General features: G+C 33.1%; 12 protein-coding genes and 2 long non-coding RNA genes across 20 annotated transcripts; 6 read left to right on the top strand and 8 right to left on the bottom strand.

Annotated features, from left to right (window-relative positions):
* Positions 1-2,105: 2,105 nt before the first annotated feature.
* LOC8287002 (probable LRR receptor-like serine/threonine-protein kinase At1g14390) lies at positions 2,106-5,481 on the bottom strand. Its single transcript, XM_048370437.1, has 6 exons — positions 3,682-5,481; positions 3,406-3,539; positions 3,047-3,290; positions 2,770-2,963; positions 2,510-2,665; positions 2,106-2,418 (listed from the first exon to the last, which is right to left on the bottom strand). Exons 1-6 carry the CDS (start codon positions 4,931-4,933, stop codon positions 2,185-2,187), a joined length of 2,214 nt encoding a protein of 737 aa, XP_048226394.1. The 5' UTR covers positions 4,934-5,481; the 3' UTR covers positions 2,106-2,184.
* Positions 5,482-11,073: 5,592 nt separating this feature from the next.
* LOC8287001 (protein IQ-DOMAIN 28) lies at positions 11,074-17,641 on the top strand. 3 transcript variants are annotated; one of them, XM_048376773.1, is made up of 8 exons: positions 11,074-11,336; positions 11,889-12,025; positions 12,813-13,091; positions 14,063-14,266; positions 14,486-14,566; positions 15,982-16,972; positions 17,243-17,310; positions 17,345-17,641. In XM_048376773.1, exons 2-7 carry the CDS (start codon positions 11,936-11,938, stop codon positions 17,278-17,280), a joined length of 1,683 nt encoding a protein of 560 aa, XP_048232730.1. In that variant the 5' UTR covers positions 11,074-11,336; positions 11,889-11,935; the 3' UTR covers positions 17,281-17,310; positions 17,345-17,641. The 3 variants fall into 3 exon arrangements, with proteins under 3 accessions (XP_048232730.1, XP_015575297.2, XP_048232740.1); XM_048376783.1 differs by lacking the exon at positions 11,074-11,336 and adding an exon at positions 11,459-11,505; XM_015719811.3 differs by having other exon boundaries at positions 17,243-17,641.
* Positions 17,642-23,028: 5,387 nt separating this feature from the next.
* On the top strand, positions 23,029-25,869 carry LOC8287000 (pentatricopeptide repeat-containing protein At3g57430, chloroplastic). Of its 2 annotated transcripts, none has more exons than XM_002520075.3 (3): positions 23,029-24,879; positions 25,067-25,323; positions 25,546-25,869. In XM_002520075.3, the coding sequence occupies exon 1, from the start codon at positions 23,099-23,101 to the stop codon at positions 24,866-24,868; it is 1,770 nt and encodes a 589-aa protein (XP_002520121.2). In that variant the 5' UTR covers positions 23,029-23,098; the 3' UTR covers positions 24,869-24,879; positions 25,067-25,323; positions 25,546-25,869. The 2 variants fall into 2 exon arrangements, with proteins under 2 accessions (XP_002520121.2, XP_048229278.1); XM_048373321.1 differs by having other exon boundaries at positions 25,056-25,323.
* A 773-nt stretch (positions 25,870-26,642) lies between these two features.
* LOC125369964 lies at positions 26,643-28,856 on the bottom strand. Its single transcript, XR_007215703.1, has 3 exons — positions 27,906-28,856; positions 27,059-27,125; positions 26,643-26,923 (listed from the first exon to the last, which is right to left on the bottom strand). It is a non-coding gene; the product is annotated as an uncharacterized LOC125369964 (long non-coding RNA).
* A 10,220-nt stretch (positions 28,857-39,076) lies between these two features.
* On the bottom strand, positions 39,077-40,541 carry LOC125369330 (E3 ubiquitin-protein ligase MBR2-like). Its single transcript, XM_048371343.1, has one exon. It carries the CDS (start codon positions 39,864-39,866, stop codon positions 39,120-39,122), a length of 747 nt encoding a protein of 248 aa, XP_048227300.1. The 5' UTR covers positions 39,867-40,541; the 3' UTR covers positions 39,077-39,119.
* A 539-nt stretch (positions 40,542-41,080) lies between these two features.
* Positions 41,081-44,286, bottom strand: LOC8286998 (vacuolar protein sorting-associated protein 29). Its single transcript, XM_002520073.4, has 4 exons — positions 44,126-44,286; positions 43,783-43,960; positions 41,870-42,007; positions 41,081-41,614 (listed from the first exon to the last, which is right to left on the bottom strand). The coding sequence occupies exons 2-4, from the start codon at positions 43,912-43,914 to the stop codon at positions 41,318-41,320; spliced, it is 567 nt and encodes a 188-aa protein (XP_002520119.1). The 5' UTR covers positions 43,915-43,960; positions 44,126-44,286; the 3' UTR covers positions 41,081-41,317.
* Positions 44,287-47,178: 2,892 nt separating this feature from the next.
* On the top strand, positions 47,179-48,019 carry LOC8286997 (probable serine/threonine-protein kinase PBL9). Its single transcript, XM_048373004.1, has 3 exons — positions 47,179-47,222; positions 47,274-47,410; positions 47,498-48,019. The coding sequence occupies exons 1-3, from the start codon at positions 47,179-47,181 to the stop codon at positions 47,845-47,847; spliced, it is 531 nt and encodes a 176-aa protein (XP_048228961.1). The 3' UTR covers positions 47,848-48,019.
* A 164-nt stretch (positions 48,020-48,183) lies between these two features.
* On the bottom strand, positions 48,184-53,393 carry LOC8286996 (probable serine/threonine-protein kinase PBL3). The gene is made up of 6 exons (XM_002520071.4): positions 52,948-53,393; positions 51,261-51,601; positions 51,040-51,175; positions 49,875-50,011; positions 49,625-49,748; positions 48,184-48,854 (listed from the first exon to the last, which is right to left on the bottom strand). Exons 1-6 carry the CDS (start codon positions 53,012-53,014, stop codon positions 48,400-48,402), a joined length of 1,260 nt encoding a protein of 419 aa, XP_002520117.1. The 5' UTR covers positions 53,015-53,393; the 3' UTR covers positions 48,184-48,399.
* An 18,067-nt stretch (positions 53,394-71,460) lies between these two features.
* On the top strand, positions 71,461-74,100 carry LOC8286995 (UDP-galactose/UDP-glucose transporter 3). The gene is made up of 6 exons (XM_002520070.4): positions 71,461-71,774; positions 72,093-72,190; positions 72,278-72,442; positions 73,022-73,125; positions 73,214-73,335; positions 73,502-74,100. Exons 1-6 carry the CDS (start codon positions 71,671-71,673, stop codon positions 73,908-73,910), a joined length of 1,002 nt encoding a protein of 333 aa, XP_002520116.2. The 5' UTR covers positions 71,461-71,670; the 3' UTR covers positions 73,911-74,100.
* A 1,446-nt stretch (positions 74,101-75,546) lies between these two features.
* Positions 75,547-80,972, top strand: LOC112535000. Of its 3 annotated transcripts, XR_007216935.1 has the most exons (4): positions 75,548-76,095; positions 76,219-77,903; positions 78,109-80,460; positions 80,546-80,972. It is a non-coding gene; the product is annotated as an uncharacterized LOC112535000 (long non-coding RNA). The 3 variants fall into 3 exon arrangements; XR_007216934.1 differs by having other exon boundaries at positions 75,547-76,095; positions 76,219-80,460; XR_007216942.1 differs by having other exon boundaries at positions 75,547-76,095; positions 76,216-80,460.
* LOC8286993 (transcription factor MYB124) lies at positions 76,456-83,032 on the bottom strand. 2 transcript variants are annotated; one of them, XM_015719819.3, is made up of 12 exons: positions 82,071-83,032; positions 81,929-81,975; positions 81,748-81,804; positions 81,500-81,572; positions 81,137-81,192; positions 80,862-81,041; positions 80,601-80,773; positions 80,274-80,422; positions 79,772-79,914; positions 79,475-79,695; positions 79,216-79,364; positions 76,456-77,229 (listed from the first exon to the last, which is right to left on the bottom strand). In XM_015719819.3, exons 1-12 carry the CDS (start codon positions 82,152-82,154, stop codon positions 77,119-77,121), a joined length of 1,443 nt encoding a protein of 480 aa, XP_015575305.1. In that variant the 5' UTR covers positions 82,155-83,032; the 3' UTR covers positions 76,456-77,118. The 2 variants fall into 2 exon arrangements, with proteins under 2 accessions (XP_015575305.1, XP_015575306.1); XM_015719820.3 differs by having other exon boundaries at positions 80,274-80,419; positions 82,071-83,031.
* Positions 83,033-84,335: 1,303 nt separating this feature from the next.
* Positions 84,336-84,680, top strand: LOC107261320. Its single transcript, XM_015719769.2, has one exon. The coding sequence runs from the start codon at positions 84,336-84,338 to the stop codon at positions 84,678-84,680; it is 345 nt and encodes a 114-aa protein (XP_015575255.2).
* A 27,229-nt stretch (positions 84,681-111,909) lies between these two features.
* LOC8286991 lies at positions 111,910-112,710 on the bottom strand. Its single transcript, XM_002520066.4, has one exon. It carries the CDS (start codon positions 112,634-112,636, stop codon positions 112,034-112,036), a length of 603 nt encoding a protein of 200 aa, XP_002520112.1. The 5' UTR covers positions 112,637-112,710; the 3' UTR covers positions 111,910-112,033.
* A 3,575-nt stretch (positions 112,711-116,285) lies between these two features.
* On the bottom strand, positions 116,286-118,776 carry LOC8286990 (homeobox-leucine zipper protein ATHB-13). Its single transcript, XM_015719764.3, has 4 exons — positions 118,664-118,776; positions 118,226-118,406; positions 117,706-118,088; positions 116,286-117,121 (listed from the first exon to the last, which is right to left on the bottom strand). The coding sequence occupies exons 2-4, from the start codon at positions 118,353-118,355 to the stop codon at positions 116,744-116,746; spliced, it is 891 nt and encodes a 296-aa protein (XP_015575250.2). The 5' UTR covers positions 118,356-118,406; positions 118,664-118,776; the 3' UTR covers positions 116,286-116,743.
* Between the last annotated feature and the right edge of the window lie 3,120 nt (positions 118,777-121,896).

Raw genomic sequence — 121,896 nt, 5'->3', positions numbered from 1 at the left:
AAATTAAGGGAGCATTATATCAAGAACAATTTTTATGGCCCGCTGTTTTTTTTCTAACAATTTTTATTTATATTTTTACATTTATATGGTTTTAATTCTTTTATTCTGATTATCTTTTTCTTATATTGTTATTTATTTTGTTGGCTGAAACTCCTTATTTTGTGCTTTTTCTTCTTTCGTTTTTTAGTGTTTCTTTATTTATTTTTTCTTTTTGATTTTTTTATTTTTTAAGTTCAAATCTTACCATTTTTATTTTTCTTTTATTTCAAATTTAGATTTTTTGACATTTTATTGCTTAAATTGGAAATTGTGATTGAGTTAGTTTTGATATTAATTTCAAATGGTCAAATTTTTAAAAATTTGATTAAACGTGTTCTATTGGTATTAATTTGGTACATTTCATATGTTTTTATTTTTAATTGTAAAAACACGTGTTTCGTATGTAACTAGCATTATCTCTTTTGTATAATATTATAAATAATATTCATATGAATCTAGATTAACTTGGAATGACTAATGTTTGTATACGAGGACATGGTTTCTCATTAATTTGGAATATGTTACATTTGCATCCTCGTTTTGCTATATCAACTTAAACTTTTGATCCATTTTTTATCACATTATACACTGGATGGTTTCGCGTGCAAATGTTGTATAAGCTTAATAACTTTATATTTTAAATTGTAATAAGTGCAATTAGAAGCAAGTATATTGTATATAATAATTTTAAAAATTTATTATCTAGATACTACAAAAAAAATAAATATCATTGTATAAATTATTAAAATAAATTTTATTTCTGTTTTTCTGTAATAAGATATTTTTAAAAATCTACTATTTAGATACTATAAAAATACCAAATATTATTATATAAATGATTAAAATATATTTTTTTTATGTTTTTCTATATTCTTATTGTTTGAACTCCGAAAACACATGCATTGTTATTGACTTATGAGATGTATAATTTGAACGTTCAAAATTGAATTTACTTTGATTTGAGCATGTTTTCTTTTTTATTGTTCAGTTTGACAGTTGCAATGAAGTTGTTGTTGGATTAATATATTCTTTTCTTTAATTTTCTATTTTCATTTCAGTCTGGGTATCTCAATGGAGTTTATTTTATGTCAAAGTTATTGATTTTATTTCTTGTTTTGTAAGAGTATGATGTTAGAAGAAAAACGATATTTTCGATAGGAACGAGCTAAAAGTTTAAAAATAATATAAACAAAAAATCTTTCAATTGAAATGCCATATAAATAAAAATCAATATTTTTTACCGTAACAACAAAATTCTATATCACAATCCTCATATATGTGTTTTTCCCTTATACCAAGTAATAATATCAATGCCATGCCAAATACATGTCTATTACTAATTAAATCGTGACTGGATTTTTTAAACTTATTTTGGTAAAATTAATTCTCAAGCCGAAATACAAAAGGACGGAGCCAACAAAAACCGCCACATGGTCATAGTAATTGTGAAGGGAAAACCAAAAAGTTGGAAAAATCATGGCACCAAGTTATTGAGCTAAATTAGTAACTCTATTGAAAACTTAAAATAACAAATGTTTAAAATTCTTGACAGGGTTAGTATAACAAATGGGAGTGGTGAGTGTGAATCTAGTAGACTACCCCCTGCAACAACATTTCAGCCAGTAGGCACAATTATGCCTCCAAAGATAATTGGTAGGGGATTAATTGAGTTACCAAACTCAATATACTAAGCTAATTAAGCTACATACTGTGTGTTTAATTTTCTTTTGTGCTATAAATTACTAACAAACTGCTGTATATTTGAGCCATTATTCTAAATATTGGGATATCAATGACGGAAGGTGATGTCAATTGCAGTATAGAGGCTGTTAGGGATGGGAATCAAGTGCGGGCAGACGTGCACATTATCATTGAGAGGACGACAAACTTCTCATGCAGCGGTTTAGTGCTCTGTTCTTTGATTTGTTCCAAGGAAATCTAATTGGGTCTGCCAAGCAAGCCCTTTTTGATGATTATCTTTGTACTAATTTCTTAGGGATAACAGAAAGATGAGCAGTTTTGTGCCGCTGGCCTTTCTTCTTCAGTTCTTTTTTATACAGTGTGTGTATATAGAAATAGAGAAGCAACAAAATTGTGTCCGTCCATTACATCCGGTGAAATTTAATAAAAAAGGAGTAAATAAGACTACATTTGTGTAGCAAGATTTCCACTACTAGCCCATCCTTCCTGAACTTGCATTGAATATTGCAAATTCCATAGTACATCTTCTATTGAAGGCCTGTTACTTGACTCTTTAGACAGGCAATTCATGGTGATTTTAACTGCAGTTCTTAGTGATTCATATGCGAAAGTCCCCCTTGTTGACGGATCCACTATTGCTCTTAATTTTGTTGGTGCTTCAGCTAAGCCCTTCTCTACCTGTTTAAAGAACAAGAAACGCAAGAGTTAACAATAAAGGCTTCTGTACTAAAAAAGAATGAAGGCAACGGATTGTGATTTGCATAATCACCTGAATCTTCAATTCTTCCAATTCGTTTGGTGATGTTACTAGTTTACCAGTGATCATTTGAAGCAAAATCACACCAAGTTGATAAACGTCTTCTTTTTCTGCATTTACGCTGCTGTTATAGGTATCTTGTCCATTTAGAGGACTCTCTGAACCCACCTGCAAAATTCCAGTACAGAACAACTTTGAGAAAATGTTAATCCAAGAACAAATGTCTCAACAAAAATAATGGTTTGATTTTAAACTATGTTGTCGGTTTGCACCTTAGATGGCATAGGGATTGTATAGTTACTAAGTTTTGCAGTGAGACTTTCATCTAATAATACATTTTCGATCTTGATATTATTCCCGAAAATTCCAGGTGCAACTCCTGTATGCAAGAACTGGATCCCCCTAGCAACTCCAACAGTAATCGACATCCTTTGTGGCCATTTCAGGATATCCTTCTTTCTCCGGTCTGCTAGATCAAAAGTATTGGATTATCTTTTCATTCTCAAATAAGCTTTCAACAGATTATAAAAAATCTGCCTTTTGAATTACCTGTAAGATAATCCGAAAGAGATCCATTGGAGACGTGTTCAAGAACCACAAAAACTGTGGTGGCTGTCCTTGGATGATCCTGATAAGTAACAATGCAGTGTCCAAGAACACTGACCAAATGCAAATGTCTCAGCTTTGATAATACCTCCATGTGCTGCACCAAACTTTGAGGCAAATTCTTTTGCTTTAATTTGACACATTTCACCAGGACCACTGCACCATCTCTTAGCCACCCTTTATATAGCTGTTCATAAAACAGCAAAAAGATATATGCTTTCAGATTGGAGATTAATATTGATGACTATAATCGGAAAGCAAACTTCATTTTCTTTCTCACAAATTTCTTGAAATTTAATTACCTGTCCTTGAGATCCTTCTCCCATGAAATTCAATGGATCAAAGTTATTAGTTGCATCTTCAATTTCTTCCAACGTGAACACGCGGTACGGCGGAAGACCTATTACAGCTGACCTCATTGTCTGAGGCACACGCCCTGCATAAATTCACATAACTTCCACTTGATTAGCGTGCCTAATTAACCTCATAACAACTTCTCCAGCAACTGTCTAAAGGGTAGAATTTTTTTGGTCATTTAATCACATCAACGTATAGAAAAAGCTGATAGCTAAACTTACTTGAATCGACGGTTGGCACAGAGGAGCTAACAACAGAGATTTTATCGATCATTGATCCTTCAAATGTTTCACCATTAGCTCTTCTTTTTGATCTTCTAATGATGATCAGAATCAGCAATAGAGCACCTGCTATCCCAACAACACCTCCAATGATAGCAAGTATTAGGCCTATTTGAATAGTGGACTTGTGCTCCTCAGTTTCAACTGGTGGCTTAACAGCCAATGCTTCTTTATGGCAGAACGAAAGTGGATGCTGGGAACTTGAGTTTGCACCAGAAGACAAACAATTCCATGAACTAATAACAGTGCGATTAGAAGAATTAGATGCAATACATGAAGGTAATTTTCCTATCAGAAGGTTGTTAGAAATGTCCACAAATTTAAGCTTAAAATTGCAAGATATGTTACTTGGCAAGGCACCACTCAATTGATTTTGGGCTAAATCAAGAAACTGAATTGAAGGCAGAGAGAACAGGGAAGATGGGACTGGTCCAATTAGTTTATTAGACGAAATGTCTAATTGCTGAAGCTGATTGAAGTTCTTGATTTCTGAAGGAATTATAGATCTCAAGGAATTGTTACCAAGTATGACAGTAACAACACTTTTACTTATTGAAGGGAAGTTGGGTCCAAGATTATTGCCACCCAAATCCAATTCTTGAAGTAGAGCTAAGCTTTTGAGATCTGGAACAGGTCCTTTCAACAAATTATCAGACAAAACAAGACTAGAAAGATTCTTCAATGACACAACCTGTTGAGGAATTGCTCCATAAATGAAATTTGAGCTAACATTTAGTACTTCAAGAGACCAAAGTCTATTGATCTTGGCAGGAAACGGACCCCACAATCCTAATGAAACAAGTGATAGAACTTTCAAATTTGAAAGCTTTGTTAGAACAGTAAAGAAAGCATCAATAGAGAAACTCTTAGACAAAGTTTGTCGAGAAACTTGAAAATTATTAGAATTAATTGGTTTTGGGATCTGAGATGGGGAGGTTCTATTTCCAATCACAGTTAATTCTGTTACATGACCGTTTGAGCAAACAATCTTGAGAGAAGGTGAAGGAGGTAACCAACAGAAGTTGGTCCAGTTGGTCCATCTTTGAAGAACTTGAGGATATTCAAGGAGTTTTTGAACTTGGAAAAGAATTCTTGTTTCACTTGGTGATAATTGTCCAACTGAAACGGGAGCAAGAATGATAGGGATAAGTAAAGAAAGCAATAAACACAAAGAAATCCTCAAATTTTCCATTTCTCTCACTCAAAGAACTGGAGAAAAGAAAAGAACTCAAAAGTTAAAGCCTAGGTTGCACGTATTGATGCAAGAACACAAGAATTTCACTGAAGCATACAAGAAAGTATATTTGGTGACTTGGGCTGAAGTCATTACTGAAAAATCATTAAAGAAGTTCAGTTAGCAGCTGAGAGTAGAGAATGCCCGCTTTACTACTTACTACAAAAAGCAGATTCTTTTTTTCTTAGGAAACAAACAGAAAGCTGACAAATTAAGAAATTCCTGAACAAAAAGAAGACAACCCTTTTAACGGAGAGGAAGAGAGATCAAATGGAAGGTGTGAAAGTTGATCGTAAGTGAAAGCATGCAACTAACCGGGGGGTATTGGGTACACAAAAACTGAGTAGAGAGAATGGAGATGCACAAGAAAGGAAAGCAATCCTAATCCTACGCTACCAAACCTAACTTATTAAATTACGCACCAGCTTTGAAATCCGCACATCTCTCTGACTTTCGTACCCAAGTGAGTTAGGAGGCTAACTAAAGTCAACTTGGCTCTGAATTCAAACACTGAATTTTGCGAGAAGCGAGAATCTCGATTCTGACCACGATTGTTATGGTAGACTCGCGGGTTGGGTATCAAAAAGTCACGCGCTATTGGCACGTGACCTTCATGAAGCTGGTGTTTATTTTATTTTAATTTTTTTTTTATATGTTATTGTTATTTTGTTTTTATTTTCTTTATTCATGTTCATGCAATTGCAATCACGAGAAATTTTCCTTCCTTTTATGGCTCAGATGTTCTAGATGTTAACAATTTTCCTTCTTTCCTTTTTTTTTTTTTTTGAGGATATCATTTTCCTTTTCTTAAGAAAAAGAAATTAGTATTAAAGAGATAAAAATACTAAAATAAGAAATTTGATTGCATTTTTTTTTAGAGCATGCTGCAAACAATAAATCTGAACTAAACCTTGTCGCTCTTCTTTCTTTCCTTGGGAAGACAGAAGAAAGGATCTGTGGAATGAATTATCTAACTTTGCGGATAGGAATCTCTTTTTTTATTTTTTCGATCCAAGCCCTCGTAAACTCGGTAAAGCATTCAAAAGGTATTTAAGAAAAGGAATATTGTCGCTTTCCGCATGTAAAGCTTTATATATTATAATATTATTTGTTTATTATCTCTGAAAAAACTGCAATCAAATTTCTTTTAATTCTCCATTTGATCTAACTGGAATTGATTATATAGATCTAAATAAATAAACTTGAAGATTTATAAATATCTTTTGAAATAATTAAATAAATTATTAAAATTAGTTTATTAATTTCTTTTTATATAAAAAGCGATCACTCTTGCTACTTTAATCTTTATATAAAAAATATAATATATATATATATATATATATTTTTCAGAATTTATGTCTCTGTTATTCATTAACGTATAGCTGGAGAAGGACCCTTCATTGTAACATATGTTAGAGAGCAAAATTGCTTGATCTCCTAATGAAAAAAAGAATTATAAAGAAAGAAAGAAAGGATGGTAGAAATGTTTGGGGGCTAAAATGAATTAAGGCAATAATCAAAGACATGTCAATATCTAGAGGATGTGATTCATATGAAGACCCTAAAAACCACTTCATACAAACAAAAAAAGTTTTGGATATATGAAGTTGGTGTGCGTTAGTGAGAGTGTGAGATCGCAGTGTCGGTTGAGAGAGTTGTTCTTGTATTGTAATGAAAGTGTTAATCACTGTTAAGGTTGTCATTTTACATACTTTAATGACGTGTTAGTTCTACCTGCTAAATATGTTGTCTTCTTATAATCCGCTGGCTGATGCTGTTTTTGGCCATTGCTTTTTGGAAGGGAGCTTTCGTTGGGTAAGACAAATTAGTCATAAGCATCTTCTCAGAAGCAGAAAATATAATAGGGTTTTAAGTTAAATTGGGATTAGAGGGAAAGATATGTTTGCTACTTTTGCTCGTATATTTGTCACAAAATTTCACATGGATGGTTCTTAATAGGTTAGTTTAAATTCTTTCTCATTATTTTTTAATAAATTTGGCATTGCAGATCTAATTTAATAAAATATTTTGATGCCGTTTAGAAATAGGTAGAAGGAAACAATAATTCTTAAATTATGAATGCCATATTTACAGATCTTAGTTTCTTTTTTCTTTTGTCTTTTTAATGAAAAATGGCAGGAAGGAACAGATAACAAGTTAATTAGTTATCGAGTGACAGGGAAGGCCATTTTAATGTTGTAAATATACTAAAGCTGCACATGTATGGCCATTAAAGAAGGATGCCTTTCATTGTTAATAAATGCATTTGCCCACAGAAAAAAGACAATTAAATGGATTAAGTCCATGCCTCTGTTTTAACTTGTTCTTTCTGTTTACCTCTTACATTTTGTCTTCTCAGACAAAAAAATAAATTATATTAATGAAAATAATAATAATCTAATTCCACCTAATACATTTGGTGCAGTGGTATGCATTTATATGAAGTCCACGGCTCCGTTTGTAATTTGTTCTTTTGCCCCTTCCCAAATAACACTTGGGTCAAATGGTGAAACTAACCAAAACAATTTAAAAGGAATAATCATTGATACATGAAAAGGAGTTAAGGTCTCAGTATAGTTTCTATCAATGCAGTAAATAAAAATATATTATGAATTAACTCAATTTGTATATTGATTCTTAAGCGTTTAAAATTTATATCATCAAAGTGCATTTATTTATCTTTTGTATAAAAATTTTCAATTTTTAGTCTGATTTATTAAGAATGTAAATCTGGTGTCTGCTAACTAAATTTAATTAAATTGATTATTTAGTGCCTACTCTAAAGTAAATTATTTGTGTTTGGTTGAAATTTATAAAATTTATGTAATTTATTTTTAAATTTAAAATTTATATATTTTGAATGAAATGGAGATTAATTTAAAATTTTACTTACGTAAAGTTAGTTTTAACTAAAATAAATTTTAATAAAATAAATAAAATTTTTAAATGAATTCCATATTAGTAAAATATATTCTATAACACTAAAATATCTCTTTCAATTTTATTATTTTTTATTTTATTTTTTTATATTTTTTTAAATGAAGTAAATTTTTTAATAAATTACAATAAAAAGTTAGAATAAAATTAAATATTATGCTTTAATCTCATAAATATTTGAAAATCTTCTACGGTATTGAAAAATATGCAAAGGCTCAAATCCCCTCTTGAATTTGTAATAGGCTCAAATTTATTTTGTTTTTAAACAATTAGGGGAGTGTTTTGACTCTTTGCTCAGACTTGTTTTTTCTTTTCAGAGAGACCCTTTTGTTCATTTAAAATGGGAAAAAGCATAGTGAGAACTTATTAGTGGATGCATATCAATGCATATATAGCATCCAAAGACAGATGCATTAATTTCTGTCATTCTCAAATTAATTTCATTTTATCAATATGTTCAATCATGTCAGCATCTACAACGAAATAGACTCATCTTAAGCTACAAATATTTTAGTAGGAAATAATATTATATTGTTACTGACACTCTCAATCCAAATCATACATATTTAATATTACTAATGAGCCCTTCAATGATTCTATCAACCCTAAAAAAAATCTATCTGAAATTTACACTTAAAATTGTACTGAATATTTTATTCTATTATTGTCTCTGACAAGTCTACTTAGTATTGATGCTCTTTTCTTGTCATTAACAAAAGAGCATCAAGTTTGAAATGAAAGAAGAGAAGAAGACAGTGGGATGAGAGGTTTCGGCGATAGAGGACAATTTCAATTAGGATGGACCTCCCAACCAATGCTCTGTTCATTTGATTATGTTGTCACGTGTCTTAAGTTCTCACTATAAACAAAATATTATCATTTCAATCTTTTTTTTTTTTTTTCAAAAGTTGATACCAGATTTATAATAAACAGGATGAACTTTTTTTAACCATCAAAATTGAGAAAAGAACAAAAAGGGTCTAATTCAGTGATTCTATCTACATTTTTATTACTTAATTTTTTTTAATATATTAAAAAACCACACAATTCAAATTGAGGCTACTCCCAATAAGAATCGAATATCATGATTTAGCTAAATATATATTTATGTATCCCAACTTAATTGATTAATCAATTTACAGTAATAGACAATTAAATTTAAATTTATATATATTTAAATATTTATGACTTTTGATTTAATTTAATATATAATAAATTTTATTTTTTAATAATATTTAAACACATATATTAAAATACATGTCGAGATAATAAATATTAATGCATGTTAAACATATCATAAGAAAAGATTTAAATACCTATTAAATTATATTATGAATTAAAATATTAAATTGATCAAACAAATAAAATTTAGAAGCATTATAATTTTATGTGATACTTGTATAGCTATAATGAAATAACCCACGTGATTGGGATGGTTGATTTAACTTCTAAGCTAGTAAATAATATTCGTGTAAATAGCTTGCTTGTTGGGTTTTATTTATTTATTTATTTTATATCATAATCAGAAATTCAATAATATGCAGTCTACATAATAGGAAATTTCATTTTTATAACTACATTGTAAAGATCATAAATTATTATTAATATTAATAATGAAAATATTTAAGTTTAATTAGTTTTAATATTTTTAAATTATAAAAAATTTGATGATATGTGAATCATATAATAAAATTTTAATTTTTTTTTTACTTTTATTATAAAGATGATCAACTATGATTAATATTAAAGAATATTGGATCATTCAGCCTAGGCCCACCTACTGTCCATAGCTGGAGGCTCCAATTTCAAATTTCGCTCGACGATAAATAGCAGAATCTCTCTCTCTCTCTCTCTCTCTCTCTCCCCATCTATCTATATATGTGTGTATATAGTGTAATCTAATGTTTTACGTTTTGAATTAATAATTTTATTTAGTTATTATAAAAATATATTAGCTAATATATTATTTTTTATTAATCTATAGTTTTAATCATTAAAATACTAATTATACTTATAATATTAATTTATATAAATCTAACTACTATATTAATTATTGAAATAACAATTTTTTTTTTGATTTTATATGACATATGCGATTATGTCTTTTATTAGTTTTATATATATTTAATTTAATATTAATTAGTAGACATATATCTTTAAATAAAATATTATATTCTTTACTGCAATAATTTTGAGTAAATTAATATTTCTTGATTTAATATAATTTTAATAATTTACATTTATGTTATTATTGAAATAAATAAAATTTATCTTATATTTAAATAGATTTTAAAATTGCATTGATAATACATTATAAATTTGATTATAGATTAAATTCTGAATTTTATATTTTTTTAATAATTTTATCAAATTATTTTAAAATTTTAAAATAAATATCTATATTTTTATTTAGTTTTCACTTGATGATAATTTTTAAAATTTTACGGTTAGAAAGATGATAGGAGAAATTAATTATTCTTAATAAAAAAATAATAATTCTAAATCAATTAAAATATCTTTTCTAGATTTAATAATATAACGATTAAAAATCTCATGGATATATATTTTTTTATATTTTATATCTTAACACAATAAATTTTTGGACGACTTACTAATTTTTTTATATTACTAAATAGAATTGCTTTTTCACATTATTTTTTCTTATTGTAAAATTTCAAAAATCATCATAAAAAATATCTTTAAAAATAAATTAAAAATATAATATTTAATTTAAATTTTTAAATAATTAGATAAAATTATTAAAAACTATAAAATTTAGAATTTAATTAATAATTAGTCATAAAATATATTAAACAAATATTATTTTCCTTATTCGGACGAATGTTAGAATCTGAATACTTTTTATGAGTAAAATACAGATTCGGACAGGATATTATTAAGTAAAGTACAATTCATTAAGCTTCTTTTTTTTGGTCAAAAAATTCACTAAGCTACTAAAGCATAAAGATGATAACTTTAAGTAAAGTAGACAGCTGTATTGTTACTGACAAAGTAGTTAAAATTCAAAACCATAATTAACTATTTTGCTGCTAACCTAGGAGGTTAAGCAGCAACCATCACTGACCTTCAATTCAATTCATGCCATACAGGGAAGGGATACTGAAATAATAGGAGGACCACTTCGCCTTTTCACTTCCTTTCTTGGCCCCACACTCACACCCAACCCAACACTAAAACTACTCACACTACTCACGCCCAGCTCCTAAACGGCGCCGTCTGTCAGATACTTTCGGTTATCCTCATTTTTTAAGACCTTTCATTTTCATCAAAAGAATTTTCAGCTTAATTTGCTTTCTCCCTCTCTCTGCACAGTGCAACTCTGTTTTTGTCTCTGTGTGCAGACAGAGAGAGAAGATAACCAAAAGAGAAAAAAAAAAAAAAAAACTAAAAAGGAATCTACGAGGTACATTTTGGTTTTCTTCTATTTTTACATTTACTGTTTTTCATTAACTTGATCTTTATTTATTTTTATTTTTTCTGGTTCTACTGTTATTTTTCTTTCTTATATTTGTTCATTTTTAGTTTTCTAATGTTTCTTAGATCTGTGGTTTTTTTTCTTCCCTTCTGTTGTGGTTTGTATTAATTGTTTGCACTATTACTAGCAACTTCTTGTTTTGCTTGGTCAATAACTGGCATACTTTTTGTTAGTTTTTTTTTTTTTTTTTAATTTATCTTTAAATATAAAAAAAAACTCGTTTTCAGGTAATGCTTAAATTGAAACCACTTGTTTATCACTATTTTGCTTCTGTTTTGTTCTCTAATTACTGTTATTTTGATTTGAAGGAGGTGAAAGAAAACTGTTGTAATAATGGATTTGTTAAATTTGAGGTTTTAAATTTTGAAAATTCTTTTTATGTCTTTTTGGCTGCTTGAATATGGTTTTTGTTTAGCGTGAACAAGTTGTGCAGGTGTTTGAATTATGTTATTGACATTCTCTTCTGTTATAATGGTGCAGATTCAAATATTTAGATTTTGGAGTTTCAAGAAATTTGTGTATTTGCAATGGGGAAATCTCCAGGGAAATGGATCAAATCCTTTTTTCGGGGAAAGAAGTCATCAAAGTCCAATTTGTCCAAAGGAAATGACATTTCAGTAAGATTTAGTATAGCATCCTCTTTGAGTTATTCTAGTGATTGGTTTAATAGGACAGTCTAGTGATAAACTGAAGCTTAGCCATTTTGGCAATGCAATAGGCCTTAAGTTGCAGAATCCATTAATGATAAAGTATTTTTTTCTTACTCTTCTCATTATACTGTTAGTAAGCTTGATAGATCCTTGATTAGTGCTTTCTTGGCTGCATGAATTTGCCCGCAAATGCCAATTCAGTCACAAGTATTAGTTTCATATGTTAATCATCAAGCTAGAACAGAAACAAATTATGGTTTCTCTGAGCATAGGGACCTGAAAATACTATTGCAGGTTATCCAACATACTGTTACTGTTACAAATTATTAGCTGTGATCTGGTTATCAAAAAAAGGATACAGTGAAGGGTGAATAAGTTTGGACAGAAGTATGGATATCACCAATAGGGTTGTAGATACCCCTTTGTTTTGGTAGGGTCATGCAAACTTCCTTCAAAAACATTCGCAAATTTAACTTTAACAACTTCAACTGGAAGTTTATTCACAAATGCACATTTAACAGATCTAACAGTGCCATTTTGTCTTTAGTTATTTAACAATTTCATGTGCAAAAAGTAAAAGAGGATTTGACATTGGATTCAATATCTGCTGTATGTTCTGAATTTTGGTTTTTGCAAAATAGCCTGATCCTGCTGAAATGTGGCTTAACTGAAGCTTATTGTACTTTTATGCTGTTGAAATTGTATATGAGTACAAAATTTAAAGTCCTGACTGGTATCCAATTGTTGTGTTAAGAAATCTGCCAGTAAAGGAGAGATATTGATTTCTTCTAAACCACCCGTGTCTGATACAACTGTGGAACATTCATTGATTGCACAACTTGCTCCTACTGTTGCTGCTAAAAGTGGAGCAGAAGTTGCTGTTAAGTTACCAGATGAAGAGTTTGCTTTTTCATGTGCACAAGGAGATAAGAATGCGAAGGAGGTTACGAATTTGGGTTCACAGGAAGATCCTGAGGGAATCAGACATGAAGCAGCTGCCACAAAGGCACAGGCAGCCATTAGAGGTTATCTGGTACTCCCCACTGCTGTCCTTGGCATAAATTACTTTTTCCTCTTCAAGTTATTTTGTATTTTCTCCTTACATTGATATAATGCTAGTATTTTTTCTCTCCTTAACTTTGTAACATTTGATCCGTTACTATAGTGCTAGAGTTGCCTGTAAAGAACCTTTTCCAGTGCTTACTTGTTAGTTTGAATCCTTTGTTCACATTTATGATGTGTGCATTATCACAGTGAATATGTGCAATAAAAGCTGCATGATAGAATCTTCTACAGTTTCTATTCATTTTACATCCTTAGCTTTGTTACTTTTAATGATTTTTATTGGAACTTGTACCATCTAATGAGTCTCTGCTCATTGTAGACTAAGTTGATTGTTTTGTTGTTTTCTTAAAGTAAGATGTTGGACTCCGGTTTCTCAAAACTCAAGGCATGAATATGCTACTAGATTTTATTGAGATCTGGTAATGTACCTCCCGTACAAATTAGTTATATCTGTATCTTTGTGCATGTTTCTATTTACAGTTATCGAGTACAAAAAAAATAGTGCAGGTGTATCCATATAATGTGGTAGAAATGGGTGTTCTCTTACATGCTTGAAACCCTTTGCTTGCTTTAATTAAGATAGAGAGAGACAGTGAACAGAAAATATAGACTTGCCATCCGTATTGCTTGGGTAGCTGCTGAGTACCACATGTCATTTGAAAATCTCCAATTGCATGGATAAAGTAATATTGTCATTCATTGATTGCAATAGCGTCGTGCGTGTCTCATTATTCTTTAAGCATAAAAGAGTAGCATTCAATACAAATTTGCTGTCAAATGTATGCTACCTCTGTCATTTTGATTTCAAATATACACTGACTTTATTAAATTTTTTTTCTCTTGATTTACCTTCTGTGATGTTCCTGGTATGAATTAGAATTTTGTGCCTTTTGGCTCTACTGTACTGATTCAGTAATTCCACTGTGGTTTTTTATAAAGGCTCGTCGACAATTTCGAACACTTAAGGGCATTATAAGGCTGCAAGCACTTATCCGTGGTCACTTGGTTAGAAGACAAGCTGTTGCTAGCTTATGTTGTGTGTGTGCAGTTGTTAAACTTCAGGCACTGGCTCGTGGCCAAAATGTTAGACGGTCTGCTGTTGGGATTCAAGTGCAAAATACGTGCAACCTGGGAAAAGTTCAGGTGATCTATTTATGAACTTGGCGCTAATGTTTGATTTGTCATAATTCATCAATGAACATTCATGTGGAAGTTTTTTAGTATATTGTAACTGAGATGGAACGCTTGACTATTACAGTTTCTAGTTCTCCCATGTCCCTTATGGAACAACAAATTGGATTGCTGAATTTCCTTGATGCAATTTTTTTCACCAATGATTTAACAAACATTTTATGTTATCAGGGTGCTCAATGTTCACTTTCTTCTGGAATATGTACATCTACACTGGAAGAGAAGCTGATAAAGAATGTATTTGCTCAGAAGGTGAGAATTTTTTTAAGTTTTACCTTACCTTTTGTGTGAATAAGTCTGTGCTCATTGATTGGCTTCCTCTTGAGATTGCTGATGAATTCATCTTGACTTGATAGTACAAGTTCATACCAATCATTTAGGTTTCTATGTCTATCAAGGATTTCCTTCTTGGTCTGTTTGGCAGCACGTTGCTTTATGTTTCAACTCAAGTATATCAGAAGTTCTTCCAAAATGATGCTTTTTTGGTCTCTTTGAATTTATGTCATAAAGAGTTAATAGCATTTTCTGTTTAGTATTTTGTTAGCATTCAGCAGCTAACAAGTTGGTAAGGGCATTAAGGTCTTTAAACAATTATAGCAGTTATCTTATTTTTGCCAAATGAAACATGGGTGGCAACGAATAAGCTTTGTTTATGAATTAGCAAGAACCAGGTATCAAAAAAAGGGAAAATTGTTGGGGTAAGGGTTGATAACTATGTACCATAATATCTGCCTCTGTTGTTATAATCCTCCCTTAACAGAAGTTGTTGAATTGAATTGCTGTAGCAGTTTGAGTTTATATAATGTTGAAAATAATATCACTGGCTATGTGCTATCCATAGTTGTTAAAGACTTACCTGAAAGCCTTTGAGGCTGGCAACTGCACTGAGGCATGCGCCTTAGAGGAGTTAATATTAGATGCGAATATTTGTTTTTGACTTCTGATTGAAATTGGGCCATTGGTGGTACATAAAAATTAGATGTACCATACGCCCATCCACACCTAACCACTTCAAAAAATGAAAAGAAGAAATGAGGGAAATAACGACAGCATGTGTTACTTGTTAAAAAACAGAGTTTCTTTTTAGTTTGTTATTTTAGAAAATATTTATGCTAAGTAAGTTTATATTTGTGCATATATTTTAATTTAGATTTATATAACATTGATGCCATTTTTATGATTCTATACATGCGTTGTGTTATGAGTCTTATTAACTTTACTGTATTAAATTCTATCATTTCTTTTGCGCCTCACTTCGGTAAGGCGCACACCTTGTGCCTAGGCTCCAAGACCCCTTTGTGCCTTTAACAATTATGGTGAAATTTTCAAGATGAAACAAAAATCTCTAAGAAGGAACTGCAAGGTTCCATATCTCTGGATATGGAGAATGCAAATAATGGTTGCTCCCTTCTTTTATTTTATTTTGTCTGTGTTGGCTTTTTGCTTCATCAAATCCTCACTTCAGTAAGGCGCGCACATTGCGCCTAAGCTCCAAGATCCCTTTGCGCCTTTAACAATTATGGTGCTATCCTGACACATACATTCTCTAGTTGATGTTTTCAAGATGAAATGGCAATATAGAAGGAAATGCAAGATTCCATATTGCTAGATATGGAGAATACTGAAAGTGTTTGCTCCCTTATTTTATTTTATTTTGTTTGTGTTAGCTTTTTGCTTCTTCAAAGGGTGCAGTACCTCTAAGCCTTCAGTGTAGTGCTGGGGAGCCTAATCCATCCTGGGAGTGGTTGGAGCGCTGGACAAGGTCACACTTCTGGGAATCCAGTGTACAACAAAAGAAAATTGATGAGCATGATAAGGTTCAGAAAGTGGAAACGAAACAAGGGAGGCCAAAACGAAATGTCCAGAAGCTATCCCGCCCTAATGCTGAAAATGGCTCAGGGCGCTCAGCTAAAGAATCCTATAAGTCAAAACGTAATCCAAGAAAGCTGTCAAGCCATCCAGTAGGTTCGGTTGAGGAACATTCACAAAGCCCAAAGGAGAAGGTAAATGGCAGTAGAAGAAAAACTTCCAATTCCACAAAGGAGGGTTGTGCAAGATATGATGTTGACAGTGGAAAAGAAAAGCACAGTGGGGGGAAGTCATTTGCTGTTGCTACTGAAGTTCCAGAGGGAGCTAATGATATGGCACTGGCTGTGGCACAGGTGCCTGATGCTGATGCAAGTCCACAAATTCCTGCTATAGAGGATCAGTGTAGTGCATTACATGAGTGCCATGATTTGGACTTGACACCTGTGGGAAACAATGGTAAAATTGATGATATTCAAGATACAAATAAGCAATTAAACCATAAAGATTACCGTACTGGCAATGAGAACCAGAAAAACAATGATAGAAGATCTTCATTTCCTCTGAACATTGAGCATCAGGAGAATGGGGTTCATACTACACCAAAAGTGCCCAGCTATATGGCACCAACTGAATCTGCAAGAGCTAGGCTCAGAGGACAAGGGTCCCCCAGATTTTCTGAAGATGCAATTGAAAATACTGGCACAACCACTACCAGACGTCATTCCCTACCATCATCCACCAATGGCAAGTTTACTTCAATGTCTCCTCGAGCACAAAAACTGGTTCATGCAGCTAGCAAAGGATTGATCAGAAGTGACAGATCTCTATCTGCTTCTAGAGATAGTACAGGTAAGAATTATAAAAATTTAGCGATTTTGAATCTTTCCAAATTTGTGGTCTAGTCACTTTCACATTGTTTGTTTCTACTCCCTAGGCACAAAAAAACTTAACTTGAATCGAGTTTTACTGATGTCAATCACGATAAGATATCAATACTCTGTACATATTTAGTATGTAAGGAGATTTATAGATTTATTATGTATCTTCAAATTCTGATAAGACTTGAGATGCCGGAAGTCCTGTTCTACTTTCTGGTTATCAATTATTATGTTTTGCCAGTTTCAGATAAGGCGGTTAAAGCAGAGTGGAGGAGGTAATTTACGTGAAGAATGCTCTCCATAGAGTTATTGTACTGAGGAGAAAACAAAAAGTAAAGACTATTTTTACAACACATGCTGTAAGTTACATAGTAATCATTATCTGGTGTGCGGAGCTTGTCCAAGTAATATGCATAGTTATTTTGGGGTGGAGTATTTAGGTGGGCTGCATATTTAAAGTCGATCAATTTAGGAATCCTTTATGCCTGTTGTGCTGTACAACTTCTTTCTCTTTTGTTCCTTTGTCCCGTATGCATTAGATATTCAGATACCAGAAACTTTTCAGATGACAGTTCAAACCTGTATTTATTACTGTGGTTCTTTAACAGATGAAAAAAAGCAGCTTAACGTGTTTCTTCAAGTTGGCAACCCCTTTGCGTTGATCTTTCCATATCAAACTATCAAATTAGACATATCTATAATACGCTCCAGTCAAACTCATTCGGTGAAATGTCTACTTCACCAACCATGATTTGCGTTCGTAGCAAATTCACTTGAACTATCGAAAATGCATTGGATTCTTTACTTTTTCCCCTTCTCTTTGGAAAAGCTGATAGAGGATGAAGAAGGGTGAGAGCAGGTTAGGTTTTTTCTTCTCCTGGTCCAAGAATGACCACTTCCCCGCCCAAGCAAACCAACTTCCCTGGGCCTGGAATTCCCTACCACTGCTTATATTCCCATATGCGATGGCTAAATCAGGTCACCCCAAAAGTTCAGATAACCGATTTTTGAGGAAATCTCCGATATCATTACATTTACTTTAATTTCTACATGAGAATCATTGAATTATTCTGGAAATTTCAATAAAATCTTGATCAAATTATTATTCTTAGGTGCTAATTATTATAATTAAAAGAAAAGGAATTTAATTTTTCTTAATTGCAGAAAGAATTTTTATCTTACAAAAAATGAGAACAGTTTTATACTTTTTCGTAGATTAAAATTATTTTTCTTAAAATTTATAGACGAATAAGTTGTTAATTACTATTTTAGTTATTATAGTATTTTTATTTCTCTTCAGTAACCTATAATTGCAGGACAAGTTAAATATACTACTTTTAATACCTAAAAAATATCAATGATTTGGTAATTTTCTATTAATCCTATAAAAGCAAAGGATTACAAAGTAATTGTAGAATTCTCCTTTTTATTACTATTATTTATATAAAAATTATTGGTAGTATGATAATTAATTTAGAACACAATACTGAAGGTTTCTCCAAAAGAGATACTATGGTAAATGAATCTATTACGCAAGAACAAACCTTACAATTTTATGGTCATATGATCAAATTAAATACACCGAATTGGATAGGACACGAACACACATTCCTAATATACCAGTTTCTTTGGATATACATATTTGGAGGAAGATTCGATTGGGGTCAAAAAGCACTGCACAGCAGTTGTTTGGCAGGGTAATACAAGGCTCAACTTCCTCCCATATCAATGCTGCAAAATTGTCACTAATGTTTGGCCCATCTCCATCTGCTCCTGCAGGTACTCATTCTATTCCTGGTCTCTTAGCTTCTTCCTCATTCCAACTACAAAACTGATGAATCTTGGGAACACTGGAAGCTAGTAGATCGCCTAATCTGTATAATTGACCAAAATTGTTTCCAAGCTGTTATGCCATGCAGGATGAAAATTTTGAAGGTTCCCATGGGCCTTAGTTAATCTCGTAGATTGTGGTTAAAGATTGGTCAAATCTCAACAAAATTTTCTAGGATGACTCAGAGCTCTGAACATTGTGCAAAGATATTAGTAGAGTAGTAGATGGTGTTATGAGGTTATTCACTCATATAGTTAAGTTAGTAAAAGTACTTTAAAAGTAAAAAAAGATAATGATAAAATTATGTTCCAACAAGTCTTACAATCACGAGATTTAAAATACTCTTTTGTCAGATTTAAAATAAAATATTAAAACTCTCAATCGTACATGAATTAATTTTATCTTAATATGATATATTTTAAAATATTTACTTATGATGATATCTTTTTTTTTTTAAATAAACTGAAGTTATTCTTCAATAATATTTGTGATACTAGTTGGATTATAATTGAGTCAAATCTAGTTTCCTTGGTTTACTATATTGGGTTAAATCTATTTGCTCCTCACTAGTTAACTCGCTGAACTTCTGATTGATTGCTTATCTTATTGTAATGCAACTCCTAAAATGTTCCAATGCTTAAAAAAGAGGAAAAATAATTCTACTCAATTCTGCTGTGAGCATAATGGGACATTAGCATAATCCGTCATGGGACGATATATATAATTATTCTGTTATTGTATCACGGGACGATATGGACATTATTTGGGCACATGCAAAAGGATAAGGGTATGCTGGTATCAGGGTATGGGAGCTTTCTAATTCATGCAAATGTATAGTCTCGAGACTCAAGAGGATCAATAAAAGCAACATTAATCAAAAGGAAGTGATGAAGAGTGGGTAGAATTAAAGAGAGCACTACTTACTTACGTACGTTAGTGCAGGATGAGACTGAAGAATGGAGTCCACCAATTACATGTCTTTTCTTGCTAACAATACTGTCAGATGGCACCTAGAGTTCCCCCAAACACTTCAGTAGGGCAGGAATAACACATGTATAATTAAGGGTATATAATAGCCCCAATGAAGCGGCCAGGGGAACTCCAGAGGACAGCTGACGATTTCTTAATCCTTCTTTGTTTTGTTGGAAACATGATGATGATGACTCGTTTCTCTTGTTTTGCCCTTCTTGGTTGTTTAGGCATTGCCTGTGTCCCAATTTATAGACATTCTGAGAGGAATGACCTCCGCATGCACTCACAAATATGTTGTAGAACAGTAATTAATATGCCGCCTTCCTTTTTCACTTTGATTTGTCAAATATTACGAGACAAATTAAATAGTGGACTACTGGTGTATTGGCTTTTTGACAGGGGACCATAATTATAAGATATATATATATATATATATATATATATATATATATACTTGCAAGACTTTGAATTCTTTCAACTTAAAAATATAATTCATTTTGAATTGAATCTTCTTTTACATGATTTAATTACTTTATAGAAGTGAAGCAGAGAATTTGTTTATTTTTATGGAAGAACTCATGAGTTTTCACATAATAAATACTTCATCAATTAATCAGTGGGTTTTTGACGAGGAGTCATAAGACACAAGACATAAATATGTACAAGAATTGCTAAAACTGAACCTGGTCACTATGTTGTATAATAGGAAATCAGATAATAAAACTAATTGAATTTGTGGTCTCAGGTTATCCAACGCCTTTTCTCATCTTATAGAATCCTTTTCCTTTTCTTCTTTCTTATTTTAAACGTGAGATAGTTCCACCCTTTTCTATTTCATTAATTTGAGGCTATGGAAGGTTCTAGAAAAGTTTTGGGTCTACTTTTAAGTATCAATGACATATATAAAAAATTAAAAAACGAAGAAGAAAGCTGAGTAAAATAATTTTAAGTAAACACATTAATTAAAATATACACATGAGTTTCAGTCATTGTTATTATATTTTATTATGGATTTAATTTATAAATTGTGCATATAAATATTTTGAGATATTTTTAAAATTAGAAAAGTTATTCTCACATTATTGTTTGTGATCCAAATCAACATGTCAAGCAAATAATAATAATTATTATTATTAACGATACCTTCTGTCTATATATATATATATATATATGTAGACTAGTTACATAATGTGCTTGGAAACTCTCATAATAATCTCAGGAAGCGGAGTGAGTAGCAAGGTTAGAATTCCTTGATAACTACTCCATTACTGCTGGTTTAATGCAAATTCTATAATTAGCATATGGCATGTCAGATTTGATACCCAGCAGCCAGTAATGGCTCCCTTTCTATAAATATATATACTCAACTTGACAAAACTCAAAACCACGGCCTGAATTTGCAGAAAGTCACGGATCCCCTTTTTGCGAACCCAAATTTCAGTTTACTGAAAATGAAAGGAGATGGGAATTGGGTGAAAAAGGTCGAGCAGAATATAGCCACCCATCAGCTGCTTCTGTATATATTATTATTCCCTATCTTCAACCTGCTCCAGTTTTCTGTCCAGATTCACTTCCACCACTTTATCTTCTTAGATTTCTCTCGTCTGTGGTAGAATGTGGACCAAAATGTGAAAGACTGGAGTTTTCCATATATGTGATAGTAGGGTAACTTAATTTGTTTCCATCCCAAGAAATCAACACAAGTGAGAGAGGACCACACAGCTTAAGCATGTCATATACAATGATAATTCTTTGTTTAGTGCTTAGCATTACACTACTTGTATTATGGAAGATGATACAGAGATAAGATGCAACATACTCTCTCTCAATGATTAGCATTCCCATAGAAGAATGATGATTTAATTAGCTATTATCAACAATTCTTTCTTTCCCCCCTTTTGCAAGCAATCGTTATCTTATTAAAGATTTTAGAGGAAAGAAAACCAACTTATATAAAAGAACATAAGCTTATACATCAAAAGAAGTAAACAACACAACCAACTGATGTTTCTCATGAAACACAAACAAAGAAAAAGAAAAGAAAACACGTATAGAAAACACCAACTGATCAAACCAAAAACACTAGAAAACTAGAGCATCTTCCACATCCAGAAACCCACAAAACTTGAGACCAGATATCGTTGACGATTTTTCAACTATGTTGCTTCTGTAGGCTATAAGATTACGAGTACATATTGTTTCAACTATATTTTAATGAAAATATATGTGTTGATTCAACTAGTAGCATATTCTCACTTGTAAAATGAGGCAAAGCAAGATGAAGTTTTAAAAATTAAATAGAGATAAAGTAAAGTTTTGAGTTTTATTTGTTTAAAATGGATCGATGTAATAAAAGAGGTGAAATATAAATTCTAAGCTCTACTTCCTGAATTCACTGATTTTGTGAGTTGAAAATGATGGTTTTTAAGAGGTAAGTGGATGTTAAACTCTACTTCCTTAATCTACTGATGTGGAGAACTGAAATATATATATTTTCTTTTTCTTATGAGTTTGGGTAATTGATTTTAAAGAAGAATCATGTTATTAAAATTGTTCATACCTCCAAAAGTCTATACTTAAGAAAATTCCTATCATATTAACCCAAAAGATTTTACTATTGCAAAATAATATTTAACTGAAGAAAAAGAAGATCCCAATAATTTCATTTCATTAACAATTACACATATATGAAAATTAGAAAAATTTAAAATGTATAACTCTCTCGTACATAAATATAACTATATTGAAATAGGCAAGTAATTGCCAAAACAAGAAGTGTAAAATATATAAGGATAATTTGGATTGAAGGATTCAAATGTGGAATTTTATAAAATCTTACAAATTTAACTTAAAGTTATCATTTGGTAAGTAAAAATGTAGCATAAATCTATGAATTTTAAGAAATTCCTCACCTTTTAATTTTTTTTTTTTTATCTTTTAGAATTTTAATTTTCTATCTAAATAGTGTCCACAATTTAAAAAAATTAATGAATTGTTATAATATTTTTATTTCAATATTATTTTATATAAAATTTATTATCTTTACATTTAATTCAAATAATAAAATTCTTTAAAATTTATTAAATTTTAGTTAAATCCATGAATCCAAACCAGGCATAGTGCATAAAATGAGAAATTTATCTGTTAAGCCAGCCCAGAAGGCCCATTGGTCTCTTCTTGTATCTTGACGCTTAATAAGTAGCTTTTCAAGGCCTAGCTAGGCCCATTGTTCCTTTAATCGTAATGTCAAAAAAGAAACGAAAAGAAAAGAAAACTATTTACAGCTTCTCTTAAATGATTCCAGAAGCTATAGGCTCCTTATTGCACCATTGCGCCAAGATCAAGGCTTTTCTTCACGGTCTTTCTCTTCATGCCGCTGCTTTAAAGACCGGCATGCTATCTGACATAATTGTATCCAACCATGTTATAAATTTATATTCTAAATGTGGCAACGTAATATTTGCCCGTCGTATGTTTGATGAAATGTCTGACAGAAACCTGGTCTCATGGTCAGCAATAATTTCTGGTTATGACCAAACTGGACAACCTTTATTAGCTCTCAACTTATTTTCTCAGATGAGAATTGTGCCTAATGAATATGTATTTGCCAGTGTTATAAGTGCCTGTGCTAGTCTTACGGCATTGTCTCAAGGCCTACAAGTTCATGCTCAATCTTTGAAATTGGGTTGTGTATCTGTTCCTTTTGTTTCTAATGCACTTATTTCAATGTATATGAAATGTGGTCTGTGTACTGATGCTTTATTGGTTCATAATGTGATGTCTGAACCAAATGCTGTTTCTTATAATGCTTTAATTGCTGGCTTTGTGGAAAATCAACAACCTGAGAAAGGAATTGAAGCTTTTAAAGTTATGCGCCAAAAGGGTTTTGCACCTGATAGATTTACTTTTTCTGGGTTATTGGGAATTTGCACTAGTTATGATGATTTCTGGAGAGGAATGCAATTGCATTGCCAAATGATCAAGCTAAATCTTGAGGATTCAGCATTTATAGGGAATGTGATAATAACTATGTATTCAAAGTTTAATTTGATAGAAGAAGCAGAGAAGGTCTTTGGCCTAATTAAAGAAAAAGATCTGATATCATGGAATACGTTAGTAACTGCTTGTTGTTTTTGCAAAGATCATGAAAGGGCTTTGAGAGTTTTCAGAGATATGTTAGATGTATGTTTTGTAAAGCCTGATGACTTTACTTTTGCTGGTGTTCTTGCTGCATGTGCTGGATTGGCATCAATACGACATGGGAAACAAATTCATGGTCATCTTATTAGGACAAGACAGTACCAAGATGTTGGAGTTAGTAATGCCCTTGTTAACATGTACGCCAAATGTGGTTCCATTAAAAATTCATATGATGTATTCAGGAGGATGTCTGATCGCAATCTTGTCTCATGGAACACCATTATTGCTGCATTTGGGAATCATGGGCTTGGAGCAAGAGCACTCAAACACTTTGAGAAGATGAAGACAGTGGGGATACACCCGGATTCTGTTACATTTGTGGGACTTCTAACAGCTTGCAATCATGCAGGGCTTGTTGAGGAGGGCCAAGTTTACTTTAATTCTATGGAAGAGGCCTATGGGATTTTCCCAAATATAGAGCATTTTTCTTGTCTTATTGATTTGTTGGGACGGGCTGGGAGATTACAAGAAGCAGAAGAGTACATGGAAAAGCTTCCTTTTGGGCATGATCCTATCATTTTAGGGAGTTTGCTTTCTGCATGTCGGCTTCATGGAGACATGGTCATCGGGGAGCACTTGGCTACACAGCTTCTGAAACTTCAGCCTGTTACTACTTCACCTTATGTTCTGCTGTCAAACTTATATGCATCGGATGAGATGTGGGGTGGTGTTGCAGAGGCATGGAAGATGTTGAAATATAGTGGATTGAAGAAGGAGCCTGGCCATAGTCTGATTGATGTGATGGGAATGTTTGAGAAGTTCACAATGGGTGATCTTTCACATTCAAGGATTGAAGAGATAAAAGACACAATCAAAATGTTAAATTGGACAGTGAGTGAAGTTTCTATAAATCATTTAACATAGCCCTTGAATAGGTACGTGTGCACTACATTTTGTTTGCACTTGCATTCATACAAAACTTGTACTTGTATCATAACTTGAAATCTTTATGAGCTTAATAAGACTTAAGGTGCTATTCTGTATGATGCATATCATCTGATAGTCAAGATTTAAAGTACTACTCTTTGTATTTTCTAACATATTCTCTTAGAATCTATGTAGAACTGTTCTGGACTGTGTTGTTGAGTTGGGCTCCCAATGAACGAACAAGGTACCTCTCCAAGTCGCAGATTAAAAGAATTGGAGCTGACTCATATTCTTTATCCAGCCATGTTCCTTTGCAGCGCCGAAAGAACTGGGAAAGAGGAATCAGGTTGTTGATGTGCTACTGATGACTGCTCTTTAATTCCAAAACCTGCAGTGTCAAACAAATGATGCGTGCCAACTTTATGTGAATTGGTGTTGACTGCACACTTCATGTAAGCTTTCCTTTTGCTATGCAGCGTCAAACTGAACCGACCAACTTTCGCTTAACTAGCCTTTATTTTATCAAATTCAGCTACTCTTTCTACTTTGTTTATCTCTTGTCATAATGTGACCTTACTTCTCAAACACGGAACAATTTCTCCTCAATACGTGCTTTAGATGTCCCATTTGCCAATTTAGCTTGCCTTGTCCATTTATCTCTGAGCTTTCTACAGGGAAGGACTCCATCTTTCTGCAGAGGAATGCAAAATAGTGGTGAAGCAGAGCAAATCATGGGGGTCCTTGTGGAGGTTGACTGCAAATCAACACAAGAAGTCACTACCATCAGAATTTTCTGGAGGTCACCCAGCAAAATCGCGGTGACTTGACCTGATTCACGTCTTTTTATGCAGCATGTCTATAAATATTATTGTACGTGGTGGAATGTTGTCCATGGCAACTGCTCATCTTCTCCTTTTATCTCCTTAATTTATGTACTAAATTTTTTGCTGCTACAAAATATTGGCATCTAAGAAATTTACCTTTTCTCTTTCCCTTTCTTTTACCATCTTAAGAAGTGCAAGTATCCACCTCTTTTTGACATATGGCAGGGTTAACTTCCAAAAAAAAGGCAGTGTCTTTCAATTTCTATTTAATGAGATTATTTTTTGTTGCTTTGAACTGGTTTTAATAATTTTGTTTCAGTTTAGTGTATCAATCAACAATGGAATTGCAATACATGTGGACAATACGCAAAACATACCGGCTGCTGTTATCTTGCTTGGGAGGTGGGAGGGTGAACCTTTCTCCGGTACCCTTGACAAATACAGTATATACTGTCCTCCCATCAAGCAACCTTTAATGGATCTCTTATAAGCATATTGTTTCTGGACTTGGATCAGTCTCAAGAAAACCTAACCCATGAATCTTTTATTCACTTTAGGAAGGATCATTGAATGCATTCACAGCGTACACATATTGGGATTAATAATTTGAATTTGTATTATAATATATGCAAGTATTCAAATATATGGAAGCTAAAAAGGAAATCACTATATTCGAGCACCACTGAATGCATTCACAGCACAAACATATTCATTCCAAGATGGAAAGTAGATTGCTCCGTCGGCTATAGCTGGAGTAGCAGATATCTCTACCAGCAAAGAATGTCCATTTTAAACGAACAATTGGTTGATTAACCTCTCTCCATTAGCACTTGTTCTATTGCTGATATCAACCCCATGATTTAACCAGTGAAAGCATATGAAATGTCAGAATACAAGGCATACATCCAAATAAGCTTAACTGGTAATTGACAAGTGAAACAAAAGGCTTTATTGTGACTTGCATCTGCAGCAGTGTAGTCTGTCATTAAAAATGAAAGAAACTGATGCTTGCCATGATACTTTTGGTCTCAACATTTGCCATCTCTTCTAATTGTAAGTGATTCTTCCTTCGAACATGGTGTATAAAAGAGAAGGATTTTTTTACTTTCTATTTGATAGCCAGCTATTTAGAGTATGATATCCATAACGGACATTCTATTAAATCTGTACGATAGGGTGTCTGACAATCTCGATCATCAATCACTTCTGATTTTGTATTTTCAACAATCTGAGTTGAACCATAAATAAACTTGATGTTAGAATTTCAAGATTCAGACCATGGCTGATCTGCAATTTCTAGCAGCTAAAATATCTTCTTCTTTTCCCTAAAAAAAAGTTAAATATCTCACATTAATTTTTATACCTGATGTCACATATAATGCTTCTACAAATCAAAAAGGCAAACTCTGGCACAAGAAGAACCCATCAACCTGCACACTGTATTTCAGTTGGAGCCATGCGAATAAGAAATAGAGAGAAGCGAAATGTTCCAGGGGGAAACCTTTTAGAAAGATTTAATTTCTAATACTTTATAACTTGCTAAAACAAATCTTAAATCTTTTTATTACATTTAGTTATAATTTCAGGTGGCAATTGCCTTTAGATTGAGCATTTTTATTTGGACTAATTACTTAAAGATGGGGTCTTAATGATTATTAATTTCATGTTATATTAGGATCACTTAGAAGGTTAACTGTTAGTGATTATTCTAGTAACTTGGTTATTTTAGTAACTTCTTAATTTTGAGATTTATTTTTGCAATTTCTTTTATACAATTAGAAAAGGAGAAATTTAAAATTTTATATTCAAATTGAAATAGACACATACTATAAATCTAATTTTATAAATGATTTTTTGCAATTTAAGAATTCTACTGTCCAACATGACTTCTAATTTGTTTCTTTTACCTGTAGAGGTTGCTCTACTAGCTAGCAACTGCGGAAACAGCTGCAAAACATAGAAGGTTTGAAGATCCCTACCCTATCACACCAACAAAATCCAACCGCATGAAACTAAATTTCTGGTCTTTCTTGTGCCCTAATTCAGTTGCCATCTTCTTCACAATGCCGGTAACCCTTTTCTTTGTTTCTCATTGTATGTGTCTCATCTTCTGCCCTAGCTCTTTTTTTTGTTTCGCGTTGATTAAGTAAATTTTCACAATGGGTAAATTTTCAGAATGGGTATAGACAGTCATCTTGTAAGCATCTCACCAGTCCCAGTTGACATAGAGGAATTGATTGTCTAGGCTTAAGCATATCATCCCAGCTGCAATATTTCACCATCTCTATCTAGTCTAACGGTGATGGTAGCCACACCTCTCTTTGCCCATGTTATTTCTTTTTGCTGGGCATCTGAGCTCCAAGCATCCTTCGTAATAAAATTTTCTTGCTGCAAAAAGCCAATCAGAGAAAAAGCTTATATTTTGTTGGAGAAAATTTGGCATATGCTTATATCATGAATGAAGAGTTTGGCATATGCCTATATCATGAATGATTCTTGTTGCAAACTATGAATTTGCAGAATCGCTTCTTCAGTACCAATTAAGTGAAAATTACATCTTAAGTATAAGGTGTCTATGCTAATACTTAAATATTTTATTTGTTTTTAGCGGATTATAAATATAAGTAAGCTAGTTTCCTACGCAAAAGAAAAAAGAAGTAAGCTAGTTAAGTGTCTAGTGAGTGTAACAAAAGTTAAGCATGAACTGGTGATAAACAAGTTAGACTAGCATATCAATGTCCTACTTTAATTCAATTCTTAATAATTTGAAAAAGAGAAAGACATGAACAACACAATAGGAGCACTATGCTGTAACTCAAAGCTGAATCAAGAATCATTCTGCTGGGAATGCTATTTTTTCTTTTCTTTCTTATCAAATGACACCAGGAGTTCCCCCAAACACTTCAGTAGGAAGGAAGACTGGACCTTTTTTTCATCCCAGTGAAGTGCTCAAGGGAACTCTAGGGGACAGATGATGCTCTCAGATTCCAACTTTTCTTGGCTTAATGGAAATGGTAATAGCTAACTACATATATATAGTGATAGCTAACAATGAAACTGAACGCGAATGCGGTCTAAATGAAGGAAGAATAGGGAAGTGAGTGGTTGTTTGACATTCTAAGCATCTTTTCTTTTATTTGATTCCAACCCATAGCCTTTGAATTTTCAGCTTCCAGGCATGCAGTCTCCAATAAAAGAATCTTGTAGAATTTATCCAGACCTGTTCTTATCATATACGTGTAATGTTGATGCAATTTCTATAAAATGAGGATTGCCAAGTCGAGAGTTAATTGACAATGAATTGATGATGTGGAGGAGGACCACAGTTCCATTCACATATGATATCTATCATAACTTAGACAGACACATTTTACTAGGTCATCATTAGAATTATATTATATTTATTAATTCCTATATTTGTATTGGTTAATTTTAGTTGTTGTATAAATTATTAATAAAATTAAATAAATTAATCAATGCAAAAATAATATTTAATAAATAGTGTCACATATCAATTTTTAATTTAATTTGTTTATAAATAATATGGTCGAGTCTGCATAACAATTAAGGAATTATATATGGACATGGCTATAACTCAGGTGTTGGATTTATGATAGATTTTAGAGAATGGCTAGTTTTATAAGATTTTCCTTTTATGTACCAAAAATATAAAGGCAAGTGTTATTACTGAATGAACTCCATGAATTTTTGTCTATACTTAATAGCACTAATGCCGCGACCCAATCTTAATGACTTAGTTTAAGACATAATTCTATCTTTTTCCTTTAACTGGACTTTCAAACCAATGTTTATTAAACTTGAGCAACGTTAATAAATCAAACGAGGGAAAAAAGAAAGACCAGGAAAAATATATAATTATAGAAAGAAGAGGACTGGTCATATTGCCTAAGTTTTCATGGTTGGTTAAAGTTTAGGGATGCCTTATTTAAAACCACATGATAAGGGTCTTTTCTAAACTAATTAAGATTTTGAGTTCGAAATTTGAATATGTAATTTTTTTAAAATTTTTTAAGAAGTGTTTTGCCATGAGTTCTAGCCCAATTCTAGATATATTTATAAAAAGTAAAATTTAAAGATGTGTTATATGAATGTAGAGGTAGAAAGCCTTATTCTCTTTTTTTTTTAACCTTATCATTACTTGGCTAAATTGGAAACCATACCTTTTCTTTTCTTTCGTTTGTACAACTGAGAAAAAAATAATATTTGATATGAATAATTGTTTCTTTTCTTTTTTATGTTGTCAAAATTCATGTCATATGAGATTGTAGATTTAACATCGTAAGTTCCTATTGGATTTCTTCATTCTTTTATGAGATTAACATCTAAAAATTAACCGAAAATAGATTCTAATTGTGATGATGCTTCATTATTTTTATTTAATAAGCTGAAAGTCATTTATTTTTTAGTGTCGGCACAACGGATAGTCAGTCTAATAATTTATATAATTTTCAATATTCTTTTAGCATTGATAGCACCCATATACATGAAAAAAATTTAAATACATACTATCGTACTGTTATTTTTTTATAACAAAAAATAAGTACTAATTTAAGGTTGACATGATAAAAAATATATCTACTTAGTTCTTCAATTGATTAGTTGTTACTTATTCTTGATATATCAAATGACCAATAAAGTATAATTTTATTGACGAAAAAATGTTTCTATAATATTGTTTTTATCATGTAATTAACTAATATTAAGAAATCTAATTAATGTTTGTCCTTCGTTCCTTATAAAGATGAGTATGAAATAATATCTCAAGCATTGTACTTAATATATGTTACTAATAATTATTTGTTATTGATTTATTAGTTAGAAGCAATTTGGATGTATAAGAATGATTTTAACGGTATTAAATAAGTGAATAAGATCTTTCCATTAAGACCTTCGTTGCAACAGTATGTTAATTGTGTCCTTTATGAAGAATTAGTATAATAAAGAAAATACTTAATTTTTAAATAAATTCTGTACCTTTTACTGGTTTAGAGATTCAGAAAATAATTTTTATTTTTTCTAATATTAACAATGTATTCTAATATTGATTTAGCCTTCAGTGATATTTCAATCAAAGATTATTAATAAGACTATAATTTCGGCGATTAAAAAAAAAATAAACATATATAAAAGTTGCTAAATCATCTCTAAATACTTTATAAAAAGATTTTCTTTTACCATTCATATTTGAAATCAAAAAAATTTAAGACTTGAAATGCTTTTGATTGTATGATTAAATAAAAAAAGAAGAAAAAAACGACGGATAAAAAGCTAGATTGTTTTCTTTTGAACCCCAATAAAGATAAGTAAAGTATTATACAAATATTTACTAACTGAACTTTTTATTTTATTATTATCAAAAAGATTATAGCCACATTAATAAATTTTAACCGATTATTTTATTAAAAATTAATATTAATATTAAAATCAAAATACTTGTTAAAATTGAAAGATTTAAAAATAAGTCTAAAGTGAAGAATTTATTTGGGAATTAAAAAGACAATAAGCTTTGGCTGAACAATAATGGATAAATCAAAGTATCTATCCACTTGACAATGCACAACTCCATTCTTTCTTTTTTCTTTCTCTTTTCTGTATTACCAGCCTCCAAGTATTCCTTCTATATGAATTGAATCAACAGAACTTCTTTCTATTAAGATTGTTATGGTGCTGGACACGATAACTGAAGTTGAAAATAAATTGTGCAGGTGCTCACCAGTCACCACATTTTCAACATTCTTACATATTAGTATTAAAATTTAAATTTATTTATCTACTTACTTTTTTTTTTCTGATATCCTAATTTTATTTTATTTTTCCTTACGGCTGTCTCTTAATGCTTTTGCTGTCGCATGTTTTTACGTTTATTTATAATAATAGAACTCGAAGACCCTATAGATACACTGAAAACAAAAGCACTAGACACATTACAACTCAACCTTCATTTAACAACCGAGACAAACAAGGGTTCTCTCTGCCGCATATTGCTACAATAAACCTTGCTAACAAACAAGAGCAGGTTAACAAGCACCTTTTGTTAAAAATTGATTCAAATTTTGTGTTGTTTGATTTAGTCATATGCAAGATGTTTTTAGTTCCTTGATTTTCTCCTTTTTGTTTTTAGATCATGTTCTTGTTAGTGCCAATAATATCTCCATTTATTGCTTTGATTTGGTATTGTGTAAAGCCTATTTAAAGGCACTATCCAACACTTTTGCTGTCAGATTCTGTCAGTATGTTTTACTGAGGTGGTGGAATTCTTTTGACAGCATGTTGATTGCAATATGGTGTAGGCAGATTTTGAACTGAAATTAGCACGGCAAGGAATTGAAATTAAGAGAATAGAAAGAAAAATGTTAATAAAACAAAATATCAGATGACAACCAGAGTCCCCCAAACACTTCAGTAGGGTCATGGAATAGCCCCCAGTGAAGTGGTCAAGGGAACTCCACGGGACAGCTGATGCTTCTTCTCTTTTCTTTCCTTTCACCTCATCTCTCTCTGTTCTTGGTTCTTTGTTTCACAATGTACAGTTTCCTTCTTCTGTGAATATATAGTGTGAAGATTGTAATGCATTTTTGTGGGGACCAATATGGCAATACATATTATAGATAAGATTCATGAACTTGTCAAGCTGAACTTGGTCTGAATTTTCGATCGGATGAATAATAGTACGGGTTCAGATTTAGAATTTAGGCAAGTGGGCATAAAGCTTTTCCAGGCATTGCTACTATTTTATATCTGTCTTTTCACTTTCTCTGGCATTGCAACAGGTCGCAAAGTTTGCTTAGTTATAACTTAAGATATCAATGTGTTTGTTTGTTTCGTTAATGCATGGAATTGGACTGTATCAATTTGCAAAGGTGAAAAGGAGAGGTCGGATAGTGATCGATAAGGGTGTAAAAGGTAGCATGGCATGAATCAATTGGTTAATATTCTCCACCTTTCATTTAGACAACAGTTCCGTCCAAGTTCACAGTTCAAAGCTTTTTGCTTCTGCGATATCTTTTGTTTCTATACTGTATAGATAGAGGTGCAACACTTGATACAACTAATGGAAATTGGAATACTAGGGTTCTCTGATCACTTCATATAGAAATAAACCAGAAATTGGCCTGCACAATGATAAATTCCGATTCCTTGATCAAGTGGAAAGTTAAAAGTAGAAGTTTTAGAGAAGCCGACATAACTCGAGATTTGAGATCTTCTCACAATATCCACCTTCCATCAGAATTAAACCAAAACCCTAAAATTATTTAATTATTTATTTTCAAAGCCATTTAGACATAAAGACTACAAAGTTCGTAATCGAAGTTACTGTATTTTTATTTTGTCTTTTTTCACCATAAAATTGAATAGATTTCAATCATCTAAAAATAATATTGATAAATGTAGTTCATTTTGTTAAACATAAAGTTATGATAAAAGGTAGTGGTTAAACTACTTTCCGAAAGAAAACGCACAAAATGTACGGTTGCTCCTTAAGGAAGAATTTTAATTTACAGAAGATAAAAAGATTAAATTCCAGAAATTTGCCAGATTGAACCTGGTCTGAATTGTGGGACTATTCCAGAAATTTGCCAGATTGAACCTGGTCTTAATTGTGGGACTATGGAAGGCATAGAAAGACAATTTGGGCGCATGAGTGGTCACAGGGTTTTCTCAAATATCTTTATGTTCTTGCCTAAGGCTCATCTCTTTTAACCTTTTCTTGTTTATTTATTTATTCTCTCTCTCTCTCTCTCTCTCTCTCTGTACGTGTTTGTGGAAATTCTTGAGGTCACAATCATGAAATTCCTTCGATTACCAAGTAAAATAATGTTGGCCAGAATAATTAGCATCAGTAATTATATGTAATCTATACACATTACATAAGCTGTCAGAATCCTTTCCAAAGCAACAATTAAGGTTAATTTGCTGCGAATCCGGTCAACAATATAGAAGTAGGACAACAATTGAATTTAACAGTCTTGAAAGCAGACCTGCAACTTGAGTTCATATGTGGAGCAAGATGAGGGCGCACATAGAAATTATCTATCAGTTTAGAGGTTCTCTTCAGATTAATTCAAAATGGAAACATATATCGTGACAACACATTAGCATATGTATACGAGAATCTTAGTTAAGATCTTCTTTATATCTATGACAAAATCTGAAAAAAGAAAGGTATGATAAAGATTGCAGTGAGAAGGGTCATTTTCTCTATTTAGTCCATTGTTGCGTCCAGGTTCGCCACCGATTATCAATCTTGTCAAGTTTCCTCTATACAGTAGATGCCGCTTGCAAGCAGAAGAGGATGCTATAAATGAAATGGCTTGTAGCCTTCACCTTATGACACAGAATAGAAGAAGCAGGAGTAGTAGCTAAGTAACAAGAATATCAAGTGTCCCCTAGAGTTCCCTTGACCACTTCATTGTGGATTATTCTTCAAGCTCAAGGAGTTGGTTTACACTGAAGTGTTTGGGGGAACTCCTGGTGTCACTTGATGAGAATAATTACAACGATAATCGGGTTGGCAAGGAAATCCTTGCTTTGAAGATTTGAAGTACTATCAATGAAGTCTAAATTCGTTTCCAAGATTGTGAGTATTTGAGTTGGAACTTCAATCAGGCCTATTAATTGAAACAATAATTCGCAGTACTTAAACATAGTGTAATATATTAGATTCGCAATAGTTGAACATAGCGCAATGTGATATAATCAGCACTTTGCATTACTTCCAACCAAATCTATGGAAAATGGTCCTCTCTATTCTATTTGAAGAGATCAGAGTAAAGGCCATACCATACGACCCCCATAGAGATATTTTTCGTACTCGTGAACCCCCTATTTTTTTCGGCCCCGTTGTGCACAAAAAATGGCAATAACAAAGTTGATTTCATGTTCATGATCATATCTAAAAAGGAAAAAGGGAATCTATTCTTTTATCAAGATTTTACATTTCTAACAACTTGTATATCTTTTCTTCTTCAAAAAAAAAAAAAAAAACAAGTATATCTTAGGTTTTATATTTCTTTAATTTTTATTTCAAAGTTTACTTTGATTTTGAATTTATTTATCCATTCTTTTAAATTTGAAATCCAAACTATATCTATGCAATCTATCAATTTCTAGTATAGCAACCTGTTAATCAAGTAACTTAGGAAAACAGTTATCTTTCGGGAAAGGAAAATTTAAATATCTTAACCGCATATATATATATATATATATATGATCCAGATCCTATATGTTTATATTACAATGAACGAGGCACGAGGAACAATGTGCAGTAGCACAACTCGAAATAGATGGTTTGTGTTTGTATATGTGTTCACCAAGGTCATCTCTAGTTCTCAGTTTACTCGAGTTGGTTACAAACTTAGAGTAGAAAATTCTTCTACCTTAAGTTTAAGGAAAGCTGTCAGAGATATATAATTTAATTAGCTTAGTTTTACTGTTGTATTCAATGTGTGTAACTTGCTTATTAGCTATAGATAGGAGTAGCGATAATTCTAACCTGTATGTTTTTATGTTTGTACAGTACTCTATTCAATACAATACAAACCTCACTTTCCCAAATCTCTCTAGTCTCAAGTTAGGGTTTCTTAAATTTCTTTGTTCTCGATTCATATTTAGGTTCCATGGCTAAGAAAATGAAGACTTAAATCAATTTCTCTAATTGGTTTTGTCACAGGTTGGTTCTGATTCGAATTGATGCCTTACATGCTGCGAGAGGTCAAAACCGAAATTTTATTATGTTCAAACTTGACTAGATTAAAAATTGTGGCTTCAGTTTAGATTTTGAAGGGAGAAGGGAACCAAGCCTTAACCTTATGAAGGTCCAATTTGATTTCAGTTCAAACAATGGAATTTCTTTGACCAAATTCTGGTTCTAAAACCAGGTTGATTTAGAGTCGATTTGTTAACCACCAAACACGACAATGAGATCTTCCTTCCCATTTCAGCTACAACCTCAACAATTTATCTCAAGATTGATAGCTCAAATCCGAGATTTGAGCATTACAAGATATCAATATTTATAAATTAACATTTGAAAATGATGTTATAACCTCATCATTAACTAAGAAGTGGGGATTAAGCTGTAAACACACGGGAAATGTTTGCACCTTCATTCTTGTATAGGCACCTTTTTTTTCCCCTAATGCATGCTTTATAATAATAATTATAGTTTGCCTCAGCTCAGGGTGGCATTAAAACTTAATAATATTTTCAGAATTAATTAACTTGATCTTCGTTGTTAGTAACATGATGAGATTATTGGTTACAAGTGTACTATAGTATTATTTTTCTTTCATTTGAATAAGTTACATAATAGGGTTTTTTCCCCTTCCTTTTTTATTCTTTTGTAAATCCTTTATCCCATTTAACAAGACCTAAATTTGATATTTTGAAAACCCTCAGAAAGAAGATCGTGGGTTTAATTTTTATTTAACTTTGTCTGATCAAACGTCCAATATTATAATTCAAATGATTGCAATGCAATTACATAAAATTGTCACAAGGAACATGCCTTGTACTCCGGGACTTTCTACGTTTAAAACTTCTTTTGAGGTTCTATAAGCCAAAAATGAAAGAAAAATGAATATCGAACTTTCATAATTGAACCTGGCCATCATCATGGCCAAAATAAATATCGTCCGTTGTTCTTTTTTTATTTTTTTCTTTCCCTTCTCTTTCATAACATTACCTTCAAGAGTTTTGAATTTGAGGGCACAGGCTGAGACAAGAGAATATTTGAGTGTGGTCCTGGTCTATCTTTCAATTTCATATCCATCTGGTGTTGATGCTCAACTTGGCACTCTTTGTTTTACAGAACTGCATCATTACACGCATGTGATATGTCATATGTGATAAGAATAGGTCTACAAATTCTTTAAGATTCTTGCTGAAAACTATAGCATGCTTGGCATGGCATCTAATCTGAAGGAGAAGCTGATGAAAACGAAATCATATAGAGAAAAGGAACCTAGAATGTCAATACAGCCGTATTCACGTCTAGTTTCATTGTAAGCTACTCACTATAAGTAGCTTGTTACTACCATTTCGATGAAGCCAAGCAACTGCAACCATATAGCAGCAATAGAAAAACTGAATCAGATAGCATCAGGTGTCCCCTAGAGTTCCCTTGAACACTTCACTGGGACGAAAATCCATTCTTCCAACTGAAGTGTTTGGGGGAACTCTTGGTGTCATTTGATTAATTAAGTATTGTTCATTGTAACCAATGAGCTTTGGCTGGCCCATTGTGATTCTAGTTGTCTCCGAACCTATAATGTTATCCCAACTGAGCTCTCAATTGGCCAAAGCAAATATAAAGGTTTGTCTGATATATGGTTATTGATTCAGCTTTGAGATACAGCATGTGGTGATATTACTATGTATATATATGAAACAATCCATTTGCCCAATGATTTTAATGCATGTCATTATATTTTTGTTTTGCGTATTATACACTGGATTTCAGTCGGTCATTTTAATAATTTGTTGAATAAAAACTATTATCTTATGAACACATTGCATGTTTAATGTGTAAATTTTGCTTAGATTGTCCATAATTATTATTATTTTTTTTATCTTTATGCAACTAATTATAGTTTCTAATAATAGTGTATTGAATAGAGCATGACAACTCTCCTGTACTAAAGGAATTAATCATAACTAAACGGAGCACTTGAACAGTAATGGTGTATAGTGTGATAATCGAATAGCTGAACATAGATGCATGCTTATGATTAGGTCTATAAACACAAATTATAAGAATCCAAAAAGGCAAGATCTCAAGAATATAGGGATGAGTACGGTGCTTTTTCTTAATTTAGGATCTCTGAAAGTAAAAAATTTATTTAGGGTGGTTTCAAAATAATTTTTCAATTTATGATGGATTTTGTTGAAATAGAGGGAGGATAATAAAGGTTGAGCATGAACTAATGGATAAAAAAGCTGTTCACCAATTGAACTACCAGAAAGAAGCTGTCGACTACATTTCAGTGAAATTCTTGCTCAAACCTTTACTATCCTCTCTCCATCTCAGCAAAATCCATTCTAAATTGAATATTTATTTTGAAACCACCTAAAATGGAAATTTAACAAAATTTTATTCTAAAATGAGAATTTTTCAGAGGTCCTAAATTAAGAAAAAGCCCCATACTCATCCCTGTATTCTTGCAATTAAAGAGCAATCACATGTGAAATGATTTCAGCAAGATGACAACAGCCTTTCTAGAGAAACACAAAGGCATAATCAAAATACTACCTGGAAAACTCAATTCCTCATTCGAGATATATTCTAAACATAGATTTTTGTAGCAATGCAAAATTAATCAGTTTTTCTTCTTCTTCTTCTTCTTTTTTCAACACGAGGGTTGCTGCAGCAGATGGCATCAACGGGAGCCAGTGAATCAGAATGTTAGTGACTAAAGCAAATGTGTTTACAAAACAAATCCCTATACTGAAACAAACTTTCTTTGGCATAAATCCAGTAACTTGTGTCAACATCTGCATAAATCAACTTCCAAACGACAACTGACATAGCTTGACAATCAACAGCTAATCAAGTAAAATTTACACAGGAGGGTATAGCTCTAGAAGGCAGCCTGCAATGCATAAGCAGATGATATGTACTTGAGAGGATCCCTCGTATAGAGATCAAGGGGAACAGACAAATGCAGAAACCAATAGTAACAAATCAGCAAAGCGATCTGAACATTGCAAATTTCTAAATGAAAGGTACGTACCCTGAAAATATTTGTACTTAATTTACATTATTTGTTTTTTTTCCAGTTCGTAAAATGAAATTAATAACCAATCAGTCCAAAAATACTTGTACACATAAATTCTGTTTTAAGAAAAGAATCCAGACTAGCTATCTTAATAAGCCATAACTAGCATAAACAAGCTGCAACCTGGCAGCAAATTCAGATTCTGCCTCCCCTGGGATTTTCTGGTTATAAAATTTAGCATATTTTTATATAGCATTTATCTTCCCAAAATCTAAGTTAACGGAAATTATTGACCTGTTCTCTATATCTTTTTCCCTTTGATCTGATTAACGCTTACTAATTGCAGCAAGCAGAACCCCAACAACAGAAGCGAAAAAAGAAAAAAAAAAGAAAGTAACAAACATAGTAATTGCCAGGAGTGGAAACGGGCGTGCTGCTTAAATTGGAAATAAAATAAACCTTGTATTTCACAAGCCAATTCTAGTTTTTCGATAGACCAGGTATTGTTATGTAATCACATTATAAACATCAATATATCAATTTCAGCTGCTAGCTAACTAAAATCAGAACTAAGCTCAAGCATTCAAGAATCTTGATTAACCAAATACAAGTTAAACTTAAAAGAAAAATGTTTTTTGGTCGATAAACTCAGAGAAACCTAACATCCCAAGAACAGTAAATAATAAATCACGTCTTAGTAGGCATTTCATAGCGGCAGAGAGGACAATAATGGCTATTCTCCAACCATTTGTGGATACAAGCGCCATGGAACAGATGACCACAGGGCATCGCAGCAGCAAAATCCTCGAGCTCCTCCAAGCATACCGTACAAATTTGGCTTTTACCCTCCTTCGAACCTTCGTAAGCAGTAGTCTCAGTCTCACTCATTTTCACACACTTCAATTTCCTAGACTTTGGAGCAGTCGGCACCATACCGAAATTTCTGATTTCATATTCTTCCCTCGACTGACTTATAACATGATCAATCAGCTCTTCTTCCTGATATATATGGATGCAGTGCTTCAGTACATTGATATTGAAGGGCATGAAATTGCTAGTCTTTGATGCATCACCTGTTGTAATTAGCTGAGCAACTTCCTGTATTATCTGAAAAACCAATATCTCATGGAAACTTGAATCTATCAGTAAACGAGCAAAAATAGGTGAAAGATGTTTGAACGACGCCTGATAGCTACTAAGCAACCCAAAATCAAAAAAGAAGGAATCTACGACAGCAAATTGATTAGCGGTGGAACCAAGAAAGGCTTGTCTACCATCGGCATGAACAAGAACAGATTGGTGCTCGACTTGGTAAGATAAGTTGAAGTAGACTTGCAAGGATGATGCGTTCAGGCCTGCAGAGTGAATATGTTTCTCCATGTCCTGCGGCGTCATAGGGGCGACCGTGAGATGATGATGCCTATCCCTGTGCATTATTAATAAATTGACAACAGAAGTGGAGGAGAAGAAAGACAGCAGAGTCTTGGAGAAAAGAATTATGTGAATACTGAGCAAAGCGACTCAAAGAACTACCCACTTAGTAAAGAATGCGACACCGTTATATATAGAAAGAGCAGAAACAAATTCTATATTGGAATAGGAAACTAATTACTGGTTGGATTTGATTTCCTGGTTGCTGTAGGATTTTGCACCAACTTACCTTAACCTTATTAGCGTAGTTTTGCATGACTAGCATGCGTGAATTTCAAGTCTAGTAGATAAACTAGATACATATTTAAGGTGGTCCAATTTTGTGGGAGTGTAAATAGAGGTGTAAAAGATTTTTTCCTTTTTCTTATTAAAAAAAAAGGCTTAATATGAACTCAAACAATTTGTATATTTGTGGATTTGGATTTATAATGGCTAGCAGAATGAATTACTAAAAATTTGTTTACTCATAATTTAAATTGGAAAAATATTAAAATTAATAAGTGGCTAATGAAACTGAAAAAATTATGCATAAGGGGTGCTTCATTTTATTACTTTTTTTTTTTTAATAAAAGAGATATAACTACTGCAAGCCAATTGATTTAGTGTCACATGACAGATGTTAAGTATATTTTAAACCATTTAGATTTGTTAGATTTAATCATAGCTGATAGATAAAAAATTTATTAATAATAATAGATTATTTTTTAACGATTATAACATAAATGCAAAATTCAATAATATTTATACTTTATTTCATCAACTATACAAATTTAAAAAAAAAAATTACTAACTTTACTTTCATTAAAACTATTTTAATGTCACGTGACACTAAAATAATGACCCTCTAATGCAAATATTACCATATTAAGTTTGCTTAGAGAGATAATTTAGTTTCTAAAGAGTGTTCTAGAGAAAACAATTATAACTTCTTCTTTTTTTTTGCTTTCTGGGAATTTACAAGATTTATTTGCTAGAAATCTCTAGCAATCTCTACAAGTGGAGGGAAAAAAATAGATTTGCAAAAGAGAAAAATTGCGTTTTACATGTTTTTAAGCTTTAGTTATTTTCCTTTTACATCTTCGTTGGCCTCATTTAAGAATATTTATTTTCACTAATAATGTTTTTGAGCTTTAATTACATTCCTTTTATACCTCCGATGTACTCATTTAATAGTCTTACTATCGAATAATTATTTAAATAATGATTTGCACCCAATCTCATATAACAGAAGAATTGCCTAGTCTTTCTTTATATCCTCTGAATGCCAAATCCAATCTCACATAAGAGAAGATTTGCCTCTCAGAAACATATCAACAAAATACATATATTTAAGCTCTAGCAAAGCCATGACAAGGCTTCTACCTCTATCTTCACAAGAGGCCCCCTCAACTAAACAAATTTTAAGGAACCACAAGTTATACAGTGATTACTATAAGTTGAACATATGTTTGATGTCATGAGCGAGTAGTGGCTGTCTTCTTAAAATCTATTTTGTCAACCTTTACTTCGCCATCGATTAGTTCATAAACATAGACCACAACTCGCAAGCCATCAACGTCCATGAGCACAAAGCTAGGGTTTACATCATAAGTGAAACTACTATAGGCACCAGTGGCAGAGCCGGGATTTATAACAACACCACCCTCGTGCTTGTAAGCTTTGAACTGATGGGTGTGACCAGTTACTAGGATGTCCACATCCAGTTGCCTCTGCAACATCGCTAGTGAATCCAAATCACCCCATGGGATGACCTTCATAAAGGGAAATAGAGGCCAATTATTGATTGATGCAGGAAGCAAATATATACTTACTAAAGTTATTGTTTTATATCACAAATATTATTGTTTATACTTTTCCCAACAGTATAAGAAAATAAAATGTAGAAGTAGACTTAAATCATTCTGGATGTCAAAAGATGTGATTCATAAGCAAAACAGCAGCCTTAAGCATAACCAAACCTGATGAAATGAACTGATCACAGAGGAATAGACAAATGATAACCAAACCTGATGACCATGGCATATTCCAAGCTTAAATTGGCCAATGGTGAGCGTTTTAGTCTCTGGATAGCATGAATCTTCATCATATTCACCACGGGTAATATGCAAATCAGGACAAAGGCTCTTCAAATAATCATGCACTTCCTGCTCAAGAAAAGAAAACATTACAATTTATGATATTAAATAGGAGCGCAGTGCTACCAACCAAAATATTCAAGATGTCAGCATCATCTACCATGGATCTGTAAACGTATTTATCAGGACCTAGAATTTAAACGCAAACAGCAAGAAAGAAAAACCAGGTTAAGAAATGTCAAGAAGTAACCTGTTCAGTGTCCACAAGAAGCACTAGAACATGTCATAAGAAGTATAGGGGATAAAAAGAATCTACTGCTCCAGTAAATTAGGGTCAATTTCCATGCACAAAAATAGAGAACAAAATGATTTACGACCATGAACCAACAATGATAAGATCCAAACCTGAGTATCATCTGTAAGAGAACCATAGGCTTGTAGAGAATTCTGATGGCATAAGAAGAACTCACTAGGAAACTAAAATGTGTTCTAAACAAGAAAATGAAGTGTGCACTTCAACAGCTACAATAGTTAAAGGTAATGCAATGGGAACTCCGTATAAGAAGTCCACTAACTTTGACCAATTTCTAATTAGGCCCTTGCGCATCATCTCTTATCATTCCTTAAACATTTTGAAATGCCTAAGGCGAGTCCTTTATTAGCTTAATCTCTCTAGGTGGAGAAAGCAGTTGCTTATGTGGAGTCCACCTTGGCAAATTAAAACCAAGATGGACCCCGGATTAATTTAGCCATGTCAGATAAGAGGAAGAGAGGAAGGAAAGGTTATCTGCTCAACTCAGCTGCTTCTGTGTGTCTGTGTCTGCATGCCCCTATATCCATCTCTAAAAGGAGGGGCAGGAGTTGATGATTGGGAAGAAAAGAAAACCAATTCTCTTATCCAAAAATGCTCTAGTGTGCATCGGTTTCAAATCCATGCTTCCTCCCTCACCTCTTTCTATTCCACCATTTCCTTCTTGCTCTTTAAAATCCTCTCTTTTTCCACTTTCCTGGCTCATCGGCAACATCAATTACCCATAGAAGTTTCCACTCATATCCCAAAATTATTTTAGCTGCAAATTCATTATAAGGTCTTCTTCCTAGTTCCAACACTTAACATCCATCAAAAGAAACCATTTCTTTGCACAAATGAAGGAGGCTACAAACTCATTTTCTTTGGCATTTTTATGGAAAGCATCTGCAGCATTAATTTTTGAAGGTCCGCACATTCATCCATATAATGTGTGCTTGGTTAAGTCCTTCAGTACAGTATTAAAATTGGTGAATTTCCATGCGAAGTGCGAGGAAATAAGTCTTGCTAGGAGTCTGTGATGAAATTACAAAGAGGAATTTGGTTCTGTAAAGCATACAACAGTGAGTATGCAAGGGCGTCAATGACCAATGTAATCAACATAAATTAATTCAGCAGAGCACTACCATACTTAGAAGCTACCACAATTTCCAGTATCCATTTCAGCAACTAAAGGGCTCAACGAGATGTTTCAAAATAAGACCACTTCATTAGACGAAAAGTTAAAGCCAAAGGACTTCCCAATTACTTATTTTGCAACTGGTTTAGCCCCAATAAACTTGCTTAAACCATTCATGTATGGCAAACAACAGTGATATTGCCTGCTCTAAAGTTCATCTCAGTATCACAACTATAAACAAACAAATTTGCAAAGAAGAGTCCCCTAATTCAACTAAGAAGCAGTTTAAAACTTTGATCATCCAAACAGAACTTAATTACCCTGAACAAACATTAACTTCAAAGAAGAAGGGAAAAACAAAAGACTAACAGGCAAATACTCTACAGAATTAATAGAGTAAGCAATAAAGGTGATTACTTTGATGCAGGGATTTCCAGTACAAATGATATGTTGAATCTTCCCAGGAACAAGCATGGACTTGAACTTTGGAGGCAAATCAGCCGCCCTGTGAGGTATATGAAGATCTCCTATTGCTAAAACAAGAACCATTCTCTTCAAAATTTGGTTAAACAATCCTCATGATCATCACCAAAATCTGCATGCATTACAAAAATAAAAGACAGCCAATTCAAATTCATCAATTTAATTAAGACCCAGAAGCCATGATTGCCCATTTCAAAATTAGCTCCGAAGTTTTTATCAATTGTATGTAATGGCAAAAAAGGGCTTCTTATGGAAATTCAGGAATTCAGGGATTTACCTAATTGACTGATTTGATCAAACAGCAACGAACCAAGCAAAGAGGCGGGAATTAAGTTGTGAAACTCAAATCTCCTTTAATACTTTTAGATTTTTTTTCCCTCGTTAACCGCTCCGTGCACCTCGTCCAGGCTCCTGACCTTTTATTCAGTTTCGAAAGCTGTCCGTTTCTATAAGTTATGTAATAATTAGGTACAATTACAAATACTCTTAAGATTTTAGCTATTATGCAATTTCATCCCTATATTTTCAAAAAATCAAACTAAATTAAATGGATATATCCGTCAATAACAGAAAGAAAAATTTAAAATTTTAACATAAATAATACATTATCTTACAAATTGATCTTTCATTTTTATTTTATATAACAAATTTATATTTTTATATATTTGTATTTTAAAATATTTTAATACATATTAATTCCTTAGAAACTCAATAGACTTATCTAATAAATGATTGCATACAAATTACTCAATAGATTATATATAAATATGAGGGATAAAAACTTATTTCAAAAAATAAGTATGAGGGATGAAATGTGTTTTTTTTAAGAAGTATGGTAAAGGCATATAATATGACATGAGATATTTATAATTATTTCTAATAATTAAGATATTCATATAAAATAAAATAATTACAATTAAAATTTTCAATATTTTATTTAAAATTACTAGGTTTTTAGATGTCAATGTATTACCTTAAATTTACTTTTAATGAATTTAAAAAAGAAAATGTCACTTGATAAAAACTAATTTCAAATCGTTAGAAATAATGACAGAATATTTTAAGATTCAATTAGCTATCTATATATAATTGATAGCAAACTATTAGGTACTAGTTTATATATAAAAAAAAAAAATAGTATATATGTCATAATCAAGTGATTTCCTAAAAGTTTTAATGCACTTTTTAGTTATTTATATTTTTAAGTTAGCTTTTATTTACTGTAATTATTGAATTCCTAAATTAACAACAAAATCCTGTACCTGCCTTCACAATTTTATATTGCTAGTGAACAAAAGAATAAGTCTTTATATAAAAGTTTTTGAAGTATTAAAGTAAATATCAAGCAAAACAACGTTTCCTATTTCAAAAGTTTACGAGTACTAAATTAATTTAGGATAATATCTCCAATCCTCAGACTTTGTAGTCATCGTTGGGACAATATTTAATTTGTCTTAGTTAGTTAACTTGGAAATCCCTGGAAAGAATTTAGAGACTATTTCACCACATCATCTTCGACAAGGAAATCTTTGAAGAATCATTATATATCATATCATGCTTTTATATCTCAAGCATTCCACACTTCACAACCTAACAAAATCACTACTTTCTTTTTTCTGTTTCTTTTTGAGTTTTTGGGTGGCAATGGGGAATTGTCTAAGAAAACATGGTCACGACCCCACCAAACAGGTTGATGAGATTCCTCAATTTATGGCTGGTTTGTTCCGTAGCACTTGTGCCATCTCTTCTTAGTTCTAACATGAAATTTACATAATAATCCATCAAAGAAAGTTTAACATAGTAAAGTTTTTTTCCATATTTGCAACTTCTTCTTATGCTTTGTTTTCCATTAAAGGAGTTGATAAGATCCAAGTTCCCAAGAAGGGTTCTACATCACATGCTCAAATAGGTGCCCGTGTTTTTTCTTTCTTCTTGCTTCACCAAATAAATGATTCAATAGGAAGTTGTCTCACAAAAACACACCATCTCAGTAAATTCTCTTTTTCTTTTCCTGTTAATACAAAGCAGGTGATTACCCACTATAGGAGAAGAACAGACCAAGCCTTTCGTTAAATTTACAAAAAGGTTAGAACTATCCATTAAACTAAAACCCAATGACAATGGCAAGAGCACTTCGAGTTTAAGTATTCATCTCTGCAATAAGTGAATTATTATTTTTATGACCAACTTAAAGAAATTACTTTGTCTAATTGTTCACGGTCCATTATACCTGCCATTAATAAAAGAAATCGGTATCGAGGTTGATATTGTTATTATAATTACTTTTAAAATGTTACAATTTGGAAGTTGGGACCATAAATTCTTACGCTAGTACATTTGTATCTTGGCATAGAGTGGCACAGGAAAGGAGGAAAAACTGGTTCCCCAGCCAATCCAAATGATTGGTCAGTTTCAAAAGTGAATAAGAAAGATGAAGTTTTTCCTGCCTATAAGTTGAACTGCTTTTGCTATAGTATGTTGAAGTCTGCAACCCAAAAATTCAGTGAGAAGAATTTAATAGGGCAAGGAGGTTTCGATGATGTTTATAAAGGATATATAAATTTCTGCACGATGATGCTACTAAACCAAATGATGGTGGTTCTGCAATTGCTGTCAAAAGTCTTAGAAGAAATAGAGCACAAGGCCACAACGAGTGGCTGGTCTGTATTTTCTCATACTCTCTTCTTGGTATTCCTTGCTCTCTTTCTGTTATTGAGAGTTGGATTTGTCTATGCAGAATGAAATGAGATTTTTGAGTAGATTGAATCATCCAAACATTGTTAAGCTATTAGGCTACTGCTGCGAGCGTGACCACAGAATCTTAGTGTATGAGTACATGAATAAAGGAAGCTTGGAGGCCCATCTTTTAAGAGGTAAAACTAAAGACTCCGAATTACATGCTACACGTATAAGAAAGTATCCAACTGGGGCAATTTATATAGTAAATTATTTGTTAAAAGCAGAGAATGATACAGAGCTGGACTGGTGGAGAAGAGTCGGGATAGCTTTAGAGGCTGCAAGAGGTTTAGCATATCTTCACACTCGTAGAAAACCAGTCATGCATCGTGATCTCAAGGCCTCCAATGTTCTTCTTGGCACTGCAAGTTTCTTCTCTTTTGTCATCAATATAAACAGTCTATTGGCATACATCTTAGGCTCGATTGACACAAAAATTATGTTTTATGTATTTAGTAGTTAGCATGTAATTTCAATTTTTTCAATTTCAGTAACATTCAATTTTGGTATTCAATGAAATTATCAAAACCTGTTACTGAAATTAATATTTGTATACACACACACACACACACACACACACATATATATATAATTATGTATTTACATATAACTGGTCATTTTTGTACATCTGTCGACTTGTAGTTCATTAATTTGAACTTTCTTCTTTCTGAATTGTTATTTACGCTAAGGGTGGCATTGCAGGACTTTAGTGCCAAGCTTTCAGATTTTGGATTGGCCAAGTCTGGACCCCAAGGTGAAGAAAGCCACGTTACTACCAGAGTACTTGGCACTAGAGGCTACTTCGCTCCTGAATATGTTGCAACAGGTACTCGATTCATATAGTGTCTCAGCATGACATTTATAGCTCTATTGCTGTTTGGAGATTGCCTAAAAGATTTTTGTGCTTTTACAGGTCGTTTGACCCTAAAAGCTGATGTGTTCAGATTTGGAGTGGTACTCCTAGAGATCTTATCAGGTTGCGCGGTCAAGAAACATTCAGATGGCTTGCCGGGGAGTTTTGCTCAATGGGCTAAACCACATCTTAGCAACAAGCTGGAACTACACCATGTTATAGACAAGAAGCTCAGGAGCATCCCAATGGAGGAAGCTCGAGATTTTGCTGCAATAATTCTTCGATGCCTCAGCTCCAACCCTAAGACCCGGCCAACAATGACAGAAGTTGTAGCTGATCTAGAGCTACTGCAACAAAGCATGGATAGCCATAATGCAGCTGACTTGCAATATCTACGTACAAGAAGATGAGATCTTTCAATAGGTTCGTTCCTTGAATATCACATCCTGTAAGTTAATTTCGGAACTTGACATATCAGCCATAGTAGATTAATTTGCTGTGGATAACTTCTTGCCCTTCTGGTTGACATGCTGATAGAAGTTGGAACTTCTAAAATGCGCATAACCCACCAATCACACTACAATGCTTATCGTTAACAGGACTTTATACGCTTTCCGTAAGATAACAGTCCCTTGAGCATTCAGTACTTTCCAAGTAAAAAAATAAAATAAAATTTGTCAACTAAAATTCCCAGAAACGAGTGATATTCTTGCTACTCCGACCAATACTGGTTAAACAATTAGATATAGATCAGCCGAAGCAAAAATGATATTGACTACAGAGATATAATTACAAATGACTTGATGCAGATTACCCAAAGGAAAATGCTAAGAGAAGTACAGGTGTCAGGTGATGATAATCTGTTCTAGTGGAATCAAAAATGGCATTGAGATACACGCCCAAATTAGATATTACAGCAACAGGAAAATATGCAACTGAAAAATTTACAGAGATGTTTTTACTCAACGTACTCGAGGAGATTGCCGATGGGATGGCAATGGGGAAGCGCTTGGCGTTAGATTTAGAGGAGAATGGTGTTGTCTCATTGGGGACTTCCGGACAGGTATCTGAATTGACGGATGCTCTGAGTGGGATAATCTGCCTGCAGTTTTTGGGGATTCAATTTGCTCCAGTGTTGCCAACACCTCTGACATTCGAGGCCTAGCTTTGGCTTCAGTGCTTAGACATTGCAAGGCAAGATTAGCAGCCATATGGGCACTTTTCTGAGGATATTGTCCCCCCAACTTGGTGTCCATTATTCGGAATAATTTTCTTTTGTCACTAAGATAGGGTTTTGCCCAGTCCACCAGATTCTGCTCTATACCAACCTTGGTTTTATCAACAGCACGTCTCCCAGACAGTAGTTCAAGCAACACAACCCCAAAGCTGTATACATCACTCTTTGCTGTCAGCCTACCTGTTCGCCCAAATAAACACGTGTGTAATTGTAATTCAGTCTTCAGCAAGTTGCATATCAGAGATCAGTTCCACAAGTGTAGTGAAGTGACAATGAATCAGATCAGAATCTCAATCCTGATTTTTTGAACAAAAATTCAAAGAGAGTAACTCCATCGTAATAGCCTACCTGACTCACACGTTCACAACACTATATAATTCAATTCTTAAAATTCTTAGCCTTCGCGCTATGGGAGTGCGCAATGCACATAGACAAAGTAGTAGGTACTCAGAGAGAAGTGAGGACAAATAAAAGTCTACAATGACCATTCTACCATTACACTTCTGATGACCAAGCATTCTTATAAATAATGCACAATGTTTTGGTAAAGACCAAACCCTTAACCTTATGACCAATTTAATAAATCCTTTCTTCTAATTACCAGTGTCATTGGGGAAAGTCATCTCACATCATTACAAACACTTGGATGTTGGCAAGAAGCTCAGTAATTAGACATAACAGAAAAAGAATGGTTTCGATAGACTAAGAGAACTGGCCACCACCAGTGAGGTACCAGCTTGGTCATCAGAGATATGATTGGCCACATAAAGAACTAACAATATAAACCATATATCCATCACCCACAAGATAAAATAAACCATATATCTATCACCCACAAGATAATTAAGACCAACGAAATTATGTAAGCGATTTTTCTACCAAATATTTCAGATTAGTTTTAATAATAACAACAAAATGATAGCAATATGTAGGATAAGCACTGGACAGACCTGTAGCAACATATTCAGGTGCTGCATAGCCATGAGTACCCATGACTTGAGTCGACACATGAGTTCTATCACCAGTGGGCCCTTCCTTGGCCAAACCAAAATCAGACAGTTTGGCATTGAATTCCTGCATCCCAACGCATTGTGAACACCAGGAATTTAAAATCTAAAGGGACAGTAATTATTTTCCTTAATTCCTCTCAAAAACAGTAAAAGAAATTTAAATTTTTATCCCACTTTCTAATTAACATACCGCGTCCAGTAAAATATTAGAAGCCTTGAAATCCCGGTATATGACTTGTGATTTTGCATCATGAAGGAAAGAAAGTCCTCTGGCAGCACCTACGGCCACTTTTATTCGCACCGCCCATGATAGTGGTTGCGGTCCTCCTAAGACAGAGAAAAATTATTAATAAACATTCGCCAAGTGCTCTCAGATGTAAGGTATGCAGAAGGAGTTCCATGAATTCCAGATACTTCATTTGCAAGCCTGCTTATGCCGATAAGACATGATCGAGTAAAAGCTCTTTAATTGTATGTTCACAAGGACCCAAGTACTTATCTCACAAAAATTAGCATGTCTCCTAGCTTTACGACAAATATAAAGATAAGAAACAATTATTTGGATTAATATTAAAATAAATTTGCACCAACCAATATTTGTTCCTTTCTGAGTCTTTCAGGACATCCTCCACAATTTCATACATGGAACTTAACCATCTATTGTTTTAAAATCACTAAGGATATAAGTATTCATCCAATTCTACGTCCATTCAATGCTTATTTAAAATTTAACTTGTGATCCATGTAAAGTGACAGTTAGCATCCTTAGACACTCAAAACAATAAGGAAACAAGAGATTGACCTTATGGAAAATTTGGGGATACTGATGATTGTTATTCAAGTAAGGACGCTGTCCTGGCAACTCTGGAAATTACAAGCTGCCATTCACCATCTTTGCTAAATGCTAACATGGCATTAGCCCTAGGCAAGATCAGCTGCCTCTTTTGCCTAAATTATATTGGACAACTAAAAAGAAGCAGTAATAGTGGAAACACAAAAATATATGGTGGGAAAATGAGGAGAAATATCAACTTTGCATTGAAGATGCAGGCTTATATCTAGAAGAATACACCGTTCTCGAACCATATTGGCTGATCATTGCCGGAAGATATGTCTAAGATGGAAAAGAAAACAAGGAAACAATAAACATTATATTTAGAGGGGAAGAGACGAAGAAAAACTGAGTTTATAGCACTAAAGGACGCAAACAGTGTCATGAAAATGGTCTTGAATTTCCAATATCTTTCTTCCTAGGCAAGAACATGATGATCAAATAACCTAGAATTGTCAATATACAATGGGAAGGAAACTGCCAACAAAAATTTTACGTCAACTCACTGGAATGCATTACTTACTTCTGAACAGATGATTCTCCAAGCTCCCTTTCGGCATAAACTCATAGACCAATAGCCGGTTCTCACCCTCCAAGCAGTAACCAATCAGTTTGACCAGATTTGGATGATGAAGCTGGCCAAGATACCTAACTTCTGTCTGAAATCAGCTAGCTATCAGTAAATAAGCAAAGAACAATTAGGACAATTACATGAATAACTTCCAAAAAGGAAAAATAACATACCAACCACTCCTTGTGGCCCTGGAAACCCTCAGGTTTAAGCTTCTTGACTGCCACAACCATTCCTGAACCAGGCCTTGCAGCGCTCAATGTGTGCTCATCAATCCAACCTTTGAAAACATAACCAAACCCACCTTCACCCAGCAGACTATCGGGACGAAAATTTCTGGTGGCATTCTTTAGTTCGTTAAAACAGAATGCTTTTAAATTTGGGGATGACAATATTTCACCTTCAGTCCTTGGTGTAGGAAGACACTCAGAACTGCTCCTTTCACTGTAAGATGGGATAGTCAGACTAGAAGGAACTGAAGAACGGCTGGTTCTGCTGGAAATTCTTGAGGCTCCTAATGCAAGCAAGAGAAAAATGAATGCCCAATTTTAGTGATTACATTAGTAACCTAAACTCTACAAAAATAAGATCTGAATATCAATGTTTGAATCTCATCCTCCAGATGCTTATCAGCTAATCAGTGGTCTTAATTTTTTTATTTTTTTTTTGGTACAAGAAAGGGCTAAAGAGCCACCCAGGCTGACAAGGAACAAATCTGGAAGTAGCAGCACCACAAATATCATTAAGAAACACTTGCAGCAACCCTCTAGGAACTTCCTTGAGCATTGTTTGGAAACATTGAAAGAATAGGCAAGACTAGCCAGAGCATCAGCAGCTGTTTTTTCTTCTCTATAAATATATCTAATCTCAACCATCCAATCTGTACTCAACATACCCTTGATGGCTCTGATCAAGTTCAAATTTGCAATGATCATCAAATCGTTTGAGTTTAGCAGGATAGCTACTGGATTATTCTCAGATTCACAAATAACTTTGTGATATCCTACGTTCCAAGCCAAACCCAACCCATTCAAAACTCACAAAAGCCTTTATGACTAAAGACTGGCCTACAATATGCAGGAAGCCATTTTTCTATCAACCAATGTGTCTTTGATGATACACACCAACTAAACTATATTCCTGTGCATGGATTAATGGTGCATCCACACTGTGATGCCAGATATAAGTTGAGCTCTCATGGAAAACTTCAACTTTAGCCAGGAAAATATCTGTTCTTTTTTTTTTTTTTTCTTTTTCCCCAATATGAACAGTTCCTATATATCATCCAGATGTGAACAACCACAACTGTTAAGTTGAATGCAGCCATAAAGTATTTTTAAGTGCTAATCATGGAGTGTAATGTTAATTGATTAACTGAATGCAGAAACTGAAATATGTACTAACCATTTACACAAGCCCTTATAGTAATAACTAGCAAAGCCTAAAAAATGTCATAAACACAGAGTGTGTAGATCCATCAACCAAACCTATTGCAAACCCTAAATCTCAAGAAATTTAGCTCTTTCACAGGAATTCAATAAAATAAAGATGCTATTTTTAGAAATATTTAAGTAGATATAAGACCCGCAAAATAAAAATACGAAGTTACCATGTAAGCAACCTCATAAAAGATTTTTTTGTTTTACATAAATCAAATGTAAACATTTGGATTATAAATAACCAAACTGAGCCCCAAACGATCAGACAAAACTAGCTAACAGTTGAGCGACATAAAAGCCAATCCGAAGAAAAAACAACAATAACCCAATAAATAAATAAAAAGCAAAATCCGTTAGAGAGAAGCATAGAGAAGATAAGCTAGAACCAAGTTAAAGATCAAAAATCAAAAGTAATTATTACCAGAAGGAGTATGTGAACCTTGAGTTGTATCCACTTTGGCAGCAGAAGAATCTAAACAGTTTCCCATATGGGCACAACAAAACTACCTCTTCAAATCAGGCACGCAATGTTAAACCTCTTGTTATCTTTCCAAGTTTCCACTAAAGATTATTATCAATAACCACTATTAAAAATTGAGCTTTTCAGTATCAAGTAAAAGAAAGAAACAAAGAAAGGAAGAAAGCTATAAAGCTGTGATGTCGTGAAGGGAAAGAAAAGAAAAAAGAGAAGTAAGAGGAAAATGAAATTGAGAAAAGAAAAAGCAGAGAATTTCTGAGAAGAGAACAGGGGAAGAGAATTTTCTTTTTTTTTTTTTTCTGTTTCTCTTTGGAGTTTTGCAATGTGGAGAATGTAGACACGGCGAACGCGTGGGAACTTATCTTGGCTTCCGCTTATGACTGACGTCTGCACTGCCCTCACTTCCGCCTTTTGTTAGTACTGTTTTTATGTTTGGTTTGGTTTTTTTATATATAAATAGAGTTAGTTAATTTCACATGTTAAAGCTTACGTAACCCTCGTATCATATTGAATGTTCATAATTGCATAATTACTTCATTGTCCTTCATATGATTTCTAGCATTTAATTTAACTACCCTCATCATTTATTTCTTGGATTTAGCTGCCACTACCATTCCTATTGAAGGGTTTTTTATTTTTACTCCAACTTTATGTAGAAACAAATGATTTTGTGTTCTTAATTTAAGAGATTATAACATATTAAGTAATTCTGTCAGAGATTAATCTCATCTTGATTATGAATTATCATGAGATGGTTAAGTTTGCATATTATTTTAGTTCTGGAAATTTATTTTTTTTTATTCAACAAAAAAAGGGCAACTCAGTAAGTACATTAATATAAGTTGGAGATAAAAGAATTGTGAAAATAGGTAATCCATCTCTGTCAAAATGTGGAAACATGCAATGCCAAAACTTGACAAGTAATGAAGTGGAGAAGCAAAATCCATCTCCGGCTCGTGCTCTTTTTCCATTGGATTACTTTTACTTCAAATTTACTCCTCTTCAAATATCTTTATTTCTTTTTCTTGAGTATGTGAATGTTTGGATAACAAGCAATATTGGTTGACTTAATAACAAAAATCACATGTGTGATATATGTTATACGCTGTAGTCATTATCATGTGTTATGATTCAATCATTAGATGGAATAATCATATCAGTCCTTATTTAACTATACATTTAGTTTCAATTTAGTTCCTTAATTTTAATTTTAATTCACTTAATTTTAATTTATATCATAAAAGTCACTTAATTTTTATTTAGAGTGTGGTCACTTCAATTTATATTTTCATCATCAAATTTAGGATATATAATCTTTATCTTTCTATCCATATTATTTTCTTCATTTTTATTATTATTTCTTACTTTGTTTATCATTCTCATTTAAAATTATTTTGTTTTTACTGGCAATGAAATTCAACTATAAACCAATACCAACAAATAATTTAGAAGAAATTCTAATATTATTGAGAAATCATTTGGTTCATGAGTGAGAATATAAATGAAAATAAATGACTCTCATTGTTAGTGTTTGATTCGTAAAAGAATAATTCGAAGACGGAATGGATCACTCTATTAAAGGAAATCACATATTCTCTCCCTTCCCCTCCTTTTCTTAGGCATGTTCTTTCTTTTCTTTTAAGGAATGATAAATTTATCATTGAAAATCAAGTTAAATTAATTATATTAAAAATATAAAATAATAACTTTTCATTTATATAAAATTATTATTTATATAAATATATAATAATTATAAATTAATTTTATTATATTTTAACAAAAGTTAAATATTATTATTGATATCGAAAATAAATAAATTTAATTTTAATTATATTTTCAATCAAATATAATTATTTTTATTTTATATTTACATTTTATTTTCAACCAATAACTAAATGGATTTTAAAATAGAGAAATGATAAATTATATATTCAGGCTGCAATTGAAGTTTATTTAAGAGAGGAAAAAAGATCTCTATTTCTGAGTTTTAATGCTAAGCTCAAAAACTATTGAAATTAAAAAAAAAATCATATAATAATTATAATAAAGATATTCCATATACACCTTGCATATGCAACATTTTGTGGAAATATATAATTGAATTTTAAATTAGATTTCAATTCAATTCAACATTTTAATTTTTAATATCATTATATATAATGTTTTGGTAATTAGAATATAATAATAATATTGATATTATTAATAACTACAAACAGCATAATAAATTTGTAGAAAATATTAATAATATCCACCACGTCCACACCAATATCAACTATGTCCACTCCTAACCACCGCCACCACCACCCACGACCTTTTCCCGACTGCTTTTCTAATTTTGATCTTCCCCACCACCACAGACCTTTCAAACTCAATTGCTTTATCAGTAGGAATTGCTCTCTATCTCTGTACACCAAGCTTCTAATTTTAAACTACAAATTACTAAACCCAGGGAGCTCAATCCATAATAATATGAATAAGAAAAGTAGCTGAATGCCACTAAATCCTTCCTCGATCTCTCTCTCTAATTGTTTCAGTTTTATACAATCTAACTTCCAATTCCTAAAATAGTTCAAACATTAATCTCTTCAAAATTCCTTTCTCTTTCACACTATTTCTCTTATCCATTAATTGATTTCTTTTAGTTTGTTTGTGATTTTTATCAAAATAAATAATTACGATCTTACTTTTCGAAAAAACTTATTCAATACAAATAATTATTAAATTAATCAAACATACTCTAACCTATACAATAGCATCTCAAACTGTAAATTTCTTTACTAAAAAAATTATTAATTCGAGTTTGAAATTGACTATGTTGAGTTATTATGAAGAAATTGATAAAAAATATATAATATTTATATGTTAAGTAGGTGATTTTTATAAAAATTTTAATAGCGATAGTGAATAAAAAATAATTATCTTGAATATGTTTTTCAGAAGTTGTGCTTTAGGAGTGTCAAATTATGAATGATGGGGAATAAAAAATAACAAAATCCAAAATAATTTCCAATCAATCTAAAATGAAATTTTAGAATCCAATTACACAATCCGCAAAATATAAAAAGCCCATATATGTAATTGAGAGAAAAACTAGATGTGAGGACATTTTGGGCATGAAATAGCAACGTCATACCTGGTCAGCAACCCACGTCAATTGGGCAAATTGGGTCCCAAATGGCATTCCCTCTCTGCGTCCCCCTTGCCATTTCTTTATCATTTGTTTATAACAAGTTTACCCAAAAGGCTAAAAAGTTATTTTGGAAAAAAAGAAAACCTCGCAATAAAAAAATGGTTAATTGTCATTAATTTATTACGTCCAATTTATTTGTTTATCTATTCATTTATATAATATTTTATTTTAAAAACGATAAAACATTTTAAAAATCACAAGTAGTATTTAATTAATCTTCATAGCACTGCTCTTAAAGAAAAGCGCTCACGCACTGAGGAAATGGGTAAGACACGAGTGGTGTTGAATGTTAATTCCTTTTTTTTATATATAAATAAATCGAATCATAGATTAAAAAATCCTTGATGCTTTTTGACCAAAATTCTTTCCATTTGGATTCTGTATTCACATTCAACCTATTGACACAGTTAGCTCTAGTTCATCCAAACCTGAATTAAGCTCCATTTCAAATTACTTTTCTTATTTATAAAAAATCGATTCGTTTATATACTACATAATAAAAAATAGTTATTCACTGTAAAAATAAAATTTAAATTTTAAATTTTTTTAAAAAATTATTCTTGCTATTTAAGTTAAATCTCAAATGGCTTTAAATTTTTTTATTTATTTAATCAACAAAAATTATATTCAAATAAATTTGAGATCAATATAATAATAAAATAATTTATTTATATATATAGAATAGTATTGAATATGATTATTATGAATAATAAATTACTGAATTTTTTTAATTCAATTATATATTTGAAATTTTAATTAAAGACTATCTCATAAAAGTGAATTTTGAAGCGTGAATAAATTCCGCCGGCAATGGCAGTTTTGACATGACATGGCACTAATGAGTGTGAGAGCACCTTAACTAATTCATAATCATGATGGAATGGACTTCTAGTCTCTGCTTCTTTTTTTTTTTTGTACAGCTGCCGCAGCGATTTTTTACATATTCAAATCTTAATAATATATTTTGTTGCAACGTTCTTTTTATCAATAAAATATGTATTTTGAATATCTTCTTTTTACAATGTGGAACTGAGGCAAGTACACTGTGTAATGAACATCATACTTGTCATATGTAAGGAGGGGAAAGTGACTCTTGTATCAATTCTTAACATAAATTGAATTATATAGTGGTGTTGGAATTTATTTGTTTCTTAATGATGGAATAAAATCTATAGTTTTTTTTTTCTAATAAATTCATGAAATGGAATCCATCGTAATTTAATAAATGTTATATGTTTGTCATTAAAATTAAAATTCTAAAATTTATAAGAGTCAGATTTTTAAGATCATGTTTTGATTAATTATTAAAATTGTGTGAATTTAGTGAGTAAATTCAATTTTACTCTGAGTATTTATCATAAATAAATATATTAATTATTTTAAAATATAAATTTATTAGTATATGTAATTTTAGAATAGTAATATGTTACACAATTCTTTTTTTTTTCTCTTATGAGACAATTCTTTTCTTTTCTTTTCATTTGATCAGGGAGATATAGATTTTCAAAAACCCTAGAAGATGATAAAGGATTTATAAAATTCATAAAGTTTGATGTTAATTTTTTTTTTTTTAGATCAGATGATAAAATTACTACAAATCCAAAAAAATTATAAAACAGATTACCTAAAAAATTATCCAAACAAACAACTAACAAGTGGGAAGGATGGGATTGTTTGTAAGACACAATCCTGAGGAAAAGAATTTTCTGCGACAGGTGGGTCCCACACCCAAGAGTGTAAGGTAAATACCCCTCCCGTCCTGAATGGGTTGGGTTTCTCAATCAAAGTACCGACATGGCATTCTCGCTTAGGTCAATGACCTCTGGAATAATCTTGAACAGAATGACCATGTCACACGTTTTCATTACTGTTTTTATTTATTTATGTTTAAGAATAGACATAGTCAAATAATATACCGGACCAGTTTATTAATTTACTTCCCTCGGTGGTCCATATCAAATTCTCACAAATTCAAATGGAGTTTTTTAGGAAAAGAAAAGAAGGGAAATGTTATTGTGGTCAGCGGCACATAGGCAAGGACAATAAATTGGGTTTGCACCAATTCCACTCCCGCATCTAAATGTGAATATGCTGTTTCTGAAGGACTCGACCCAATCTGGTCTTTCTGATGCACCTGCGGAGGGCTTTAATTAACGATGTTCGGGCACGTCGTCTAAACTTATAGCCTCCTCACAGCGAAAGGTAATACCAATAATTCCTTTTAGAAATTTCATCATTTAAGTTCGATATAAAAATAATAGATTAATTTTTTATCATATAATTATCTGATATTTTTTTCAAAAAAATCTTGCATATATTTTTATCAGGTCTCATAATATTTTATTTTATTTTATTACTAATAATCAACAGTATTAGTGTAAGAAGACTTTTTTTTTTTTTTTAGTTCTCACAAGTTACAAACTCTTTAGAAAATTCTTGATGCTTTGGATTGAAATTCTTTCCACGTGGATTCTGTATTCACATTCAACCTACTGATTTCAATTGCAAAACTAATCTTTCTCTAATTTGTTTAATCAATAAGAATTATATTTTTAATAAGTTAGATTAATTTGAGATTAGTATTATAATAAATAAATTAAACAAGTGGTGCTGCACTTTTGACAAGATAGAGCACTGAAACCAATTCATGGTCAGTTATTAGTCACTATGGAATGGAATGGACCTATTCTCTTTGTTTTTATTATTCTACAAGTTCTCATTTATTTCTCCTTTTCTCAGATTCTGTATAATTCCCGCCTTTATAATGTACATTATCACAATCCAATAGAATAATAATAGATTATATTTGACTGATTCAAACTACTAACTCATTGGCCGCTTCGTTGATAATTTCTTCAGATAAAAAGGGTACTAAGAAAGAAAAATTCCAGCATAATTTATCATTCAATGAATGTGGAAACAAAGTGATGTAAGCTGTTGCTCCAAATTTTGCTTTTTTCCACCAGATGCAGAAGAAGCCTTCCTACAATATTCTTTCTTAATTACGGGTGCAAACGACCCGAGCGAATTCGAGTTTTTCAATGTACAAGTTCAGCTTGCAGAAATTTGACTAGCTCGCTAATGTTTTGTATTTTAGAGCTCGAGCTCGACTCGCTATAATTTTTATATGCTTGAGTTCAGTTAATTATAATTTTTATATGCTCGAGTTTGGCTCGTAATTAGTTCGATACAATATATAAACGAGCTGAATTCGAACTCGGCTCGTTATTAGCTCGGTATTTATATAAAAAATAAAGTTTCAACTCGACTCTATTTTAAGCTGATTAAGTTTTGCAATCATAAATAAATTATATACAAAAGTAAAATATGCATATAAATTCAAAAACTAAAATAATTAAATCAAATTCTTGATAAAAAATAAAGAGTTCAACAAACTCTATAAATACAACAAATAAAATTAGAAAACGACATGTCACAGCACAAAAATAATATAATGCAACCTAAAATGATCTGAAATTTCTAAAAACGCCAAAAATAATACAATATTATTTTTATAAAAAACGCTAAAGATAACTGCAATTCGTAAAAAATACTAAAATGATAATATATAATAGTTTTTATTCTATTTATATGCTTCACATTAAGTATATTGTAAAAATATTACTTATGCCTCGTTAATTTACAAATGCATAAACCATAATTTTCAAATATCTTTAAGCATTTAAATATATATGCTTCTTCATTCAACATTAAAACTACGTAATTTTGTAGTAAGATAATGTAGTTTAGGTTGATTTAAGTTACATATATCATACATTAACATTACATTATTTTTATACATAATTTTTATTTTATTATTTTACTTCAATTAATTTAGGATAAAAATAAATTGATAAGACATTAATAATAATTAAATGTACATAATCAAATACTAACTTAATTGATAATGTTATTAAACTAACACTTGATTAAGTAACACTAAAATTACTCAATTAGAGAATTTACATTTAAAACTTAATTTGTTGGTATATATTATTATTGTAATGTAATAAAAGTTGAGTTTTTATGGTCTATTTATTTATTTATTCAATTACAATATATTATCTTTTTAATTATTTATTTATTTATTGAACTAATTCACGAGCTTGCTCGCGAGCTTAGACAAGCCGAGTACTACTAAGCTCGAGCTTGGCTTATTTACTAAATGAGCTCGAAAATGAAGCTCGAGTTCGGCTCATTTATCCTAACGAACGAATTCGAATGAGCTTTTATTGAGTCGAACTCTGAGTAGCTCGCAAACGGCTCAGCTCATTTGCAATCTTATTTTTAATCTTCTTCTAGCTTTTGGATCAATATCGCATTTTTAATCTTCTTCTAGCTTTTGGATCAATATCGCACGGATGCTTTTATATTTATTATTTTTTATTAGAGCTTAATATTGCATCATAAAATGATTTACACTCTCCATACAATTTTTTGAGAAATGATATTTGCACTCCCTACTTAGCATTTGCCACTCTTATTATTTTTTTTGTTTTTAATGTTATACCCTTGCGACAATTTTCCTTTTTCTTCAATTTTAATTTTCTTTTTTCTCCTTTTTATAATCTGGCAGTCTCTCTTTGTTTTCTTTTAATAACAAAATCTATTCTTAGAAACTATTGATAAATAAATTGAAACAAACATTATTCTCGTGGATTAATCTACATATAAAAAATTTAAAAGAAAAAAGATATTAACAATAAAAACAGTTTGAAGAGGTTATATTGTTGGTGTTGGGCCTCGTAGGGTCCAGCCCCCAAAAAAAAAGAACAAAACCCCTTCCCTTTTTTCCCAGCGTGTGGGTATGCAATGGGGCCAGAAAAAAAAAAGAAAAAGAGAGAAAGAAAGAGAGAGAGAAGGAGAAGGAGAAGGAGAGAGAAATAGAAGGTGGTGAAGAATAAGAAAACGAAGAGAAAGACGATCTCTTTGATCTCATTGCCTTGATTGAGTCTCTCCCAGTTGGTAAGAAGAGTATTTCTTAGTTTTCTCAAATCTAGGATTTGCTTTGATTTGGATAAAATTAGGATTTTGAAGTGGGTATTTTCGTAATGTGTTTATCTCTTGTATTATCTCTATATTAGCAAGTATATACCTCAAGTTTAGGGTCAAAACTCGAGAAGAACAATTGTACCCATTTTGTTGGTATAGTGAAAGCTTGCTGGTGTGCCTCGTGGTTTTTTAGCCTCCAAGTTGAGAGGGTTTTTCCACGTAAATCTGGTGTCTCTTGTGTGATTGTGCTTAATTGTTGATTTATTTTGGCTTGTGCACTTGAACATTGAACCTTTGGTACCAATCGGTACGATGCTCATTTATCTATTTTTATTGGTTGATTACCCAATTGCATTTCTCTTATTTGTTATTGAAAGACAAAAACAACAAGTGGTATCAGAGCCTGGTTTTTTTTAGAGTGCTTTTGTTGGTTGAGATGAAAGGTAGTAGCACCATGATCAAGTTGACAAACAACAACTGGCAGATATGGAAATCCAAAATGGAGGATATCCTTTACTGCAAGGATTTGTATGAACCGGTTGAGGGAGATAGTGCAAAGTCGAAAGATATGGCCACTGCTGATTAGGCTAAATTGAATCGAAAAGCGGTCGGCACAATCAGACAATGGCTTGATGACAACGTATACCACCATGTAGCAAGTGAGACGAGCGCATATAAGTTGTGGAAGAAGCTGGAGTCGCTGTATGAACAGAGAACTGCAGCTAACAAGGCGTTTCTGATCCAAAAACTAGTGAATCTAAAATTCAAAGAAGGTACAAGTGTTGCTGAGCATCTAAACGAGTTCCAGAGCCTGATAAATCAATTGTCAACGATGAAGATGACCATAGAAGATGAGTTACAGGCTTTATTGCTTTTGGGATCATTGCCCGACAGTTGGGAGACCTTGGTTGTGACAATCAGTAATGCAGCTCCCAATGGTGTGGTCACTATAAGTATAGTTACTAGTAGCTTATTCAACGAGGAGACAAGAAGAAAGTCAACGGATACAAATGGTGCACAAGCCCTTGTCACAAAGAATAGGGGAAGAGCTGAATACAGATAACAATCAAGAGGCCGTAGCAAGTCCAAAGGCAGGTCAAAGTCTAAGGGAAGACAATGCTACCATTGTGGTAAAGAAGGTCACATGAAGAGAAATTGTAAAGCTTGGAAAAGACTATGGAAAGAGGGCAAAAATCAGAAGAAAGAGGATGATAACAAGAACACCACAGCCACATTAACTGCAGATGATGTAATGATTCTTTCTTGTGAAGAGGAGCAATGTCTACATGTGGAAGGTCACCACGGAGTCAAGTGGATAGTTGATACAGGTGCTTGCTATCATGCTACACCAAATAAAGAGTTCTTCATGACTTATAAAGCTGGAGACTTTGGTACAGTGAAGATGGGTAACACTAGTCACTCGAGCATCATGGGTATTGGTAACATTTGTCTGCAGACAGATATGGAATGTCGGTTAACACTGAAAGATGTGCGGCATATTCTTGATTTACACCTAAATCTGATATCTGGTGATGCATTGGACAAAGATGGATTCAAGCATTACCTAGGAGGTGGAGAATGGAAGCTCAACAAAGGATCAATGGTTGTAGCAAGAGGGAAGTCGTGGCACTCCCTATACAATACCCATACAAAGGTGCTCAAGAATGGGTTGAATGCAATACAAGCTGAAAATTCTTTAAATCTGTGGCATCAACACCTTGGCCACATGAGTGAGAAAGGATTACAAATCTTGGCGAGGAAGTCACACATCCCTTCGACCAAAGATAAGGTTCTAGATCCATGCGACTATTATCTATTTGGTAAGCAACATCGAGTCTCTTTTAGTCAAATATCAAAAAGAAAACATAAGGTGCTGGATTTGGTTTACTTTGATGTGTGTGGTCTCTTTGAGGTGGAGCCTTTGGGTAGCAATCAATATTTTCTGACCTTTATTGATGATACATCTAGAAAGGTGTGGGTTTATTTTCTGAGAACGAAGGACCAGGTGTTCAAATGCTTTCAAGAGTTTCATGTCATGGTAGAGAGAGAGAGAGAGACAGATAAAAAGTTAAAATACCTCCGTTCTGACAACGGGGGATAGTATACCTCCAAGGAGTTCAAAGCATATTGTGCACTATATGGAATCTGACATGAAAAGTCAGTACCTGGAACCCCACAACACAATGGTGTAGCTGAGAGAATGAATCTTACCATTGTAGAGAAGGTCAGATGCATGCTAAAAATGGCAAAGTTGCCGAAACAGTTTTGGAGAGAAGCAGCTCGCACCGCTTGCTACCTCATAAACAGGTCACCATCTGTTCCTTTGAAGTTTGAGATATCAGAAAGAGTATGGTCCAAGAAGAATGTGACATACTCTCATCTAAGGGTGTTTGGATCCAAAGCATATGTGCACATTCCAAAGGAGCACAGATCCAAGTTAGATGATAAAGCAACTCCATGTATTTTCTTTGGGTATGGAAACGAGGAATTTGGATACAGGTTATGGGACCCAGAAAAGAAGAAAATTATAAGGTGCAGAGATGTTGTATTCTATGAAGACCAAACAGGGATAGATCAAAAAATCGATAAGAAGTCAGAGAGAGCTGGTGAGTCCATAGAACTCACACCAGTCCCTTCACCTGGACAGCCAGCAACAACAGATGAAGATGAACATAATGAAGAAGCCTCTGAGGAAACCTCTAACATGATTGGTAGTAATGATGATGATGAGGTCATTTATGATGCTCTTGAGCAGGGGGATTAACATCATCAAGGGGAGCCAGAAGAGCTCCAGGTAAGAAGGTCTGAAAGAGAGCACCAACTTTTTAAGAGATACTCTTCTTCAGAGTATATCTTATTGACAGAAGAAGGAGAACCAAATACTTTTAAGGAGGCACAAGCTCATAAAGATAAGGCTAAGTGGCATGATGCAATGAAGGACGAGATGCAGTCATTGCAAGAAAATGGAACATATGAGCTGGTGGAGCTTCCTAAGGGCCGAAAGACATAAGGAACAAATGGGTGTCCAAGCTAAAAAGAGATGGGAATGGAGAGCTTGTGAATTATAAAGCCCGATTGGTAGTGAAGGGTTTTGGGCAAAAGCAATGTATCGATTTTGAAGAGATTTTTTCACCAATGGTGAAGATGACTTCCATCCGTACAGTGTTAGGTCTAGTAGCTAGTTTGGACCTTGACCTTGAACAACTTGACGTGAAAACTGCATTTCTTCATGGTGACTTGGAGGAAGAGGTCTATATGGTGCAACCGGAGGGATTTGAAGTAAAAGGAAAAGAGAACATGGTCTGCAAATTGAAGAAGAGTCTGTACGGATTGAAACAGTCTCTGAGACAGTGGTATAAGAAGTTTGGCTCTTTCATGATAAGTCATGAGTATCAGAGAACCAAGGTTGATCCATGTGTTTACTTCAAAAGATTTACTAATGAGAAAATCTTAATCCTCTTACTTTATGTTGATGATATGTTAATTGCAGGACAAGATGCTCAAATGATAGCCATGTTGAAGAAGGAGATGTCCAAGTCATTTAACATGAAGGACATGGGCCAAGCGCACCAGATATTAGGCATGCAGATTACCCGTGACAGAAAGCCAAGAAACTTTGGTTGTCACAGGAAAAGTACATTGAAAGGGTGCTTGAGAGATTCAACATGAAGGGAGCAAAGGAAGTAAGCTATCCACTTCCTAGCCATTTGAAATTAAGCAAGAAACTGTGTCCATCTACAGAGAAAGAAAAGGATGAAATGTCAAGTGTGCCATACTCCTCAGCAGTAGGGAGTTTGATGTATGCGATGGTTTACACCAGGCCAGATATAGCTCATGCAGTTGGTGTGGTAAGCAGATTTCTCTCTAATCCTGGAAAACAACATTGGAAAGCAGTGAAGTGGATCCTTAGATACCTAAGAGGCACCTCCAAGTTGTGTTTGGGTTTTGGAAAATGTGAATCTGTGCTAGAAGGCTACACAGATGCTGATATGGCTAGTGATCTGGATCATAGAAAGTCTATTTTGGGTTATGTGCTTACTTTTGCAGGGGGAGCCATGTTGTGGCAATCCAAACTGCAGAAATATGTAGCTTTGTCGACTATAGAAACAGAATACATTGCAGCCACCGAAGCTAGCAAGGAGCTATTATGGTTGACTAGATTGCTCCTAGAGCTTGGTATGCAACCAGAAAAGGCAGTTGTTTTCTGTGATAGCTAGAGTGCCATAGACTTGAGCAAGAATGATACGTATCATTCTAAAACTAAGCACATTGATGTGAGATTTCATTGGTTGAGAGATACTATAGAGTACCAACAGATGAAGCTGAAGAAAATCCACACTGATAAGAATCCGTCAGACATGTTGACAAAGATAGTTTCGAGAAACAAGCTTGAGCTTTGTTGCCGGCTTGTCGGCATGGATACCAAGTGATGACTTGAAGATTGGCGTGCCTCTCTCCATGGGTTGGAGGGGGAGATTGTTGGTGTTAGGCCTCGTAGGATCCAGCCTAAAAAAAAAAAAAAAAAACTTCTTCCCTTTTTTTCCAGCGTGTGGGTGTGCGACGGGGCCAGAAAAAAAAAAAAAAAAAGAGAGAAAGAAAGAGAGAGATAAGGAGAAGGAGAAGGAGAGAGAAATAGAAGGTGGTGAAGAGAAGGAAACGAAGAGAAAGACGATCTCTTTGATCTCATTGCCTTGATTGAGTCTCTCCCAGTTGGTAAGAAGAGTATTTATTAGTTTTCTCAAATCTAGGATTTGCTTTGATTTGGATGAAATTGGGGTTTTGAAGTGGGTATTTTCGTAATGTGTTATCTCTCTATTAGCAAGTATATACCTCAAGTTTAGGGCCAAAACTTGAGAAAAACAATTGTACCCATTTTGTTGGTATAGTGAAAGCTTGCTGGTGTGCCTCGTGGTTTTTTAGCCTCCAAGTTGAGAGGGTTTTTCCACGCAAATTTGGTGTCTCTTGTGTGATTGTGCTTAATTGTTGATTTATTTTGGCTTGTGCACTTGAACATTAAACCTTTGGTACCAATCGGTACGGTGCTCATTTATCCATTTTTATTGGTTGATTACCCAATTGTATTTCTCTTATTTGTTATTCAAAGACAAAAACAACAACATATATGCCCTTCGAAATCAAATTTATTGCCAAATAAATAAATTTTAAAAATTCTATTGACTCAGCTAAACATAATGTAAGCGTTGAGTTCGACATTAAATTTGGCTACATGAGAAAAAAGAAGAAGAAGAAAAGATAATAATTCTTGACTAAAACGGGAGATCCATTAACTATGAGCACCACTTTCTTAGCTCTATCATATGAAAAAATATTAAACAAAATTACTTTTCTAGCATGGGAAATAGTGAACTATAACAATTTGAGACTCAGTCTGCAAGCATGTTACTAATACAATATACAAGCAAAACTATAAATTAGCCAATAGAACAAAAAGACATTATACAGATTGATGTGATTTAAAATTTTTTGATTTATTCATAAAAGATCTATTCTTGATAAACATGCCTTTAAGTTAACTAGGATGATTATGAAATTAATATTGAGAGAAAAATAAGAATATAATTAATTAAAATATGTGAAAACGACTTTTTTTCTTTTTATTTATAATGAGAGGCTTAAAAGATATATACTAGATTCTCATAATAAAATAATAATAAAATATGTCGAAATTTTTTTTTCAAAATTTTTTAGGCGACAAGTTGATTGATTACTTTAGTGAGAAAGAAAAGATAAAAGTTAGTACTGGATTTCGTTGATACCAGGTAATAAGTCCAATTCAATTGCGTTGATACCAGGTAATAAGTCCAATTCAATTGTTTACTTATTTTCAATAGATGAATTTTTAAGTTCAACTAACTCATTTTTAAATATAAATAAATATTAAGTAAGTGGATGCATAAGAAACATAAAAAAAAAAAAAAAAAGACTTCAGGAAGCCTTTTATTTATCTATCATTATAGATAAAAATAGTCTTCATAATAAGATAAAATAGTGAAGTGGAGGTTGTCTATCTTTTTTTAATAGATATGCATCGTGAAATCAACTCATGAACTAAAAAATAATAAATTTATCACATCTTGAATCAACCATTTCTTACAAACTTTTTTTAGATTGAAGGATAGCTAAAATGATCTATCTACAATCAATTCTCTTAAACTTTAGTGAACTTTCTAATTAAATTGCAAATATATTTGTTAAAGTACGAGAATGAAAAAAGAAATAGACATGATGAAGAATAAATAATTACAAAATTAAAAAATATTGAGAAATAAAACAATAACGAGGGTGTCAAACAATAGGTGAGAGTGTGCCAATAGCATCTCCCTACTTTTTAAAATATTAATAAGTGATAGTGGAGTGTTTCGAATTCCATGAATTTCTCAAATCGCACAAATGAAATGTTAAGAAGCTATATTCTGTTTAGCACCAATTTTACCTTGTCTCCAAGTGTTGATGCATTTCTCCACCTTAAAGTTGAGGTTTATCGACAAGACAACGGCAGGAGCATCAAAAGATCAATTTCCCCCCGCGACCGTGCATGTCTATTCCCTCTTTCTCATGTCTCAATCGTGTTTTTCTGGCGGATTTAAAGTATTTTGAATTCTTTTTTTTTTCCTTTACAAATCATGTAGTTGAAAATGTGACTATTAGAATTTATAATGAAAGTGTGGTTGTTATCTAGTTCTTGAATTATTTAATCTAATATCATTAACCACTAATATGGCCCACGCAGTAGATAAATATATACATTGCCAAAGAATTACCCATGAAAGGAAATGCATTTACACGTGCCAATAATGTGTTTCTATCTAAAGGCAATAATTGTGAATGTTCAGACCATGACCGTATTAATTGATGTACACAACAACTGGTTGCTTGTCATCTATCCATCTGGTCTTATTTTGGAGATGACAAGTTGACTAAATTCAGGCTTTCACGCCAGCAAACAGACCCACCTCTAACACATTTTCTTGGATTATCAAAGTCATCCATGTTTAAGAAGGTCAACCTCATTAATTTATGTAAATTCATTGATCAATCTCTTACAACAATTTTTCCAAACAATTATATGAATATGCATCATGATTTATTCAAGCACTGTTGAAATAGAAAAGATATCAGGCAGAATTTAAAATATAATAAAGAGAGGATGGATAGAGTTAGTTTGTCCTAAGATAAAAATTTGTCTTATCTGAAAATACTGATTTTTAGTTTTTCTGAAAATGATCTTTTACTTTGAAAAATGATGTTAAATATTAATTACTTTTCTTTTTTAAATCAATTAATTAATTGAGCATAGGACCACAAAGTCAATGAATTGGGCACCAAATTTAATTTAGTTGAAAACAAATTTCGTTTGGTGGGGTCCATACTTAATTCTCACCCTTTCATACGGAGAAAACGGAATTAAAAAAAATTAAGAAAAATACACATTCGGGTCAATGGATTTGCACCAATTCCACTTCTAGACTCCCTTTTAGATTTTCGAATGAATTTAAAATTGTGAAAACGGTCAAGCTTGTCGGGGACCACTTCATAAATCGGCTTGTGTTTGCAGAAATGGCTTATTGAATAAAAATATCATAAGCTTGTGTTTTTATGTGGCTCTATTTCATTTCTATAGATGAGAGCATTGAGCATCTCTCTCTCTCTCTTTTTCTCTTTTTTCTTTTGCCCACAATTTCTCTTCTGTTTTTTTGGAGCAGAGAGTTAGGTGTTAAGGATATGTTGTGTAGAATGTAGCTGATAATTATTTTTTATTAAATAATTATATAAAAATATTTAATAAATATTTTAAAATAACAGTTAATAATTAATTTAATTTTATTCAGTTACAGCTGTATTTTAATTTTTTTTATAAGTTGATAGCTAATTTAATTTAATTTATTTATTTATTTAAATACTATTATATTTATTTAAATACTATTATCTTTATTAAAATTTATTAATAATAACTTATTTTTAAATTAATCTTATTCATTCAAATTTTATATTTTATAATATATAATTATTATTTTAAAATTATTCTTAATAGTTAAATAATTATAATATTTAAAGTTACGGTATTTGAAAGTAGAAAATCTTATTAGTGGAATTTAGTTTTAAATTTTTATTTTTAAAATAATTTTTATAAATATTTTTAATAAATAAATACAATTGAGCTAAATAAAATTAACTATTATATTTTTAATTATTATAAGTTATTTTTATTAATTTGTATTATTAAATATAATATAAATAAATTAAAATATATTTAATGATATATTATATTTTAAATGGTAATTTAATATACTAATAATAATCCCTTAATAAAATTCTACCAAACGGTTTAATTTATTAGTTATCAGCTATCAGCCACAACCAAACAAGCCCGTAAAATGAAGCACCTATTTTTTATTCTTTGAGAAAAAAACATATTTTCAATTTGAGAATATTTTTAAAATTTTACTAACCAGAAGTAATGTTAGAATATTTCAGAGATAAAAAATATTTTCTAAATTTTCCAATTCTAAAACATATAAACGTGCATTAGAATATATCCATATATTGCAACCTAAAGTCATTGTCATGTGATTATAAAAACAGCATAATCTTCTCTTTTCTTTTTTGATTTGTTTGAAAAAAATATATTATGCACATTAAACTTAAAAATGAAATTACTCCTAACTCAAATAGCTAATTTATCCACTAAGAAGCTGTTTGGTTTAGAGTTTTGATGAAATTGATATCTATCGAATAACTATATTAAAGAGTTTAGTAAACACTTAAAAAAATAGTTGATAATTAATTTAATTTCAATCAACTATTAATTGTATCAGTTTTACTTTTAATTTTTTTTATAAGCTGATAGATGATTTTATTTTATTTATTATTGGACATTTTAATTCTTATTAAAATCTATTAATAATAATTTATTTTAAGTTGATATCATATAATTAAATTTTTATACGTTATAATAAATAACTATTATTTTAAAATTATTTTTAATAATTAAATAATTATAAGATTTATAACTATGGTATTTAAAATTAAAAATTTTATTAATAGAATTTAAATTTAAACTTTTATTTTAAAATAATTTTTATAAGTATTTTTACTAATAAATACAATTGAGCTAAAGAAAATTAACTATAACACTTTTAGTTATTATAAGTTATTTTTATTAGTGTGTATGATTGAATATAATAAAATAATATAAAATATATTTAACGGTAAATTACATTCTAAATGGTTATTTAACATACTAATAATAATTTTTAATAAAATTACCTGATGGTTTAATTTATCGGTTATTAACCACCGCCTATCAGCTATCAGTGGAACCAAACAGACTTTAATCCAGTAAAAAGAATGCAGTAAAATCTCCCAAAACATCAAAACACAACATTACAGCAGATGCAACCACTAAGCCAAATTGAAAAGTCATTTTTCAGTTTCTTCATCTTCTTCGAATCCTTTAGAACATTATAACATTGTTAAATAAAATTAATGGTCCCTACAAAAACTTCAATCTCATTCTGCCAAAACTTCAATCAACATTGTTTGAGATGCACTCATCGCGACCCCAAAAATCGACATTGATTTACCTACACAAACTCACATAGTTAACATAATTTTATAATAATCTATATATTTTTGAAATGAGATTTAAATAGACTTTTAAATTATGCAGACGGGATTAAATAGATTCTTTTAATTTCTTAGATTATTTTAAATTAAAGATTTATCATTTTTAGTAATTAAGTTGTATAAAGAATTAATGACGATCCATTAGAACATAGTATTAAAGGACTGCAGAGATAAAAGGATGAAAGAGTTGTATCTTTGATTGGCTACAAAGAAATAGACACAATAGTTTATATCTCTGAACTTTACTGTTATAATTTGTGATAATTTTTAAAAATCTTGTATGGTCCATAAACTAATGCTATGCTTCAGTTTGACATGAAAATAAGAATGTACAAGCATTTGGAGAAAAGGGATTCTGAAGTTCAACATTTATTCTAATTTTTCAATTTGGGCCATGTGGACCCAAACCAACACGAAATTGGGCTTTTGAATAAATGAATAAACAAGAAAAATCGCAGCGTTTTGAACTGGACATTACCGGTACAATGGAGAAGGTGGTTCCGCGTTGCAACAGCCAATGACAAACGCGAGATGAAGTCACTGATCCAATAGGAAACATCCACGTGGAAAATCCACGTTGCTTCGCGCTCCTCTTAACTTCCTTCTCCTCCCCTTAGAACACGAAGACAAACAATAAATAAAGATTCAAAACGCAGCTTGGCCGTTAAAGTTAAGAAAAATTGCTGCTCAATAATTTATATATATATAAATATTATATAATTTCTTTCCTTATTCAATCGATCTCTCTTTTTGTTTTTTACTCGTTTCTAACTTCGTTAAAAAAGTAAAATAAGAAAACCGCGAAAGATTTATTGACGGGACTGCCGGCAGGCAAAATGGAAGCACACGGCGCCGGGATCCGGCGAGTGTTAGTTTTGGCCTTCTGCGTTGCCGGGATCTGGTCGGCTTACATTTACCAAGGCGTTCTGCAGGAAACTCTGTATGCACTCTTCTATTTTTCTCATATTTCAAAATATAAATATAAAGCTACATTTAGCGTCCATTGATTGATTAATTAGGATTCAGGATAAAAATTTAGGGACTTCAGGAATTGCAATTGATAATGTTATAGTTTTTTTTTTTGGCTTTCTAATTTTAGGATTTAATTTTTTGAGTTGATTAATTTCTTCTTAATATAACTGTATATAGTGATCTATAATATATTGATGCATTTGCTTAAGAAAAGTTTAATAGGTTATTTGTTTCAAGCAAAGAAAGACTGGTTTTATTGACAGCAAATCTTATTTTGATTGTTAAGGTCAACTAAGCGATTTGGTCCGGATGGCAAGAGATTTGAGCACTTAGCATTCCTGAATTTGGCACAAAATGTTATCTGCTTAATTTGGTCTTATATAAGTAAGTTTCTTATTATACCTTGTTGATATTGTGTACAATTACATGGAATTGAGACATGTTGTGGCTAAAGTTACTTGTTTTATACAGTGATAAAGATTTGGTCCCGAAGCAGCTCTGGTGGTGGCGCCCCATGGTGGACATACTGGAGCGCTGGCATTACAAATACTATTGGACCAGCCATGGGGATTGAAGCTTTAAAGTATATCAGTTACCCTGCTCAGGTCCTGGCAAAATCTTCCAAGATGATTCCAGGTATGACATTTGTGATTTTCTAGTTTCATACTTCTCTAAGACAAGCACACTTACTGCCAGGCATAATGATTGATTGATTGATGCTCAGGATCTTTGTTAGCATTTGGTGTTAAATCTGTACCTTGTTCTCAAAATTGCATTTTCTGTAGCCTTTGCAAGCAATATTATGAGAGATAAAGATTCTTAATCATTGATTGCTTTTGTTTCACTATCTTTTGCTACTCCTGGTAAGTTCATTAGAGTTTTAAATAGCAAAACTATAGGATTTTCAGTTTTCAACCTTTTTGAAGATTGTTATTTACTTATGCATGCTGTTTTTCACCACTAGGAAATTATGCTGTGTAGCTTATTGTATGTCACACCTATTAAGAGATTTTAGAAGTTGCTTAATAATGATGAAATGATTGCAAAAATGGTGGATTTGAGCATTAGGACCCTTGCATTCCTTGAAAGATGCGGTTAATTGCTTATGCTATATTTGCTTGTTCTCTCCTTGTGCTGCATTAACTTATAAAATCTAGATTTGGCATCCATCATGGTAGTCATCAAATAACTGATGGATTGTCTTATCTTCTGCAGTCATGCTGATGGGCACTTTAGTTTATGGCATCAGATACACTTTTCCGGAGTATTTATGTACTTTTCTTGTTGCCGGAGGAGTATCAACTTTTGCACTATTGAAGGTAATGTATTGGATTTGTTAATATAATATTATTTTCAACCAAATGAATTTTCAGTTCTGACTTTTTCCTGTCAATGCTGTGACTTCAGACTAGCTCAAAGACCATCAGCAAGCTGGCACATCCAAATGCACCGCTTGGATATGGGCTTTGTTTTTTGAACCTTGCATTTGATGGATTTACAAATGCTACTCAGGATTCACTTACTGCAAGGTAGAAAATATGTTCCCATATTACAATTTAAATGAAGTGATTTTGTCAGTAATTCTTAGTTGGCAGTGGACAGTATCTTCTGTTTTATTGCTCGACTCGACGACATTCTCGGACCTTCTTCCATCTGCACTTCACTTTCATTATTACATTTTTGTCTTCTTTCCAGGTATCCGAAGACAAGCGCCTGGGATATAATGTTGGGAATGAATCTATGGGGTACCATATATAATATGATCTACATGTTTGGCTGGCCACAGGCCATTGGATACGAAGCAGTTCAGTTCTGCAAACAGCATCCTGAGGCAGCTTGGGACATTTTTCTCTATTGCCTATGTGGTGCTGTAGGCCAGAATTTCATCTTTTTAACCATTAGCCGATTTGGGTCACTTGCTAACACCACCATCACCACAACCCGCAAGTTTGTCAGTATTGTGGTGTCTTCAGTCTTGAGTGGCAATCCTCTGTCAACAAAACAATGGGGTTGTGTAGTCGTGGTCTTCTCAGGGTTGTCGTACCAGATATATCTTAAGTGGAAGAAGTTACAGAAACTGCAGAAGAAGAGAAAGGCTGCATGATTAGGGATTGTAACAATTTTGAACTCTATATTCATCCTTCTCTCCGCATTTTTTTCCCTTTTCTAAATCTTGTTATATGGCCATAGTAGCCAGAAGGTTCAGTGGCATCAAATGTAGACAACAGCTAGGAGTTGTTAAATGTAATTGAACTAGATCCTGTATTGAAATAGCAAGTTACAAGTTCCGAGTATTTGGATTTTTGGATTTCTTTCCATTTCTTTTCTGTAACTATAGGGATAAAGGCACAAGTTTGTTACTTTAATCATTCAATTCTCAAGGTTAGTTAAGACGTAGAAGAGGTTCAAACAAAGGTGGCTGTCAGAAGAACTTGAAAAATTGACTTACTTCTAAAGAATTTCATTTCTGCTTTAAATTTTATAATCAAGGTGATGTTAGAGAATGATAGGGACTGTAAAATTGATAGTAATTATTTCATATTTACCGTTCACCAACTCCATGATTAACTAATTTGTATAAGGATTTGTTAGAATGAGAAATAAGATTATGGAACTTGAGCAAATGTAGCTCATTCAATCCAGGGCTAACTCCATTTATATTTTGTTAGATTACTATGAGAAGTTACCAACAGATGCTTGAGCCCTCTCGGAATCACAAGAGATGAAACTTGCGTGACGTGGGAGCCACCATTGCAATGAGAGGCTGCAAGTATCTAATGATTTTTCACTCTGTGTTATCACTTATTACCCTACTCACCATCAATGCAGTTAGGATATCTAATCAATTGTTTCTCTGGCTATCAATTAAGTTGCTGTTGTCTTGTTTGGCAGTGAATGATGAAATGGGTCATTTGGCTTAAGAAGAAGATTCCTATAATAATGTCATTCAAGATGGGATTTATCAATATGTTGTTAGTGTTAGCGACTCTCGAGCCACTTGAGTTTGATTTAATTACACAATACATTAACGGCTCATTTGGGAATGTGAAAATAAGGGATGGAAGAGGAAAAAAGAAAAGGGTCAAACGTGCGCCAATGAAGAAAGTTTTCCGCAAGAAATAACCTTTATTTTGCTTCATCCAAACAATGCTAACAAAATAATTATTATTTTCCTTCCAATTATTCCTTTCTTTTCTAAAATAAACTCCAATTTACACCCTGAATTTGCAAATAGACCTGATATATATGTATATTTATAATACTCATAAACACCTTCAACTATCGGTAAATAATAAAATTTAATACCACCTCCAACACTAAAAACTGAGCCACTTCTAGTACTAATTCCTTCATTTGCTCAATTAAATAATTAAGAACCTAAAACACATAAAAAAACTTAATAAATAAATTCAGTTAGATAATTAAATAAATTATAGTTAAATTATTTTTAAACATGAACAAATTGAGCCCCATGAAATATTGAGGGGCAAAATTGAAACTTTGTTCTATTAAAAAAAAAAAAGTTCTTAATTGAAAAATAGGGCTCCAACGACAAAAAATAAGATAAAAGAGCAAAGGATTTGGTTGAATTACCCATAAAAGTAAAAACAAATAACCAAATTGAACTACTTGCAAATTTAGAGGGCCAATCTGGATTATCATTTTGTTTATAATCCAAAGATAGCGTAAATGTTTCAATAATAATTAAGTGAAATTAGAATTATTTCTAGTATTTTATTGATAGCCAGGTTTAATTTTTTTTTAAAATAAAAAACAAAATAAAAGTTGAATCCTCCAAATCAAGCTGAATTTGAGTAGTGTTGCCCTATTAATCGGACTTCTGCTAGATATCACTCAATTGTCCATTGGTTTGGTGGGGATAGCAGAAGATTCATTTGCAGGTGAGAACGAAATCTTTTTGTTTGGCATTTGAAATTAGGTGGTCAATAAATAGTCAACTATTAACTTATCTCGAGAAAGTTGTGTCCAATGAGTGCACTTTATTTCGTATGAGGTTCCCTCTCCCTCTTTTACCCTTTAACTTTAGCTCTGATCATCATTATACCTGTCTCCACTAGTAGTACTACTATAGTAGCAAATATAAATCCACCATCCCATATGATAGAGTTCCCAGCCAGGACCCTTCTTCCCCACAGCACTGTCCGCAGAAATTTAAAAAAAAAAAAAAAAAAACACTCTGATAAGAGAGAGCAACGCAGAGTTACTGGACGCATGGCTTCTTGAATTCCACATCAAGAAACTTTTTACTAAGTTCTTCCATTCTTTAGGTAAGCCCTTTTTCCATCTTTCTTCTTTTTGCCTCCTTTCTTTTGTTCAGTGTCTTGCATGTTGACAGCAAAACAACAGAATTCTGACTCGTGTATTCTGGTTCTTGGAATCAATGAAAGAAGAAAGGAAGAAAATGCACCAAATGTGGTCACAACGGTGTTCTTGATCCCCATTTTGGTGTGGGTGGCATTTGCTTTTCATTCTTCAATCGAATTCCCAAGAACAACAGAGCAAGTGAAGAATGAAGGTTTTCATTTTTAAGCTTCTGGTTTTGCATTATTTTCTGATATGTACTTCGATTAGTAGCATGCATGAAATGGAATAAATGCACAAGGAAAAACAGATAAAAGTAAAGCATATGCACACCAAAGCCAAAACACATTTTCATTTCAATCACATAAAGTTCTATTACATTAGAAATCAGAAAAGAGGGAAAACTTATTCTATACCCTATGCACACCTGAAAGCAACAAAAAGGAATCCAATCAGCTGGTTAATTCTCCTTTTTTTCTTTAAACTTCTTTTTTTTTTTTTTTCTTTTTCTTCTGCTTCTTCAATTATATATTGGCGAGTTGCCGATGTATAATTACACTCTGACTACGTACTTATATAGGCTCTGTACAGATGATGAATCAAAAGGCCAAAAACTGGATCGGAAGGTCGAACACCCCGAAACCAAATAAAGAAACAAACAAAAGAATGACACACACATTAACAAGCACACTGATTTTAAATGTGAGTATTAGGATTGTACTCTTCTAGTAGGGAAAAGAAAAATGGACTCAGAACACTTTGTTAGATGTGTCCGAGATGTCTAGAATGCACCCTTTGCATTCTAGACAAGGGTATTTTGGAATGCAGATCTACTACACCTCTTAATAAAACTTCGGGCAATGATGGCTGCAATCCTAGGAAACTAATCTTAAATAAGAGAAGGAAAAAAGAAAAACTCCCTTGACATTAAAGATGAGGTATAAGGGATAGAGCACTTTCTGTATGTGAGATGGTTCAGAGAGGTTTAGTTATAGACTTTGAAGGAGGGCTCTTCTGCAAGGTGGTGGTTGAGAAGGATTAATGCTTTGATTGGGACAAGGAGATTCCACTCCAAGTGTTTTTAATAGGAAGTTCCTTTCCTGAAAAGAATAGGCCCAAAACAAGAGAAAAAAGAAAAAGAGAGGTTAGTCTAGCATCAAAAATTAATAAATACTTCAGTTCATGTTCATATATGTATGTGCACATAACATGCTAACATTAACTGTATTAGTGGCAATTTATGAAAACAGACAGAATTGGGGTTGGAACATGATCTTCATACTAAATTGGAGCAGTTCTACAACAACGAAAATTGAGAGACAGCACATTGGTTTTAATAATCTAAATTGTCAATGAATCTATAGTTGCTAGCATTAGAAACAAATAAAGTACCACACTTGATTTCACTTAACCATCCTACAAGGTCTGCGTCAAGCTAGACGGGCTATTCCAGTGAATCATTGCTTATGTACTAACTATGATACATGAGAACTAATTCTTGAAGGTGTTTGGGAAGTTGTAAGTGGAAATTAAATAATTGGGCCTAAGGAAAATAAAAGTGAATATAATATAAGATCCACAAGGTTCTCTGCTTCTTTTTCCCCTTGGTTTTGGTAGCATATGACCACTTCGGTTTTTGGTAAATTATTGCAAGCTTGCAGGGGATGACAGAAGTAGACATTCAACATAAATGCACTTGCAACTTCTTAGACTTTGACTTCAGGTTTGAACTTAGGTGACTCCAGTGGAATTGATCCTTGTACAAGTCTTGTTGGTTAGTAATCTTTAACCTTAAGTAAGTACTAAGAATGATTCAGTATGCTCATGCGCACATGCGGCAAGCTAAATGACCGTCTGGATGGAGTGAATGCACTCTACCTGATGGTTAGCATGCTCATGCTCATGCACATGCGCGCATGAGCAAGCTGTAAACCATCCTATCTAGAGTTCATTCTAACCTGAATTAAATTCTTTTGCAGACCAAAATGGTTGTAAAAGCAGGCAGCCACTGCTGGTAAATGTTAATTTCATCTACAAAAGCCCACTAACCAAACCACCAGCCAACAGAACAGCCTAATGGGATTGAGTACAGCTAATTTTTGAAGTCCATGATGATGGTTTGATTATCAATGGAAGAAGTCCATCTTATATATATTAATAAATAACACACAGCTATTTCCTTGTTCATAACCCCCAGGCCCATTATCTATGTCACCTAGTAATACAGCATCAAACCTAGATATCTGATAATCCTGTCCTTCACATTGTCAGTCGCTTATTAGTGCATAAATGTTTAATAAGCCAAGTATCCATTGTTGCTGCTATTACTGCATTCACTAATTTCTAAGTAATGAAGTTGGCTTGACTATTTGCACTAAAAGTCCATCTTATCGATTAATGGATCGCAGATACATGGTTGTATTTGTTTGGAAGGAATTATATTTGGACTTTATGTAGTTTAAATACCTAACGTGTCTAACAATAATATTGGCTAAAACCCTCTGTTTGGGAGAGGGAAGAATATTGAGGGAAAGGGAAAATGGGAGGAAGAAGGGATGTGAGAACTACAGGACAAGGAACAAATTTGTCTGTCCCATGCCCTAATTTCATCGTACTGTCCTTCCTCCCATTTTCCCCTTCCCCAAAAAAACTCTCTTTTCTTCTTTCCTCATTTTCCTTATCACCTGTATTGCCATTATCTACACCACTTGCTAACGCAGCAAATTTAGAAGTTTGATAGCATAGTTGGTTCACGTTCTCAAACGCTTCCTAGTGAGTCAATTACTAAGAAAATACAGGGCTGATAATAAGACGAATATTCACTTCCTCTTTCTGTTATTACTAACAGTCAGCACCCAGATAAGAGCAAGTTGAAGTGCTATGACTTCTTGCTGCTGATGTGCTGTTTTCAGCAAGTTCATTGCTACTAGTAATTCTAATGCTCCAACTGGCAAGTCCAGAAATCCCACCAGTACAATTATGGACTTGACTAGTACTACCACTGATGGTAATAAGGTGAAGTTCATAAGCCTGTAAATGAACTATAATGCGTTAGCTGGCAGAACCAATAAGTTGTGTTAACTTACACTTTCTGAAAATTTTGGGCTGGGAATCCCTGCTGCTAAGGATCTGAAAATTGGTGTAACTTGAAGAGGAGAACTGAATTCTGAGCTTGATGATGCTGAAACAACTACGTCATTGTTTGTTTGCTCATCAAAAGATGGAAATATCTCTCCTGCAATAAGTTCAGATTCATCAATTACTATAATTCTATGGATTTAGCATCTAGATAATGTTAAAAAACTGTATATGTTGGGCCATTATCTGATAGTAAAGATTTATTACCTTGAGATATGCTTGCGCAGGGAATAATTTCTTTCTCACACTCATCCACATCATTTTGCTCTTCAGCATTAACTGACTGTAATTCATTTCCAATATCCTTATGCACTTCACCAATCTCAGCCTGAGCTTGTTCTGTTTTATCAGGGGCTGTATAAGGCATTAGAGTTGACCCCGTACTGTAGTCAGAGCTGGCTGGAGAATCCTCATATAGATCAGGTTGCCTACAATGTTTCAACAAAAAATTAGACACTTTGTTTTTGCTTAAACCGAAATATTAAACTAGCCAGCTTTTATTACCTCCAAGATGGTCGACTTCCATCATAACTACTCCTTAAATCCTCTATCAAGTCCTTGAAGTCTTCAAGTTGAAAATCAATGTCAGATATTCTATATCCGAGGATATCATTTTCTTTACTCCGGTTCAGGAAATCCTGAAGCACCTGAAAGTCAGATTTATAGAAAGATATGAGGGGCAGCTAAATCACACATTCATCATATCTATTCCACTTGAAAGAAGGCTTTTATTTTTTTTGTATGTGAGGAGCAACGTGATCAATATAGCATTTATATGCTTGCGTATTGACTTGACTGACAAGCAGACAAAACTAATTTAGAATGTCAACTCGAATACCCTGGTGTACCATGAATGACACTATGCACCCCATAATCCCTGAAGTCCTCACTCCTCTCCCTCCCTTCCATGCCAATGTTCCCCAAGGGAAGACATCTATCTTTGCTACTGAATATGCTAGTGAAAGACCATTTTCGCTTCCCAGACAAGTGTATTATTTTAGCTTACCTTCCAAGCATTTTCCAGACTCTGATCTGTATTCTCTGTATTAACTTTCAAAGCGAGTGAGCTGAGAAGCTCAGCTTGTTGCATCAGAGCAGTTATCTTTGGATCATCCTTTCTGAGAAATGTCGCTTCAATTTTACTGTTTTCAGCTGCTAAACAAACAGCAAGGTTATTGTTAAGTTTCAAAAAGGTTTGATTCCCACAAACTTAATAGACAATCAAAATAACATTTTTCAAAAGCTGTGTTGTCTTAATGTGTTTCCTGATTTTTGTAGAACAATCAAACCAGATGTCAATTCAGAAAAACATATATTTTGTTTGGTAATTTACCATCAATCAAGACCTCCTTGGCATTGACGGCAGTATGCTGAGCAGCAACATTAACATTGTGGAAATTTTGAGCCAACACTGCAAATGGAGGCCTAGACTGCTGATTTCCACCTTGCAGGTGTGATCTGTTTGCCAACTTGTAGTGTTCTGTACGATCAATGATATGGGACCGCCTGAAAAATAAGGAAATGAGTTCCGGTGTGCGAGTCCTCTTGCAAATGACTATTGTATAAACACATCTAAGTTGTAAACCTGATGTACCTTGTCTTCTTAGCAGGTGGAGCCTTTTCTGGTGATCCATCTGCACTGTACCCATTCTGGAATAGGATTCTTTTGTTATTTGAGTTGACATATGTACTTTTATTCTCTTTAGCTAAAGCCTCATATTTTGCTCTCTTCTTGCACAAAGTAGTGAACCTATTCTTCACAGCGTTATCCGTTCTGAAAATGCACAAGTTTGAAAACAAAAATAGGATAAGCAAATAATCAAAGAGAACCTCGTGATTATATTAAGGAGGAAAGAGTTGTTTTTATACCTGCCAGAGACAACTTTTGCTATTTCTGTCCATCTGTTACCGAAAATTTTCTGAGCCTGCAGATCACCTCAAGTTATCAGATATTGCAACCTTTTGGAACTGGAAGAACAACAATTATTTCTCAGTCCTTCTCCATTTCAAGAAACTGAAGATCTAATTTTACCAGCAAGAAAAATATAACCAAACACCAGAAAGACCGGAAAAGAAAAATTGTTCAGAGAAGCACTTCCATTTCATAAATAGAGTGTGTAACTTATGCAATGCTGGACTTCATATTCACCTAACTTCGTTTCGTCCTCGCTTGACCGTTTTGATAATTTTATAGAAGTTTCAAGCAAATGCACAAACAGATCATCAAATTACCTCACATAAGAGCAAATCTTCCTCTGGTGACCAACCCCCCTTCTTGAAATCAGAATTCAAATATGTGTACCATCTACAGTAACAATATCAACATTTCAAATCAGATGCTGCTGGGAATTAAAATAAAATATCCAAAAGCTTGCTACTTTCACTGAATAAAAAAAATATAAATATAGTGCAAGTTTTAAACAGGAGAGTATCAAATAGATAACTGAGGATTTGCGATACTGCCACTATCACTCACTAACCTTCTTCTGCACTGTCTTGTGGTTTTATCTTTGAACTTAGAAGCAATAATCGCCCAACTGCAATCATAAATTAACAAACAAACCCATCAATATTATCCTTGCCGAACCCTTTATACTAGTAGTCAAAACCCAGATAATCGAAGCAAGAAAAGAAACCAAAACAACAAAGAAAGATTCTAACTTTTCAGTTCCATGTAGACTAATTTGCTGTCTGAGAATATCATCCTCCTGTAATCACAAGAATCTAATCTTAAGAATAAACAGAACAAAAACAGAGGAGAACCCAGAAAGACAGATAAATAGAGAGAAAGATAGAAGATAACCTGTTGAGTCCATGTTACTATATGTCTTTCCTTCTTCTTGGAATCTTCATTGCAACCACTATTCTTCTTCTTTGTTTCTTGCATTTTCTTTACTTAGTGACTCACTTTCTCTATCCCCTTGACGCTCCTTCCTTTATTAAATCCAACTAGCATGCTATAAAGCCAAAACCTTTATCAAACCCAAAAAAAATCCCGAAAAAGAAAAGTGAAAAAAAAGAAAAGAAAAGAAAAGAAAAGAAATGTAACTTCTCAAAAAGGACCCGACCCAAGTACCGAATTCTCCCCTCTCTCTTTTCAATCTTTTACATTGGAGAGTTACTACTGTTTAGTTCAAAACGGAGTTCTTTTTCTTGTCCTCGGATTCTAATTAACTTTCTGTTCTTGTTATTCAAGAAAAAAGGGTAATAGTATTTGTAGTAACTCAAATACCAAATAAATCACCAAAGATTGATTCTTTAAAATGCCAAAAAAGATTGGACTGCAAAAAGGGCAATGCTTTGATGGGTCGTTGCTGTGCTCGAAAATCGAGGAATTGGATATGTGAACATATGTATATGTATATTGTCGGTATTGTTATAGATCGAGAAAGGGTGTACGCAGAGATCTAAATTAAGTTACAAGAATGATACACAAGAGAAAGGAAGAAGAAAGGAAAAAAAAAAAAGGAAACGAAAGAAAGGAAAGAAAGTAAGCAATGAGAGGGAAGTGCAGAAATTGGAACTTGTGGAGATTATGAGTGAGTGACTGAATGATGATCTGTCTCATTATTTTCATATCCTTTTTCTTTCTTCCTTTCTCTCTCTATTTTGAATTGCTATTCTTTCTTTCTCTCTCATACAGCGTGTATATATTATATATACTATTTGTTGATTTTATATACGTCTGTGTGTATATATAGATTATAGTAAGCAGTATTAATTTGGATCAACGGATTCTTGCTTCAGTGCGCGGGCATGGACGGGAGTTTGAAAAAAAGAAAGACTAAAATGGTGAAATCCACGAGAGGATATGAATACTGAAAACTGAAAATTGAATATTTAATGAGTGGTGTCGAAAGAGGAGTCTGTTATTCCTCATTATTCTATTTCATTGCTTCGCATCATAACTTGGGAGTGTGACTGTGTCAGCCTCACCGGGTTTTCATTGCGCATTCTCTATTTTTTAATCTCTGCCTTCAGAACTCACCTTCACCCTCCCATTTTTAAACCCTAGGAGGATCTTTTACTATTCATATCATTCAATTTCTGAGTTCTATGTAAAATATCAATTCCTTGCTTGTGCTTAATTTAATTGATAACTTAGCATCACGGCAAACAAAAACTGAAAAGAAAATTTTCAAATCTCAAAATTATAATTAATAATTAGATGAGTGATATATAAAGGAATTATAAATTTTGGAATTAGTCAACATTTAGCTAGTAAATAAATCCCATTCTCTGTGGAGTTTTTTTTTTTAACTTTAGAAGAGGTCTTTTCTGTTTAGAAGTCCATTAGCTGTTAGTTCTTTATTTTTCGTTGTTTCTGTTTGATTTTGTAGGCTATATACATAGCCAGAATACTCATTGAATAAATTAATGACAGCTTTTCCTCTCAATATTCTTTTATTAAATCTGATATATCTATTCATATAGGAATTAGTCAACATTTAGCTACTAAATAAATCACATTTTTTGTGGAGTTTTTTTTAGCTTTAGAAGAGGTCTTTTCTGTTTAGACGTCCATTAGCTGTTAGTTCTTTATTTTTCGTTGTTTCTGTTTGATCTTGTAGGCTATATACATAGCCAGAATTCTCATTGAATAAATTATGACAACTTTTCCTCTCAATATTCTTTTATTAAATCTGATATATCTCTTCATTTAGTATCAGAGCCTCGCTCGAGGCTAAGCAGAAGCAGCAGTCTTCTAGCAAGGAAATAAAAAAAATGGCAACAGAGAGTTCTTTTGTTCAACCGTCGATCCCGAAATTCGATGGCCACTATGATCATTGGGCGATGTTGATGGAGAATTTTCTTCGATCTAAGGAGTATTAGGGCATTATAGAAAATGGGCTTCCGCACAAGAAAATTCATGAAGAGCAGAAGTTGAAAGATTTGAAAGCCAAGAATTATCTATTTCAGGCATTGGATCGTTCCATTTTGGAGACGATCATCAACAAAGACACATCGAAGAATATCTAGGACTCTATGAAGCAAAAAATATCAAGGAACCACGCGGGTAAAGCGAGCTCAGCTGCAAGCACTACGGAAGGAGTACGAACTTCTCCAAATGAAGGATGAAGAATCTGTGAATGAGTTTTTTACTCGTGTTCTTGTTATAACAAACAAGATGAAAGTTAATGGTGAGAATTTGTATGTCTTTAATGTTGTAGAGAAGATTCTGAGATCAATGACTCCAAAATTCAATTATGTTGTGTGTTCAATTGAGGAGTCCAAGGATACTAGTAATTTATCGATTGATGAGCTACAGAGCAGTTTACTTGTGCACGGACAATGCATGAGTAACACTATAGAGGAAGAGCATGCTCTGAAAGTGACTCATCGTGGCAATTACAGTGGACGACCAAGAGGATGTGGAAGTTACGGAGGCAGAGGCCGTGGGAGAAGTAGATAAAGCTTGGACAAAGCTACAATAGAGTGCTATTCTTGTAACAAGCTTGGGCATTTTCAATGGGAATGTCCGATGAAAAGAGCAGCAAATTTTGCAAAGAGTCAAGGAGAAAGCCAGGAACACATGTTGCTGATGGCTTATGTTGAAGAAGGGGAGCAACACAAAACAGACATATGGTTTCTTGACTCTGGGTGTAGTAACCATATGTGCGGAAAGAAGGAATATTTTTTCGATTTTGATAACAAGTTCACAGAATCGGTAAAGCTAGGAAATAATGCCAATATGGTGGTTAATGGGAAAGGAAACATCAGGCTGGAAATTAATGGAATTGTTACCATCATTTCGGGAGTTTTCTATGTCCCTGAATTGAAAAATAATTTGCTGAGTCTTGGTCAATTGCAGGAGAAAGGATTGGCCATTCTGTTTCAGCAAAGGGAATGCAAAATTTATCATCCAGACAAAGGTTTGATAATGAAAGCAAATATGTCTGCAAATCGAATGTTTGTTTTACATGTTATTTCCTTGCCTGTAACACCTGCCTGTTTTAACACCATCACCGAAGATGTGGCTCAGCTATGGCATTGCAGGTTTGGGCATCTGGGTTTTAAAGGTTTGCAAACTTTGCAGCAAAAACAAATGGTGAATGGCTTACCTCTGTTAAAACCTCCATCAAAGCTATACAATTACTGTCTTGTGGGGAAACAACAGCGGGATTCCTTTCCAACTAAAAGCTCTTGGAGAGCTTCCCAAATCTTGCAGCTTGTTCATGCTGATATATGTGGACCAATTAAGCCAGCCTCAAATAGCAAGAAAATGTATTTAATTACTTTTACTGATGACTATAGCCGAAAAACATGGGTGTATTTTTTAGCAGAAAAAATGGAAGCTCTTGCTGTTTTTAAAAGCTTCAAAATGCTTGTTGAGAAAGCATCATATATGTCTCTTAAGGGTCTGCGTACAGATCGTGGTGGAGAATTTACATCACGAGAATTCAACAATTTTTGTGATGAAAATGGAATAAGAAGGCAGCTGACAACATCGTATTCACCACAATAAAACGGTGTCGCTGAGCGGAAGAATCGCACCATCATGAATTTGGTTCGCAGTATGCTATCAGAGAAGAATGTGCCAAAAACATTTTGGCCAGAAACAGTAAATTGGGATGTTCATGTCTTAAATCGCAATCAACTCAAGCAGAAGGATAAAACGAAGAAGCCCCCGGAGCGGAGTAAAGCCATCGATACAATATTTCAGAATTTTTAGCTGCATTTCTCATGTTCATGTGCCAGATAATACAAGAACAAAATTGGATGGAAAAAGCTTACGGTGTGTTCTACTTGGAGTCAGTGAAGAGTCGAAGGCCTACAGGCTCTATGATCCCATCTCGTAGAGAATTATCGTGAGCAGAGATGTGGTATTTGAAGAAAATGAAAAATGGGAATGGGAGAAGCAGTATGAAGCAGAAATTTTTTTCGAGCTAGAATAGGAAGATAGTGCAATAGACATAGCTCAAGAATCAGCCAGAGAAGAAGCAGATGTTGCTGATGTACAATGAAGAAACTTTTCCAGGTTGTGGTGATGGGAGAAACAGAAAACAATCGACGTGGTTGAAAGATTATGACTCAGGAGAAGGATTATCTGATGAAGAAGCAACTTTTCTTGCTATGTATGCAGCTGCTGCTGATCCTCTCAGTTACGATGAAGCTGTCAAAAGTGAAAACTGGAGACGGGCCATGGATGCAGAGATAGAAGCAATTGAGAAAAATGGAACATGGGAATTGATCGATCGACCCGCAGGAGTCAAGACAGTGGGAGTAAAATGGGTTTACAAGACCAAAATTGATGAAAAGGGAGAAGTAAATAAGTTTAAGGCAAGGCTGGTCGTGAAAGGGTATGCGCAACAATACGGAATAGATTACACAGAAGTGTTTGCACCTGTTGCTCGTATGGAGACGGTGCGGTTGGTAATTGCATTTGCTACATAAAAAGGGTGGCCCATTCATCAATTAGATGTAAAGTCTGCATTTTTGCATGGAGAGCTGATTGAAAATGTTTTTATTGAGTAGCCATGTGGTTACATCCAAAAAGGGAAGGAGGAGAAAGTGTACAAGTTAAAAAAAGGCCCTTTATGGCTTAAACAAGCTCCGAGCGCCTGGTACAACCGTATTGAAGCATATTTCATCAAAGAAGGATTTCAGAAATGTGATTATGAGCATACTCTCTTTGTCAAAATCAACAAAGAAGGCAACATGCTAATTGTGAGCTTATATGTAGATGATCTTCTTTTAACAGGAAATGATGAATTGATGTTTGTAGAGTTTAAGAAGTCAATGAAGGATGAATTTGATATGACTGATCTTGGGAAAATGAAGTACTTTCTTGGTCTCGAAGTACAGCAGAAATCTGATGGAGTTTTTATTTGTCAAAGAAAGTATGCTCGTGAGATATTGCAACGGTTCGGGATGGATGAAAGCAATTCTGTCCAAACCCCAATAGTTCCTGGTTCCAAGATTTTCAAGGATGAAGGAGGAAAGAAAGTAGACAAGACTAACTTCAAACAGATGGTGGGATGTCTTATGTATCTTACAGCAACTCGTCCAGATATGATGTTTGCAATGAGCCTTTTGAGTAGGTATATGGAGAATCCCATTGATCTTTATTCACAACAAGCAAAAAGAGTGTTGAGGTACTTACAAGGAACAGTTGGGCATGGAATTTCCTACAGGCATGGAGGAAGTGATGGAATCATAGCATATACTGACAGTGATTATGCTGGCGATTTAGATGATAGAAAAAGTACATCAGGATATGTCTTTCTTCTAAGCTCGGGAGCTATGTCATGGTCTTCTAAAAAACAACCAATTGTCAGTCTTTCAACTACCGAAGCAGAGTTCATCGCAGCGACAACTTGTGTTTGTCAGGCAATTTGGCTGAAGAGGGTGCTTAGATTTTTGGATCAGACTCAATCAGAGACTATAACTATCCATTGTGATAATAGTTCTATAATCAAGCTCTCAAAGAATCCTATAATGCATGGTCGGAGTAAGCATATAGATGTTCGGTTTCACTTCCTTCGAGACCTTACACAAGTAGGTCATGTAAAACTAGTTCATTGCAATACTTTGGAGCAAGTAGCTAATGTGATGACAAAGCCGCTTAAGGTGGATGTTTTTCTGAAGCTGCGTGCACTGTTAGGAGTTTTTGCAGATAACGATCTAAACTAAATGCTGTAAGCATTAGTTTAAGGGAGGAATTGTTAGGAATTAGTCAACATTTAGCTAGTAAATAAATCTCATTCTTTGTGGAGTTTTTTTTAGCTTTAGAAGAGATCTTTTCTGTTTAGAAGTCCATTAGCTGTTAGTTCTTTATTTTTCGTTGTTTCTGTTTGATCTTGTAGGCTATATACATAGCCAGAATTCTCATTGAATAAATTATGACAGCTTTTCCTCTCAATATTCTTTTATTAAATATGATATATCTCTTCAGAAACACATCCACTGAGAAAATATATAAAACACTAATATCCTCAATCTATGTTGACTTGGTACATTAATTCGGTGGAAAATATTGGCCGCTAGTAATTTCAATTTAACTCGCCACAATTTGAATTTTATTTTATAGTAGCTCGTCTACTAATTTGATTATAAATAGTAACTAATAGAAAAAAAGAAAAATTATTAATTTTTTTTTAAATTTAATTAAATCGATGAATTTTGAATAATTTCAATATCGTACATTTTATTTTTATGTTTATTTTTTCAACAGAATTAATTTTGTGATAATCGGATTCGGTTTTACAATTTTATGCTTAAAATTACTATCAATATGTATATATATATTTGGAATTTTAAAAATAGATATAGAATAAAAAAGAGAGTGGAAATTATAATATAGGGATAAGTGGGCACGTTGAGTTTGTCATATGTTTGAATTTTGATGTTATTCATAAAGGGACGTGACGATCTTCGTGACCTACCAGTTCCACAGCACCTCCATACTTTCCCATTCCTCTCCGTTTTCATTTTCTTCTTTTTCCTTTACTCTCAATCATCGAATGGAGCGACTCCCCTTTTCCACTCTATTAATTACAAGTTTCTCCACGCGCCTTCTCCGATCCGTTGTTCAAACACTCGACCCCATTCGATGGAAACCTGGACATCTTCTTAATACTATTGGACCGTGTTACATACGCTTCAAATGTGGGGAAGTTTAAGGCAGTGGATTTCTGACAATTCTAACTAATTCATGGTAGTTGCCGGGAAGTATTTGCAGGAGGAGGGGATGATACATTTATAGACTTTCAAAATTGAAATTTATTTTTTATTTTTGTATTGGAGTTTATGGTGTTACCTATTTGGTGGTATGCGACCCCCTTTTTATTCCTTTCTCTTTTCTTTTCTTTTTTTTTTTAATTTTTTTAAATAAAGTAAGCTTTTTATTTAATTTTTGTATTATACCATAAATTAAAATGATTAAGATTTACTTTCTAAATCGAGATGAAAAGAAATCATTAACTTGTAATTAATATTATGGGAAAGTTAATGCTGCTGGTTCCTCTTTCTTAAGTAGAAATTATGGATCTTATCATTTTATGAAATTAGGAGTTTACAACTTGATACACCAATGATTTCCATTTAAAAAAAGAAGAAGGAGAAATTGATACAGCAATAAGTATTTAAGCCAACAAAAGTTATTAATTAACACGCTTTGATTAGTGGTTAATTACAATATAATTTTGTCATTATCATAACACGAGTCCTACGGAAAATCATATAATAGCGAGATTAATTCAATAAACCGCAAAAGAACTTAATAACCCAGCAGAGCGACTTAAATAATTTTTCCACACAAATAAAAGGGCCTAATCAAACCCACTGCAATAACTAAAACTAATCAATTTATTTTTCTTTTCTTTTAAAAAGAACAAAAAAAAAAAAACAAATTAAGATAATGATATGGTTTTTTGAAAATTTGCCATTGATTGTCGAAGAAATACGTAATCAACATTTGCAAAGAATTTTAACCGCTACTTTTCCTTTTTAAATATTTAATCACAATTTATTTGAGTTTGATTTAAGTTGTTATACATGTCAAGTGGAAAAGTTTGGATTTAATTTTATTTTAATTATAAAATTTAATTATTTAATTTTAATTTTTATCATAATTTAATCATATTGCTAATAAGAAATTAGCATATTATATTATATTTTTAATCATTTTTTATTGACTATTTATGTCATGTAATAATTTTTATTTATAAAATAAAATAAATTAAAATTTTACAATTAAATTAAGTATAAAATTTAATAATTATTTGAAAATCGTATTAAATTATTTATTAGTAAGAATCTATAATATATAAAAATAAATAAGTATGTTTAATCTGAAGTTCTTATATTAATGAATACGTTAAAACAAATATAATGATATTAGGTAAAAGATAAAGGTATGAAGCGTTATCTAATTTATTGCACTTGAATATAGATGTGACAAAAAAAATCATTTCCATTGACAGGAATTATTCAAAATTGGTGATGAAGAAATTGTTTTATATAATATGAAGAATTATATATGGCAGTCATATGAAGTTTTTCTTTATTTTAGAAAAAGGTGCAATGTGATTTTACTCTCTATAGTTTTCAGCATATTCTTTCTTTAAAAAAGAATATAAAACGTGATAATAAAAAGTACTTTACTGATAAAATATCTCAATTTGTAAAAATTTAATTATTTTTTTATGTTGTTTGTATTATATAACATGAATATAGAATTTAATAATTTGTAAATATATTACATATGTCATCAAAATAAATTTGCAAATACAAGTTTAATATAATTGGCGTAGCACACAAGTCAACCACATTTAAAAAAATATTTTAAAAATCAATAAGTTGCCAAATAAAAAAGAAAAATCTATATTTGAAACCTTATTTTGTATGATACATAGAGAAAAAAATACATTATATATTTACTTACCAATCTAAATTGCCATATATTTTTGTAAATTCAGAGGACACAAGAAAAATATAGTTTTCAATCATTTTTCTCTATGTATCATACAAAGAAACAAACAAATCAATGATATTTTCTACAAACCGTGTTGAATTCGAAAAGTTTTCATTTATTGCCGAAAGTTTCAAAATGAACCGTTTTCTTTCCTTCTAAAAGTCCATCTTTCTGGCCAACAAAATTTGTTGACACAGAAATTTTACAACCTTTTAAATTGGGCAAAATTATATATAAACTCATTCTTCTATTGAAAAGTACCATAATAATAAAAAGATTAACAATTTACACTTTTGGGTGCTCCTTAATTCATTTTATTGACCATAATTCAAATACTAAGGACGTTAGTTATACAGGAAATTTTCTGAATGCTTCTCTCTAGTCATATTATTCTATATTGATTATGATATTATGAATTTAATAGGATATATATGTAAAACTCCAATATTACCCTATATACCATTTGATTATTAAATAATAAATATCTTTATTGTCAAAGATGTTATTAAAGCAAATTGAAGGGAGGAAATCATTCCTAGACACATCTTGTCAATTATACTATCATTGTGATTTCAAATAAATAAACAATTATTATGAGAGGAAAGCAAACTATCATTCTGGTAAATTAAAATAAAGAATTAAATAAAACTATGTATTTCTTTGCCTAAATCCTTCCAATGAAATGACCCAAACCTAACTACACTAAAATAATACAGTGCTAAATTTGAACTTTAGTTGAATTGAATTTTATAAGACGTGGGCCTCAATTAATAGCCGGCCAGCCAATTACTAGGATCAAAATTGAAAGCAGTCAAGACAGCAACAGAAAAATAAATTAAATTAAATTAATTGAATATATTTACTGCTTTTTCTTTTTTTCAAGACCAATAACTAAATTTAGCAGTTCATAGGCATCAAAGCCTATCTCTTGTAGTAGAAGAATTTACAATAAATTAAACAAAACATTATACATATATATGTGTGTATGTGATAATGTCGTCACTTTTAACTTGTTTGCACTCTAAAACAAACTGTTTTTACCTACCAAAATGCAATTCCACGTGGACAATACATTATTTGCCACGTGGATATATAAAAATTGGAAAATAAAAAAGGGGGAAAATGAGTGAAATTTGTCTAGATATATATACCTTTTAAATTTAAGCAGTATAGTGGAACCTACCAACACTTAGAAACCCACAAATTAAATGGCCATCTCATCTCATCAGTCTCTTTCTTGACAATGAGATCTCCCGCCAAAAGGAGCAATTAGATATATAGCCAGTTGAATTTTAATGATGAAGATGATCAAACAGAATTTTTATATGTATTATGTTAGCATCAAACAAAAGAAAAGAAATGGAAATGATAATTAAATTAAATAAGAGATGGAGAATATGTGATTGGGATGTATAAAGAGATGCTTTTAAGAAGGGAATCTTATGAGAAGATGTTGGTGTAAAAAGTTAAAGAAAATTGCTTATACATATGTATGTATTTGTCCCACAAGCAGCCATCAAAGAGCAAGAAAACCCCAAAAAAGACCGACCCAGTGGAACCCTATGTAAAAGCTCAATAGCATATTGCTACAATCTTTCAAAATTATATCAAAAATAAATTTCAAATAATAACCATACAATGATACAAAACACACAGCTATAAAGAAAACCCTAGTTTTCAAAAAGAAAAAAGGGCAACCAAATATATACAACTCCTTTTATTATGCCTTAATTTTGTCATGTTTCTGCTTTGATTGATGGTAAATATAAATGTAATCTTTTGGGTCAAATTTTTCTTGTCTTGCCTTGAAGCTATAGCTCTTCACTAGTATAGAGTGATTGATTACGAAGGATAATGCTAATCTTTGAGACCTTTTCTGCGTTTTCTTCTTTTTTCTTTTTTTGTTTTTGCTCGTAATCTTTGACAAAAATGTGCTATAATTAACAACGCGTTTTTTAGTTAGGGGTCCCATATATGAGGTGTTAAATGTATAAAAACAACTTCAAAGAAATTGGTACAATTTGACTGGCGATCAGGTATACTTTCATCATGAACGTGAAGATTGATCCTATGTTGAAGATCTCGATTTTTGTATGTATCCGTTGCCCATCATTTCTGTTCATGACGCCATATGGGTTGAGTCTCGAGAGAGGTATTTAGGGTTATAGGTTACATATATAGTACTAAAAAATGGCAAACTGTGTCCATTTTTTTGAGAGAGTCTCATGAGTTGAGAGGCAAATTGATTTGACTGGAATCATAAGAAGGACACCTTGGGGTGGGGTGGGGTGGGGTGGGGAGAGGAGGGCACTATTATGAGAGAGGTTATAACATTTTGCCCATGCAAACCCACAACACAAGGGGTCCCTAATAGAGGAGAGACTACATGATCATATGTTTAATCTAATTTCTTACAAACTAGACCATGGCCAGCTTATAGCTTTCAATTGGCAATTCCCCCACCTTGACATTGAAAGTATAGGAACTAAAGAAAAATAATAGCCATTTGTTATTTCTTTAATATCCTTAACTAATGTTACTTCATAACCCATCATTATACTATACACTCCATGATCATGATAGTTTTGGGAGGGAGATTGTTCTTTCTTTTTGGGATACTAGAGTTATTTCTCATATAACTCTATATTCTCACATTTCTCATCTAATAAAAGGCAGATGATTCATATTATACAATTAAAAATATTATCTTAATAAAAATAAATTTTTTGTTAGGCCCGCAAAGATTCAGTAATAAAGTGAAAAAATAAAAATAGTAAATTAAATTTTTTATTAAACAAAATTAAGTTGACATTTTGGGTCAATCTCTTGGTTATTATAATAATAATTTTCACAATGAAAAAGTAAATTTGATTTTTCTCATTTTGAATTCGGTTCTAGAATTGAGATGGAGCTTAAATTCATTTGCCAACAAAGATTAATCTTAAGAAGAAGAAATTAATACTATCTAATCAAAGCTGTTGATATAATGAGGATGTAAAGTAGGAAAATTAATACAATTTGATTGTCATGTAATAACAAAAGCAGAGAACAACATGTGGCCACCCAAAGCCATGCAATATAATTAGATGGATGACCATTAGCAATAATGAAAAATCTAAAACTAAAAATACAAAGTATGATTATGTTAGTGGAGCTTTGATATAGAGGCCCAAGTTCCCAAAGAGATTGATATTTGATTAGATGGAGTGGGGCTTCAGTGCACCACTTTTCATCATACCAGGTAGAGCGGCCAACTCGCCAATCACATCAAGCCAAGTGTCTCCACTCACTAAGGCTTTATTCTCCCCCAGAAAAGGAAAAAAAAAAAAAAAATTACAGGAGAAATAAAAATTAACACGTCGGCCTTTTTAAGGCTCCCATTCTCAACAAAAAGGGAGTAGAAGAATGATTAGGTACTAATTTTCAATGAGCTTATCATAACTTACCCTTAACTTTGATATTCAGATTAGACTGCATAAACGGGGCTCTAGGCCTTTCTTTTTTACTCTCTCTATTCAACTCTTAATAGCTCCTTTAAGCTTTTCCTCTAATTTGGCTCCGCTTGCTAATCTTTACATTATTGCTCTTTGTTCTCAAATCATCTTCCAATGATGATGTTTTATTATGATTAGGCATACATATAATTATACTTATAACAAAGCTAAATGAAATAGTAACCCGTTTAAAAGTAATTTAGATTTTTAAGGATTTTCTTTTTCTTTGTATTCATGGAAAGTATAAAAAAATGGTTATTTTCAACCTCCTATAAATAAAAGATATATAATTTATTTATTTTATAAAAAAACATATATAAATGTATGGAAAGATAGAGAAGAAATTAAAATGATGTCTATTTCAATATATTGATAGTAAAAGAAAACTAAAATTGCTTCTCTATAGAGGGTGCTAATTTAATTTGAGTTAAATCGAATTTAGACTCTTTGTGGGTGAAAAGGTTTAGTCTTTTTAAAATACTATATACATTGTCATCCCATTGTTCTTGTAAAGGGTCCATGATGGATTCCTTTATATAATCTCTAACTTTTGAAGAGCGGAAGGAGAAAATAAAGCAAAAGAAAGGTAAGAAAGTAAACCCCCTAAAAAAATGTTACCAAAGAAAGAAAGAAAGTTTAATTTTTCTCTTCTTTAATCTTTATTAATAACACAAGAATAATTCCTTGTTTGCCAGATAACTACTCTATTAGCATATTTTGTTGAATCCACAATTAGCAAAGGTATATATTCAAACCTCTATGTTACCACATTGTGTTCACTATTTTCCGGAAAGTGAAAAACAAAAGATTGCCTAAGACAACCTTTTTATTTGGTGAACTGCCTTTTCAATAGAATACAATGCAAATCCTGGTTAATTTTATGTTCTTTTTAGCTTAAGTACGTGCTAATTTGTCTTGTTGTTTGTGCATTGTTCCATAATATTCCAATTGATAAGTTTGTTTTAGTAAACACTACACCTACTTTTCTTTCTAAGGGCCCCAATTTAGGATTTGTTTAGGCTCTTCCTAATTATTTTCTTTTCCTTTTTTCTTCTGTTAATTAAATCAAGCTTGGACTTAATCGAAAAAGAAAGACAAGAAAGTCGAAAAGGAAGGCTGAAAAAGAGTGTGTGTTTTACCCTACACATAAAGCTCGATTAATTGTTGTATAATTTAATCAGCAAAATTAAACCATTAGTACAAACCTACTTTATACATTCTTTCTTAAATTGTTAAGTTTCTTTCTATATGTATAAAAATAATTGTTTAGCTTCTCGTTGCAGATAATCCTACTTGCTTTAAGGCACCACTCTTTTTTAATATTACCATTTTATTAATTCGCATTGTCTATCTTATTTTACTAAAAATTTATCTTAGCTTATTTTTTTAATTCTTTGTTGATGCATCATATATAAAATACATACAATATTATTATTTTATTGTCAAATATGAAGCCTTTAGATTACGTGTCACTTATTGAATGATCAAATGCAATATTGAGATCAATCAAACTATTTCTTTTAAGAATTGAAATTTCATTTGATTGAAACCTTTTGAGGCATTCTTCATCTTACATATTAGGATTTTAAATAGAGTACAACCTTGTTATTTTATTTTGGGATTATTCATTTTTATTTATATTTATTTCTGAAATGACAAGGTTGTTTTTACTCGAACATAAATTCACGAGAGGCTTAAGAAAAAGGAAGAAAAGAAAAACAAAGAAATTTGCTCCATCATGTAAAATAAAAGAAAGAAAATAAAGGAGTAAAGGCCCACGTGTGGAACCAAATAAATTTGTAGCATTTAAGCAAACAAATGTTTTATTTATTTATTTCCCTATCAAAATATAGCTTTATGTTAATGTTGGGGTTGAATTGCTTGGGATTCCTACATCTATGTGGGCACCCTTCTTTTGATATTAGAGCCACCTTTTCAAGGATAGGGGGATTGGATCTTTTCTACAAGGCACGCTCTTGTTAAAGATAGTTTTTCTTTTTTTAATAAAAAAAAAGAGATTATTTTTTTTTATTTTTTATTTTTCGTGGAATCCTATGCCTCCCTTGGCACTTATAGCTGTAGATAAATCTTCCTGTTACATATAAATAGTTTCTATAACTGAATCTTCTTCTGTTATATATTATACAAATATGTATATAGTTTGAATGGGTTTGATTTAAAATATGCAATGGAAGCTTCTTCTGTAGCAAAATAATATGTCAAATGGGACATACTGTTAATTAATCAGTGGCATTTTTGCCTGAATTAAGGGTAGTCAAATAAATTCAGTTGACTTAATTATTAAAAAAAAAAAAAAAGGAAGGAAAATGTCCTATTTGAATCAATTATGTTTTCTTTAATATTACAAGCGAACTTGTTTTAGTTGTCTGTTGTTGATCAAACACCAGAATTACTTCAATAACATGTCTACAATATATACAAATAAATTTAATTTCTGGTTTCTTTTTTTTAAAAAAAAAATTTAAGGTCCCATGAAGGTATATAGTCATTAAGGCAGGGGGTCTCCATTGCTTTGTTGTGACAGGATGATCTAAAGGATGGCTCTATTACTTCTATTATATATGCCCACCTCTTTCTTCTTCTTCTTTTTTTATCTTTCTAGCCACTTAATTAAGATAGTATTATCAATATATACTAATTAAAACAAAAGCACAGTTAATTATATATATAGGTCCCTTGAGTGCAATATTTGGTGGATGGATTAAGGAATTCTAAAGTTAGGACTCATACTAATTATACTTATGGCCATAGAGTTAAATTAAAATCTCACTAGGAATGATGAGTAGCTGTTCATAATCAATTCAATTTTAAACTTTGATGCCTAAGTTTGAATGGGTCTTTTGGATTTGATTTGTCATTGTGTATGTTGAAGCACCCAAATCATACAATATATGCAAAACTCAGCAGGCAAAGACCGACATTTAAGACCAACAGTCTTTGACTGTTGGTCAAGGCCTCAGATATCAAGATCATCACAGACCTAGTTAGGGAAAAGGAGCAACACCTCTCCCCTAAGGGAAAAAGGCTGCTTCTACCTTTCCTTACACAGAAAATTACCGTTAGTCTACAAGTGTATATAATAGAATACACATTTCTTTTGTAATTCAGAATTCCAAACCATGGTATCAGAGCAAGATTGATCCTGTCATCATCTACCCAACAATCAAAATTTTTTTCTTTCATCATGTCACAAAATGATCTCACCAAACTCACAAAAATTATGTTAAAGGGAAATCAAAATTATTTCGAGCGGTCAAGAGCAGTTTACATTGGCTTGAGTGGTAGGAAAAAGTTAGGGTTCATCACAGGAACCCTAACCAAGCCAACAATACAAAATCCGAACCAACCAACAAAAGAGGAGATTGAAACCATCGAAGAATGGCAGACAAACGACCATTTGGTCATGTCCCTCATTACCAACACGATGGAGCCTCAGATTGCCAGACTATGTATGCTTCTGGCATCATCACAGGCTGTGTGGGAGAAGATGAGAAACCTGTATGGACAAGAGCACAACTTCGCACACATTTTCAGTCTAAAACAAGAATTAGCACACATCAAGCAAGGAACCAGGTCCAGCGCAAGCTACGCGACTGAAGTACTAACCCGGTGGGAGGAATTACAGAGTTACCTCCCACCCACAATAGACCCCGATTAAGCACGCAAGCGACAGGAACAGGACTTAGTGTACACTTACCTCGGCGGGCTCGATACGAGCTACGAAGCTCTCCGGTCCCAAATTCTTCTCTCAAGCCCTCCGCTCGACGCCGTCATAGCACTCGTTCAGCAAGAAGAAACTCGACGCATTACCATGGGAGCATCGAACCCCGAAGAGAATGAAGGCCGAGCCTTCGCTGCACTCTCGGGAGACCAAGCTCGAGGCAGGGAGATGCCCATCAACCTCGACCGGTGTCATCACTGCAACAAGCAGGGTCACACCGCCGCTCGTTGTTGGCACCTGCACCCTAACCTCCGGCCGGCGCAGCATCGAGGTAAGCGAGAGAGAGGGCGGCGCGAGAAAGAAGAAAGGAGATGGGAGAATAGGGTGGGCGGTATCGTGGGATTAAGTGTGTCTAACCCTACGGGTTATGACATACTTGTCGGGTCGGGGGGACTCATTAATGGGTCAAATTTGTTTGCCCCGATCCGACCCGACGTCCGACCCAGTGGCAGCACTTGGGCCAGCCTAGCCCAACTCCGTTCGGCCCAACCCGTGACCATTGGTCCGGTCTAGCCCGGCCCAGCAAGAATGGCGGTCTAGCCTAGTCAGCTGGCTCTGGTGAGCCAACACAACCCGGATCCGGCCTAGTTGACAATTCCCAACTCTTACACCTAATTTCTCAGCTCCAGTCCATGTTACAATCTCAGCAATCTCGTGGGTCAGGTTTAGTATCTCACAATTACACAGATTTTTACCTGCATATTCTGATTGGATTATTGATTCTGGGGCGACCGACCACATGACTTGGGATTTGACACAGTTGCACAATTTTACTTCTGTGAATTCCCAACATGTGATCGTTGCCAATGGGGATCGAGCCGAAATTTCTGGTTTTGGCTCCTCCAACCTTTTGAATCACCCTATACCAAATATCCTTCTTTTACCTAATTTTAAATTGAATTTATTATCTGTTGGTAAAATAACTCAGACTTTAAATTGCAACGTTATTTTCTCACCATCTGCTGTGACTTTTCAGGATCGAATCACCGGGAAGACGATTGGTGAAGGATACCTTCATAATGGCCTATACTATCTTACCACTCCCAGTTAGTGTCTGACCACAACCAAACTTTCCAACCAAGGCCTATTGATGCATCGGCGGTTTGGGCATCCGTCAGACAAAATTTTGAATCACCTTTCCATCTTAAAATAGACTCCAGCTGTTGTGATGTTTGTAAATTTTTCAAGCACAGTAGATTACCTTTTCCATCGCCGTCTACTAAATCAGAAAAATTATTTGATTTAATCCACTCTAATGTTTGGGGACCCGCTCCCGTTACCTCCTATAATCACTTTTGCTATTTTGTCACTTTTATTGACGATTACTCTCGAATTACTTGGGTCTATTTATTAAAAGGGAAAAATGATGTTTTTACATATTTTCTCAATTTTTATACCTTTATTAAAAATCAGTACAATGCCAAAATTAAAATCTTCCGTTCAGACAATGGTACTGAATACATCAACAAAAAAATTTCTGAATTTTTTTTCCAAGAAGGTATTCTGCACCAAACTACCTGCATCTATACCCCTGAACAGAATGGGGTTTCAGAAAGGAAAAATAGGCATCTTCTTGAGGTTACTCGTACTCTTCTTTTTCAAAACAATGTTCCCCACATTTTTTGGTCGGATGCCCTCCTCACTGCAGCCTATCTCATCAATCGGTTTCCCAGCTCCGTTCTTAACAACCTTAGCCCCCTAGAACTCCTCAAACAAAGAAAAATCGATCTAGGTCATATTCGAGTATTTGGCTGCACTGCCTTTGTCCACATTAGACGTCACCATAAACTGGAAAAAAGTTGTGTCAAAACCATCTTCCTTGGATACTCCTCAGAAAAAAAGGGCTACAAATGTTATGATCCTACTACTTACAAATCATACATTTCCCGAGATGTGACCTTTAACGAAACCATCCCTTACTTTTCTAATGATCCCTCTCTTCCCACAACACCCCCAACCGACCTGTTTCCCTCTAACTTTTTCTTTTTTGACAGCATACTTCAGGACACTCTCTCTGCACAGGAGCGCACTCATATGCCTGTCATCGGCCCTAACCCTTCAGGGGGAGATACTTCCATCCCCATGGCAACTTTTTCAGGGGGAAATCATGAGTCACCAACAGAAGAACTTGCCATGTGGAGATCCACTAGACCTACCAGACCTCCTACTCGGCTAAAGGACTATGTGTCCAATTCGGTATTATATCCCATTCATCACTATATCCGTTATACTTCAGTATCAGCTTCCTACAAAGCTTATTTAAACACTCTCACATCACACACAGAGCCCACCTCTTTCTATGATGCCAACACCAATCCTAATTGGTGTAAGGCTATGCAAGAGGAACTCCAGGCTCTGGAGAAAAATGAAACATGGGATCTTGTTACCCTACCATCAAATAAAAAACCAGTTGGCTGTAAATGGGTATATAAGATCAAATACAAGCATGATGGTACCATTGAAAGGTACAATGCCCGGCTAGTAGCAAAGGGTTTTACCCAAACTTATGGTGTAGATTACCAGGAGACCTTTGCTCCAGTAGCTAAAATGAGCACAGTCCGTATTTTATTGTCTGTTGCTACTAACTCAGGGTGGAGCTTATTTCAGATGGATGTCAAGAATGCATTTCTTCAAAGGTCTCTAGCCGAAGAGGTATACATGAAACTTCCACCAGGCCATACATTAGCCTTTGAGCCTTCCCTGGTATGTAAACCTACGGGCTGAAACAATCACCAAGAGCATAGTATGCCAAGCTTAATCAGTTTCTCTTAAAAATTAATTTCAGCAAGTGTACCTCTGACTCTTTTATGTTTGTTAAACACACTCACACTCACACCATAATTATTTTAGTATATGTGGATGATATTATTATTACAGGAAATAGTAATGAGGAGATTGAGGTAGTAAAACAAGCTTTAAAGAAGGAATTTGATATCAAGGATCTCGGTCAACTAACTTACTTTCTCGGAATAGAAATAGCCAAATCTCATAAAGGACTATTCCTATCTCAAAGAAAGTATGTCATGGATCTTCTGCAAGAAACAGGAAAAATAGGAGCCAAGCCTGTAGATACTCCAATGGAAACGAAAACCCGTCTCAATCTAGAGGATGGCGGCCCTTTAAGTGACATAGGTCACTACCAGCGGTTGGTAGGAAAATTAATATACCTAACTGTCACCAGGCCTGATATTAGCTATGTCGTAAGCATGATTAGCCAATTTATGCATGCTCCCCGTACTTCCCACATGGATGCAGTCGACAGAATCCTAAGATATCTCAAGGGTACTCTAGGCCAAGGTATTTTGATGAAGAATAATAATAATGCTAACACCGTTGCTGGTTTCTCCGATGCAGATTGGGCAGGCAGTTGCGACAGAAAATCAACCTCTGGGTTCTGTGTCTTTGTAGGAGGAAATCTAGTAACGTGGAAAAGCAAAAAGCAATCAGTAACAACAAGATCCAGTGTTGAAGCTGAGTACCGAGCCAGGCATCAACAGCTACCGAGCTTATTTGGATTAAGCAAGTGCTCACTGACATGGGAGTAAAGTGCAAGGATCCAATGGAGATGTACTGTGACAATCAAGCAGCCAGACACATAGCATCAAACCCAGTCTTTCATGAAAGGACTAAACATATTGAAGTTGACTGCCACTTCATAAGAGAAAAAGTCCAATAAGGAGAAATCACAACCCCGTTTGTCAGAAGCCACGAACAGCTAGCAGACGTCTTCACCAAGGCCCTAGACAAAGCAAGCCACCAAAGACTTCTTAGCAAGATGGGTTCTATCAATTTATTCGAACCCACCTTGAGGGGGAGTGTTGAAGCACTCAAATCATACAATACCTGCAAAACTCAACAGGCAAAGACTGACATTTAAGACCAACAGTCTTTGACTGTTGGTTAAGGCCTTAGATATCAAGATCATCACAGGCCTAGTTAGGGAAAAGGAGCAACACCTCTCCCCTAAGGGAAAAAGACTGCTTCTACCTTTCCCTACACAGAAAATTACCGTTAGTCTACAAGTGTATATAATAGAATACACATTTCTTTTGTAATTCAGAATTCCAAACCATTATTAATCAATAAAATCTCAGTTATTCTACATTCAATTTTCCACAGTGTACTTGTCTTTAAAGTATGTGTGAATGAAATGATTAGAATTTTTTTTAATTTAGTATTTAGAACTAGTCTAATTAATCTAAAATATGGCAAAATCTTCGCAAATAATAAAACATTACTTCAATAGTTTAATTAAGGTACGTGTTTAGATCTGAAAGTTAAGATAGAAAATACTTTTACATTTCATCTAACAGGCTCTTGAGTAACTGATTAGTTTTTAATTAAGAGAGCTTCATTGTCGAATGGTCTAAACTTGAAATTAACACAGGTTATCATTGGCCCTGAAAGTAAGGGTCATACTAAAAATTGAATCAGTAATTCTTCTCATTGACGCAGGTTTGTTTCCCTGTTTAGGTAACATATATAATCCCTGCTCCAAGATTTTGTTTTTGTTTTATTTAAATTTGATCTTATATGTTCATTTGCTAACACTTAGGAAACTTATTGCCTGCTTGTTAATAACAAACTCTTTCGTACTTTCGCATTTCAGTCATTTGCTATCCATTCTACTACTCATTGCTCACCAACCTTCAACCTTTTCAATCCAACAGTTTATTTTATGTCTAAGCTTCCAGATACAATACTTAATTAAGTTTTAATATTTTAGTAAAATTTGCTTCTTGTTAAGCCAAAAAGAAAAAGGTATCAAGAAATATGTAGTCATGTTTAGTCAATGCTAACAGTGGGTACTGTATACTGTTATATTGATGCATTGGCAATGGCAGATGGTCATATAGTGGGTGGTACCCAAAAAGGGAAAAAGTTTGTAAAGGGTGAGAAGGGAGATGAGGGGGGGTTTTTTCCTTTTACAGCAGAATCTGCAAAGTGGGCATCTGGCAAAAGGGAGAATTGAGTATGAATTTACATTCTGGCATTTCTAAAATGTGTTCATCTCTTTACCTTCTTTCAATAAAGATGTGTTCATAGAATGGCTCACTCGCATAACTCTCTTCATCAGTAGTCTTTCCAAAACCATGACTTGACACCACCGACCACCGATCCTCCTCCTCTTTCTATTCCTCTCCCCACCTCAGAGCTGCACTACTACTAATTTGTATAAATTCCATTTTTATTTAACCGATCTGTTTTAATTTAGTAATGTTGCAGTCGCATTTATAGAATATAACTCTTATAATTATCACTATAAAATTGATATATTTTTACTATGCATGTACACATAAAATTATGAATTTAATAAATTCCATTTTTTTTATTTTATCAATATTTTTTTTTTTTTGTACTGAAAGACCAATAAGCAAGATTCTAATTGTTTATTCTTGCTCCATACCCTTTATGGTTCCGGAAATCATAAAACTGTAAATCAAGTGACAGAAAAGAAGGGAATTAGTGAACATTGAGTCAAAAGTCCTGGAGAATTGGGGTAACCCTAGCTTCAGTCAGTCTCTTTAATTTATTTATTTTTCCCCTCATTTTTGGTGAATTGAGGATGGTCCATTTTTCTCCTTTTCTTTGTTACACTGCCCAAGTTCGTAGGGATGATGACATTTGATTAGCAAAGCATGGGACTGAGGATGGGACACAGAGAATGTTGTCAGCAGTCTGCATGTATTTTCGTACCTTACAAACTATACGAATTTCACCATATCCAACAAATACCAATTGTATGTATTTTGATTGATTTTCCATCTGTTATTTCCTCAGTTCTTTTGTGACAGTTAGATCGATATTCCAACTTTGTGTCACATCAGGTATATTTCATCTCAGACCCACACATGTAAATAAAGATGGTTGCAGTATGTTTCATCACCATTCACCGCCGTACAATAACTAATCGAGTATTTACTAATTGAAGAACATGATTTAACTAGCTAATCCAATGGTAATCAGTATTTAGTTTAATTAAGTTGAAGTTTATAAATTTATGGGGGCATTTTTGATTGCCGAAATTCAACTTATCCATCCATAATCACTTTTTGAGGAAAAAGTTAGATTTTAGATAAATAATTTCATAAATTTAAGTAGTGGGTCGGGTAGTTTTGCTCCTCTCCCCAGCAACTCGGGTTCGATCTTTGGGGAGCAACTAGATGAAATAATTAAGACCTTTTTAAATGCACCAACCAATATGGAAAAGGTGTGCCTTTAGAACTGTCTAAGAAGGAAATAATCGATGCCAACCATAATAAAATGTTAACATTCTAATCAAAATAATCTAAAATACCTAAATGTTACATTTCTTTTACACGATTCTGCCAATTAAATATCCTTTTAATAAAATCTAATTGCTGAATTGAGCCAATAAGAGAAACTTAATTCGATAATAATTAGATTTATTTCTCACCTTATTATCTATTACAGTTTTAAATTCTGAAATTCAATTATAAAAAATTAATGGTTCTTTTATATACATCCCTACCCTACAAAAATCAATATAAGATATATTTAATACAATGTACAGAATACTGTTATCATCTAACTTGATGGAACTCAATAGCTGGCAAAGAATATAAATGAAACTGATAACATTAAACCATGTTGATAGATAAATTGAAGCTACCATGTCCTTAATTAAATTGAAGTTAATAATAAATTTTTTGAACTTGTAGTTATAAAGTGAAGGTACAATATTGATATAGATAGCAATATACTAAGACCTATCAATTGTTACAAGACAGTATCAAATTGCATGTAATTATAATGTCCAAACTCCCATACAAAAATAAATGAAAAGGAAAAAAAAAAAAAAAAAGGTTATTCAGAAACTTCTGTGAAGGTCTCTCTTTGCATAACTGATCAAAGAATTCTGACCCCACTTGAAAGTAAATCCACTGTCTTGCTAGAGTGCAAAAATAAATAAATAAATAAACATACATGTCAGTCCTCTTGAAGAAGAGGCATACATCAATATTCAAAAGATTTGAAGCATTTGAGATAAAATTGGTAAGGGCATGCTAGAAATTGATGAAGCTTCACAAGCAAGTGAAATTTATAGCTGTTTTAACATGATTGCTTACTTTTATTTGTCAGATTCACTCCTCAACTTCCATATACCTACATATCATTGAAGCAGACAGTAAGTTTTGATTGGTCTTTTCAAGGGTTTTATCTTTTCTTTTCTTTTTTTTTAAAAAAAATATTTTCTAAAATATTCTGAAGTTTATGTCTCAAATTAAATAATTCCCTCAAAGCTTCATGGGACCCTATATTTAACACATCAATGGCACAAACCAAGCTGGGACTGGGACTGGGACTCTTTTTTTTTTTTTTTTTTTTTATAACAAATAATGAATCAAATTCTTGATACTTTTAATGTAAAAATTTACTCATTTGGCTTTTAGGTTGTAACTGCAATGGAGCCAAGGTTTCAACCCCATGTGTCATATTTCATTATAGTGTTTCAGACCTCTTCAGATTGAAACCCTTTTTTGTTTTTCTCTTTTTATTGGCAGACATATCTAGGGTTACATGTTTCTTTTAATTCCTGATGTTAGCCAGCTACAAGTAAAGAGATAGAATTAAGTACTAGCATTAAGCCCTAATAGAACTTAAAATCTTTAAGTCCTGCCAGCCAATTACAAAGTTGAGGTAATCAATCATTTAAAACCTTGGTTTGCTACCTTTTTTTATTATTACTCCTATGGCTTATATCTATCCGAGCAGAATTAGATTTGATTTAGATGCAGCAATTAGTGGTGCATTATGGGTCACAATTGAAGCCCAAAAAGTCAAAGAAGATATATCTTATTAGCCTTTGATAAAGATTGATAATTAATCACTGACCCTACAAAATATGAAAATCTTGCAATAATTTCCTGTACATAGACTATGAAGTATGTAGAATTCTTAGAGGGAAAATCCTATTTTTGAATTACAAAATGAAGAGGGGTACATATACGTATTGAAAGTGATGGGGAGTTGCATCTTCAAGTGATTAGTGACATTAGCAATCTAAATCAACAGTAGAATGAACGAAGATAGCATTTTCTTTTTAGCCTAATATCGTCCTTCTAGTTTTGAGTTTTTATGCCAGTGGGTCCAAATTTCATGATATTCAAAGAGAAGTGGTTGTAAATTCATTTCAGGGGGGGGGGAAGATTTGTTGCGAAGGTTCTATAATTGGCACGGAAGTAAGATGTAGACTGCAGAAGCAGAACCTGTAATGGGTTATGGACAAAGGAGTTACTTCCTCCAGAGGTAACCAAATGGAGGAAGCTTCTCATGTGTGCTAATTTTTCCAATTCTATCACTTCTCTTTTTCTTCTGTTTATTGTTTTAGAAAAAGAAAGTTATACTCCTATGTTGCTTTATTCAAGATATGTTGATATAAAACTCAGGAAAATTCGTATTTTGATGTTATGCAATATATTGATTTATTAATATTAGATTTACTTAGAAGCTCAATCAATTTTAGTAGAATTTAGTTTAGATATAACTAATTTCATATAAATTTAATTATATAAAATTTTAATTTAATTTTCACTTTTGTCACGACCCCACCCGTGGGCCCGTGACCGTCACTAGGGAATGGGTAGGCTTAAGGCCACCGAAACCCGTAGTAAGCCTGACACTCACTGATTTAAACAAATCTCATCTCAAATTAATATTATTAAAGCCACAAATTATCTTAATAGCTACATTCTACATAATTATTTCGGTCTGCCAAAAAAACTAGGCGAGACCTGAAACTCAGAAAATTTACAATTGATACATCTACTATTACTACTGCGGAGAATCTAAGATTTACCAATTTACATACCAAATCAAATACATCACCCGATGATGAAGGAGTTCACTGAATAAGAGTCATGGAGAACTAACAAATCAAAAAATAAAATGAGACTCGAGAGTGAGTTAAAATCAAATAATCTAGGGACTATTGCTTCTTCTCAGAAAAACATAGATTATTCGAGTCCATATATCAAACCCTGAACATAAACAGAAATCATGATGTCATCATACCATAATGAAATAAATAAGTAAATAAATAAATAAATAAAAATATCTTTGTTTCTTTTCTATTCGGGACGAGTGGCTCGGTAGAACCCTAAACCCCAAATTCTAGTAGCCCTTCAGCTCTCTTAATCCAGCCCGGAGAGCAAGCTCGATCGGGGTCCTTACCTGAACACTTGAATTCCAAATAAGCCAGAGCATTGCTCGATCAGGGACCTTAACTCCGGCAATTAATCGAACTCGGCCCAGAGAGCAATGCTCGATCAGGGCAAACAAATCCATAATAACCTTATATCCATGATCATGCCATCGGCATGTTCTACAAGCCACATTTCCCAATTCGCAATCATCACATATAATAAATATCATTATCTGATGAACTCAACCAACACATATCGAAATAAAGATTAAAGATTTAAGGTAAAACAGAGTGCAATTTGTGAGGGAAAAATAATAACGTTTATCTTATTATAACATACTAATAATAATATTTATATTATTTTAAATATTAATAATCAAGTGAAATCATTTATTTTACGATACTAATAATCATATTATGCATGAACTTTCAAAATAGCATATTAAATCAGACTTAGCAATAGTGCAATGATTAAATGACGTTAACTCACAGGATTGGGCGACCTCCTAGCTCTGCTCCGGTGCCTCGGTAGGAGCGAGCCGAACAGACAGATAATCTAATCACGGAAAACAATTTATCAATACGCTGAGACAATCGATCATTAATCCTAGCGAACATTACCCCCCGTAAAAACGGGTCCAGGACCTGCCAGAACAACACTCCAAATATCCAACAATTTAAACAACGGGAGTCGGGTCCCCAAACTTCACTATTTCCCGACCCCGCCACACAGCACAAAATACGAGGCAGGCAAACTGACAGACAATTATTTTTGACTCACAAAAATCATCAAATACTCAATATAAACCATTAGACACAATTAAACCAAGAATTTCTAAAATTAACGGGCCAAAGAAAATTACCGAGACGCTCAGTCGACTCACCTCCGGCCGCCGGAGTCCGATCGACGATCCGAACACACCATCGGACTCACAACGACGCGCTGATGACGATCCCTGCTTCCGATTTTCCGATCTGACACCCGATCATCCGGAGAGATTTGCGGACGATCTCGACCGTCGATTCGCAAACGAAGCCCGATCGCCACGAAACCAGTGCCATCGCGAAGCTTGAGCTGAGGAGAGTCGGGATACATCCTCCGATCGTCCATCCTCCGCCGGATCTCGCCGGAAAAGCTGAAAAACGCCGGCTGCCACCATTTTCTCTCTCCACCGGATCTTCCGTCTCCGGCCACCACAGGCGTCGCCGCTGCTGCCAAAAGAAAGCTCTCGCCGAGAGGAGCCGATCGCCACCCAACTCGGCCGCCAACAACGCCGGAAACGGCCGGAAACACGCCTGGAAGCCGCTGCCTTCGCGCTCTTCCGCCGCCGCTGGAGCTGCTGCTGCCGCCGCCGCTGCGCTCGCCAGCGCACGCCGCTCCGTCGACCAGCGCTCCACGCCCCCGACGGTCGCCGCCGACGACGCACGCCGCCGCCTTCCTCCCCTTCTTCTTCGGCCATCGCCCTCTCTCTCTCTCTCCCGATCTACTTTCTCTCTCCCCGATTTCTTTCCCTTCAATATCGACATTTGACCCCTGAACTTTTCTTTATTACAATTTAGTCCCTCAACTTTCTTAATTACTTACAATTTCATCCTGCATAATTCCAATTTGACCCCCAAACTTCTTTTTAGCCTTTCAATTAAGCCCTTAACTATTTAATTTGAGCCAAATCCGAATTATTGAAAATACATAATTACAAAAATACCCCTGACCGACATATTTATTTACAAAAATACCAAGCTCACAAATTTCCATTAAAACCCCATAAAAATAACATTATACTTTCAATCCTTATTCCAAAATAAATTTCCAATTTAGTCCTAACACACAATTAAATTAAATAATCAATTTCCAACTTAAAATTTAATACTACTAATCAATTATAATACCAATTTTCTCAAAATTCTTTTATAAAAACATCCCTTACAATTTCTATCATAATTTTCCAATATATAATTTTATTTATATAAATATGCATTTGGGAAAATTTGAATAACCAAAATATAATCATTTCTCAAATAATTTACTTGAATAATTTCTTAAAATTTCAAACTAATTGGGTATAGAAAATAACTCATTTATTAAATATATAAAAAAATAAAAAATTCCGGGTGTTACAACTTTATTCAAAGCACGTGACTTTTTTAAATTTTATAAATTCAACTAAATACAATATAAAATTTTTTCTAAATTCTATTGCAGCAAAATGATACTAGATAGATGCTTGAAATCTTAATATATGTCTGATAGTTGAGCTTTAAGAATTCTTTCACTAAAACTTTAAGAAAACGTATAAAATTTGTTTAATGTAATTTTATTTAATGACAAAAATAGATGTGTGAATTACTTTTCAATAAATGATTATTATATAATTTTTTATGTTAATATATCATTATCAAATATATTATTGTTGACTTTGATGCGGTTTTATATTTAACATATTATATTTTATGTCTTTTTAGCACTTTTATACCCTATGTTTTATATCATTAGCATTCAGGACCTCAATCAGCTAATAGTATTAAAATTGTATGATTTGGCACTAATATAATAGGAACCGTTAATACCAAATGATCTTTCAATTATATTACATCTACCTAATATCATAAGTTCATAAATGTAATTAAAATTTACTTAAAAACAATTTAATCTCTTAATTCAACTACAATTTATAAAAATGAATATTCTTATAATTTATTTTAAGTTCAAAATAGTTATTACTTAAAAACTTATTGTATTAAAATTAAATTTAACCCTTGTGATACATTATAAGTATTAGTAATATTTTATAATTTGGCATTAAGAATTTCAAAGAAAAAAATAAAAAATATATTCTAGAGAAAAAAAAAAAAACCACAAACCCCAATAAACAATGTTAACATATTTGATAGTAAAATTTAATTTAAGTGGCAAGATAATCTTTTATCAAAAAATAAACTACATGCCAGGTTTTATGAATAAGAAAAATCAGAAGGTAAATTATTATATACTTTTAAAAAAAAAATTAGTATATACGTCTAACCTATTTTATTGATATCTGACAATTTTACTAATTTGTAATAAAATTGTGTGGAATCTTTCTTGGGCCACTTCTGAAGGTGAAAAGCCCTTTTTAAGTCTCTTGAAGATTGTTTACGAGGCCTAAATCCATCATCTCCGCAAAGCTAGAAACTAAAAGTTTCCTTTCTAAATTCAGAATAGCCCAAATCTATAAACATTTGATCATTGTCTTCTTTTTTTTCTTTTTGACTAAATTTGATCATACTTCTTCTTCCTTGTAATAATAAACAAGAAAAAAACTTCTTCTTCTTCTTTTGTTTTTTTTTTTTTTTAAATATTATATTTTACTTTAAAAAGAAGTTCTCAGAAATTTCCATAAGCTCTATTGTTTTTTGAGCAATTAAATTGCATCATTCCATGCTCTAGATGGGTATTAAACACAGGCCAATTTTCCCGGTCTCTCTCTTTTTTTTTCTTTTAAGAGATATTGCGGAAATCTCAAAGATGTTTTATGTATTGGTTCAGAATTTCTTCTTAACAGGAAGAGCGTAAATAACACAAGCATCATCCTCATTCCAAAGAAAGAAAGGCTCCAGAAAAGCTTTCGCAACAGGTTGGATGTTGACAGTGGACGTAAAACAGAGGTGCTTGCTGCTCATGTGTGCTGGTGATCATTGGTCAATATGGCTGGCGAGGAATGAATGATTATATTTGTGACTGCTCCAAAATTGATCCTTCAAATGCTCTCAGAAAAGCAAGACTACTGGCAGTTGAATCCAATCAGTCTAGCTGTCTTTAATAATCATTCAGGCAGACAGCCTTGGCAACAAATGCGCCTAATCCCAGCACGCAGACGGCTTCCTCCTATCATAGATATTGTCAAATACAATACTGATGTCTCGTTCAATCAAGTTTTTGGTTCATCAAACTTAAGTTTTGTGCGCAGAATTGATGCTGGCAGGTTGGTAGTTGGAGGTGTCAAGTCTGTTTTTTGCATGTCAAGTCTGTTAGCTACAGTCAGACACAGCAAGCTTCTTTAAATTTAGCAAAGTTGCGTGTGAGTCTAACTGCCTGATCGTGACAACTGCTATTTAGAATCAGCAGAAGGCGATCTCTTGGGCCGGCGCTTAGACATACAATTGAGGATATAAAAGTCTTACAAGACGTTTTTCTTTGTGTTCTTTCCTAAGGATTGTAATAGAGTGGCAGATTGGCTTTCTACAGCCAGTCATCTCTTGTATAATCCAACTGTTTCACCTGTTGAACTTCAGAAGCTTCTCATGCAGGATATGTCTTATCCTTGATAATTAGTAATAATATCAATCATTCTAGATTTGTCTTTTTATAAAAAAAAAAAGGTAGTATTAACACCATTGAATTCTTGGAAATGGAAGCCAAATGCCAGAGAGAGTCCTTTTGAATCATCAAAATTCAGTTTTTTTTTAATTTTTTAAAAGTTCATTTCATTATCGATTCTAAATAGGAATCTTTATCTATTTAATGATGTATGTTCCATCTATACATTAAACCGATAGAATTGACACATATTTGTTAGTTTTAAACGATGGAATTTGTGCGAATAGTAACTCTCTTATTATAGTTGTGTGATGTATATACCGAGTAATAATCTTTAAGAGAACAATCCATAGAGGAAAATGGTGATGGCACAATTAGATTCACCTCAATGATCTCGGTTGAAATAGAAACATTCATTTGCCATTTCTTTACTTATTCATTTATGAGGTATATATCTCCATGCATCCCAATTTATAGCATTTTATAATAGTGCCAAATGAATTTAAAGAAAATATAACCAAACTATATCTTCACAATGGTACTGTATATAAGATATATCATTAGTAACTGCAACATTAATTCAACAAAATTCAGCCTCCCCCCCAAACCGAACAAGAAAAAAAAGAAAAGAAAAAGGATTCACATACCTTATTAAAACCCTTTAGGTCCATTCTCCTTCAAAACAACGGGCTTTTCAGCCATAGCAAGACAATACTTGGCAATCTCTCTAAATTTAGGGACACTCCTAAGATCAACTTTAGTGCCATCTTTCAAGGTAATAACAATATCACCCCATTCACCTATAAAACGAGGAACAACTTGGACATCCTTAATCACTTTATAAGAGAAGTCACTTCTGTCTTGACCTGTAAATCCAGAAATAACCGTCACTCTTAAGTTAGTAAACCTGTATCTAAGAAAGAATGCCCTTGAAACTGCAGCTAGAGTTAATGGTAGCCAAAGAAGAGTGAAACCCAGAAGCAGATTAGCTACTAAGTCACCGTAGTGTGCTCCTCCATCGAAAAAGATGGTTTCTTCATTGGGTTTTTTTGATGAAGAAGTGGTGCTGGTGGTGATGGGTTTGTTAGTTGGAGAGGAGACATGGAGCTTTGTGATTGGTCTCTGATTCTTGGAGTGGAAAACAGGAAATGGGAGATTGGAGGAGAGAAAGAGAGATTGGTGGGTGATGGTGGAGATGGCGGTGGCGGTGGTTTTGGGGGTGATGGTGGGTGAGAAGAGCTGCGAAGAGGCCATTCGGGGATTATCTGTTAGGAGAGAATTGGAGGGAAATGGGTGGTGGTTAATGGACGTGGAAAGAAGAGTTTTTTTTAAAAAAGAATTCTTATTGTATTTGTTTCTATTGGTTGATGGGAAATATGTGGGAGCCACATAAAAAATCAATGGCTAGTCGTTTCCCAAGTGGCATCTTCAGGGATCGCTATTCTCTTTTGTTGGGTCATGGAACTGGGCTCCAAGAATGATACTTGCTGTCAAGCCCATTTCTCAATTCATTAGGCCTATTTTCTGTTTGTGAAATCCATGACACTTCCTAACTAGCCGTTACTTACAACTACAGCTACAACTACAACTACGCATGACTGATTAAGCTTAATTCCAAAATATTCTCCAAGGTGGATTTTTGAATTTCGGAATCCATAATTGTGTAACTATAAAAGGGTGAAAATCATATGAATATTCTTGATTTCAATATTTTGTTAGATGCTTCTTCGTTTTATATGATTATATACAATTAGTAAGGCCTTCAAGTTAACAGCACTACTAATGAAAAATTTGATTAACACGTAAATGAAATATTTTTACCATTTTAACAAATACCGGCTCAATTAGGTATTAATAGTTAAGTTAATTGATTTAACATTTTTAAAAAAAAAAATTAGTTCATAAAAATAATTTTTCAAATGTTTTTAATTCTTAAACTTTAACATTTGATTGATAAATATAAATAAATATCATGAGCCAATTATTTATGTTTCCATCTATCAGTGGCAAATTTAAAAATGTTAATCTTTATTTGTGGGAGGTCTACTATATATATTATAATACACTTCAATTATTTTTTAAGGGTGTAAGTCTCCACTAATATTAGTGAACGAAAAAAAAAAAAAAAACTTCAATTTTACAATTGAGAATATCAACCGGTTAACTACTTTAATTTGCTGCAAATTTAAAATGTTAATATACTAACCAAGTCATACGCAAATGGGTACATAGAAAAAAGGAAAAAGCTCATATAAGACGAAATCTTTTTTTTTTTTCTTTTATAATATTTTTGGCACAGGAAGTTCTAAGAAGGAAGAAAGATCATTAATAATTAACTTTAAAAACTCAAGGCTTTTCCAACTCATAAAAGCTACAAACCAGCTTGGCCTAAAATATAATTAAGCAAAGAAGCATTTATCCACATCAACCTCGAAGAAAGACTAAAGGGAAAAAGGATGTAAAGAAGACACCTTTTTCTCAATCTAGTATGTGCCCAAGTGAAACTCAAGACTTTAATCCAATAAAATGTTAGCCGTTGACGGAATCTGCCAAATTTAATATAGTAATCTTGTTGATCACAGAAATATACGAAGACCCAATTATATAAACATAATTATGCTGTTGCTCCTCACATGCTCTCTTAATTTTTTTAAAGCAATAATAGCAAACATGCTGAGATCTCCCTGATTTTTCAGTATTATCATAATGCAATGCGTACTCTACTAAGTGCTTAAATAAGGAATTTGTTAAACTATTCACATGGCCACTCACTTAACTTGCTGTACGTAACCAGCAATATTCAATTTTGCCACTATACTTTTATTTAAAAGTATTTTCTTTCTTTCTTTCTTCTTTTAAGTGCAACTCTATGTTGGAATCTAAACCTGTTAATCAAATGCCAAATTTTCCAGCCATGTTTCCAAAGATTATCTGAACTTCATCACATGATCCCATGAAGATACATTTGTTTTCCTTATCATTTAATTTTGTGCTTGATCTTCATTTATTATCTGGGGTGTCAATATTAAATTATATGCTTTTATCAAGATATGCATTTATATGTAAGAGATTTTGCGGATTTTATGACATGCTTTGTTTTATCCAGTTGGGTTATCTGGGTAATAGAATCTAGTTAATTCTGTTATTAAGATAGTTGGCGCCAACCAGCCTGAAAATCTACCAAAAATTTATTTCCTCATTAATGGACTAACTATATATAGAAAAAGTACTGTAGGATTTCAGCTCTTTAACCTTTTTTTTTTTAAAAAAAAAAAAAGAAAAAGTATTGGCAAACTGGTAATACATGTCGTCTCCTTAAAGAAAAAAACAGTCAAAACTGATGTTAATCATTGAGCCATAATTAACAACTTAAACAATTTAGTGAAGTTCTCTAATTGGAATCAATGAATTTAGCAAATATCTATGTATAAGTCAAATGTCTGTCTCGTAAAATCATTTGTTTGAAAATAGTGTATAGTACAAGAAATGTTGTTGAGAAACTAAATGGGACATGTCAAATTTAATTTTTTTTTTTGACGATCAAGTGACGAGGACAAGAATGTATCGCGGAATAGTTTTGCTTGATAAATAATCTTCCTTTTTTTACTGTGTGGAGAAGCAGAGAAAAAGAGTGCACAAAAGATGGGGGACAGATTGATTCGAGATGAGGGGACTATAATGTGACAAATCAAAGAAAGTAACCCATGCATGCATATTCATGATTAAACATATAGACTTATTCATATTGGATAGGTACAGTTTCAGTGACTATGCTGCATATATTAGATAAGCATCTATACCAATGGGGCACCTGACTGAAATGCACATACATTTACCAGCTGTATCATATGGTTTTGTTTGTTTTTTCGTCTGAGCTTTTTATTATCAGTAATTCGTTCTCTTCAGAACCATTTTAAGGAGGATTTCAAGAATTATCTCATGGGCCGATACTAGTTGCACAAAATCAGAATGATAGATTGGGAGTAAATTCACACAAGTATTGCACTGTGTATCTTTGAATCTTTCAACGAGTATGCAAATTGACAATCAATTTTGTTCGTTTCTGTCCTCAAAAACAGAAGGGGAGTGTTGAAGAAGCAGAAGATAGCTGGTGGAATTTGTGGAAAAAGAACACATTCAAAGAAAGAATGGAAGGGGAGAGAGAGAGGTTGTTTGTGAAAAAGAGATGTATGGAAGTGGGGGTAGAAAGAGAGGACTGTGTTGGATGCTACGGAGTGGGTGACAGTGGGTCACATGATGAAAGCTTCAATCAGAGAAAAAGAATCAAGAAGGGAGGGGGGCGGGGGGCGGGGGATGGGGGATTTTTTTCTTTTTCTTTTTTTATCTTCGCTTATTTTGCATATGTTAGTGTTTTGTTTGTTGTTCGTGTTGAAGGGACTATTATATGTATATATGGTCAGTGCCAAAAGTTGGGTTTTACATTAACTTTTGGATGCCATTCCCTTCTTTGTCAGCATAACCTTGCTAACGTCCCCTTCACGAGAATGACCATTTCCAACTCTCCTTGTTTTCTTCTCCTCTTCCATCTGTTTGTCTTCTTTCTTCCTTGGAATGTGTGCTTGATACTCTCTATATACTCTCTCTCTCTCTCTCTCTCTCTCTCTCCACATATCTATATCTTTTCCTGAGCTGTAAACTTGAAATAAGATCGAGTAACATAACTAGTAATTAGATGTCTGTCTAATAATCTTGCAGGTTAATCCATACTAGGTTAATTAGGGTTGAAACTTATTTACTTGGAGAAGATAGTGCTCACCAATGGGTTACCAAATGGTACAAAATAATGAAATGGGCAATTAAAATCATTTGCAAAGACTTGGAAGGAAGCACTTGCATGCAAAGTAATTTTTTCTTCTGTTTCTTTGCTAGTACAAAGACATGATTCCAAAACAAGAAAATTGAAAATATATAAGAAAAGAGAATCCCTTTTTATTACATGGCCCATGCTAGCTAGTCTTCCAACCAGTCGCTAGCTAGCAAATTATAATTTCAATTGAATTCCATGATCCAACCTAGCAATCATCTCCCTCTCTAGAAACTCTCTAGGAAAGCATTGTATATAACTCAAAAACACAAACCCCTTTATTCCTCATAAAAAGAAAAAGAAAGAAAAAAAGATCTTCAACTTGATATTTCCTACTTTATACACCAACCTAAAGAAGTAACAAAAAAAAAGCATAAGGTAGTTGCCCCTCTTAATGCATGATAATTTTTTTTCTTTATAAAAAAAACGAAGGAACATCAATTCAGAAACTGCATAATGGTGTATATTCCTTCCAATATGGGCACTTCCGGTTCTCATTAATTTAATTAAATATACTCTTATCATCATCGTCATGTTCAATTAAAATGCTGTTGCTCAAGCCATGGCCAAAATCCTGATTGATCATCAATGCCACAAAACATGTTGCTAAGACTCTCGTCTTTTACCATTTGATCAATCTTTTGGCATTGGATATTGTGATGATGGCTGTCAGGCCTTGATGAAGAGCTGTTGTGGAAGAGATGTGCTACTCCTGTTGGCCTTATAGATGATGAAGATGGAAAAAGAGGTCTGCTTGTAATTGGATGATTTGATAAAGGGCTATCAATAGCTGGTGTCCTTGATATATCTAGCTTTATATCAGAACTGTTTTCACTTCTGTTACTGCAAGAACCCTCAGTTTCTTTATTCAGGTTGATAGATTCAGTTGGTTCCCTGCTTTTCAGTGCCATTATCTGCACCAATAAATTAAACCAGTCAAGATCAATCTTGTTATAAAATTGTGTATATGAACATAAGAACCTTTCATTAATCCTTCCACTAAAAAAATAATATTATATAAGAATAGAGATCTATCTATCTTTTTGAGTCATTATTAGTCTTTAGTTTCAGACTATGAAGAATCAATCAATCACTTAAAAGGTTTTTTTTTTTTTTTTTTTCCATAATCTCTTAGTTGTTTTGGCCTTTCTTTTTGGGGTTGAAGCAACCTATCAAAAAGTTGCACTAATGACAAGAAAAGAACCTTTGCCAAAAAGCCATGATTGGTTCGAGAAGTTAACAGAAATAAAGGTTTATAAAAATCATTACAGAAGGAAAAAGTCAAAAAGCAAAAACTACAGAAGAAAGAAATGATCTTGATCATATCTCCAAATTTTACTCTGCAACTGCAAATAATTATTATTGTAGTTTCCATGCAAAATCCGTTCTACTCTCCTACAAGCTATAATTTTCCTTAAAAAACAATTCAAGAAAAGGGTGCATATACTATAGTGAAGAAAAGAAAATGCAAAAAAGTATTTTAATGAATAAAACTAACCTCTGCATGAAGCTTCTGGTTCTGAGCTTGGAGTGCATCATTATCAGCTTTGATAGCCTCAAACTGTCTCTTGAGGAGATCATAATCTTTCTCTAGTTGTTTAGTCTTCCACCTGGCCCTTCTGTTTTGGAACCATATAGCAATCTGTCTTGGTTGCAGTCCGAGAGCCCTAGCCAGCTGCATTTTTCTCTCAGGTTCTAGCTTATTACCCAATTCAAAGTTCTTTTCAAGCGTCTTGACTTGTTCCATGTTAAGCCTCCTCTTCTTCTCTCCAGCTTGTGACCCATCATCAGACAAATCATCTTCTCCATTAGCTTCTTCATGACATGATGCATCAATCCCCGAACATGACATTGACCTCTTCCCTAGAAATGACGCCACCCCTGCACCGATATACAACCAAAAGGTGAAAAAGAAAGTAAAACATTCAATAGCACAAGAGCAGTCTCCAGAGCGATGAGGTTGCTACTGTACTAAAGTCAGACCCCTTCAATTAACACACACACACACACAGGTTTACCATGAAAGTCGTGAGTTGTGCAGGAGGGTAGAATTGGATTCAGAGAAGTAGGAGGTTGATGATGATCTTCTTCGTGAGGGGTTTGAAGCATGAAATTTGCTGGGAAGAAAGCCATCCCATTGCAAGTCATGAGCCTAATCTTGTGTGACCAATCTTAAAATCTTTGAAGATGATCATCTGACTGTCATATTGGAAGGCAGAAAGAAATTAAAGATGCAGATGCGCAGAGTAATGGGCAGAGCTTATTGTGGAAGAAGGACAAGAAAAACAAAGACTTGATTTATAACAGCAGAAAAGAAAAAGAAAAAGAAATTCTTTTATACAGAAAAGAAAAGGCCTTTGCTAGAATAAAAAGAAAAGTTTCAAATGAAAGAAGATGTACAAAATTTCTTGGTTGGATGAATAGCGCCCATATATATATATGTATATATATTATACCTTATCAGCTCATAGCAAGAGTTATTTCTATTTTATTAGAATATAATATATTTTCAGAGGAAGAGAAGAGGATGGGAGAGGAGAGAGAGAGAGAGAGAGAGAGAGAGGTGTATGATAATGATTCTATAGTTCTACTTCTCTTTATATGAAGAGGGAATTCTTTATTTTTTTTTTCTTTATTTCAATGTGATTTCACTGCTAATAAAAAGAGAATTTATCCACTCAGTGATGAATGAAGAAAGGATAGGGGGGTTTTTCTTGGAAGTTGTTAACAAAACACTATAGTTTTCTTTGGGTTAAAAAACTTTTGGATTTTAGATTGTAAGTGTTATTGTTAAAGAAAAATAATTGGTAATATGACAGTGATATCTTCTCTATAAAAAGGTAAAGAAAGTGATGAGGTTGAGATATGAAATGAAAAGGCAACTTGCTGAACCATGTTATCTGTAATTCTCATGAAAAAAAGATAATATATTTGAAGGGAGTGTGTCTGCATATGTAAGTAGCTAGTAGAGTTCGATACTCTTCTGTCATTTTCAATGGTATATATTTATCAAAACTTTTTCCATACTGAAGGAGAGCCAAATTTTATAATGGTGTTATTCTTAACAAAGACAGTTGTCTTCAAATATAAATATAAGAATTTACAATCATACTTTTTTCAACTATAGCTCGATTCCGTTTCTAAATTAAACAAGAGAAATAATTAAAAGATTGGGTTTTGATTTCTGAATAGCCTTGAAAGTGAAGTGGGTGACTTGAAATGGAAAAAAATAGAGAAAAAGAGAGAGGTGGGGGAGTTATCTTCTCTGCCTTATTTGATCCCTTTAAACTAGACCCTTTAAATGGGGGTGGGTGTTTTTTTAATTTTAATTTTTTTTTTAATTTTTTTGAGGAATAGTGAGAAAGTTTACAAAAGTGTTTGATATTTTTATGTTGTCTCAGTTTCTTTTTCTTTGAGTGAAGAAAGAAAGGGGGGAGAGAGAGAGAGAGAGGTTACTTGAGAGAAAAGAGAAATGAGTTGGATGTATATGTGAAGAGGCTAAAAGGGGTTAGCATTTGGAGAAAGAGAGAAGGGCAGGAATCTAGGGATGGGTCCAAGAAGGGGGGGCAGGGTTTGCTACCTAACCCACCAACAGGTATCGTGCATTAGGACGGACCTCTTTCCAATCCATTATCCTTTCATCAGTTTTTAAGTATAGCTAGAGAGAGAAAGCCCTTCCCATCTTCTGTTTATGACTGGATTGTGAAAGAGAAATCAAAAAGCCCAACCAAGCAATTTCAGTTGAAATCGCAAACAAAATAAAAATAAAATCCCTGTGGTTATAACCCTACAAGAGCTGGTCTTTTTTGTCTTCGTGCCCCCCATTTCTGTCCATCTCTATCCCACTTCTGCCACTCCCTTCCAAATCCCACTTCGTCATCATCTTCTATCCTCACCTCTCGATCCCTCTTCTTCTTCTTCTTCTTATGTATATATGTGTAGAAAATTCTACATGTGTATATACGGATGACTACTCCGCCTCAAGCCTCAAGATATTGCACTGTTTTTTCATTTCAGGACCAAGAAAACTACAAATGTGTTGCGGGCTAATAAGTGCCAATTATTTTATGATACTTCCATCTTTATTATACATGGATTTTATATGCTTATTGTCGAATGACCTTTACACTGAATGCATAACCACATAAATCATGTCTTTATCTAACCCGAGTTAATTTTAATTTTTTAATCTATTCTTACTAATGATAAATTATAATTTTGGCACAGTTTCATAATATAATTTCTTTTTATTCAAGATATGTATTAAAAATATTTATAATTTGAAATTATAATATCTCATTTCTCCTCTAAAATTGCTGATGTATAACTAAAAAAAGTAACAAGACCTTTTTGAAAAAAATAATTAAATCTTTCAAATTCTTATGCCTCAATATACAGTTGATTTCTTTTAATAGTTTTCTATGCTGTGCACAATCTAATGCATTTCCCAACACACTGAAGTCGATCGACCAACTAAAAATATGGTAAATTCAGTCTACATTCAATATGTTACATATACAGTTTATTACATTATGTGAATAGAAAATAACATATGGAAGTTACATTATGAGATTAATTAATGGTTAATCTTCGAAATACCAAATATCACAATAATAATCTTTCTCCTGGTATACTCACTGCTCCTATTCATGTACACTATCAAAACCTTAAAAGTCCATACTACAGTGGCGATGGTTATCGTGAATTTCTAACGATAATACATTGATAAATTTGTAATTTATTTTTCTCTCTCAAAAAAATTATAATTTATTTATATTTTATCCTTTTAACCTTTGGGAATAAAGGTAACCTCAATGAAAGTTTTTACTGCTCTTGATGTATATCATATTTTTATCATTGAAATGTGTGAGAAATACTTATTGAATCTTTCTTTGTTTAAATATAAAACATATTACTGATATCGAAAGTATACCCAATAATTATCTAGTTTTATTAACAGTTATTGAAGCAACCCACAACTTAAAAAAAAAAGTAATTAGTGTAATAACTTATTCTATCAAATTTTAACTACAAATTACATATTTATAAAATAAAAACAAAAATAAGTAAAACATAATTCTTATATAGTTATTACAAAAATATTAATTATGTAATACGTCATTATACCTATTACTCAAAAAATAACAATATATAAATCCTTAATTTTTATAAAATATTGCGGGATAATAACGGGAAATGGTTAAGTAAGAATAATGCTTCAGAATCTTTTTTATTCAAGATTATAAGGGTATGCTTGGCCCAATTTATACATCAATTGGAATTAAATTTTTCTCAAGAGATCAGTCTAGTGTGCATTTAAAACAAATTGTTCTAAGAAATTGATTACAAGCTGAACTAAGCATGTTGAGTTGTCCATTGGGATGAATATAAAAAAGCAAGAATAAGTTAAGTTGTTCCTTATATTCGCGATTAGCTGCGGTAGGTTATCGAGGAAGGTGAAAAAGAAAAGAGCAAGAGAGTAACACTGTTAAAGTCCACTCCTATTATTGACTTTGCCCCATTGTCCTGTCCTGTAATTACAAACAATTGAAATAGTTTGTGGTGCATGCTTGTGTTTGAAGGAAAGAGACATTCAAAATAATAATAATAATAATAAAAGGAGCAAATGGTACTTGGAAAAAGTTAAATTGTTTCACCAGGAAGACAGAAAATGGTCCCTTTTACAAGC

Source organism: Ricinus communis, chromosome 1 (assembly GCF_019578655.1).
Source record: "Ricinus communis isolate WT05 ecotype wild-type chromosome 1, ASM1957865v1, whole genome shotgun sequence".
NCBI classification, from domain to species: Eukaryota; Viridiplantae; Streptophyta; class Magnoliopsida; order Malpighiales; family Euphorbiaceae; genus Ricinus; species Ricinus communis.
This window is presented reverse-complemented; position numbering and strand designations above follow the sequence as displayed.

Coding starts and splice junctions, on each gene's coding strand:
- LOC8286996 (XM_002520071.4), bottom strand. CDS start 53,014: ATGGGAAACTGTTTAGATTCTTCTGCTGCCAAAGTGGATACAACTCAA. Junction 51,602..52,947: donor AGGTTCACATACTCCTTCTG/GTAATAATTACT, acceptor TGCTTGCATTAG/GAGCCTCAAGAATTTCCAGC. Junction 49,749..49,874: donor CTAATATTTTACTGGACGCG/GTATGTTAATTA, acceptor GTTGGGATGCAG/GAATTCAATGCCAAACTGTC.
- LOC8286995 (XM_002520070.4), top strand. CDS start 71,671: ATGGAAGCACACGGCGCCGGGATCCGGCGAGTGTTAGTTTTGGCCTTC. Junction 72,443..73,021: donor ATCTTCCAAGATGATTCCAG/GTATGACATTTG, acceptor TATCTTCTGCAG/TCATGCTGATGGGCACTTTA. Junction 73,336..73,501: donor CAGGATTCACTTACTGCAAG/GTAGAAAATATG, acceptor TCTTCTTTCCAG/GTATCCGAAGACAAGCGCCT.
- LOC8286998 (XM_002520073.4), bottom strand. CDS start 43,914: ATGGTTCTTGTTTTAGCAATAGGAGATCTTCATATACCTCACAGGGCG. Junction 42,008..43,782: donor CTGGAAATCCCTGCATCAAA/GTAATCACCTTT, acceptor TTTCTTGAGCAG/GAAGTGCATGATTATTTGAA. Junction 41,615..41,869: donor GAATATGCCATGGTCATCAG/GTTTGGTTATCA, acceptor CCCTTTATGAAG/GTCATCCCATGGGGTGATTT.
- LOC8286997 (XM_048373004.1), top strand. CDS start 47,179: ATGTATTTACATATAACTGGTCATTTTTGTACATCTGTCGACTT. Junction 47,223..47,273: donor TTTTGTACATCTGTCGACTT/GTAGTTCATTAA, acceptor ATTTACGCTAAG/GGTGGCATTGCAGGACTTTA. Junction 47,411..47,497: donor TCCTGAATATGTTGCAACAG/GTACTCGATTCA, acceptor GTGCTTTTACAG/GTCGTTTGACCCTAAAAGCT.
- LOC8286993 (XM_015719819.3), bottom strand. CDS start 82,154: ATGCAAGAAACAAAGAAGAAGAATAGTGGTTGCAATGAAGATTCCAAG. Junction 80,423..80,600: donor CAAGGAGGTCTTGATTGATG/GTAAATTACCAA, acceptor CTGTTTGTTTAG/CAGCTGAAAACAGTAAAATT. Junction 79,696..79,771: donor GGAAGTCGACCATCTTGGAG/GTAATAAAAGCT, acceptor GAAACATTGTAG/GCAACCTGATCTATATGAGG.
- LOC8286990 (XM_015719764.3), bottom strand. CDS start 118,355: ATGACTTGCAATGGGATGGCTTTCTTCCCAGCAAATTTCATGCTTCAA. Junction 118,089..118,225: donor CACAACTCACGACTTTCATG/GTAAACCTGTGT, acceptor ATATCGGTGCAG/GGGTGGCGTCATTTCTAGGG. Junction 117,122..117,705: donor ACCAGAAGCTTCATGCAGAG/GTTAGTTTTATT, acceptor TTATTGGTGCAG/ATAATGGCACTGAAAAGCAG.
- LOC107261320 (XM_015719769.2), top strand. CDS start 84,336: ATGAAGGATGAAGAATCTGTGAATGAGTTTTTTACTCGTGTTCTTGTT.
- LOC8287002 (XM_048370437.1), bottom strand. CDS start 4,933: ATGGAAAATTTGAGGATTTCTTTGTGTTTATTGCTTTCTTTACTTATC. Junction 3,540..3,681: donor TGTGCCAACCGTCGATTCAA/GTAAGTTTAGCT, acceptor GAATTTATGCAG/GGCGTGTGCCTCAGACAATG. Junction 2,964..3,046: donor TCTTTCGGATTATCTTACAG/GTAATTCAAAAG, acceptor TTGATCTAGCAG/ACCGGAGAAAGAAGGATATC.
- LOC8287001 (XM_048376773.1), top strand. CDS start 11,936: ATGGGGAAATCTCCAGGGAAATGGATCAAATCCTTTTTTCGGGGAAAG. Junction 12,026..12,812: donor CCAAAGGAAATGACATTTCA/GTAAGATTTAGT, acceptor TGTTGTGTTAAG/AAATCTGCCAGTAAAGGAGA. Junction 14,567..15,981: donor AGAATGTATTTGCTCAGAAG/GTGAGAATTTTT, acceptor TGTTTGTGTTAG/CTTTTTGCTTCTTCAAAGGG.
- LOC8287000 (XM_002520075.3), top strand. CDS start 23,099: ATGATTCCAGAAGCTATAGGCTCCTTATTGCACCATTGCGCCAAGATC.
- LOC125369330 (XM_048371343.1), bottom strand. CDS start 39,866: ATGCACAGGGATAGGCATCATCATCTCACGGTCGCCCCTATGACGCCG.
- LOC8286991 (XM_002520066.4), bottom strand. CDS start 112,636: ATGGCCTCTTCGCAGCTCTTCTCACCCACCATCACCCCCAAAACCACC.